Genomic DNA, 125,250 nt, shown 5'->3' with positions numbered 1-125,250 from the left:
AGTCTGCAGTCCAAGTCCAAGGAAGGCCGGCCTCCGGGGACAGACCGCGGCTCCCAACCAGCACAGGCGAGAACAAAGCAGCCAGCCGCCTGAAGTCGTGGCCCCAGGCAGGGCCTGGCGGCACCTGCCAATCCTTTCCTGCCATTTACTGGGGGATTATCTCCTGCCAGGCCTCTTCAGGCAGCTCTGGGTGCAAAGCCGCCAGAGACGTTCCTGTTGTTGGGGGTGTCGAGGCGCCAGCAGGGGCCTCTGCAGACAGACTGGCTGTCTCCAGGGTGCTGCGCCTGGGGGCGGGGCAGGGCCGCTCCCTGCCTGGAGCCCAGCTCCCCTCCCCCACGTCTCAGGCCCACAGGGGGCTGCTGCTGTCCTTTGGTGGTTCAGGATTTAAGGTTTCACCCTTTGCTCAAGGTGGCCTCCTCCTGTGCAGCCCTCTGCTTCTGAAGTTTTTTCTCTTCAGGTGCAAACGCAGGTGGTGGGAGTCAGGGAGAGAAAGCAGGGGACAGCCCAAGCAGCTCTGGGAGGTGGGGTGGCCGGAAGGGAGCCAGCCGTAATCCTGGCCTTCTCCTCCAGCTGCGTGCCACAGCCTGGGATGCCACACAGCAGCCCCTCCCCCAAGCCCCCTTTTCTCTCCTCTTTTCCACTCGCCTGGGAGTCCCCAGCCAAAACCCAAGTCAGGCCCCCTGGGGAGGTTTCAGCAGGGAGTGGGGAGGGGTGGGAGTTGGGTGCACAGTGCAGCACCCTGACACCGCGTGCCTGCAGCTGAGCTTCAGCCAGGGCCTGTGCCAGCTGCTGTCCGTGGTTCTGCCAGGCCCATGCCCAGAGCGGGCTTGGCTGTCAGCCTGACTTTCACTTTCTGTCCTGGAGGCGGGAGCAGTGCCGCTGCCAGCTGCTTCCTGGGAGGGAGTTCCCCTTCCCTCTTCTTTCCAAGTTCACCTGCTCACTTCACAAATAAAACCTCTCTGTCTACAACCGATTCACAACTTTTATTTCTATATTAAGCTGAGGAAGGAACCCATCGGGCTTTCCTGTTTACACTCCCATCCTGAGCTTCCTGGCTACCCAGACCATTAGAGGCAGCCAGTAGTGGCTCCTGCACTTGGGTCTCTGTCAGCATGTGAGAGATTGGGTTTCCGGCTCTGGGCTCTGGCCTGGCCCAGGCCTGGCTGTTGCAGGCAGTTCGTAACGAGCCATAACTACGCAGCAGGTGCTCCGGGGACTGCAAGAGACAGTCACACATGTGGACTCTTGATCCCAGCCTGCCCCTGCATCTTATCTCACTGCTCCTTGCAGGTGACTTGAGACGGCCCTTTGCCTCCTCTCCAAGCCACACTAAACTTACGGGTGGGGCTCCCGGCCACCCTAGTGCCTCTCCTTGCGTGTTAACCAATCTCGCCCTTCTGAGACTTTTGGTGTCAGAGCCAGGTGCCATTGAAAACAAATTCTTTCCTTTGTCTTTGGAAAAATTCCTTTGAAATGGGGTTTAAAAGATACCATCTCCACCATTAATGTGGGATTTTTTTCTTTCCTCCTGCCACTATGGCAGGAGCCCTTTTCCCCCTTCCCCCCTAAATAAATCCTGATTTGCAAACTGAAATTGTCTGCATGAAAACTCTTCTTTCGTGTGAGACAAGAAACGAGGTTGCTGCCATGTTTTCACGTCGAGCATCCTACCACAGTGTCACTGCTTGAATGCGCACGGATCTGGGGAGCTCCATGCACCTCCACTTGTAGTCCACACGGTTCCTGCACCAGGCAGCACACAGAGCTGTGGGGCCACCTCACTTCCATGCCCCTGGCACCTGGGGCTGTCACCCCGTGTCTTCAGGGAGCTCACTGCCCAGACACAGGGGAGGGAACCCCACAAGGCCTGAGCACGGGGCACACCCAGCCCACCCCAAGGCCTCTTCCTCCAGGCCAGCGCTGCCTGGGTTTGGAAGCAGTCCTGCCCTGTGCCCTGTGGCCTTCCTTCATACAGAGACCCCAGGAGAGAATGCCGGTTCCGGCAGCCCCAGGACTAGAGCAGCAGAGGGGTGCACGGTGTCTGGGTTTATAGGTCACCCAAGCCTGGGGCGCTTGGCCTGCTGAGCCCGCTTGGCACTTGCCTCACAGCCTCTGTGTTTTAGGAACCAAGTCCTGTGTGGACTCTCCAGTACTCCTGCCCTTGCTCGGCTGCTGGCCCGGCAGTCCCTGAAGCCTCCAGGGTGGGACCGGGACGTGCCGCCGTCTGGTTGCCACATCCCAGTGTCCTGGGAGCGCCCTGACTGTGCACTGGGTATCTCCGTGGGCCAGGCTTTCTCAGCAGTGCTGTGCTGCTTAGACTACAGCCTGGCACACAGAGGGATGGGCACTACAGCCCTCCTAGTCATGCCTTTGGCCCAAGCAGCCTGCGCTGGAGTCACTGCAGTGCAGATCGCGGTGGGTGCTCCTGCATGGCCTGACCGGGTCAGCAGAATCTGCACATCCCAGAGCCTAGGTGGGGGTCCTGCCCTTTCACAGGTATACAGCAGGAGGGCAGGGCACCCAGCAGCGGCCCAGCACCCCACCTGGACACAGCAGAGTCAAGCAATGAGTAAGCAAATAGGCCCCGAGCGAAGGCTAGGCACAGGCCGGGGTGAGGCCTGAGCTTTCAGATGAAGGCACAGGCAGTGGTGGTTACCCCCAACCTGAGAGCCAGGCTGCCCTGACTTGTCCAGGGCTCTGGGCCTAAACCCCTGCTGCGAGACCAGACCGGGCCCCACCCCTCTGCCTGCCAAGCATCCTCCACAGCCCAGCCTGGGAGGGAGGCTCCAGGAGGGAGGCCGTTCCCAGCCTCACCCAGATAAGGTGAGCCCACAGCTCCTCAAGGCAGCCACAGCCCCTGGCCGTTCATGGAAGTTGGGGGGTTGGTATATTGATCAGGCTGCCCACTGAAGCCCACTGCCATGAAGAAAGGGAAGCCCCAGCTGGGCAACTCAGTTCTCCCCTTTCAGAGGCTGTGTCATCACCACCATGCAGGAAGCCTGCTGGCCATGCCCTGACACCGTGCAGGCTGCCCCCAGGAAAAGCCGCTGATCTTTTTGTACACCAACACACCCAGCTCTGAGCTGTCTGGGTGTGCTGACCAGACCAAAGGCTCCTGCTGCGCCTCGGGGCCCGCTGTGGGTGGGGGGGGGCTCTGCTCTGAGAAGGTAAACCCTTCCTGGAGCATAGCTCCCGGGGTGCTGGGAGCCACCTCCTCAACCCCACCTGACTGCATTGAGAAACTGGTGGCACCTACTGTGTGCCCAGCCACATAGCACCAGCTGCCCTGCTCAGGGCCAGAGCAAGAGCCCTCTCTGCAAGTTTCCAGCTTCCTCCTTCCCCACCCCATGCCCTGGCCTCTCTCATGGCTCCGAGAACACAGCCCTGAAGCGATCAGAAGCCGAACCTGTTGCTTAGAGATGGCCCGCCTGTGTCCTCAAACATTTCCACACCCTGGGTGCCCTGCTGTCCCAGGCAGCCCCAGAGGGGAGTCCCCCACATCCAGAACCAGCCGCAAACTCCCCACTCCCTTCCCCTCAAGCCCAGGGTCACGGCCCTGAGTGACGCTGGACAAAGACGGGTACTCACGGGCAGCCGAGCTTGCGTGCTCTCTGTCCTCTTCCCCTGCGCGGTGACAGCTAAATGGCACAGAGGATGCGATTGCCATTTGTGTAGACAAAGTGTCCGCCTCCCCGGAGCCAATCGGCACAGCCGGCTCTGCATTATTTACTCAGAGCGTCCCCTGCCTGCCCTGCAGGGCGTAGGAGCAGCCCTGAGCCCTGCTGTAAGGGGTGGGGGGGGCAACCATGGAGCCTGCAGGGCTGAGAAAGACCCAGGCTATTGGCACCTGTGTCCCCAGTCAGGGCACAGGCCATGGGCCTAGGATGCCCGCCCTGACCTCTCTCAGAGGACTATAACTGGCCTCTGTCCAGGACCTGCTCTGCCTAAGCGGGGATTGCTGGAGTCCTGCTGAGGAGGAAGACGCTAGAGTAAGCTGGCTCCTGTCCCAGGGCTCTCACACCCACCCTGCCTTGGGCTCTGCAATACCCCTCCCCAGACAGCAGCAAGAAGTGCCCACCGTCCCCACCGCCAGCTGGACAGGGCAGAAGAGGCCTGAGCTGGGTCCACAATGATAATGCACGCAAATTCTTTGCTCCCGTACACACACACATCTGCATGTACACTGGGTGCAGAATGTTACTCCGTGTACCTGCATGCACACACATGCTCTTCACTGCGATGCCCAGCAGAGCTGGTGCTCCCCCGGCACCGCTGTCCTGCCTCGGGCAGCAGCATCTCTGAGGGAGCAGTTACTCCAGTGAGCAACTCTGGGAAACAGGACGGGGTGGAGACATGGTGGGGCGGGGCGCAGGGAAGAACAGGGCCTGCAAGGCCCGGCATCAGGTCCCAGGCAGGATCTGTGGTGGACCCTGGCCTCAGCCACTGCCCTGCTGTGCAGGCTGCAGGGGCAGCCCTTGGATCCCAGAGGCTGTAGGAGCCACTGCCATACGGGGAGGAGCCAGCTGGAGGCAATCCCCCATGCTCCTAGCTCAGCCCTGGCTGCAGACGGAAGGCACCCTGTCCATCCGGACAGCTGAACTCAAAGCTCATTCTCCTATGCGGCACAGCCACTGTGGAGACGGGCCTTGGGTGGGGACGGGCTGGGCCTCAGGGAGATATTTCTCCTCTGTCCTAGCAGGGTGGCCCCTGCTTGGTGCAAAACCACCCCCAAGCACCACAGGGGAGCTCCACACAGGGCAGGAGAGGAGTGCGAGGGTCCAGGGGACACTTGATGCCACGGTCACTAGTGCAAGGTCAAGGATATCCCCTGCTCATAGTGAGCCAGCAGAGCCTGCCCACTCCATTGCAGGGTCACGCCTGAGAGCAGGGAGAGGAGCCCACAGCGGCCAAGCCTGTGAATGCATCCGTGGACACAGGCAGATCATTCCTGCCTCCCAGCAGACAACCTCGCGCCAGGATACAGCTCCACACATGTGGACTTTCAGGGAGAGCTCTCAGCCACCTGCTCTGTGCTGGGTGTCTCCTGTCCCCATGGGACTTGGAAGCAGTCAGCACCACAGTGGCGGTGGGGGGCTGCAGGAGGAGCCACGCTCCTCGCAGCCCCTCACCCAGTGTGAGAAGGCACACGTACCCCACAGAGCTGGGCGCCCTGCTGACCTCAGCAGTTGGGGACGGGTTTGGCAATGACAACCCCGTTGCGCAAGCTGGCTAACCTTTAGGCACACCTTCAGAAACGTGGGGCCACAGCACTGGTCACAACACTTACTTGTGCACTGGGAATTCCTGCTGCCTGCAGGACCTTGGAGCTCGGTGGGACTCGTGGGCCACAGGGAATTCCTGCTGCTCGCAGCTCTCGTAGCTCGGTGGGACTCCCAGGAGCTGCGGAGGCAGCTGCAGCAGGTGCTGGTCCCACACAGCCTGCGCCTGCGCGCCTGGCGCAACCTTGTATTCGGGCCTGCTGTGCTGGTTAAACATTAATTCTCCTTGGAGGCAAAGGTCAGGCGGGCAGAGGACCTGGGGAAGTGCAGTCTGGACCTGCTTCACCCCAGCCCAGGAAGCGTGGATGCTCCCACTGTAAGGATGAGGAAGGTCTCTTGGGCTTGGTTCAAAGCTTGGCTGGTGAGACTTGGCTGCTGGCACTGGCAATCTGTGACCTCCCTACAGGTTTCAGGAGCCCCACCGAGGGGCCTGGGGCAGCGGCCCTCATCGGTCCAAGGAACACCTTCAACGGCTCCCTCAGCCACTTGAGAGCAGACCGTGTGTGCTCCAGTGGAGTTTGCCTGGAGAGCCATTGAGCGGATCATTGTTTTGTCTGAGCTGCACCTGCAGCTCCCTTCTGCCGGCTGGCTGGGCAGGCAGAGGGCACGCGTTGGATGCAGAGATCACTCTGCTGAGACTTCTGGCTTCCTGAAATACACTCAGCTCTCGTCTCTGGGAAACTGGCTGCTCGGCCGCCGGTAGCAAGGGTCTGATGACTTCTGCTGGATAATACGAAGCGCGAGCCAGCCCAGGAGTTTGAAGTCTATCATTCAGGTGGCCCAGGCCTTCGCCCAAATGGAGGAGCGCAGGCCAGCTGGGTGCGAGCTGACCCGTGACTGCTGTGCCGTCAGCCCAGGAGATCTTTCTCAGGGGCATTCTCCTCCCTCTCCATGCTGTGGCATTGGCAACCCTTAAACGACTTGTATAGTCGAGGGAAGGGGACTTGTGTTGGCGGGGGCGGGGAGCACAGGCTCCTGCTGGGGTAAGCGGAATCGAGAGATGGGCAGGAAGCTGCAGCACTTGGGCTTTATCCAGTCATGCTGTGCCCTCTCTTGAACCATTGATTTGGTATGCTCCCCTTCCCAGGACGTACCTACCCCATCAGGACCACGGCAGGTGCTCAGGCCTCGCTCCTGTTGCAGAGTCAATTGGTGCCACGCACTTCCTGGCAAGGAGGGCATAGGCTCCTGCCACCAGCCCTGCGTGGGCACCCTGGCAGTTTACCGGCTCATTTCTCACGCTCCCTCTACGCAGCTCCAACGGGTCTTCCCCACCAGGTAAGGTTCTGGACTTTTCTCTCTCGTTTGTGGGCAGTTCCTGGGCCCAATTTCATTGGGTATCTTTCAGAGTAGACTGACCACACTTCTGTGTCAATATATTCCTTTGCTGCAAGTAAACTCTCCCAGAAAAATTGGCCAATTCGTTACTGACATCAGAAGCCTGGGCTCCAGGACAGTGCATCAACACCGTGGCAGCAGCTGAACACATGGCACCGTGATGCGTTAGATTGCAGAGAAAGGTAACAGTGGATGCGTTCTTGGGTTACTAGGCTATGCTGTCTGAGAGAGCTTTTGTCAGGGTTCTGCATAATAGGGTGAAATACCTTAGGCGCAGGTTTTCTTTGTTGTTGCATAGCAAGGATTCTGATAAGGAGATGTATAGATCAATTGTTCAAAATAAATGATAAAAAAAAAACCCATTTCAGACAGTGAAAACCAAGGAAGAAATGGACGATGGGCAGGGACAGTTTAGCTGCCCCAAACCTTCCAATGGCCGTGCCCACGGCAGGTGGCGCCCAAGGAGTTGTGTTGGGAGTCGCTCCTGACCGCTTCTCCACCTGTCACTGGTAGACCAGACGTCCAGGTGCTCCCACGAGCTCGTGGAGTTTGTGACTCCTGTAGGAGGAGTCCCTGTTGCAACTGACAGTGGGGAATAAGAAAGCATGATAATCCAACACAAAGCATTTTCTAACAGGGTGCCAACTAAATATGAAATGAAGACGTAATTTTCTTGGGACAATATTTAAATCCTCTCCTGGGGTCACATTATCTTGCAAACTAAATGCTCAAGTTAAGACTTGGTTCCAGGCATGTCTCAGCTGAGCATTCAGGTCTTTAAGAGGGAGCGCTGTTTGAACCAACTGATGGTAATTAAATGGAGTTAGAGATTCAATAAGGCTGTCAGAGGAACTGCTTCATTCTGTCTCAATGAGTGCAGCACACGCGTGTCCATGACGCATGCTCTGTCTATGTGACGAGAAACTCCTTAAAACTGCTTGAATCGACTTACAGATAAAACGATGCTCATGTAAACCAGAACTGTAAGTCAAGGCCAGCAGCCGTGGCTCCTGTGACCAGCAGCGCAAACATGATGGCACACACTCCTTCCCATCAAGGCTTTTCTTTGGAACTGGCCAAGCAAATGAAGGTTCTTTGTGTCCTGGGGGGCTTCCTTGTGTTTTCTGTTTTTATTGAGTCTTTTCTTAGAAGATTTATATAGTTTTCTTGGAAAGGCAGATTTACAGAGAGAAAAAGAGAAATGAAGATGTTCCATTTGCTGGTTCATTCCCCAAGAGGCTGTAACAGTCAGAGCTGCGCCGACCCAAAGCCAGGAGCCAGGAGCCTCCTCCAGGTCTCCCACGTGGGTGCAGGGTCCCAAAGCTTTGGGCCATGCTCTGCAGCTTAGGCCACAAGCAGGGAGCTAGTTGGGAAGCGGAGCTGCTGGAATTAGAACCACCGCCCATATGGGATCCCGGCGTGGTGAGTTGCACGGTGAGGGTTTAGCCATTACGCCATTGCACCAGGCCCTATTGAATCTTGATTGATTGAGAGAACTGAGTGATTTTATATTCATGAAGAACAAGCTTCATATGTTTCATCTATGATTTTAAACCCATAATGCTACTTCTCACTCTCCTTTCTTGTAGCTTTTGTTATAATATAACTCGGTTTACTTTAGTCACAGGCTCAATCTTCTAGTAGTTAAAAGTTCAACAAACAGACCATTATTCCACAGGAACATTGACAAAAGGCATGAATAATAAGTCTCAAGATGTCAATGTACTCATATACATTACTATTTGTATTCTGTATGTTAGCTACATATCAAATGAATTTGTCTTCCCGGATCTGGCATATTTCACTAAGCATGTTAGTCTCCAGTTGAATTCATTTTCTTGCAAAAGACAAGATTTCATTTTTTATGGCTGAGTAGTATTCTATCACGTTCATATCAGATTCACTTTAGAAAACTGTTTGAGGGCTCAGCATGATGACTCAATGGCTAAATCTTTGCCTTGCAAGTGCTGGGATCCCATATGGGCACCGGTTGATGTCCTGGAAGCTCCACTTCCCATCCAGCTCCCTGCTTGTGACCTGGAAAAGCAGTAGAGGCTGACCCAAAGCCTGGGGACCCTGCACCCGCGTGGGAGACCTGGAGGAAGCTCCTGGCTCCTGACTTCAGGTCAGCTCAGCTCTGGTCATTGCGGTCATTTGGAAAGCAAATCAGTGCATGGAAGATCTTTTTCTCCTTCTCTCCATACATCTGATCTGCTTTCCAGTAAAGTAAATAAATTTTTAAAAAAATATTTAAGGGCCCGGTGGCGTGGCCTAGCGGCTAAAGTCCTCGCCTTGAATGCACCGGGATCCCATATGAGCGCCGGTTCTAATCCCGGAAGCTCCACCTCCTGTCCAGCTCCCTGCTTGGGACCTGGAAAAGCAGTTGAGGATGGCCCAATGCATTGGGACCCTGCACCCGCTTGGGAGACCCAGAAGAGGTTCCTGGTCCTGGCATCAGATTGGCGCGCACCGGCCCGTTGCGGCTCACTTGGGGAGTGAAACATCGGATGGAAGATTTTCCTCTCTGTCTCTCCTCCTCTCTATATATCCGGCTTTCCAATAACAATAAAAATCTTTAAAAAAAAATATTTAAAAGGCAAAATTGCTGACTGAGAGACAGCTCCTCCATCAACTGCTTGGTAGCTCTGTTTGAAGATGTGGGGAGTCTCCATGCCGTCACCCGCAATGGTTGTGTTTGTTTACATTCCTATGAACTGGGTACCTCTTCCCCATCTTTGCCAGCATTTATCCAGTTAGATTTTTGGATATCTATTCCAACCGAGGTGAAATGAAACCTCCTTGGCTTTTGTTTGCTTGTTTGTTTTATTGCAAAGTCAGATATACAAAGAGGAGGAGAGACAGAGAGGAAGATCTTCCATTCGATGATTTATTCCCCAAGTGGTTGCAACAGCCAGAGCTGAGCAGATCTGAAGCCAGGAGCCCGGAGCCTCTTCCAGGTCTCCCACACAGTGCAGGGTCCCAAGGTTTTGGGCCATCCTCGACTGCTTTCCCAGGCCACAGTCAGGGAGATGGATGGGAAGTGGAGCTGCCGGAATTAGACCCAGCGCCCGTATGGGATCCTGGCATGTTCAAGATGAGGACTTTAGCCACTAGGTCACAGCACCGGGCCCATATTCCTTGTGTTTTTATTTGCATTTGCCTGGTGGCCAGTTGTCCTGAGCATCTTTTTATGTGTTTCTTGGTCATTTATCTTAACTTTTGAAAAACACCCAGGGCGGACATTGTGGCATAGTGGGTGAAGTGGCTACCTGTAACATCAGCATTCGTTATGTGTCCAGTTTGTGTCCAAGCCGCCCTTCTCCCAGTCTAGCTCTCTGCTAGTGGCTGAAGGTGGTCCCTTGCCACCCATGTGGGAGAAGCTCCTGGCTTCCAAGGTGGGGACCAGGGTAATACAGTGGATGAAACATCTTTCTGATTTTCCTTCTGTCTGTAACTCTTCCAATTTGATAAACAAATCTCTGTTATAAAAATGTCTTTTTGGGGCCTGCTTCTTCACTGATTGTTTTGCTGTTGAGTTTCTTGAACTCCTTTTATATTTCAGATATTAACACTTTATCGGAGGATAGTTAGCTGCCATTGGTTGCCTGTCCTCTGCCGTGCCAAAGTCTTAGCTGGATGCCATCCCATTTGTTTGGCTTTGCTTTTGTTGCCTCTGTCTGGGGTCTTCTTCCAGAAGTCCACCCTACGCCAGGGTCTTGCAAAGTTTCCCCTTTGTTTTCTTCTGGTCTTGATGGTTTTAAGTCTTAGGACCTGTTGGGAATTGATTTTTGTATAACGTGTAAGGTACAGGTACTTAATCCTATTTTTGCATGTGGAGATTCAATTTTCCCAGGGCTGTTTGTTTAAGAGACGGCCATTTCTCCAGGATGCTATTTCAGTTCATTTGTCAAAGATGAGCTGGCTGTAGCCGGGTGGGTCAATACAGGGTTTCTATTCTGTCCTTGGTTGGAGTGTCTGTTCTGCAGCATCAGGCTGTTCGGCTTGCAAGTGCCCTGTGTGTGTCTTGGCACCAGACGCTGTGCTGCCCCCAGCTTTGTTGCTGGCCTTGACGTTGGCTTTAGGGATTCAGAATCTCTTACGCTTCCATATGAATGTTGGGATAATTTTTTTAGAAATGAGAAGAATGGCATTGGCATTTTGGCTAGGATTGCATTGAATCTGTAAATTCTTAGGGTAATATGCGTATTTTGAAGATCCTAATTCTTCCAGTCCATGTGGGGAATCTTTCCTTTTTGTATGTATCGTCTTCCGCTTACTGTTTTACGGTTTTCACTGTACAGCTCATTAGCATCTTTGGTTAAATTGACCCCAAGGTATTTAAATTGTTTTGTAGCTATTATGAATGGGACTCATCTCTCAAATTCTTTCTTAACCATGACATCATTGCTTTTTTTATCGCATTTCATTTTATGGCATCCTTTCATGGGCTCTGAGGTTCCCCCAACCCCTCCCCTTACCCTCCCCCCATGGTGGATTTGTAAACAAATGCTATTGATTTTGTGTTGCAACTTTGCCAAACTCTCTCAGGAGTTTCAAAGTCTCCTAGCGGAGACTTTTGTTTTATTTAACTTTTCAAAAAGCAGCTCTTCATATCACTGCCCTTTTGTATCTTTGAACCTCAATTAAAAAGTTTTTTTTTTTCCTCCTAACTTGGGTTTGGTTTGTTCTTGTTTTTCTAGATCCTTGGTATGCATTAGGAGATCATTTATTTGATGCCTTTCCAGCCTCTTTGTGTTTGTGTGTGTGTGTGTGTGTGTGATTTATTAATTTGAATGGCAGAATTAGAGAGAGACAGAGTTGGAAGAGGAAGGAATGTGTCTGCTGCTTCTCCTGTCCCTGGGCCTCACTGGCCAGGGCTGCGGCAGGTCAAAGCAGGAGCGTCCTCTGGGTCTCCCAGGCGGGTCCAGGGGCCCAGCAGCTCAGTCACCCTCTGCTGGTGCCCAGGCATGTCAGCGGGCAGCTGGATCGGAAGGAGCCCAGCTTGCTTAGGCGAGATGCTCACGTCACCAGCGGCACTCTAACTCATTACAGAACAATGCTAGCTCTCCAATTTTTGATGTAGGCACCAATTGCTATAAACTTTCTCTTCATGCTATTTTTGCTATATTCCACAAGGTTTTTTTTAAGATTTATTTATTTTTATTGGAAAGGCAGATATACAGAGAGGAGGAGAAACAGAGTGGAAGATCTTCCGTCCGATAATTCACTCCCCAAGTGAGCGCAATGGCCGGTGCTGTGCCAATCCGATGCCGGGAACCAGGAACTCTTCCAGGTCTTCCACTTGGGTACAGGATCCCAAAGCATTGGGCCGTCCTCGACTGCTTTCCCAGGCCGCAAGCAGGGAGCTGAATGGCAAGTGGAGCTGCCGGGATTAGAACCGGTACCCATACGGGATCCCAGCGCATTCAAGGCAAGGACTTCAGCTGTTAGGCCACAGCGCCGGGCCCGTGTTCCACGAGTTTTGATGTGTTGTCATCTTTGTTACTTGAATTTTTTAATCCGGCCTTTGATTTCTTTTGTGTTCCGTGTTCATTTAGGTGCATGCTATTTGATCTCCATGCATTTGTATATTTTCTGGAATTTTTTATGTTGTCAATTTGCAGTTTCATTCCACTGTGGTCAGAAAAGCCGTGTGGTATGATTTCAATTTTTTTTTGAATGTGTTGAGATTCATTTTACAGCTGTGCCTGTGCCCTGTCTAGAAGTCCTCTGCACTGATAGGAACATATGCTGTAGCCAAGGGATGGAATATTCTGTCACACCCATTAAACACGCCTGGTCCACAGTGGAGATGAGCCCTATTGTTTCTTAGTTGATGTTTTTTGTCTAGTTGATCTGTCCATTGATAGCAGTGGGGTGTTACTATCGTATTGGAGTACATGTTTTATTTTAAATAGCCAGGTTTCCTAGACTTTGGGACGTATACACTTACAACAGTCATATCTTTCTATTGAATTGCTCCTTTAAATATTACAGGACATCCCTTTATCTCTTAGCAGTTTTCATCTTAAAGTTCATTTTGCCTAATATCAGGATAGTTACTCTTGCTCTTTTTCGATTCCTATTTGCACGGAATACTTCCGCCCACAGCAGTATCAACAGGGTTGGAGATAGATGTGAGAGCGAAGCCTCAAAGTGGGGCAGAGGGAAGACCTGTAGGGAAAGGGGGCTACCCAGGAGACCTGAGGGCTGAGCCTCTAACTCCTCTGCTTGAGGGGTCGAATTACAGGAACAAAGCATACAAACTTGGATAACCACGCCCATGCTCATGCTAATCAGCCAATGCTTCCTCATCTGGAAGCAACAGCCTGATCCCACACAGAAGCCAATGCGTGACTGTCTTGGAATCTCCTGACTGCACACAATTGAGTGGCCCTGGGCCAGTGCCCAGCTGGGGACCTCTCCTGCACGCCTCAACCTGGCTCGGGGACTCTTGCCCCCTGTGGACTCTTGTCCCCTGTGGACTCTTGCCCTCCCATTGACTGTTGCCTGCAGAGTTTAACCTCCGTCTCTGGCACCTGCAGTTTGTCCTGCTCTTCCTTATCAAGGCAGGCTATTTTGGATTTTTCACAAACTGCCTGCATCATCTCCCCTTTCTATTTTTTATAAAAGTTGCAATCACCAAAAGTGTTATTGTATGGCATAAACAGAGAGTGTGTGTGTGTGTGTGTGTGTGTGTGTGTGTATCTTACTTCTTACTTCTTTTTTCTGGTAGGGTTTCCTCCCCAGAAGAATGGATCCCAACTGTTGCTAGGAATGTGGGTGCAATGAGCACTTTGGCTGCGTCAAGTTGAGAGGGTTGTCATCCATGAGGGTCAGCAGTGGGACATTCCTCGGAGGGCTCTCGGACGGTCCCTGGGAGAGTGGAGTTTTTCTCAGATACATTGTCCAAAATGCCACCTGGAGCCGGAAGGCCTTTTGTTTGGTCCTGAATAACACAGAGCAAAAGGCAGTTATAGTCTGAGAATTTAAAAGATTTGACTGAAGCCTCCAGATCAAAGCTCAGTTTTGGAGTTCTAGGTGTAAAACAACTGTCATGGATTTAAATCATGTAATCAAGTTAAAAATTGGATCTGAATATTTTAACCAAAGCTAAGGATTAGATCTAATAGTTAGAAAATTAACTCTTCTAAGACTCAGTTTTTGTAAAAATGTCTTTAATTTTATTTTTGATGGAGTTTACATAATTAAGAAGGAAGCATGCCCATATGGACCATTGACTAGGGTGGGAAGGGCCGAGGTTTAGGGGAAAGCGGATGAGACAATTGTTTCCATTTCCTGTTCTTTTTCCTGTGTCTGGGAGCAGCAGGCAGAGAAGGGAGAAGCTGCAGCCAGCACCTGGGATGAGGCTGTCATTGCAGGTCGCCGTGCCGAGCATGCTCCGAGGGCTCTGCTCAGGAGGATTCAGCTGGAACACTGTTGATTCCGTTGCTCCAAGGTTGAGGAAATCCTTCCAAGGTCCATTGGCTGACATTGTCCAAATATTTGCTGTCAGTGCTTGGTTGGGGGCCAGTCTGCTCTGCCCTCCGTCCTGTGCTAGAAGCTCCTGGGACTAGACGTGCTCTGTAGGTCCCAGTGGACGGCCATATCCGCTGTGTGCATGTGCACTGTTGTCCATTGTTCCATCTTAGCAACTCAGCATTTACCTGGTCCAGCGGGTGCAGAGACCTAGCCCAGCCTACCCTACACCCACCTTATCTCTCATGAGCACTAGCGGGTGCTGGAGTATAACCCAGTGCGGCACACCTCAGACCCAGTCCACACCAACACCGAGAAATACTTCAGTCATGCCCAGCCCTGATTGCCATCCCCACTCTAGTTCCCATGCTCTCCAGTGGGAACCACAACCCAGCCAGGTCATCCTCTTATCTCCTCGACCATGCCTCTTACCAGACACAGATGTTGCACGTGCCAGTGGTCGCTCTGACCCAGCTTGGCACAGGCCCTCATCTGTCCTGGCCTTTGCCATCAGATGCTGCAGCTTGGTCTGGCCTGGTCTGACCCCAATCCCAACTCTTGCTGGTGGATAGTGGAGCCTAACCATGCCCAGTCTGCCACCATCCCTGGCTCATGCAAGCTGGTAGGTGAAATAGCCTGGTCCAACATGTCCCACACTGCACCCTGGCTCCTGGACATGCCAGTGTGCTAAGGCTTGGCCCAGCCCTGCCTGGTCCACCCTACCCCACACCTCCGCTCCCAATGCAGCAGCCAGGACGCAAACTGGAGCTGCCGTGCAGTGTCCACTATGCCACATGCCAGCCCCAGCTGCCTATTGTAAAATGTTCGAGTCCCTTAACGCCGATCACATCTGTCCCTCAGATTTGACTGAGAACTCAGGTTAAATGGAAATGATCTGACGGTGATCTAAAATCTTGTTCTTGACCCTGAACATCCTTTAAAATCCTCAGCTTGAGTCCTCCGACATCCTGTTGGCTCTCTGGAATTCTCAACTAATTGAATTCTTGGTGTGGGGAGGTGATAGATAATTTGCCGTAACTTGAAGTATGTGAAATGAAATCTATGTCTGCCTGAATTAGGCTTGCTAATGGAGTTTTCCAAATCTGACAGTACAATATTGTTGCAGGGTGCAAGAGAGAGATCACACCAGACAAGTCTAGGATGTACTAAGGCAGCTTAACTAACCAAGCATGGCAACGGCAGTGCCCACTAGAAATTAGCAAATGAAGCGTCACCATGGCAAATCCAGTCTGAAACCAAGAGGAACAATTGGCCATTACTGTCTGTCCCATAAACTGAAGACCTATGGTCTAACTTTCCCAGCAATATGAAATACCCTGAGACATCCTGGCTTCTCTGCCCATGTTTCATTACTGCTAGGCCTAAATACAAAACATCTTAGCATTTGCATCCTCACTGACCAGAGCAGTGAACAGAGCGTGAGGAACACAGGCATTTGTCACCTTGTTCAGGGAATACCTGTGCAGAGAGCAGAGAGCCGGAGAGCAGAGAGCCGGAGAGCAGAGAGCCGGAAAGTCGGAGAGTCTGAGAGTCGGAGAGCAAGCAGGTGCTGGGAAGGCGGAGTCTGAGTGCCAGAGCAATGGAAGCACGTGGCCAGCAGAGGGCGTCTGTGGGCAGAGTAGTTACGCAAGAAGGCAGTGCCGCCTCCGGCTCAGGTCCCAGGTGATGAGGCCCACCATTTGATTCACAAGCGGGCAGAAAGGAGTATGTAGGTGGGGGAGGCACTAAGCTTCTAAACTTCTAAACTAAGCTTCTAAGCTTGTGACCCTGGACTAGCTGCCTAAGACCATAACAATATGATAAATCAAGGTTTGAAAAAGTTGTGCCTAATGTAAATAATCAACAAACTAATGACTTTTTTTTTTTAGATTTGTTTATCTACTTGGAAGGCAGAATTACAGACTGAGATCTTTCATCTGCTGATTCACTCTCCGAATGGCTACAACAGACAGCGCTGGGCCAGGCCAGTGCGGGAGCTTCTAGGCCTCATGTGGGAAAGCAGAGCTCACACCCTGAACCACGGTCCGCCTTTGCAGGTGGCTTAGCAGGAAGCACGCCTCGGAGGTCCCGGTTTATAAGAGTGTTTCAAAAACTGACTGGAGGGCCCGGAAGGATAGCTCAATGACTAAATCCTCCCCTTGCAAGCTTCAGGATCCCACATGGGGGCCGGCGCGTGTCCTGGCTGCTCCGCTTCCAGCCTCCTGCTAGTGGCCTGGGGCAGCACCATTGCTGACACGGGGTTCTGGCATCAGCAGCAGCTTCTCTGGCTGGGCCACAGTGCTCACCACCTGACACAGCTGGCTGGGAGGGGTAGAGCATGGCAGAGTCCCCAAGACTGCTGGCTTCCTGAAAGAAACATTATTCTTTCAGCTTTCACCTCTGGGGAAATCGACAGTTGTGGGGTGAGCAGGAGGGCCCGATGGTGTTGCCTGGTGGCATTGCCGCACAGCCCTTTGTAGACATTGCCTGCCCTTGTGGGCTGCTCTCCAATCAGACGCACCTCCTGGTGCCATGCTTGGAGAATGTGGCTGGGGCTTCCAGGCCCAGAGATTGGTCAGAACCGAGGAACCTGCCTCACTCCACAAACCCATGGAGGTGTGGGAGCCTCTACTTGGAGTGGGACTTTACAGGCGTCCAGCATAGCCGCCACTGGAATCTTACCGGGCAGAAAGTGGCCTGAGCACTTGTACAGGGGCTGAACTTGGTAGGAAAGGGGCAGACAGGTCATGAGGCTGGCTTGGGAGAACTCTTCCAAGGGCTGGGAGCAGGCAACCAAAGGCACAGGAAGGCTGTCAGAGCAGGCAGGCTGCGGGGGTTGGGATGGCATGAGGCTGACCCCTGCAGCCTGAGGGGGAGGCCCTCACCCACACAGGAACTATGAGAGGACAGAGGACGAGACCGTGGGCCCATGGCCCGTTCTAGGGTATCCCACACCTGACTCACCTGAGCCGAGACATGGGGTCACGCTGAGCAAGACCAGACCAGAAGGCCACGCCTCCACCCTGGGCCCTGAGATCACACACGGCTTCAGTGTGACCCCAAGACCACGTGTGGCCACTATGTGTGCCCCCAAGACCATGAACAGCCTCTGCATGGGCCCTGAGACCACGTGTGGCCTCTGTGTGTGACCCAAAGACCACATGTGGCCACTGTGTGTGCCCCAAGACCACGTGTGGCCACTGTGTGTGCCCCGAGACCACATGAGACCTCTGTATATATCCAAAACCATGTGCAGCCCCCATGTGCACCCTGAGACCACATACAGCCCCCACATGGGCCCTGAGACCACGTGTGGCCTCTGTGTGTGCCCTGAGGCCACAGGCGACCCGCTGCACAGGGGCCCGAGACAAGTGTGGGCTGGTGTCTGCATGGCCCTGAGACTGCACACTCTCCTCCTATCGGATTCAAAGAAGCCTGTATGAGCTCGGGCTGTGCCAGGGTAAGGAGGAAGTTGAACTGGGGAAATCCGGGTTCCACACGGATGTGCATGTGTGCACATAGGTATGTGGGTGGGGGCTCTGGGGAGCTGAAGGAGACGTGGGCTGACTGGGTGTTCCTGTGGGCACTGTCTGCAAAGGCGCCCCGTAGGCGTCCCACGTGTGTGTTCAGGAACATGGTCTGGAGCGGCCCCGGCACCAGGGGCTGACCGAGATGGCTGACGGCTGTGGAGTGCTGGATCCCGCCATCCAGAGAGCACGTGACCTGGCACGCTCCGGCAAAGGAGAGGAGCCTGTTTGCCTGGTCACCTGCAGCCCCTCCCTCTGTCCTTGTGCTGGGCCTCAGAACTCCAGGAGCCCCTACACATGCCCTCTGCATTCGACAGGCATTCTTGCAGTGGTGGGTCTGGGGACGCTGCCGGGGACTGAGCTCGTGTGACAGTGAAGGGTCCCAGGTCTGAAGGCCCAACAGCCAGGCCCCCAGGCATTGGAGGACACAAACCAACACAGCTTGCACTCACGCACCCGACCTCTGCCCCTTGCCTTCTCGGCTCTTGCTGTGCTGGGCGGTGCCCACTTCCTTCCGAGAGGGTGGACACTCCATTTTGGATCCATAGCCCGTCTCCTTCAGAAACAGCCACGGATACACTCAGAAGGCGTGCTTGCTGTGCCCAGGCGTGCCTTACACCATGCAACGGATGCTTGAGTCGGCCCTGGCTGTGCTCCCAGCACATGGCCGCGCTGCTGGCTTCAGGGGCACAGCCACATGCGGGCCTTTGCCCTGCAGTGCCACTGAGCTGGGGGAACTTGGTCCTGAGTGAGTGTGACCAGGAGGACCCTGCCATGATCCCCCATGCCCAGGGCAGAGGAAGGCAGTGTGGGTACAGCCAAGCAGAGCTGGAATAGGGGGTCTGCTCCACGCTTTGAGTGGCAGCATAGGGGCTGCATGAGGCACATTTCATGTGCACAGCAGGGCTCGGTGTGAACCCGGAGGCACTTGTACTTGCATACTCGTGTGTCCTGACTCATTTTCTGCCATGAGTGTGCTCCGAGCGAAGGGACCCCGGAGTGCTCTTGGGGAGAGTGGGCGGGGCTTCCCACTGAGCCATAGCCTGTCTGTGCAGGGGGAGCTGGGGACTCAGGCAAGGATGGGGTGGCAGGAGACAAGGGCACGTCCTTGTGTTGTACCCCGGTTTTGAGATCCCCAGAAGTCATCAGGAGTCTGAAGTCAATGCAAACACATAAGGACGGTTTATTCAGCCTAGTCTGGGCTCGCAGCCGCTTCCAGTGCAGCGGGACGGGGCAGGGCAGCCGCAGCAGCTGGGCTGGACAGCACAGTCAGGATTGGTCCGTTTAACTGTTAACTTTTAAAAAGAGCAAGTTGGCAGGCTTCTATTGGTGGGTTTAAAGCAAGCAACTTTGAGATAGTACAAACTGGTGGACTGTGGGGTAGTGAAGGCGTCTTATCTGACAAGCACACCAGGGCCTCCTTGCTGAGCGGTGCTCTGCGTCCGCGACCTGCCGGGTGTCCCGCAGGCTGTCAGGCCTGGAGCCCACGCAGCCCCCAGCCAGGCAAGGCAGACATCACACAAGCAGAAAACGCTGAGGTTCCTGGCACGCACTCGCAGTGTGGTGGGATCCATGGGGGCGGGCGCGCCAGGCCCACTGGGCACGCTTGCAAAGGCTGTTGGTGGGGGAGTGTGGCGGGGAAAAGCAGGTGGTTTTCTCCTCAGGGAAGTCCAACTGCCTGCCTTCCTCCCTTGGGGCCAGTGTTCTTGCTTTACCTGCGGGGTCCCATGGATCTCTCTGCCAGCTTAGAGTCTGTGTCCTGTGTCCAGGGCTCCTGGGGAAGGGTGTGGTCTCTCTTGGTGCCCCCTCTGACAGTTTGTGTGGGAGAAACCCCCACCACAACACTGCTCTGAGCACCTGGTCTACCCTTTGGTGCTGACCAGCCCTGTGGATGGGGAATCGCCTGCGTTCCTGCTGCTCTGCCGTGAGCCCCTGGCGTCTGGTGCACCCCTGCACCCAGCAGGCTTCAGACCCTGGCTGCGTCTGCTGGAGCTGGTTTTGCGAGTCTTGCAGGCGGCATTTACAAATGCAGTGAAAGCTTTGTCTGACCCATCCTGCAGATGCTGCTTGCTGACCCATGCTTCTGAGCGGTCCTTGGGCTGTACCGGGACACAGTGTGGAGTGTGTGCACATGCGTGAGCGTGGCCCAGGCCTTGGGGAAGAGGCCCTTGTACCTAAGATGGCAACCCCTTGCCACGTGTTTCACTTGGTTGAAAATATGATGCTCCCGTCTCCCCCTCTGTGGCCTGCCGTGGCACCTGCCACTGCTTCCAGCTGTGAGTGGCAAGGACTGGGCCTGGCGGGTGGGCTCTGTGTCTCTCGGGCCACCTCCCACCTTCCCATGACCACGCTCTCGCGATCTGTGTGTACCTGGCCTGGGAGGGCGACAGACCATGGCCAAGCAGAGGGGAGCAGGCACAGCTGGGGTGGAGGGTCCCGTGGGGGCCCCTGCTGCCTGGTGAGACCTAGTGGGACTGTGGTGGGTGTTTGTACAGATAGAAGCCCCAGGCAGGGCTCAGGCCAGGGGCAAGACCCTCCTCTGGGGCCCCCGGGGCCGACCATCACTTCTGATCCTGCTTTGCTGCCACTTCCACTGCACTGGGATGGCTGTCTGAAGGGCCTCGCTCCCTGGGGGGGAGATGAGGTGACGCGAGCTCAGGGTCCCAGAGGCCTCTCCCACCGCAGAGGGCGGACAGCAGCTAGCAAAGTGAGAACTTGGGAGCCCATCTGTGCTGGCCTCTCCTGCAATGCCCTCTGCTGGCCATCCCGTGGCCTGCAGCCACAGCGCTCGGGGACTTGCAGGGATGGGTGACCCGTGGGCCAGAGGTGCCCTACACCCAGCGTGCTGGGTGGCCCACAGGGTTAGGCAGCGTTGCTGTGGGTTGCAGTGGGTATGCGGCGAGGGCGGTAAAAAAGACACACTTGACAAACCGTGGAAAATGAAGAACACTGTATTAATGTTTATTTCTAGGTACAAGAAACAGAACATCAGTCCCTTAATTGTACAAAAATACCTGAACGTTTACAATTGGGTTCACGAGCCAAACAGCGGTATGTACAGTGAAGCGGAGCACGGGTCAGGGTGTGTGTCCTCACCAGGCCTCTGCAGTCCCCAGGGCACTCGCAGGGCACTCCTGCCACATCACACATGTACGAGGAGCGGGGCCCAGCCCGCAAGGCGCAGCGATGGGTCAGACTGCCAGGTGTCGGGGGCAGCAGGGAGGACAAAACACCTAAGCTGAGGCACATGTTTATCCAGGGCTTAGCAAACAAAAAGAAGGTTCTGGACCTCTACCCACACCCAAAGCATTTGGCATTTCTCCTTCTTGACTTAGTCCAGGTTGCTACAATGGAGTTTCCAATCAGAACAGGAAAACGACAGGCAGAGAAAAGAGGCAACAGGCCGCACAACAACCCTGAGCTGTCCCGTTACATTCACGTCAATTCGATACAAAAATAAAAGGCCGATGTCCTTCCGTCCCCGCCTGGGGGCCGGAGCCGCCGCAGGTGCGGGGGACCGCTGTTGCTAGGTGGGCCTCCCAGCCAGGGGCCGCGAGAAGTCTGTTGCGCGCGGGCAGGGCGATCTACATTCTCAGCAATCCACTACGCTGCAGATACAAAAGACTACGTCAAACCAGCTACATATAAAACTGTGAGTCAGAGCCAAGCTGTTCTTCTTTTAAATAAAACGCACACGTATAAATATGAAATACTGCACACCCTAGCTGTCCGTCGGGGGCGGAGCGAGGGGAGGGTCGGGCGTTGTTGCGTCATCTACGGAAACAGAGCAGAGAACCCTAGAGTTGTCGGTGAATGTCTGGCCAATGAGGGGCAGGGGGCGGGTGGGGGGCCGGGAGCCCTCCCCAGGGCGGAGCTCGGCCGAGGGGCCGCCAGGCGCGGACCGCTCGCTCCAGCTGGCCCTCCCAAGGGGCGAGTGGGTGCCAGCCAAGAGGAGGCCACTGAGCATCTCTGGTGAAAGCAGCTTTGCTAAAAAACGTCCCCGTGCTCAAGAGTAAGCTGGCATTTCGCGGGGCCGTGGGAGTGGCAGCCGGCCCTGCCTCGCTTCAGCTCTCAGGCGAGTGGGAGCTGGCCAGCGGCCTTCGTGGGCAGGGCAGTCAGGTGTGGACTGGCTTCTCTCAAGCCTGAGGCGGGGCAGCTCCTGATGGGGAATGCTGTGCCGCCACCACCGAGCCCGCAGGCCGCTGGCCAGGGCCAGCCCGCACTGTCCTCAGTCACACCCGTGGGCTGGCGATGCCGCCAGGTGCCATTTCTCTGCAGCTTCTACACCCACCCGCCCTCCCGCCTGGGGGCTGGGGTCAGCCACGTGAGGACACACATACTGCAAGGGGGTAAGGCAGTGACTTGAACAGGCTGAGGTTTCCCCAGATGGGCCACGCGGCGTGCTTGCCGTGGGCAGCTGCCGGGGCCCGGACGCGCCTCGAGACCAGCCTGGGGGGCTGGCGGGGAGGGGCGCTGCCCGGGCCGCTATGCTGGGGGCACAGTGAGGTTCCCAAAGAGACAGAGCCCGCGGCACTCGGGAGACGCACATCTGGGCATGGGGCAAGGGCTCACAAGACTGCACGCCTACCACAGGGGACAAAGCTCTTCAAGTATACTGGGGAGGGAGGCCTGTGATGGGGGCGACCGGGCAGGCTGCGGCTTCCTCTGGAGACAAGGGGCACCTGGTGGTCAGTCCGCCTCCCCACTCGCCACTCCCACACAGGCTGACCAGCTAGCTAACACATGCCTTCCTGCCAGCGGCTGCACCCGACAATGACAACACAGAAGGAGTGCAAAAAAGTGATCGATACAAAAAAGTAAACATATTGGTTTTAATTGTCAAGATTACTCCAGGGCAAGAGTTCTTTTCCAATTCTTTCTCTCCGGCTCTTGTTCCGTTGGCACCCAGCTATGGTGGTCGAAGATTCCAGTTGGTTCGACAGCTTGAGCTGCTTATTGGGCCTGCCCTGCCTTGGCCAATCTGCAGGGCGGCGGGCCGCCAGGTGTGCGGCGGCTGGTACCGGAGGAACCATCTTGCTCTGATGATGTGCGCACGGGCGGCTTCCGGGTTCCCGTGCGCACGGCCTGCTCGGGCACTTATAAGGCCACGCGGATGCAATGGTGCTTCAGCTTGCACGGCAGCACCCCCTTGTTGAGCTGGTAGAAGTCGACCAGCTGGATCAGATCAGAGAACTTGGTGTTGCCGTCATCCAGGCTGAGGAAGGTCTGGCCTTCCTCCTCACACTGCGGAGACACAAGCGACACACGTGCCCGCCCGTCAGACTCCCTGGTCTCTGCCGTGGCCCTCGGACAAGTTGCTGAGGCCACTAGGCTAAGCTCCCAGTGATGGTGGGGCCCCCGCCCCCACACTGGGGAAGAATGAAGTGACCCAGAGAAGCGCCAGGTGTCCACCAGGTACAATTCTAGTCACAAGCCCCGGCGTGAGAACACCTAGAAGGCCCTTGGCAGAGAATCCGAGCGCCAGCCACACCACAGAACGTCTGCCAGCCTGCCGTGGTTGGGGTGCTCACAGCCGAGGGAGGCCTGGAGCACAACCCACAAATCTAACAGGCGCTGGCTGGGCAGGCAGAGTGCTGGCAGGCTGGCCTGCAGCCACGGCCAGAATAATGCACTGTCTTCTTAGAGGGCGAAGTGACGGGCATTTTTCTGGAACCTTCCTAAACAGCTTAGTGCAAAGAACCCAGAGTCTCCATCACATGATTCCTGCATCTGGGCTCATGGTCACCAGCCCTGCTGTCCACCTTTCTGGGTGTTGGACCAGTTCCAACTGTGACTGCAGAGGCAGTGGGACGCCTTGGGCGGGCCCCCAGGCTCACTCTGCACTGAGCCTCGCCTACACCGAGGGCACAGGGCCCGGGGTCAGCACTTACAGGCAGGATCTGGAAGTTCTTGATCTTCTGGTGGTGGCACAGCGTCAGCACAAAGGCCTTCGGGTTGCTCTGGCTGTCACGGAGCAGGAAAAGTCTGGGAAATAAAAACAACCCGTGATGGTCAGAGGTGAGATCCCAGCTGCACACATGAGCCTGTGACCCCATTAGCCACATCTGGAACCACGGGGACTCCAGGCTAAGGTGGAGAGACTGCAGGATGGGTGAGACGTGCGAGCAGAGAGGGGCGGTGGGGGGAGGGGGAAAGGGGAGGAGGGAAGGGGAGGGGGTGAGAGGGAGGAGTTGGGGCAGGGAGGAGTTGGGGCAGGGAGGGAGGAGGGAAGGGGAGGGGGAGGAGTTGGGGGAGGGAGGGAGGAGGGAAGGGGAGGGGGAGGGAGCAGAGTTGGGGGAGGGAGGGGATGGAGGGGGGAGGGAGGAGGGAAGGGGAGGGGAGGGGGAGGAAGCAGAGTTGGGGGAGGAGTTGGGGAGGGAGGGGATGGAGGGGGGAGGGAAGGGGAGCAGGGGAGGGGGTGAGGGGGAGAAGGGAAGGGGAGGGCGTGAGCGAGGAGGAAGAGGGTGGGGAAGGAGGGGTTGAGTGGAGGGGGATGAGCAGAAGGGGTTGCCTTCTGTGCCACTAAGTTGGAAAGATTTCCAAGGACGGTGGGGACAACCCGGCCAAGTCTTCGCCCTCGGGCGCAGGGCACTCGGGCCACACAGAGCAGGCCCTCAGCTGAAGCAATGCCCAGTGGGGTCACTTGGCGAGGCCCGGCCTGCCTCCGAGAGGGCGGCTCAGGGGTCACTGCCGAGCTTGGTGATGCTGGGACAGGGGCCGCCCGTGGGCTTCAGGGCTGTCGCTGAAGGACAGTGTCAGCTGCGCTACCCCCGTGCCAGGAGGGGAGCCTGCGACAGCTGACCCTAGCGCCAGCCAGGGGCAGAGGTACAGCAATTGAGGCGAAGGACGGGAGAGGCACGCACAGGGCGGCGCCCAGCTGGCGCGGGGGCCAAGCAAAAAAAAAAGTGAACGGGTGGGGGGTAGCCGAGCTCAGAGCGCAGCACCCCCTCCTTTGTGTCTTCGGAGATCCAGCACGAGGGTGCAACTCTGACCGATGGCAGCAGCCACAAAGGAATGCCAGCGTGGCAAAAACATGGTGGCTCGCACGCTGCCGGGCACGGTGCCAGCCCGCCCTGGCCGCCGCCTTCTGGCCGGCAGCCCCAGTGCCCAGGAGTCCCCAGAGGGTGGGGCCCAAGGGCGGCCTGCAGACAAAGGGGGTGCTCTTTGCGCGCGCCTCCCCGCCCCACAAGAACCCGGGCGCCGCCAAAGCGGCTTTGTGTCGCATGAGACGGGTCTCCTGCATTTGGGGATCCCAGGAAAGCTGACCCCGGGCCCTAAGACTCCTTAAGTTACTCCTGAAATCAAACCCAAGCAGCGGGGGGCTTCGGCTAAGATGGCCCACATCACCGCGAGCTCCGGGGGCCCCCACAGGGGTGGGAGGGCTCAGCCGCTCCAGAGGACATGGGCACGGGGGTCCTGCACTCAGCTGCCCCGCCCGGCGGACCCGGAGGCCCAAGAAGCCCCCCGCCCCACCGCGGCCAGCACGCGGCCAGCACATGGCCACGTCCCCAGCGCGAGACAAAGGACAAAGGAGCCGGAAGTGACGTGTCCGCTCCGCGGTGCGCCCGACCCGGGGGGGCTTCGGGGGACGGTCGGGGCCGTGTGGCCTCGGGTCGCAGGCTGAGCGACCCCAAGGGGCTCCTGCGCTGCCCAGCTCCCAAGGGTGGCCCGCCACGTCAGCACCCCGACCCCCACCCCGGGGACCCCGCGAGCCTCACCCATCCACCAGCCCTTGCTGCTTGATGATGCGGTGCGACTCCTCACGGGAGATGCGGCCATGGAACCACAGCTGGGTGCGGTGGATCACTGAGGATGGAGAACGGGGCAGAGTAAGACCGGGCATGCTGACCGTGGCGAGCAGGACGACCTCCTCGAGCAGTCTGGTCACCTCCCCGGAATTTAGGCGCCTCCCGGAGTCCAGGCGCCTCCCCGTTAGTCCAAGCGCCTCCCCGGAAGTCCAGCCCCGGAAGTGCGCGGCCGCCTTGCGGGTGGCGGGCACTAGCCCGCGCCATGCTTACTGGTGCTGAACGAGTTAGGGTGCATCGGACTTTGGCTGGACAGGATGTTCATCCGAGTGCTTCGCTTCTGTAAGACAGGCCGGCAGCAAGGGCGAGGTCAGCGTGGGGCAGTTGCCGCAGCCGGTGCTCCTGTCCCCGGAGCGCAGAGCGCAACCCCCCAGGACTGCCCTCCGTAGCCCGCCCTGTCCCTGGGTCGTATAGTGCGGTCCCCCCACCCCAGGACTGCCCTCGGTAGCTCGCACTGTCCCCAGAGCGCACAGCACATAGCGCGAACCCCCAGGACTGCCCTTCGTTGGTCGCCCTGTCCCCGGGGCGCACAGCGCGACCCCCCAGTACTGCCCTCCGTAGCTCGCACTGTCACTGGAGCGCATAGCGCAACCCCCCAGGACTGCCTTCTGTAGCTTGCACTGTCCCCAGAGCGTAGAGCTCATAGTGCGACCCCCCAGGACTGCCCTCCGTAGCTCGCACTGTTCCCAGAGCGCACAGCGCACAGCACGACCCCCAGGACTGCCCTTAACTCGCCCTGTCCCTGGGGCGCACAGCGCGACCCCCGGGACTGCCCTCCGTAGCTCGCCCTGCCGCAGAGTGCAGAGTGCGACCCCGCAGGACTGCCCTCCATAGCTCGCACTGTCCCCAGAGCGCATAGCGCGACCCCGCAGGACTGCCCTCCATAGCTCGCACTGTCCCCAGAGCGCATAGCGCGACCCCCCAGGACTGCCCTCCATAGCTCGCACTGTCCCCAGAGCACATAGCGCGACCCCCCAGGACTGCCCTCCATAGCTCGCACTGTCCCCAGAGCACATAGCGCGACCCCCCAGGACTGCCATCGGTAGCTCGGTAGCTCGCCCTGCCCCAAAGCGCACAATGCGACTCCCCAGGACTGCCCTCCCTAGCTCGCCCTGTCCCCAGAGCGCATGGCGCGGCCCCCTAGGACTGCTCTCCACAGCTCGCCCTGTCCCCGGAGCCCGCGCTTGCGGTGACATGCGTGGGAAGATGGGTGGGGTGGCTCAGGAGCCAGTGGCTGCCCGACTGCCTCCCGCAGAGCTCGCAGCTTACCCGCCAAGCATGGCCCTCCTCCAGGGCAGCGCTCTGGGCCTCCGCGGGATTGTCAATCACTCTTCCTGATGGCCCAGAGAAATCCATCGCCACCAGAGAGTTCTCAGAGACACTGCGCTGCAAACGGGGAAGCCACACATTCTTAGAGTGGGGAGCCATGGTAGCACGCGGGGCCCTGGAGGGAGCCTCCCCACATGGCAAGGCCCGCACCCCATGTTCTAGGCTCCCCCATAAACCTGGCTTTGGTTTGAAGATGAGCATTTGAATTTTCTTGCAGTGGTCAATAAAAAAGAAACCCTGATGGCCCTAGTCCAGCAGCTGTCTTGGCTCCCTCTGGGGGACGCGGTATATGCTAAGGACAGCAGAAGTGCTCAGTTTAGCCCCTCACCAGGGAACCAGAGAAGCCACGGCAGCATCCATGGACCACTCATGGCAGGCCTGCAGGGCTGGGAGGAGTTCCCCTCGGGTGATCTGGCCCAGTGTATGCCCAAAACAGCGTGGCCCAAGGCCGGACTTGGGGGCTGCAGCCGCACTTACCACCGGGGTGGCGAAGGGCGCCAGCAGGGCCTTCCTCTGCTGAGGGATGCGGTAGTTCTGGTACAGGAGCATTCCATACTGAGGGGAAAAGGCAGAGTCAGAACCTAAGCCCTGGCAGGCTGTGACCGAGAACCTGAACCCGGGTCCTGTGCTAAAAGCTTTGTTAGTCAACTCTCAGCTGTTGACTGGAACCAAGCAAGGTGCCCAGATCCTGGGACAGGACTTAACAGCAAGTCCTGTTCCATGCTCTCCCTGAGGCCCCAGTCTGCATCATTCACTTCAGGGACAGTCTCGTACACAGGGTCGCAACTTCCACCCCCAGGTTACTCATTCAGCCCTCTTGGCCAGGAAGGAAGGAGTAAAAGCTGAGAATGAAATAAACACCTTCCTCTGGCCTTCCATAGTGGACGGCTGCTTGGTGCCAAGTCTAGCAGCGCGGGCTGTTTCTAGCATGGAAGTATTTAGGAGACAGGAACAGGTGTAATAGAGGCGTCTCTGCCCACGAGAAAAGGCCTGGAGAAGTGTCAGCAGAGCAGCCGAACAGTTCTCCAAATGTACAGAGAGACAGCCATCACCGATGTCAGGACTGGCTACGGCGTGTGCCCGGGGACGTCTGAGACACGGCAGCAGCAGAGAACACCTCACCCTGGTGAAGTGGGAGACAGGCCGGCATGGACGGACCTGCACACATAGAAGGGCTGCCGGCTGAGCATCAGCAAAGGGGACACAAAAACTGGAACTTTCTTAGGCTCACAGTAAAATAATCCATTTAGGGTGAGTTCCTGCAGTGCCAGAAGTCTGGAAATTCAGGAAAAATCACAAATATGTACTAATTAAAAGCTAAGTATATCAAACAACATCCTTAAGTGGCTTAACTATGTAAATAATCAACGTAAACACCAGGCAGGCATAAATGGAGTCAGTGTCTTAAACTGGCCTGACAGTGGCCAAAGTGGTACATTGTATGAGATGCTAGAAAGAACCGTCTAGGACAAATGCTGCAAAGCAGCCACTGGCTAATTAAGTAAGGCCTTAACAGGACTGCCCCTAAACGGGAGGCAGAAGGGAGAGGCAGCACAAGCTTGGAGGACACAGTGAATGACACATTCAGGCAGAAATGGTCAGCTGACCACGATAATGTGTTATCAGCATCCCATTTAGTACCTACTCGAACAGGACTGCTCCTAAGAGGGGACTGTATGTGTGAGAGACATTCCTTAACATCAAGACTCAGAAAGGCAGAAAAGATATAATGTAAAAAAAAAAAAAAAAAAAAAAAAACCTATGCAAATGAAGTGGCGCGCCCTGGGCCAGGCACACCGAAGCAGAAAGAACCTGTGCTGGCCCAGGTGGGCGAGCACTGCAGCATTCACGTGTCCGCTGGCTGCCATGGCTCCAGGGCCTCCAGGACTGCCCTCAGGCTCACCCTGTCCCCAGGGCGCCGGGTCCGCAAGTCCTCACGCTCCTACAGCACACTGCTAGTCCCATGCAGCACAAACGAGCTTTTACACTGCACACCCGAGTTGTAGTTGTACCCAGTTGTTCAGCAAGTGATAAGAAAAAATGCATGTGTTTTTAGCACAGATGCCATGGGTTTTCAAAATATTTTTGATCCACGAATGGTTACGTGTGTGGATTGAGAACCCCTGAACACAAAGGACCAAGGTGTGTCTGCCTCCCCCAACACAAACTAACATTGCACAAGGCAAGGTCTGGCCTTGACCCTGGAAGGCACCTCCGGCTTCATGCGATGTCCTAACTCACAGAGGGGTCTGTGATCTATGTTTACCTAAAGGTCACAGGCCAGGCACAGTCTACGGGAGCCATGTGACTCAGACGAGGGTGAAGGTCGCCACACAGGTGGTCACTTCTCAAGGCCAGCCTCTGATGAAAGCTGGACACCGAGACTGAGGGACATGTCCCGTGTCTGCTGTGACACGTTGGCACTGGGACAAGTGAGCGCTGAAGCAGAGAGCTGGCTGTTCCCACCCAGAGCTCACCTGGGCCTGCCCTAGGCCTGGCACTGTCAGAATGGGAATCACGAATACAAGCCTTGCTGAATTCCGACTCTTCCTATCAAGTTAATGAAGCTGAGGGGGTCCTGGGCTCCTGAACCTGCACAGACGTCTGGACACATTCAGGATGTGAGACACAGCCATCTGTCCGGGGACGCTGCGTTCAACCAGCCATGGGTCAAAAATATTCAGAAAAAAAACTGCAACCCTTCACAATGCCATGTTTCTACTATTTACACAGAATGTTGTAGACTTGTTGATGGAGATAAAGAAAACAGTTTGGAGGATGGCCGGGATGGGATCCAGGCCTGCTGGCCTCTGCCTCCCTGCCTCTGTGCACCCTGGCCCGCTGCGCACCAGTGCCCCTGGCTCCTAGGCATTCGGGAGAGGAACCAGCGGATGGGGCTCTCCTGCTCTGTGCCTATCCCTGCGTCTCAAGCACAATTTTTAAGAGAGATTATTTTGGTGCCCAAAACGTCTGAAATCCATACAGTGTTTTAATGTTTTTCATGAACTTTTCAAAGACCCCCTGATATAAAGGTACAAATCTAACACGATTTTTTAAAAAATTCAGGTGTTTATCAGTGGGACAGTATGATAGGTTCTGGGATTCGTTCCGATCGTCCCTGGAGCTCGGCTCCTGGTCCCAGAGGCAGAGGTGCAGGTTGAGCCCTCTCTCCCCTGCGGTGATTCCTCTGAGGTGTGTGCAGCAGTTCACGGGCCACTGTGCCCACCAATCACAGCTGGCCAAACACCTCCAGCTCGAGGGAGACCTGGGACTTTGCCAAATCCATCCTGGTCAGCTAGCCTCAGCTTGCATGTCTGGCTTAGGTCTGAATAATTCCAGGCACATGCAATAGAATTTGTGTGCAAAGGAATGTCCTGGGGAAATGAAAAATGCGTATCACATAAAAGAGAGGATATTGCAGAAGTACTCGCACCAAATAAATGCATCACTTAGCTGCTCTCCTCACAAGGTCTCCAGGACCCTCCTGATGCAAGTGCTCGCCTTGGCGCTCAGCCTTACCTCATGACTGCAGTGTGCACCATCAGGGGCACTGGGCCATGTGAGGCTCTCAGGAGATCCATCTCCCCTTGGAAAGCTGCTCAGAGGCGAGGATCACCAACCTCCCCCTACTGTCACTCTCAGCTCTTCCCTGTACTCACTGCTGGCCGTGCCCCAACCCCGTGGGTCTCAACCAGCAACACTGTCTGTCTCTGGCCACGCCTTGGTTGTCCCCGGTGGCTGCGGGTGGGGTGCGGCGCAGGCTGTTGGGCTAAAGGGACCGAGACCAGGGGTGCTGTTAACGCAACACCCAGGTGCCCCTACCCCGGGCTGAAAACAGCCGTGGCTCTGCCGTTCTCCATGCTCAGCCCTGCCGACAGCTGCTGAGCTCTTGTGGCTGTGTGCGAGCAACTCCTTCAACGGGCATGCCTGTGCCGGGCTGCTGGTCCCGGGCGCAGGCGCGGCCAGTACCTTGAGCAGACGGAAGGCGGTCATCCAGCAAATGCGGCTTTGCTCGTCCTCAGCACACAGCAGGCGCAGCTCCTTGGTTTCGGTCTTCACTTTGTTTGGCTAAAGAAAGTAGAAGGCAATGAACTGAGCAGGGCTCAGTGAGCCAGGGAGAGGGCCCTCGTCCACCCACCTGGCCTGCCCTTCACAGCTTCCGTCCAGGACTGGTCTGGCCTTGGGGTGGTGACAGAATGTCAGTGGACATCAGCAGGGAACAGGTAAGAAGACCAGGGAGGGACAGCTGGGCTCCCTGGGAGATCTTGCCCTGAGGCACAGGAAGGGTGGACTTTCCAGGCCTTGCCTAGAGCGAGCTAGGCAGCTGACACTACCTGGGGCTCTGGGGAGGGGCACCAGGCTGGACTCCAAGTGGAAGCCTGAGGGACTCCGTGCAGCCCGCACAGGGCAGGTGGGTTCCGGTGCCAGACATAGGCAGCCCCATGGGGCCAGGAAGAAGCTGAGCCCTGACCCCAGAAGCAAGAGACAGTATGGGGAGATGCCAGTCCTGTTCCCACTATGGAGCCCAAGGACAGAGGATGCATGCAGCTGCCCCTACAGGAGAAGCGGTGTGGCAATGGGCACAGGCCTCCTGCCACCTGCAGCCCCTCCTGAGGCCGCCTTCAAGTAGGTCCCTATTACTTCAGCCTCCCTTAACCTTGGGGTTTCATGCCAAGACTTCCAGGGACAGCTGATCTGCAGACAATGCCAGGTCCCGTCACGGACCCTGCTTGTCCCATGTGTATAGACAAGGATGAAGCCCAGGCTAAACAAGGCGCAAAGGGACAGCTGTGGCCTCCCCCTGGCCTTCCCTGCACTGCCAGCTGGGCCACTGAGGGAACCTTGCTGAATGGGGGTGCAAGGCGCCATCTTATGACAGAGCTTGTTCCCTGCGTCAGCCCAGACCCAGGTTCTGCATGGCCAGCCACTGGGGTGGCCCCAAGCACAGCTGCCTGTGGCTCCCCTATGTGGGCAATCTGGCTGACCAAATTCTTGCTCCAGGTCTGAACCCAGGAGAAAGCCATGCACCTGAAAGCTCACTGCATGGGAGGCGCACTGGCCGTGCTGACCAAGCAGCCAGGCGGCCATCAGCACACCCCAGCCTAACCCGGGGAAGGCGAGCAGGCCGCACTCCTGGTGTGTGTGCCTGCATGTGTGCCAGGGGTCGGAGGTCATGGAGAACGCTTACTGTGGGAGAAATGTGCACTGACTTCAGCACGTGCCCTGTGGACATGTGGCGCTGGGGGGTACCTTGATGCAGAGCCCATGGTCCGTGGGGGCGCTGTATTGCTTCTTCCCCGAGATCAGGGTGAAAACGTTGCTCTCCTCCAGGTCAGCCAGCAGCTGCAGGTGCCTGGGTTCCTGCGGGGACACAGCCAGGCTTCAGGGGAGGGCGAAGAGCCCCCACCCCTGGCCAGGCCAGAGGCAGGCACTGGGCACGTGTGAAGTACCAACCTAAAACTGAACTCACCTACCCCTAAACAAGGAAACCACTGCCCAGAGCCCATGGCTGCTGGCCCACCGTAGCCTCACACAACGGTGGACTTGGGAAACGGACACCACCGAGCCACACTGGACCTGCCCTGACGTGGGCAGCCTCATGGTCTTCAGTGGGAGTCCCCAAGACGGCACTGCTGTCCGAGTGGGGAGAGCCTCCCAACCTCGTGTGGTTGCCCTGGGCCCAGCATCAACAAAGGCTCCAGGTGTGCATGCCGCGCCACCCTGAGGCAGACCCGTGGACAGCACCTGGGACCCTACGGAGCACCAGTCAGCCCGGGGCCGCACCTTGGATGTCCCCTTGGTGGAGCAGTACAGGCCCGAGCGGCGCAGGCACACATACAGCTTCTTCCACGACTTCCTGCCCAGCTCCTTCACGTGCAGGAACCCTTGGATCTCAGGGCAGCTGCTCGAGTTCAGGAAGTTCTGCACAGGGAAAGTACCAGGGGTTAGAAGATGCGCCAGTGACGCAGACAGACACATACGTGCGGCAGACAGCCCAGGAAAGATTCTGAGGGTCAGAGCGAGAACTTTCTTCTCTCAGAGGTCATTCCACCCCCATCATAGCTGCTGGGGCCGGGAGCACAGTGCAACCATGCGCCCTCCTCTCACCCACACCCAGGCCCGCGAACAGTACCTGCAGAAGCTGCGACTGGCTGCCGTTCGGCTGCTGGCACCAAGTGACCATTTGATCCGGGAAGAAGTTCTAAAGTCAGGGAAAGCCACACGCATCGCGGTTAGCCTGAGCGGGAAGGCAGGTGCGTCTACCGCCACGTCCCCACAGGGTTCCACGTGCACGTGAGCACTGGACCTCAGTCCCATTTCCTCTGGCTCTGAGCTAGAAACAATGAATCTGCCTCCCTTAGAATCCACGCCTGAGGACCCGTGGCAGAGAGGCGCAGTATCTGAACTCAGGGCCACTTGAGAATTCTGGAAGCTCAACTCGTGAAGCGTGGTCACATGAGCAAGTCTCCTCTGCGGCCTCTCAGTTACGGAATTCACCACGTTGGGGTAGAAACTCAGCTCCACTCAGAGCACCAGGGCATCAGGGTCTCAGGGCCCCAGCCCAGGCTCCCTGGTGGCGGACCCACAGGAAAGGGAGTCAGCCCCACGGCGTGTCCTTAGGAAGGCTGTGAGGCAGGGACAGAGAGCCTTACCATGTAGAGTGCTGACAGTGACTGAGGGACTTTGGGGGTCACTGCGGAGGTCCAGCCTGCCGCCCCCCACCACCACTGCCCAGCTGGCCCCGGCAGCTGCTGGGTTGGCAGCCAGACCCTCAGACCCAGCTACTGCCTGTGGGTCTCAGAGCAGTCGTGTGATCCGACTCTGTCCAACCCGTCAAGTCCCAGGGTACTGGCCCTTGTGCCCCAGGGGACAACTCACAGTGGGGTTCTTAAAGAACTCGTATTTGGCATAATTCTTCCGGAACAAGAACTTGCTCTCACTCGCCATGGTGCTTTCCACCTGGACCACCACCTCATGGTCTTCCAAGCACCGCTCTGCCGGGGGGAGGAGGACATGTGTGAGCAGGCAGGCAGGTGCAGGCCAGTGTGGGCACCGAGCTCAGCGCCAATCCCTGTCGTCCACTCACATCCAGCGCCACTAGCACAGGAGGGTGCCCACAGCCGGGCCTTCTCTCACTCTGGGGAAAGGGTGGGGAGGCCCAGCCGCAGGCAGAGGAGCTGGTCCTGCCAGTGGGAAGTGCAGCAACAGGTGGGGCGACTCGGCCAGGGATGGGGAGCTTAGCTTGGGGCACCACAGAAGGCAGGTGGCAGACACACAATCACCCATGACCTTCACACTGCAACCCCGCCATGCTCCCGTGTATGGTTCCCACTGCCTGCTGCCTGGAGGCTGCAGAACCAGCATGCCACATCCACACATGTGACAGTGTCTTTCCCTGAAGGACTCTGTGCTCTGCACCTTCCCAGAGCTCAGGCTGCACAGCCACAAGCAGTCTAACCTGTGCCTCGGACCAGGCAGCTACCCCGCCGCCCCTAGTAGTGACCTGTCCTTTTCACTGGCCAGTCCAGGCAGGGGAGTGAGAAGAACGCTTGGCAGTACTGGCAGGAGACAAGCACGTGCCGCGGGGGACTGTGTGCACCAAGGCTCGTAGGAATCCCTTCCCAAGGGCCCGGATGGCCTGTCATAGCAGGACGTCCTCTGTCGGGCTGTCCTGGGTCTCCCAGGGAACTGCAGCGCACACCGCCTGGCCCCGGGAGGTCCGAGGACCCGACAGCAGGGCGTGCACAGGTAAGTTGCTGGGCTAAGAACGAGGACGCTGCCAGAGGCCGGAGGAGGCCCAGCAGTCACATGTGCCAACTGTTAGTGGGACCGGATCCCCAGCTCTAACAGGATGCCAGCTTCCTGTGGCGATGGCTCAAGCTACTGCCACCCTTGTGGGGGACCTGGATTAGAATTCCAGCTCGGTGGTTCCAGCCCTGGCCTTCACAAGTACTGGGGAGTAACCTGGCAACGCACACTCTCCTCTAACAATGGATTCTGGCTGAGGGAAGAGAGGTGCAGGCAGAAGTGGGGCTCAGAGCAACAACCACTTAGTGGATGTCACGTCCTTGAACTGGAAGCTCGCCCTCAGTTCGGTGGACACCCCAAGGGTGCTGCGTGAGGGACAGACCTTCCAGAGAGCCACTGGGGCTGCTGTCCACACGGCTCTCGGTTCCTTTCCTTTCCCCTGCCACAGGCCCAACAAAGTGCTCTTCTAGAAACAGCATGTATTTTCAACTCTCTCTAAGAGCCTCTTGCTTTTTAGATACTCTTCTCCCCCAAACTACCCCCGACACTCCATACCCCATCAGGGCCCCACTATCCAACCCAGCAAGGGGGTACAGACCCTGTGGGTCTCCAGCACTCACCCTGACCACAGCTCGGGAGAGGAACCTGCCCTGCCTAGGATGCCCAGAGACCCTGTCCCTTGGGGAATGCCAGGTGGGGTGGGGGGAGCAGACGGCCAGGAGCTGCCACGGCCACACACCACAGGCAGGGTCGCCCTACCTAGGCCCAGGTGTGGGTGGTGCTCCACCAGGGTCCAGCTGTTGTCATCCACACAGTGGCTCCTGTAAACCAGCAGCTGGCACAGGTCGCGAGCCGTCATGTCAGTCAGAATCTCCACCACTCTGCTTGTCCCGTCCTCACTGAAGACCTTGACATCCTGCAACACACAGAGATGCAGGCAGGTCACGGGGGGGCTCGGGCAGGGAAGCAGAGACAGAACAGAGAGACCTGTGCACACAGGCAGGTACCTCACGCGATGCCAACGCCCTCCCACGACACAGGGTCACGCTGCCAGTCTGCAACATGGCCCAGCTGTCACAGCTCAGCTGTTCAGAGCCTATACCTGCTCTCCACACGAGGCACAGGTTCAGGCCAAGAGGCGACAAAAAAGCTGTTATCCCGGGCCTTCCCCACTGCTGGACCAGCCAGTGGGCACCACGGCCACCCTGCTCACATATAGCCATCACTCAGGGCGTTTCTATTCCAGAGACTGCCAGGCCCCCTGGCACCCTGGTGGGAGACCTGGGGTCCCAGGTTCCTGGCTTTGGCTGTGTGTGGGGGCAGGAGGCAGTGCGAACAGTGGGGGTGAGCCAGCAGGTAAAAGATTCTCCATTTTTGCTTCTAACACTGGCTTTTAAATAAAGAAATTTTTAAAGCCTCCCCTCCCCCCTTCACAGGATCCCTGCTTGCCACTTTCCTGGCAGTGTGAGTCGGGCAGTCTTAACCGGAGCTGCAGAGGCTGGGCACCAGCGCCGATCCAACCCACCGTGAGGCAACAATGCCGTCACGGGCCACGCAAAGTGGACTTGAGGAAGATGCGTGTTTTGTGTCCAAGGTCTTGGTAACACTCCTGCACCGCAGACCCTCCTGCAGACCCCTAGCAAAGCAGGGAAGAAACCTCCCCCAAACCTTGCTGTTGGGCATGGAGTCCCTAGGACCACGACAGCAAGAGGAGCTGTGCCCGGCGGCCCCCAGCCTCCCCATCCCTGAAGTGCCCAGGTATTTGCTGCAGGGAGCAGGGCAGATGCAGTGGCAACCATTCCCCGTGCTCCACTCTGTAAATCTCTCCTACAGCTTCCTGGAGGTAAAGCATGAGCCAGCAGGATCGTGGAGCCGGCAGTAAGGCCTCGCTGTACCAAGCCAGCCTGTGACAGTGGACGTGGCCAGTGGCCAGCCCCTCCAGGCCCCTGGCTTCCCAACTGGCAACACACAGAAAGAGTCCAAGATCTGCCAGGAAAGCACGGGCTGCATCCTGGGTGCTGTGTGCAGACACCTCACCCCGGGCCCCAGCTTGCCCACTCCTCCCGGACCACTGCACCTCTGTCAGCGGCTTGTGGATGGGCCAGAGGGACAGTTCTGGATTTCAAATTCTAAAAAAGCTACAGGAACTCCCAGTTCTATGTCAGATTTCCGGTTGATCCAGCGGCTAAGAGGAGACAAAGCCAGAAAACGAAGCTGAGCGCAAAGCTGCACTCGCGGGCGGCAGGACTGTGTGTGGTGCATGCCTCGCTGGGGAAGCGAGTCTCTGGGCAGCATGGCGCCGCTCAGCCTCTGCTCTGCAGAACTCCAACATGGCCTGGCCACAGCCAGGACACGGGTTTCCATGGAAACCGCCTGCCCTCACTTAGGGGCGCTCCAGGCGACGCGGCTAAGGTTGGGACGTGCGTGAGGGGTTGCAGGACACTTGGGTTCCCTTTGCAGAGGGAACCAGGGCAGCGCAGACAGCCGCCCGCCCTTCCCCGGCAGGCTGTGTTTAGAGACCTAACGGATCTCAAGTGGGGTGGACAGGCTCCAGCCGCGGGGGCCCTGCTCGGGGGCTCCTGGACACAGGCACACCCTACAGCCAGGCAGAGCCACGTCACCCCGGACCCCTCCCCCAGCCCCCGCCTCTCGGAGGGAAGTCAGCCAGAACGAATGCAGGCGATGGCTGACCAGCAGAAATGTTGATGAAATTAGGGCTGCGCCAGGAGGGGCCTCGAGTGCGCAGTCGCAGGGGGTGGCCGTGCTCTTGGTGACCGTCCAGCACTCAGAGCCGCCGACGGTGACACTTGGGCTCCAAGGCTCAGCTCACACCACAGCCCCCAGCCCCCACGGGGGACTGCCGGGCTCCGAGGGCTGTCTGCTGGGGCCGCTGGCGCCTGTGGGGCGAGGACGGCGCCGGCCGCCCAGCCCAGGGCCGGCCGCGGCTCGAACCGAGCGGTCGCGCCAGGAAGCCATCTTCGGGAAGGTGAGCGGGCCGCGGCGTGCCCCGAGCGGCCGGCAGGGGGCGCGCGCGCAGCCGCGGGGCCGCCACGTCGGAGCTTCCTAGAAACGTGGACACCTGGAGGGCGGCCGGGGGAGGGGTGTCCGCGGGACCTCCTCCCTCCTCCCGGCTTCCTCCCGAGAGGCCCCTCTCCGGCGCTCTCCCCTCCCCCTCTCTCCACATTTCCGTTACTCAAATCCCCTTTCCTTCATTCTGGTTGGAGAGGAGGGAGTGGGGGGTGGGCCCAGGCAGGCGCCAGGCTGGACAGAGGGGTGGGCCTGCCGACGAGGCTGCACAAGCAGGCCTGTTCCTCCCCTTCCTGGTGAAATTTAAGCCTGAGCCCAACGAAAAATGGCCTGATCGGCAGGGCGGGAGAACGTCCCCGCCGAGGGGTGGGTGCGTTAGCCAGCGCACAGCACAAAGAGGCGACTGCACCTCCCGGCCTTCGATTCAACTAAGGAATCAGACAAAATGGAATCACGACACAACTGTTTTCATGCAAAAAGTTTCTGGAATTTACACGTAGGTTTTCAATAATATGCATTTTCCATATGCATTTTGAAAGTCCCTAGTGTGTATAGATTCAAGCTTTTTTTTTTTGGCACCAAAATCGACGTTATTTTTAAAGCTATTTCCCATAAACTGCCTGCAGTACCCTCTCAACACATCCACAGACCCCTGTTCCCTGCAGAGATGGGGTAACTTTAATGCTCACAATGTCAGCATGCCATGATGCTGGCAGTGGCCACACAGGACAGCGGTCAGCGTCTCCGACTCAGACACTCCGCATGTCAAAAGATAGTCACAGTCCGGAGAGTGCCTGGTGGCAGGGAGTCCACATGCGGTCTTGTACTTGGCCCCACAAATGGCCAGCCTGAGGTGTGCCTGCTAAGCGGCATTGCGTCATTCCTCGGTAGGTCAGGACACATGGGGACATCATGTCAGAGATCCAGAACTATTTCCAGGCCATGCCTGGGAAACCTGAAGCCACGGGGAGGGCACGGAGCGTCCCTATGCGACCACAGAGCATGCACACCCGGCCAGCACGAGCTTGTGGCAAGTTTACAGGCACTGTGGCACTGTGGCCAGGCTCTGGGAGCACAGGGGGACGCCCTTGGTTCCCAGGCCAAGCAGCTTTTCAGGTCTGCCCACAGCATGAAGGAATGTACGCTTCCACAGGGAGACAGCACAGACCCCTCGCCTGACCAACCAGACTAGGCGTCCCGATCCCCACAACAGAGAAACTGGGATCCTAGAAGAATGTGTGTATATGTGTGTGTGCACGCAGTGAGACGCAGCTGTGTGTGTGTGTGCATAGGGAGACGGAGCTGTGTGTGTGTGTGTGTGTGTGCATAGGGAGATGGAGCTGTGTGTGTGTGTGTGTACACAGGGAGATGGAGCTGTGTGTGTGTGTGTGTACACAGGGAGATGGAGCTGTGTGTGTGTGTGTGTGCACAGGGAGATGGAGCTGTGTGTGTGTGCACAGGGAGACGGAGCTGTGTGTGTGTGTGTGCACGCACAGGGAGACGGAGCTGTGTGTGTGCATAGGGAGACGGGGCTGTGTGTGTGCATAGGGAGACGGAGCTGTGTGTGTGTGTGTGTACACAGGGAGACGGAGCTGTGTGTGTGTGTGCATAGGGAGACGGAGCTGTGTGTGTGTGTGTGTACACAGGGAGATGGAGCTCTGTGTGTGTGCATAGGGAGACGGAGCTGTGTGTGTGTGTGTGTACACAGGGAGATGGAGCTGTGTATGTGTATGCAGGGAGACGGAGCTGTGTGTGTGTGCAGGGAGACGGGGCTGTGTGTGTGTGCACAGGGAGACGGAGCTGTGTGTGTGCACAGGGAGACGGAGCTGTGTGTGCACGCGCGTGTGCGCAATGAGATGGAGTTGTGTGTGCGCGCAGTGTGCGTGTGCGCACACATGGAGATGGAAGAGTTTGTGAACATTGCAGACAACCCAGGCTACACTTCCATGGATGGTCTATCAATACTCTTATTTGAGCCAGAATATCCCAAAGGAGGTGAACACCTAAATGGTCTTCAGGGTTTCAGACAGCACCCGGAGCCAGCCCAGGGTGCTCCTGATGGAGTCCCTTGGTGACTTGCTGCTGGGCTTTCACAGTGCTGTGACCCAGCCGGATCTGGCAGCCAGAGCTAGCAGGAGCAGCTGTATTAATGCCACCATCCACGTGCCCAGTGCCCAGCCACCCATGAGGACAGGCTGGTTGGCCTGTGGGGCAGTGGATCGGGAAGGTGAAGATACCACGTGGAGGTGTAGCAACTGGAGCCAGGTGTGTTTTGGAGCGGCTAGGGTCTCAGGAACCCCTGGGCCTTGTGGATGCAGCCTGCGCTTGGGGTGCTGCGCAAATGGAGAACATGTCCCTAGTCCGCAAGGCAGAGAAGCAGACGTGTGAATGAGTCGACAGATGCCCCGCTCTGAGCAGTGCTGGCATGCGCAACTCCTTCAGGGCAGCTGCTGCCGCCACTGCCACTCGTTACCCAGCAGGCCCTCTGGGTGGTGTGGCCTGGAACCCCCCTTGGCACCTGCCACTGTCAGTGTGGCACAGGTGGCCGTCAGTCTGTCTCTGACAGGACTGGCCATTGAGATTGCACACAGGAAGATGGCAGCATGGACTGGCATCTAACAGCAGGTTCTGATGGGGGCTGGCACAGTGCTGTGGTTGGCTGATCCTCTGCCTGCAGTGCCGGTCCCCACATGAGACATGCCAGTTTGAGTCCAGCAGCTCTACTTTTGATCCAGGTCCCTGCTTATGGTCTGGGAAAGCAGAGAAGGCTGGTCCAAGTGCTTGGACCCCTGAATCCACAGGGGAGACCCAGAGAAGCTCCTGGCTCCCAGGTTTGGACAAGTTCAACTCTGGCTGTTGTGGCCATTTGGGGAGTGAACCAGCAGAAGAAAGATTCTCTCTCTGCCCATCTCTATAACTCTGCCTTTCAACTAAAAAAAAAAAAGAAAAAATCTTAGAAACAGATCTTTCGTCTGCTGGTTCAATCTCTTAAACACCTATTAGGACTGACACTGGGCCAGGATGACACCTGGAGGTGGGAACTCCATCCTGCTCTCCCGGGCACAATTAGCACAAGCTGGATCAGAAGTGGATCTGGGACTCACTTGGCACTTGGGTACAGGACCAGAGCTCCTCCAGGGGCGGGTTAAGCTTCTGTGCAGCAAAAACCCTTTCACAGCGCAATACTTCCTGCTCGGAAATGCAGCCGCACACTCACCTGCTTGGTAACAGGCTGGCTCGCAGGCAAGGAGGCCGATGGGAGGCTCGCCGAGGCCGAGGCGGCGGCGGCGGCAGTGGCATTGTTCCCAGAACCCCCAAGCTCAGGGAAGGGGTTGGGAATGGCCGGCAGCGATGAGGTACGGAAGTGCTGGTCTTCATCCTGCAGGCGCCTGTGTGAGGAGCAAGAGGACGGCCCATCAGCAGCTGCTCCTGGCGCACCAGCACACAGGCTCTCCGGGGACTGAGCCTGGAGGCCACCCGGCCGACACAAGGTCTCCTGCGCATTCTCCTGAGTCTTCCGAGCTTGAACCCCCAAGGGGTCCCTAGGAGAGGGCGGGGGACAGACAGAAGCAGCCATCTTCTGGGCTCAGCCTGGGTCACAGAGGTCTTCCCCTCTGTCCGACCACCTCACCTCCCAGCCCCGGTACTCCAGGTACCCGAGACAGAGCAGGCCCCCATGCCCCGCTGTGTCCTGCCCCACCAGGAATGCCCACCACATCCCCAGTGTCTTCAGTCAGATCGGCATCACCTCCAGCCAGCCAGCAAATGCTTGGAGCTTTTAAAGCCCTCTGCCAACCCTGGAGCCAGGGGATGCTGCCAGGCCCCAGGTCGATGTTCTCAGACACCTGTGCTCTGCCCCTAGGAAGGGAACCCTGGCTCCTGCCAGCCTCCCTTGGGCCACCCTGCTGCAGTTACCACGTTCCTGGGAGCGTGGTGAGGCATGGCTCTGGGCAGGGGCTGGGCTGAGGGGGCCATGGCTGCTGCTGCCAGCCCCCACCCCATCACCTGCGTCACCCCGTCACAGCTACCCGGAGCACCTTTCCTTTGCTGGTTTCCCTGCTTGCTCTCCAGCAGGAACGGTGCCTGGCACACAGCAAGCGCTCACCTGAAGACACTGGTGCTGAGCACAGCCCCAGGTTCACCCAGAGCTCAGGCTTGCCTGCTCCTCCTGTTAGTGGCTTCCGGCCCCTGTGCTCGAGCCAGGGTCAGAGGCGCATGCTTGCACCATGCCACCCCAGGGTCAGCTGTGGCCCCTGTCACACGACACCAGCTTGTGGCTCCCACTCTGGTCCTTTCATTGTGCAGATCATGTCTGATCACACGTGGGGAGGGTGGTGCCTGAGAAGCCACGGGCACATGTGCTTGTGCACCAAGAACAGCCCAGTGTGTCACACACACGACAGACCTACCAGCAGTGGGCTTCCCACAACCCCGCCTTGCGTGGCGCCGACCTCACCTGACAGCCAGGATGTGCACAGGCTGGGAGCGCTGCACCTTCTGCCGCGGTGATGCCTGCGGCGGGGGCGGGGGCCGGGCAGCCTGGGCCGGCGGCTGGCTGCGCGAGTGCTGGCCGTTCTGCAGGAGCGGCACCGTATCCGACTGCATGCTGCAGGCTGAGTACAGGCTCTCCAGCGATGCGTTCATGTCACTCACCAGCACCTCCAGATCCACGTCGTCCTCTATACAAGACACGACAAGAGGGAGGCTTGTTACACCCACCGTTGCAGCTTGGGCTCAGGCTCCAGAGCTCAGCGGCATCAGCTGAAAGCAGCCTTGGGCACGGCACTTGGCATCCATCTCTGAGACGCCAGTAGCAGTCATCCACGTCCACCTGCTCACCCAGCTCCACCCAAGTGCCACACTCCACCACAATCCAGTGCTCTGAGTGCCACGACCGGACCATCTCAGGATACCTTGGTTCCCAGTGAGGCGGACTAGGCCAGAGACGCCTGACACTGGCTCTGGTGTCTGCGCAGAGGGCAGCATCCAGGTAGCCCAGAGCAGGTGGATAGAAAGGGGCGGAGCACAGTGTACAGTGCTGCACTCTGCAAGCCCACCTGTGTAGGGCATAGTGCCCAGCTCTGGTTAAACACCAGCCCAGACATTGCCCAGAAGGTAGCTGGTGAGCAAGCCTGTGGGGGAAACGGGGCCCTCCTCCCGGCACCCTGTAGAGCCCTGGTTCCCTAGGTGCCACAGTCTCTCATGCCAAGCCCTAGTGTGCGTGCGGCTCTGAGAACATGGGTGGGTCCAGGGACATGGGACTGCAGCCAGCACGCTCAGATAGGGCGCACAGCTGGGCTCAGGGCAGTGTCTTAAAGCAGGGGTCTCTAAAGGCAGGCTGCAGCTTTGTAAGGCAAAGATCCCAAGAAGCGCCACACAGCCTGGGGCAGCGCAGGGCTGTGCCTGGGCTCCTCTGGTGTCCTTGTGCATTTGCAACCAGTGGGTATGCTGTGCGTGTTTCTGACCAGTGCTGGTTGACAACATGGCAGGAACTGCCACGCCCTGCAGGGCAGCCTCTTGGTGTACCAGGCCTGGTGCCTCACTGCCCAGGCTGCAGAACCCTCTCTGGCAGCAGCAGTCCCAGACTGCACCAAGGCTGTCCATCTGGCCATGTGCTGGGGGTCTGGGTCAGGGATGGGGATCTGGGCATCCCATGTCCTCTTCCGTTATAACATGGGTAGCAGAGGATGCCGCCTTGTGGATGGCGAGAGTTGGTCCAGAACAAGCAGGCCCACAGCAAACAGCGGTATGTGACTCAGCATGACTTCATCTCTCTCCTACAAAACCATTGCTGTTCACCCCGTATCTCAGCTTAGGAGTCAGGCCTTGCGTGATTGAGGAGTTTGCCCAAGATCCCATAGCACTGAGCAAAGAGCTATTGGGTCCAAAGAGAGATTGGCAGCTACTCATCTGACCTCAGCAGGCGCATGCTCTGTGAAGGAGGCCACAGACCTCCCCAGAACACACTGCTCCCTGCACAAAACTCCATAATGGCCCTTGCTTAGGCTTCCTGTGTCTCTCTAGGCTGAGGGGCATAAACAAGAGAAGGCAGAGGGAGATACCAATGACACCAGAAGGCTGCCTGGCAGTCAGCGTGTGGAGGGAGGGGAGAGAGACAAAGCTCCCCAGGAGTTGCCACCTGGGCACCTGTAGCAGGTGGGGGTCATGGAACACCCTGACTGCTGCTCCCCCTCCAGATTAGGTGACCCCTGAGGGCTGCTAAGGGCTTGGCCAGGCTGTGAGGACCAAAAGGCCTGGCCTTCCCTCCCAGATGGACTGCAGGTCAAAGGTCCTGGCCCAGATGCTAGGGGCACAGGATAGGGCTGTGGGATAGCAGGGGCGGCACCTAAGACGGAACTCTACCCGACCAGGGCTGTGGGGCAGACAGGACGTGGCACTGCAGCCACTCAGCTCATTAAGAATCAAATATTAATCCTGTGGCCAGGTATGAACAAGGTATAAGTGCTGAATTGGTCATGAATAATTACCGCATAATCAGTAATTAATCCATGACAAGGACAGACACCAAGGGTGAAGAGGCAGTGCTTACGGCTGGGGATGGGCCTGGATGCCACAAGCATAGACCCCAGGGCAAAATCGTGTCAGCTCACTGTCTGTCATCTGCAGGGGATGCTGCTGCTGCTGAGCCACCGTGGGGCACTGACCATCCAGCCACAGCCTGTGTTTGCTGAGACCGTGGGCTACCCCCCCTTGAAGAAGTTTCTGGAAGGTTCTAGAATGGACACATTGCAACCCTCCCCAGTTAGCATTAGCAGTGTGCTGACAACCTAGCATTGGGTTAGTTGTCGTATTCACAGTTTTCCTGCCTCACCAGGCCATCAGGAATCAATAATCAATACTGGGTGAGACATGATTAGTGAGCATGTCTGTTGGATGCTGGACCCTTGCTTCGCCCTGTAGCGGCCTAGGGAGCAACTCCAATATGGCTCTTCTCAGAGGCCCGAGGACAGGACCCAAGACGCGCTGTTTGTGCTGTCACCTTGTTCTGGCCACCCATCAGTGGCACGGTCCCCGTTGACAGACCTGAGGACGCAAAGTCTGGCTTTCTGACCACCATTTATTTGACAGCCCCGGGCTGTGACCGCAGGCAGTGCCGGGTACCTCCACAGCCACGACTCTGCTGCAGGCACACACGGGGTTCTCCAGCACCAAATGAGAACTGTAATGTGGTCCTCACGGGCGGACTTCTTCCATGGCTTCTTACTGCTTGGATTCTCACTTGTGAACCTGCCCACCAAAGCCCAGCCAGCCTGGTAACTAGTTAACAGGTTCTAAGGTTTATGAACCAAATGCAATCCCTACCTGTCAATACTTCAAGCCTTCACACCTTCTACCCCCATCAAAACAAAAATAGACCTTTCTAAGCCCTACTGTAAATCCACCTTCCGTATTTCCTTGAGGCTTGATTAGGTGTGTTATCTGTTTGGATAACAGATCCACTCACTGTCATGTGACTTAAAACGTGTCCACATTCCAATGGTCATGGGAAACTCCATCTCCAAAAGGGGTATTCTAGATGTCTGGCGAGGAGGACGAGGCTTCCTCACGCTACACCAAGCTTCAACAAGAAACCACGACGTCATGTGTGGGGAAAGCTCATGGCTGGTGGGTCTTGGGACTGCCCATGTGCCACGCGTCTCAGCAAGGGCTGGTGTGCCTTCCCTACAGTGCGACTGCGGCCATGTGAATATGACCACTCACCACCCAGTCCCACACAGCTCCCGCCGGGTAAGGACACAGGACACTGAGGCAGACGCTCCTGAACAGGTGCGCTGTTGGGCAGATGCTGCCCTGGGGTCCAGGCACTCCCCATGATGGCCTCGGAACAAGCAGGGCGGGGTGGGGGGAGGCGTGCGCTCCTACACAAAACGCCCTTCACACGGATCTGTGAGGAGACATTCACTGACACAGCTGCCAATCAAGTTATTAATAGCTATTTTCCTTCCTTAAATAGCCCCGTCCAGACCTGGGCACTGACTTTGCCCCAAATATTTGAGCAGTTTATCTGATCTCAAATTCACATCTCGTTTGGTTTCGCCATCAGTAGCAAGACGGGGCTAGTCTGGTTCTAAAATAGACACAAACTCCGTGAAACACATTTGCATTTGGCTCATCAGCCATTCCGAGCCAATGTCTTCCACAAACTGAACAAAGTGTGCCGGCCCGGGACAGCCCAGCAGGGAGATCAAGGGAGCTGGGACTGCTCTGGCAAGCCCTCTGCCAGCCCTGCCCTGGACAGCAGCACTGCTGGGGACACAGCACCCTCTAGTGTCTTCCCCGTGTCAATGGGAGTGGAGACAACACAGCAGGGCACACAGAGCTGGGCACACCCATCACGCACGCTCCTCTGTGGCAGGCAGCACTGCCACAGCAAAGGCACCCATCAGGCCACGAGTGGCCGTGGGCCAGGGCTCTGTGGGTTCAGGCCCTGCAGAGACTGACAAGTGGCCAGCACACACAGCCCAACTGCGTGCACAGACAGCGGAGGGTGAGCTGCAAAGGTGATTTGCCCGGATCCTGCTCGCTCAGCAAGCTGCCCTGGCTGCCTGCGGCCCCGAGTCTTGGGGGTCTCTCAAAATGTCCTCCCGCACAGCAACTCACACAACCGAGGGCACCCCGCTGCTGTGACTCTACAGTTCAGGAGATTTGGGAAAAGTAAAAGCAAATCACGTAACGTAACTCCAATGAAAAATACAACTGTAACTGCCAATTTATAGAATTATTAAAAAAAAAAAGGACTCGAGGCTTCATTTCTGCGGTTTCCACAGACAGGATCTGACGCAGGAAATAAAACCCCAGAATGGTCAGCCCAGAAAACGGCCAGAACCCTCACTCTCAGTCCTGGAGCTCTGCACCCCGTTTCTTACTGGAAAGTGTGCATCTATTCATTTGAAAGGCAGAGTGAGCGAGCAGGGGGCAGTGTGTGAGAAGCCCCTCACTCCCACCTGTTGGCCTCCCTTTCATCTGGCTTGGCAGGTGCTGGGACTTCAGAAACGAGCTGCTACAAGCACATCTCCTTCACAGACGATTCTAAGACCTTCCCTTTTTTTGTTTTGAAAATGGACATATGATAACCGTACGTGCCTCTGGGGGTACACAGCGAGGTTTGTACACTGTGTTGCCTTCCGGTCTGTGGTGAGCGAGCAAAGTCCTGTGTGCTGTTTTGAACTGGGCCATACGTGGTTGTTACCTATAGTCAACACACTGTGCAAACCCCAGAATTGATTCCATGACCAAGTCAAGCCAGCGGATCGCAGTCTCAGTGTACCGACCCCCATGGGCTCTTTCAGAAAGCAAACACCGGCCTGACCTTGCAAGTGTTCCCAACATGCAGCTCTCCTTGTTCCAAGGGCTGTGGCCTCCCACCCAAGTGCAACATCTGTCCCGTCCCGGAAGTCACTCTGCTTCAGCCTGCCTCTCCATATCTGGGGGGCAGAGGCCATTGGGAAGAAAGAGCACTCCCCAACTGCAAGGGGTTGCTTCAAACGGAGTTGGGTTGGAGGATGAGTGGGAAGCTAAAGGAAACGCATAGTGTGGTGTGTCAGAGAACCTCAAGTTCCCGCTCTATAAACACACCCCAGCATGGTTATGCTCACTGCTTGGCAGAGAAGTTTTCAAACGAGATCTCCGTTTACAGGCAAGACAGTCGAGGGGAGTGCATTCGGCTCCAAACGAGCCCAAATTCAAAGGCGTCCAGAGGGGGAGACATCCCAGGAGAACAGTACCCAGCAGTTCCAAGAAATGGCACAGCTCCCAGAACTGGAAAGCCTAGGATGTGGACAGGGCTGTGGCTTACCCAGAAGGATGGGGCACTCAGAGAGCCCAGGGCAGGCACCCTGGGTGCTGCCCCTCAACCTGCTCCAAGCTGGGCCACCTGGAAGCCCCGTGGGGGTAGCCCTATTCCTGAAAGTTCCAGTCTTGGGGCTGCACATGGTGGCAGTCTGAGGCACAGCCCCAGGAGCCGAGAGGGTTGCAGGTACAGAGTCCTGGGGGCTCAGAGGGTGAGTGTCCCTGGGCTGTTCATTACAGCAGCCAAGAATCAAGGCAGCCTAGCAGAGAGCTGGCTATTTTCCAAAAACTGCTTCTCAGCGATGATGAGTGGAGACACACACGTGTGGAGACTTCAGCAAGTTCACGGAAAGCGGGCTCAGTTGTAAAGGAGGCCGATCTAGTGGAAACACTTTGAAATCCGTATCTGTTATCCTGTGTTCCATCCGTGCCGCATCCCAGTGGTGCCGCGGAGGGGAGGCCTGGGTTTGCTAGCGCCCACCGTTGAGCAGCCACTCACTCCAGCAGCGACTGTCACCTTACGTGCCCATACCTCAGAAGTTCATGGGACGGCACTTTGCTGCAAGCTCGCCTAAGGAGCCTCATGCAACAGTGCAGTTATAAAGCAGGGCTTGCCCAGCCATTTCTGTTGCCAGTGGCAACGGAGGTAAACTACCAAGTCGCAACTCAACACCAAAGCTGACAGCTTTCTCTTCTCTGGCTGGGAGCTTTATCCAGGTTTCTATTCATCCATCTCCCTCTGCAGTAAACCTGAGTTTCTTAAGGTCTAACACCTCACTCTTTCGCTTCTTTACCTCCCAAAGCTGGCACCCAGCAGGTACTGGGCAAACGTCACCAGCTTCTGGTCACCCACCAGCAGAATTTTCTAGAAAGACTGCCCAGCAGAATTCTGAAACTGGAGGCTGGCGAAGGTGTGCTCCTTGGCCCTGGCTGGGAAAGGATCCGCTGGCGCATGGAAGGCCAGGCTCCCAGCTGTGTGCTTTCTGCTCACATCCCTGCAAAGCAGGCACAGAGCACTCAACAGAGACAACTCGGCACTTTGCTTCCGAGCGTCACTGTGTCCTCCGGTCAGCACGCAAACCCAATACCCTTTCCACCTTCCTAAACACTGAAACGCGGACACCAACACACACAACGCCCAGGTTCAAAGAACCTGGAACAAACTGTAAAGACAGACACACGTCTCACAAAGGGCAGAGGTTACACAGGTCATGGACAGAGGATGCACCGCAGAGCGGAGACGAGGGGTGGAGCAGAGGCCCCGGGCCGTCTACAAAGGCAGCCAAGCACTGCCAGCTGCCATGCCAGCACAGCAGTATCCAGAGGCCACACGGCCGATGCGAGGCTGGAGGCAGCCAGGAGGCCATGAAGTCCCCCATGGGGACTGCTGCACCCCAGCCCTGGCATAGAGCAATGCTCCCAGACTATACCTCACATAGAATGTTCTGGCAGCACATGGCTGAGAGCCAGAAGCAGCAGGCGGTGGCCAGAGCGAGCTGAGCAGCTCCAGTGGGACCTCGGGCGAGCTGGGGGGGTGCCCAGCTGTCCACACGCATCCGAACAATCACATTCCAGAGCGTTCCAGAAGTGGGGGTGGCTGCAAGCCTGTGGGAAGCTTTCCTACTCAAGGGTCTGAAACACGGAGAGCCGGCTGCAGCCAGAGCCTGCCCCTGCACCCATGTCCCACCCCTCGGGCTGGCCAGGAAGCGTCCATGCCAGCCAAGTGGCCTGCATCTGTGAAACCACCGTTGGCTTCACACAACCACGGAATCAGGGAGACCCAGGTCCCCGGGCTGATCCTGGTTCCTGGGGCACTGAGGGAAAGCATGCCTCCTGCCAGAGGCAGCCAGCGTGTGCCGGCCCTGCCTGGAGGCTGCTGCAGGGCCTCCTGGCTGCCCGACCCAAGCCCAGGAGGAGCAGCCTGCCGGGCTGACTTCTTTGCGCACTGACAAACATACCCACAGAGAGGGGTGGGCTGAGGACCAGGTAGACCATCCTCAGTCCCACCTCTGCAAAGGTCTGGGTTATCACAAAGACCCCCGTGTTCACACAGGCCGGCTGGCCTTGACCACGGGCACATCGCACTGCACCCTCCCCACGTGGTCCCCCCTGCTTCGGGCGCTCGGTGCGTGGGGATCCCACAGCCACGAGGGTGTGCATGGAGTCAGCCGCCGCTGCCTTTCCAGGGGCAAGGCCACATTGAGTACATTGACCGTGAGCCCACCACTGCTGCCCACGGCACAAGCTGTGTGTATGCAAGTGTGATTTCACTGAAGGCAGGATTGGTTGTGTGTGTGTATGTGGGCACAGGTACGTGCCTGTCCTGCTTTGGGGATAAAGATTCAAATTTTACAGAAAAATAATTCACTCCAAAATAAATATGTATTCTATTTATCTGGACCAGCTGGAGACCGATTAAAACTGGTTAGCTATGGTTGAAACAGAAAGTTAAATTGAGCTAAAATGCAATATAACAGAAAAAAAAACATAACATTGAATTATGGGAGAGAGGATAATCAACATTTATTACTCAAGGGAGATCCAAAGATATTCTCTGATCACGGTTCCTAATTAAAGGAACGAACAATTCAGTGCTAAGCTGCACCACCCTACTCCTAGGACAACATGCTCCATTATGTGGTCTGAAGTTAAACAGGCCCTGGGGCTCACTGCCACATCGGGCTGCGCACCGTGCGTGGCCTCAGCGAGCCACAGACACTCCTGTTGTGGGTGAGGAAAGTGAAAACCGTGGGACCAAGGACAGGAAGTGAACACCCAAACAGCGAGTTGGGGGTCCCCGGATAGCTAGCAGACACAGGACGCCCTAACGGGCTCCTGGGCTCTGTGGGGCCATACGGAGTGCTGGTGGGAGCCTCAAGCAGGAGGAGCTGTGGGCAGAGGCTGCCAGGGTGACTCTGCTACCTGCTGCTGCCCGGCGAGGACGGGCAGGGGAGGGACATCCACACGACTCCTGGGACCAGGCCACGCAGTGGCAGAAGCCAGGGACAGACGCCGTGTGATTCCGCTCACGTCCGGCACCTGGAACAGCCCCACTGAGAAGGCCAGCAAGTGGACCTGGGGCAGCAGGGTGGGGAGCCATCACTGCCCACGCTCCCGGCCGAGGCTGCGGGCAGGGCCGGGAGAATGGCTGCAGGCGCCGGGCGCCCGCGAGGCTGCAGCGGCAGCTCTGCCCTCCACACGTGTGCAGCTGGGAGGAGCCACTCCAGCCCCCTTCCCGCAGCTGCTCGGCACAGCATGGCGGCTGGGCGACGTGGAGCAAGGGGCCCTCTCGGCTGCACTGGGGCCTGGGGGCGGGCCGAGCAGGCCACAGCGAATGCTTCGACAGCAGCCCCTGCTCAGCACGGCCCACCCCCTGGATCTGGACGGGGGAGGAACGAGACCAGCCCTGCGTCTCTCGAGGCCTCTCGTTATTCCTGCGCGTTGCACTTGGCAGCCGTCAGAGAACAGGGAGGACACGTAGGCTCCTGCAGGCTGTGCTGGAGGCCCAGCTCCACGCTGGCCGCCCCACCCCCAGGGAGGGGCCCACCCCAGCAGCAGGAGGGGGCCGGGCTGTGCAGCGCGGAGCTGGAGAGCTGCAAGCTCGGGTCCACGTGTAGGAGCACGCGCCAAGAAGACCAACGGCCCGAACCCCACTGTGCTTGAAAGAGGGCTCTGCGCCAGCCCACCACAGGCTCCTCAGAGCGTGCCCCCACCTCCTCCCCACCCGCGCCCCTCCGTGGGCCTCGGCCTGCCAGCCCCATCCCAGCACCAGCCTCTGCCGCCTGCTCATAGCCAGTTCTCCCATTGGATTGTTTATCTTCATCTATTTATAGGGTTTATAGGATTCAAAAGAAATAAACGCAGGACACTGACGCTCCCCGTGTTACAGGCCCTGCAAAGCTGCCAGCCGAAGCGCGCCTTCAGCGCTTTAATGACGGCCTCTTATGTTGGCAGAGGAATTCGAACGTGTAACCCTCAAGCGGAGTCTTCCCCCGGTGGCCACACTACCGCTTTACTTATGAAAGTCCGCTAGCCTGCCAGCACATGAACGCGGAGACCCTCCACACTACAACGTGGCATTCAAATAGCTGGAAGACATTTTGCCTTCGGACCTTCAGTAGCTCAATCAGTGTGAAGTCACTGTGCACCTGGGGCGGCCTAATGAAGCAGCCTGCACCCAGGGAAGTCCCGCTCACCTTCCTCACATGGACTGCTCTCTGCAAGGTCTTCCCTGGGCCTCGCATGTCCCTTCCACTCTGGGGACAACACTGCTCTCCCTGGGCTCCTCAAAAGGTGTGGGCACAGGCGGGTCCCTTACCCCTTCCTGCCCGCCAGCTCCAGCTCTCCAGGTCTGCCTTGGCTGCTTCTTTCTAATTTTTAACTGGAAAGGCAATTAAAAATTGCCTTAAATCAAAAAGGAAGGAGATAAAAGATCTTTCATCTGATGGTTCACTCCCCAAATACTTGCAACAGCCAGACTTGAGCCCATCTGAAGCCAGGAACTTCTTCCAGGTCTCCCATGCGGGTGCAGGGGCCCACGTCTGCTCCCTTCCCAGGGCATCAGCAGGGAGCTGGATGGGACGCTGGCACTGCAGGCAGAGGGTTAGCCCACTGAGCCTCTGACCCTGCTTTCTCTTACTAAAGCTGGGAACCACCTGTCAAGTCAGATCAAGTGTGGCTGTGCCAGCATTACATTTAAGACACAAAGGGACACCCAAAAGCTCTAAAAAGAGAATTGAAATGTTTCTTTGGGTGTAAGGAAATTTTGAAGTGCGTGCAGCATTCCCACAGATGTCCTGAAGGCAGTGGGGAAGAAACATCACATCTCTGATCCACGCTCATAGAGCTCTCCACTCAGGCCCGTCAGCAATGTGCTGTGGCACCCAGCACCCAGCGCCCAGCAATCCCACTGAACTCCCTCCTAGACACCCTGGAATTCCGGTCACTATGACAGAAAATATTTCTTTCAGCACCCTTGCTGGGGGCCTGCTCCTGGTGCACACGGATGAGTGTATGAACGCCGCTGAGTGCATGCTGCATTTGTTCAGCTTCATAGATTTCTCAGCATTACACTGCGGGGGGAGGGGAGAGAGGCTTCTGCTTGAAGAACTACATTGCAGTTGTCTGTTCTTGCTTTCTGGCACTGTGTAGGACCTCCATGGTGACAGTGGGCATTTCGGCCTGACATTGGACACTCGAGCATCTTCAGAAACACATTGTGAAACGGCTAGCCACAGATCTCTGAAGCGTGTGCATCCAGCTGGATTCCTGTCGCGGGGGAGCCTTCCATCATCTTTCCCAGTCCCCCTTGGTTTTCTCCTTTGTGCCGAGCCACATGGCAGGGTTTTGATCGGACCATGTGCCTAGCTTGGGGCTGTTCCCCTCCTGGGCATGGAAGCAAACTTGGCCCTTACTGCTTCCAAGGACCCAAGACACCAACTGTTGGAGCAGTGGCGGGGGTAAGCCCTTTGGCTTATTCCCTTATGTCATCGCTACAAGTGACTAACTTGGGGTGGGCAACGCCTGTTTGCTATACTGGCTTCATGACATCACTGACATTTTACCTCTGCAAACTTTAGGAAGACGCCAAAAATACAAGCTGCTCTAATTAAAAAGTGTTTGTGTGAGACAGAGTGATTATAAGCTATGTGCGTAAGAGGCAGAGCGTAAACCATTGAGTGTAAACTACATGCCTCAGAGTGTAAACCACACGTATGAGCAGTATAAGCTGTGTGTAAGCCGGTGAGTGCAAGCCATGTGTGTGCAACAGGATAAAACACATTTCAGAGACAGTATAAACCAAGCATAAGAAGCAGGGAGAGTATAAACCATGTATCTAAGGCTGTAAACCGTGTGTGTGTGTGTGTGTGTGTGTGTGTGTGTAGACAGGGTGAGTATAAACCATGTGTCTAAGGCTGTAAACCGTGTGTGTGTGTGTGTACAGGGTGAGTATAAACCATGTGTCTAAGGCTGTAAACCGTGTGTGTGTGTGTGTGTGTGTGTGTGTGTGTGTAGACAGGGTGAGTATAAACCATGTGTCTAAGGCTGTAAACCGTGTGTGTGTGTGTGTGTGTGTGTACAGGGTGAGTATAAACCATGTGTCTAAGGCTGTAAACCGTGTGTGTGTGTGTGTGTGTGTGTATGTGTAGACAGGGTGAGTATAAACCATGTGTCTAAGGCTGTAAACCGTGTGTGTGTGTGTGTGTGTAGACAGGGTGAGTATAAACCATGTGTCTAAGGCTGTAAACCGTGTGTGTGTGTGTGTGTGTGGACAGGGTGAGTATAAACCATGTGTCTAAGGCTGCAAACCGTGTGTGTGTGTAGACAAGGTGAGTATAAACCATGTGTCTAAGACTGTAAAATGTGTGTGTATGTGTAGACAGGGTGAGTATAAACCATGTGTCTAAGGCTGTAAACCGTGTGTGTGTGTGTGTGTGTGTGTGTAGACAGGGTGAGTATAAACTTTGTGTCTAAGGCTGTAAGTCATGTGTGTGAGAGATCGAGTGTAAACTGTGTGGGTAAACCCTACGTATGTGAGAATCAACACCGTGCGTGGCGATACAGGGGGAGTGACTGTGGGTCGCCAGCAAGGCGACAAGCCTTCTGCCCAGACAGAGCTTCTCACTGGGAAACCTGTGCCCGCTCAGCAGGCAGCACTGATGCATGAGTGCGGGTACCCCTCACAACCATGGGTCACCTAAGACAGAATGGGAACCCTCGTCCCAGTGCGGGCTCACCTACACCCACCACCAGTTGGAAGATGGGATGTGCCTGTGCGAGCCTCCAACAGAACCCCCAAGACAGAGAGGCCCGAGTTCCGTGTCCCCCTCCACAGGCATTTGCACACAACGCTCATCACATCTGAGCTCCCTGATGCTACAGAGGAAAGTGCAGACAACACTACCAGGGCCTCTCCTCTTGCACACCCAGGAGCCAGCAACCAACTCTCAGTGTTCATTCAGAAACACACAGAAACCACTGTACATGCACACGCGGTGAGCACATCCCAGTCTCATGGAGCAACAGACAACCAAAGAACATGTGCTTTATCCAAGCCATTTGCGGATGCTGGCTCTTGGTGGGGTGAGTGGTGGGACCCTGGGGTCTCCACATTCCACACAAGTCCTAATCTGGGGTCTCCCTTCCCCCATGACTGCCATCCCACAGCCTCAGCTTCCCACCTCACCAGCTCTGTTCCATCACGCTGGAAATGTAGCATAGACAGAACATACACCCGCCGTGCCTATAGTGTCTGCACCTCCGTGTGGGCTGGGCTCCCCTACAACGAACTCACTAACCCAGCCAGGGAGCCAACCAGGCAGCAGCACACCTACTGAGAGGGGCAGGTGCGCAGGTGGGGCTGCCCGCCTCACATCCGCCTCACATCCCTTAGACGCAGCATGGCCTGGGTGAAGATTGCGTGCACTTGTCCACGCTGGAGAAGTGCAGCATCCGGCCCCTCTCCACCAGGGTCAGTGGGCACAGCCAGGACTGCAACATGCTATTTCCCTCCCAGACAAGTGGTGGCTCAAGACCGCAGTGGTTTCCACATGCAGGCTGAGCAGCTGCCTGTAAGCATGCTGGCCCAGGTGCGCCTTCTCTGAGACTATCCTCTGCTCCCTCCCAGCCACAATCTCCCTGACTGAGCCTTGGCCCCAAAACTTGGAGCTCAGAGTCTGGGGCCAGTCCGCAAGGCACTCTGGGCTCACCTACAAATGAACTAACAGTCAGACCCATGTGATCACAAGGGGCATGGGCTTCGTACAATGTGGAGTGCCCACCTGGGCCTGAGTGGGGACCCCCAACATACACACATACACTCCCTCACACAGTCATACCCATAACCACACACATGACCACATCCACACACAGCCATACACACACAGCAACAATCACGCACACACATGGACAGCCAACACATACGAGAACACCCACACTCAGTCAACACACAAATGCAGCCATGCCCCCTGGAAAACCATACTCATCCATCCAATACACACCCCCACCCCACACACTCACACAAAGCCACACCAACCCACAGCCATGCCCAGGCAACCCACACCCACGCACGTACACACAAAGCCATACCCAGTCAACCCACACCCACATACTGCACACACAGCCATACCCAGTCAACCCATACCCAGTCAACCCACACCCACGCACGTGCACACACAGCCATACCCGGTCAACCCATACCCATGCACGTACACACACAGCCATACCCAGTCAACCCACACCCACGCACGTGCACACACAGCCATACCCAGTCAACCCATACCCACGCACGTGCACACACAGCCATACCCAGTCAACCCACACCCACACACGTGCACACAGCCATACCCAGTCAACCCACACCCACACATGTGCACACACACCCCCATCCATGCACCCTTGATTCTCCCTGGCCCTCCGCATGCAGACAGGCTCATGATGCCAGGAACCTCTGACTGATTTCCCGTGCAGACAGAGCAAGGTTCCTCCTTGCGCATCTGCAGACATACTGGCACTCTGGCTCTTAGGAGATGAAATCGGCTTCTTCAAATTCTGATCTTTTCTTGTCGTTCTTCCTTTTCAGCTTGAAGATTGCCATCGTCCTCTACCAAACCCTTGAGAAACTTTCACTCATGTTTTATTCTGATTTCTGATTAAATGAGTACAGAGATTTATAAAAGCTGCAGGAAACAGAATTGAAAGATGAGTGCATTTTGACGCAAAAAGGTTCTTGAGAATCCAAGCACACGGGTGTCCTCAAAGAGGGGACATCAAGGGAAAACGGCAGGGATGTCAAATGCTGCCGTGTGAAAGTTCACTGCTCTCCCCTGGCCTCCCATGCGGACACACAGACGCAGACACACACTGCGCAGCCATGGGCACGCCACACCCCCTGAGCTCCCAGCACTACCTGCACACACTCTCAGCCCAGGAGCTGCCCACGCCGGGCGGGCACAGCCGGAGTCCTCACAGGAAGGGACACGCTGAGATGCGCGCGAGTTAACATGCATTTCCTCTGCTGGGAGCCCTCGTCACTGGCTAAGTTTAGAACCTTTCCATCACCTGACCCAGGAGCCCCACGCCCAGGGCCTGCCAATCTTTGACGGATGGTTTTCCCAAAATAAATCGCCTTTGCCAAGTCAGTCCTGTTCCTGTTTTTGGACTGGGCATTCCCACATCCAGGAGGCTGCTCAGCCTGGAGTAGAAAGGGGTGCCAGCTCTGGAATTCCTGCCGAGGGGGACCGCGTGACCTTGCGGGGGACAGCCCCAGAGGACTGCTGGGAAGAGGCCGTGTGGCCAGAACAGAAATAAATCACCACTTGTGAATGCCCACTGCTATTTTGGTGATAGCACTGTCGCCATATCACCTCCTCTGCAACCTCCACCATCACCTCCACATCCACCCTGCCACCAAATTCACCCCAGCCTTCATCATCTGCACTACCGACCGTCATTCTACCTGCACCACTCCATCAGGGACTCACTGCCTCCCATTCCCACCATCGCCATCTTCTTCAGCTCCCGGCTTCTTACTTCCTCTCATGATCCACAGCCTGCGAAGCAGCCAGGCCAACCCCATGCGGTTGCAGCAACCAAGTGAGCCCCCCACTGGGGAAGCCACCGCATGTGGGGGCATTGAGGCACCTGCATTTTCCCTGTCAGAGAGAGAAACTCAGCAGTACCTTTCCTTAACTGGAATCCATTCCCACTTTCCCAGAGGAAAAGGTCTCCAAGTTTCCTTGGGATCCTCCCCATTCCAAACCCCTTATGGTCAACGGCAGCTGCTGGCTGAGACTCTGGAGGTGGAACGAGGTAACTGGGGTCTCCAGAATGCATGTACACCAAGCGTGGGAAGGAGCACGGCAGGCAGAGAGAACGGCCTGCGCTGAGGCCAGGGCAGTGCAAACCAGTCCTTGCGCCTGTAAGAGCACAGTGGGCCCTCATGCCCAGGACGCAGCCACCCCTCACTCTCCTGTACAAGAACTCACACCGCAGCAGGAGCCCAGAGCCGGCAGACGACCGGCAGGAAAGACTCCAGGACACGGAGCAAACGCCTGCTCTGTACCAACACCCGGGCTCTGGGTACATGACCTCCAAACCTCTTTCTCATCCTCGGGCCGAGTCTGCCCACTACAGAAAAAACGTTCCGCAGCTAATCTATTCCTAGAACCATGGCTAAAATAATACCGCGGGTGACTTCAGAGCTCCTGGCCAACATGAACTATCAGGGATTGGATGTACCCTCTCTCTCCTTAAATAACTGAGAGATTAAAATGCTTCTCATACACTGGACACCGGGCAGCCCAGCAGAGCGGTTCTAAGAGAGAGGACACAGGCGAGGCCATACCCGTGCCAGCCCGTGCTTCCCTACTTGGACAGGGTTCCTGACCTCAGCATGAAGAGGGAAATCAAGGAAGACCCGGGTCTTCCTCAGCAGAAAAGCAGAGTCCAAGGAGAGATGGAGGGAGCTGCTAGGCAGCCTGCAGGAGGGGGACGCTGGGGGCCTCTCAGGATTCCCCAGAAACCCTTACCTGAGAACTGCTGACTTCACAGTCTTCAAGCAGGCACCTAGGGGCAGTGATGTTCACCAGAAGCGGCAGGAGAGCCCCAGGATCACAGGAGCTCCCAGGAGCAGGCAGAGCTGTGCACTGAACACCTCACCCTACTCAGAAGGAAGCTGCCCCAACACGGAGGGCAAGTCCGCCCAGAACAAAAACGAGAGCAGGCCAACAAGGCGTAAAAGCCTTCGCAGATCAAACTACGACTGACAAGCTTAAGTGTTCCCAGAACAAGGCTCAAAACATATTTCAGGGAACATTAAAAAAAAGAAAGCACTCAGCCACATAAAAATAAAAATCACAATGTCTAGCATCCAAACAGAAATTACCAGACAGAGAGAAAGGAAAAGGACAGGAGACCATTAACAAAGATCCGAGCACTGAGCACAGACAACAACACAAAGCAGCAGAAAAACAGGTTCCACGTGTCCGAGAAGGTCACCGCAGCATCGCTGGACGCAGTGACGGGAATCAATCAAGCAGCCAGGTACACATCGAGAGATGGAAGTAACGTGGCTGCTGAGAAACACATGGGGTGGGGCAAACCGCAGCACAGATCCCAGCCCAAGTCCTGTGCACTGTACCCACTCCCCTTCTGTCCACAGCACTCCATGCCTGGGGGACTGGGGGGAACCTCCCTCCATAGCACAGCTGAGTGACAAGCCACTCAGTTCAGAAAAAAAAAGTGTAAAAAAAATTTTTTCTTAATTTATTTGAAACGCAGACAAAGAAAGAAGCAGAGACAGAGAAAGATCTTTCCTTTGCTGGATCACTCCGCAAACAGCCGCAATGGCCAGTGATGATCAGAAGCTGGGTCTCCCACATAGGTGCAGGAACCCAAGGACACGAGTCGTCTTTCACTGCCTTCCCAGGCCACAAGCAGAAAAGCCAAACACTAACTGGAACCCACATGGGATGCTACTCTCACAGGCAGCAGCTTTACCTGCTATGCCATGGTGCCGGCCGCAGACCCCTATTCTTAAGTGACACAGAATGCTGGAGTGATCACACACAGCAGACATCAGGGCATCTCAGAGAGCTGTGTCCTCCTTTGTGGAGTGTGAGGGTAAAGGTGCAGGCACTAACCAGCCGGGAGGAGATGCAGAAACCCTCCTCCAGGTCAGGTGTGAGGCCGCCTGGGCAGAACCAGCAGCCAGGCCCGTTTGGACGCAGCAGAGGCGCCTCCCGCTCCTTTACGGGACTAACACAGAAGCAACACCAGGGACTAGGTGCCCTGGGTGTCCCCTGAACCCCTTGCTGCTGTCACACCTCTGCCAGCAGGTGGAGGGCCTGGGGCAGGATGGCAAGTGGGACCCAAAGAAGTTTCATCTCCATGCAAGCAAGGGTATTGTCACCAATCGGGAAATCTCAAAAATAAAATCATGGGCTGGGTATCACTAATCTGAAAACCTTAAATTGGAAAGGCTCCCAAATTCGAAACTCTGGGTGCCAACACCAGGGCCACATGTGGGAATTCTGTAGTTGACCATGCTCCATGAGCCTCAGTCAAACTTGGGCATATGCTAAAAATACCATGGCACGTCACCTGCAGCCTGCATGCACAGCCACAGAGCCAGTGCCAGCTGAGCCCATGTATGGGCTTGGGGTCCTGTCCCCAAGACACCCTGGGATGCCGCTCCAGACGTTACAACAAAACTGGAGACTCAGCAGTTCTGAAGAAGGGCTCTCCATCTGCACCTGCTGTGCTGTCGCTGTGTTTGGGTGACACAACATTCCCATGTACCGAGCCAGACGGGTGACAAATGTTTTCCCAAACCCAGAGCCATCCAAGTCTTAACTGAATATTCCTCTATGATTTTCAACTCTTGACGAGATGTGTTTTTTAAAATGGGCACTCTTGGGGTCAAAGTTGAGGCATAGTGGCACCAGCATCCCACATGGGGTGCTGGCTGAAGTTCCTGCTGTTCCACTCCCAATCCAGCTCCCTGCTAATGGCCTGCGATGGCTGCAGAAGATGGCCCGAGTGTTTGGGTCCCTACACGCACAAGGGAGACCTGGAGAGAGCTCTAGGAGATCCCAGACTAGCCCAGCCCTAATAGCTGCAGCCATTTGGGGGGTGAACCGATGGTTGGAAGATCTAACACATTCTCTCTCCCTCTCTGCCTTTCAAATACATGTCTTAAGAAAACCCGATCTCTGCAGAGATTCATCAGCAGACTCACTACAGTGCACTGGAATGTCTCATTCCTGAGCCACAGGGCCCTCTTCCTCCGGCACTTCCATCCTGTTTGAAGATGCTTGCTGCTGATGGCGATCAAGCTCTCAGGGCCATCTGTACATAAGGACAATCTGGTGTCCAGTCCAGTGAGCACAGGCACTGTGGGCCTGGGGTGTTCTGGGTTTCTGAGGGTCCTGGCTCTGGGCCGAGTGTGTGCCGGGGATGGGAGAGGTTTCTGGGTTCAGAGTTTTGGAGAGGAGGAGCTGTATGTGGGATGAGGGTGCTTCAGTGAGTGGTAACTGGGCCTGGGAGATTCTTACTCTGGGGCCCCAAGTTTTTCACAATGACACACACAGTACTGTTGTCTTGTTACAGCCTGTGTGTGCAGATGAATCCTCAGTCCCAGCCTGTCGAGGCCTGACTCTCTGCCTCCCCCTCCCCCAGTGCCCATGCCCTTGGCCAGCCAGCCTCGGCTCCTCCTCCCCCTTGGGGATGTCCCTGGGGTATCCTTGCCTGCTCCCCTGTGCTTATTACAGCATCATGGCCATCATGGCTCATGGTGCCTCCCCTTCTAGCTGTTTCTCCACAGGAACTCCAGGGCCTGGTGTACCTGGCAACAGCCAGGTTCTGTGGGCTTCCAGAAATGGCAGAGACCTGCTCACTGCCCTGAGGCCATGACACCCCCAGCACCAGCTGGGAACTGGATACAGGGGTCTCCATAGTGATGGGACGGTGGCATGCACAGGCCATGGCCACGGAGGGCGGTCCCGTCTCCACCAGCGGTGCAGCCGACGGTGGTGTCCCTCTCTCTACAAAGCCACCTACCAGGTGACTCATCGGCTGAGTCACACGTCCAGTCCAAGCCACAGCCGTTAGCGAGGCTACAGTCCGACAGTTATGAGGGCGCCGAAGATGTCTCTCTCCAGAGCCCCGAGAGCCGTCTAATTGTCGTCATTGCTCAAGACCAGAGCCCGTGGGAACTCAATCTGTTTTCTGAGAAATCCTGGAACTGTCATTTCGTTTTCCAGGAAAGAGGACAAGCGCTGCCCAGCTCCCCAGTGCCACATCTCTGCAGGAGTGGATGCGGCAAGACCCTGGGCGTTTCCTTCGAGGACCCGAGGGCCGCAGGGAGCACCGCCCTGGTTCAGTCACAGTTCGGAACTCCTGGGAGGAGCCATGGATGCTGTGCAGACAGCCTTGATGTGACTGTTTGCCAGTCCTGCAGAGGATGGAAAATGAGGGCCTCGGCGCCAAGGCCCTCCCCGAGCCCACCGCTCCCAGAGTCCTGAGGTGAGACATCCGCCCCTCTGCACAGCCACTGCCTCTTCCTGAAAGCTCAGGTACAGCCTTCACCATCCTCCCAACTGGCTATTCGCATCCAGGAGCACCAAAAGGGACCCGAGAGGGTTTTAAGCAAGCAGGGGTGTAGCATGGGGCCGAGGCCAGGTCCGGGGGGAGATGCCAGTCACACGGCAGCAACAATGAAACCTCACCGAGTAGAGCAAGGAAGGGGTGGCAGACATGCCATTGGCACCTGGACCTGCCCCATCACACCAGGACCCCGTGCCCATGCATACCCACGTGTGGTGAGGCAGATGGAGCAAAAAGGAATCTAGATGGCCAGCTACAGCCAGGGGTTCCTTCCACATCCTCAAATCCCACCAACGATACACTTCTATGCTGGGAAAACACTCGTTGAGAGGGGCCAAGGGTGGCCTGGCAGACAGGGAGCACTTGAGGGGCATGCCCATGGGGCACCAGAAGCCTTCAACATGTGGAGACTGGCAGGAACCCTCTAATCTTGTGACCAGTGCAGTCACCGAACTCTGCAGGCAGAAAGGCACTCAGAGTGCATGCACCGTCACTTGCAGCTTCTTCCTAGCTCACCCTGCTTCTGCCTGCACCCGTCAGCACCCCAAGGACATGATCAAGTCCTGAGAAGCAGCAAGGGCCCCACAGCAAGCTTACAGAGCATCTCAGAAGGTGCTGGCTCTCCCATCCACGGCCAAGGGCAAGCCGCATCTCTCAGCAGACGCCAAGCCTCCCGGTTCAGTGTTCTCCCCTGCGTGGCTCTGGAACTGCGTACTATCAGGGGCACCGAGCTCACCCATCAAAACAGATAAACAGGACCTGGCGCTGTAGCCTGGTTGCCAAGTCCTCACCTTGCACATGCCGGAATCTCACGTGGGCACTGGTTCATGTCCCAGCTGCTTCACTTCCCTGGGAAAGTAGTGGAGGATGGCCCAAAGCCTTTGGATCCTGCACCAACAATGGGAAACCCAGAAGAAGCTCCAGGCTCCTGGTTTCAGATTGGCTCAGCTCCGGCTGTTGCAGCCACTTGGGGAGTGAACCAGCAGATGAAAGACCTTTCTTTCTCTCTGTCCCTCTTTGTCTCTGTAAATCTGACTTTCCAATAAAAATAAATATTTTTTAAAAAATAGTGAAACATCAGCTGTGTCCCTGCCCATCATGGGCTCCCTATGTGCCAGCCTCAGCTTTGGGACACGCTGGGTCAAGGACCTACAGCAGGTGTAGGCCTGGGAGAGTAGGGAAGACACCTACTCCCCGATCTCTACCTCCTGGCCCAGCACTCTGACGGAGGCTGTTTGTTGTGCTGACTCCTAGAAATTAATTTAGACCCCAAATATAAAAACACCACTCAACCATCACATGACTGGAAGGATCAAGAGTGGACAAACGTGCGCAACTTGCCCCCCAGCTTCATCCTTGGTGTGCATTCCCCCAGGGGTCTGCGAAGGAGCCCGAACCCGGGGGGCGCTGAGCTGATAAGAAATGAGAGTATCCCAGGGTCTCCATCCCAGAGGGTCAGAGCTGTGCTCGCTCTGCCTCTCAAGGCATGAAAGCCTTCTGGAAGAACACAGCAGAGATGGTGGAAGGGAAGCCACGCCCCCATTCAGAGACAGAGAAGTCGAACTTGACCTATGCTGATGTGGGCATCTGAGGAAGGTCCAGGCAAGACCCCCAGGATATTTTCTGCAGGATCCTAAAATTCCTGTGACTTTTATTTGCACAGGACCCCAAGCAACCACATCCAACCTGAGAAATGGCAATACAGTTGGAACATGCCCAGATTCCCATTCGAAACTCACTGCAGAGCTGCAGGAAGTAAAACAGCCTGGAGCTGGCATGAGCACTGGCATGAGCACTGGCATGAGCACTGGCATGGCCAACTGGAATGGAACAGACAGTCCAGAAATAACCCTTCCCAACAGGTGCAAAGACCATTCACAGGAGAGGGACAGTGTCTGCCACAAGCAGAGGTGTGAGGTCAAACCCTAATCTTAGAAACAATATCAACTCAATGTGGATAAAGGCTTGAAGGTAAAAAGTAAACAATACAGCACTCGGAAAAGGAAAGCCAGCATCACGCCCGCTTTGACAAGGGTTTTCAGACAGACAACAAAAGAAATGCAACAGATAAGCTGGACTTCAGCTCACTTAGAAACTTCTCTGCACCCAGGGGCACCGTCAAAGACCAAAGATACAGACCAGAGAACTGGCTGATATTTGCAGATTCGCCTGCCCAAGGGTCAGTACCCAGAAGATAAAAAGAATTCCTACAACTCAGCAAGCAAGCACAATTCAAAACCAGGCATTCGTGTCCCACCCACTCCCCTTGCAAACCAGCTCCCTGCCTAGGAAAAGCAGCAGCAGGTGGTCCGTGTGCCTCAGCTCCTGCGCCCACATGAAGGCCTGGCCGCTGCTTAGCTCAGGCCCATCGCTCCAGCCATTCAGAGGCTGAATCAGTGGACAGAAGATCTCTGCTTCTCCCTCTCCCTGTGACTCTTCCTTTGAAATAAATAAACCTTTTAAAAAAAGTGAAAATCAGGCAAAGGCCTGGAATGGACTTCCCATCCCTCCCAGAAGACACAGGAATTGCCAACGTGCCACGCAGAGATGCCCGGTGTCACCGGGGACTGGTCACTGAAGCCACAGGGAGGAACCACAGGGCAAACAAAGACAGGAAGTAAGCCTGGGCGCAGGCGCGGACAAAGTAGAACTTCTGGGAATCCCTTGTGAGAATGTGCAACGGTGCAGCTGTCGCTGACACTTACATGGGATTCCACAAAGACTAAGCACAGCATTCACACGGGACCCGGCAATCCCACTTGGGGCAGGCAGCCTGGGGGAACCGGAAACACGCCCATGCTGCTGGCAGCACAGCTGAAGGCCTCTGAAGGGCGGGCTGGAGCCACATGTCCTGACGAATGAACGCATTCACAAAATGGGGCACAGATTGCAATTGAAAAATAAAGGAACGGAGTAGCAATATCAGGAGACGCCACGGCACATCTCGGACCAGTCTCACACACATGCAAGCCAGGCTCTGCCCCACAGGAGACCCTTAGGGGCAAGTCCTGGGGCCTGGAGGTCAGGAGAAGGCACAGAGTTCCTCATTGGGAGCCCGTGAGAATGCACATCTACACAGGGACAACCCGGCCAGCGGGGCTGGGTGCTGCTTACCCCTACCAGACAGATGGGCACAGTTACCACTGCCAAGCAGCAACAAAGTGAGCATCTTTGGCTAAGGATGTCTGACAAAGAAGAGATTCGGCTTAGGCTGTTAGAAGAGCCCAAAAGCTCTTCTGAGCATCACACAATTCGCTAGTCACATGTGTTCCACACATGGGACCTGGCCATGGCTGGTCACATGTTACAGCATGCCTAAGGTGCTCAGAGCTGTTCACACACATTTCAGCACACTGGATTTGGTCAAGGCTGGTCACACATGTTACAGTACACACAAGGTGTTCATACCTGCTTCAGCACATGGGACCTGGTCAAGTCTATTCTCATGTGTTCTGGCAACATAGAAGCTGGTCACAGCTGTCTCGCATGTTCCATGAAGAGTAGCTGGTCACAGCTTTCCCATGTCCTATTCTGTGGCCCCAGGCAAGCTGTGAGACCATGAAGTCCTTAACAGAGTCAGCCTTCAGTCATCTGGTCACCCACAGTGACACAGCCTCACAGCCCCCTTCTGCCACCAGTGCCCTCGTGCAGCCAGAGTCCCTGGCAAACGGGGAGTTCCCAGCCTCACGGATGCGCCTCAAGGTCTGGATTTCAGAACACCTTAGGCCTGCTCAGTGTTGCGCTACTCAAACGTTCCCAGATCTGACACACGTGCAGTCCTCAGCATTTCCAGGAAGGGCACCTAGTCTGAACCACATGGCTGCTCCATGCCCTACCGTCACACACGCCATCATCTCCGTGCGGTCTTCCTGGGTTCAGAGTTCAGCTTCTCTTTCAAGATTTACTTTGTTGAAAGAAACAGAGAATCTTTTTCCCTCCTGTTCACTCCACAAATGGCCACAACAGTCTGGGCTAGGTAAGTCCAAAGCCAGGTGCTGGCACTCTGTGCGGGGCCCAAGCACTTGGGCCGTCCGCTCTGTGCTCCCAGAAGCACGAGCAGGCAGCTGGGCCAGAAGTGGGTGGCTGTGACTGGAACCAGTGCCCATCCATACAGGATGTCAGCACGACAGGCTTTGGTTTTCTCCGCTGCACCCCGGCTCCAGTCCCGAGCTCAGCAGCTTGCTTTCCGGCTGTGCCCCGTACCCCAACACCGGGCGGGGCGTGCCAGGCGGCAGATACAGCAGCTTTGTGCGCGTCACAACAAAGGCTTCTCAGTGCAGGCTGTGCTGTGAGCCCAGCCAGCCCATGGGCACAGCTCCCTCTCTGGGGGAGTGCGCCCGGAGCCAGCAGGGGTGAGGGGCTACAGTCAGACAATAGCCCGAGGTCTCACGTTCCACCACACAGGGTGACTGCAGACAACCACATACTGCACTTCAAAAAAAAAAAAGCCAAGAGGACAGATTCTGACTATTGTCACCCCATTGGGTTGCTGTGCGAGACCACTATGTCTCCCCGATCATCACCACACGGCAGGCCCGGCGGTGGAGCTCAGTGAGGTAGCGAGCTGGCAGCTGACTACTCGTCAGCATCCGACACGGATCCCGCTTCGAGCCTCCACTGTGCCGTTCCCCATTCAGGTCCCTGCTATTGCAGCTGAGACACCCACGGCGTCTGGGCCCGCCGTTCATGTGGGCGACCGGATACAGTGCCCGGCTCTGGCCTGGCCCAGCCGTGGCTGCTGTGGCCAATCTGGGAGTGAACCAGTGGACCAAAGCTCTCTCTCCCTCTCTGTAACACTGACTCCCAGATAAATGCAACTCTTAAAAGAGAAAAAATTTAAACCAACATACAGAAGTGTGATTTTTACTGGAGTACTGAAGTTGGGAAAAAACTGAAATTCTCGGTTAAAAGTATAGTTCAGAAAGAGCTCGGGTAGAGTGGGGAGTTGGCCAGCACTCAAGTCAACACTCGGCAATGTCAATATTTACACTTCTGGGTCCAGCCGCTCAACTTGACACGCCTTTGTTCTTTTGATTCTGTGCTTGTTTGTTTGTTTTTCCATTTTAAGGGCAATCAGCACTAACTAAATTAAAATAACACAATTGCCATAAATTGAAAATCACCATGCCCGGGTACCCTTGCCCCGAAACACACACTGAGCGAGCTTAAGTGATGTGGGTGGCAGACGTGGGGGACACGGGCTCGGGCCCCTCATGTTCCAGGTGACTGCACACAGTACCCAGGCCACCACTCAGCCGTATGTGGGCTGCTCCCCCTCTCATCCGGGTGCTGGACCAATCACCAGGGCCAGGCCAGCGGATGAACGCGTGGCAGGTCCGTGGCCACCAGGCTCTCCGGGAGCACCAGTCCCCAGTAAGGTCCCCCCACCCCACCATCTCCACCTCCCACTGTCATAGCCTCTGCTCTCTTGCTCGGCTCAGAACGTGCGCCTGCTCCCGAGCTGGTCCCGGCCAACTGCCGCGGCTCTAGGTGCCACGTAGGCCCGGGCCTGCACCTGCAGACACATGCCTTGTGCGCCAGCAGCTTGGCTGCGCGGGCACACGTGGCTGGCGAAGGCCTCTGCCCATGCCGACGACCCTTTCTAGTTGCACTTAACCAAAAAATCAGCACACGCACTCCCCGCTGCTGGGAGAGGTCCCGCACATCTGGCGCCCGCCTTCTCCCCTCCCCCCAGGCTTACCACCCCTCCACGGCAATGAGCCACTCGACCCCGCATGGGCAGTCCTGCTTCAGCACCCCAGCTCCTCCTGCTCCCACACTGGCAAGCGGCTCCAGGGCCCAACAGGCCCCGAAGGTCACGAGGCTCCGGATGGTTGGTCCTCAGGCGCAGGGTCAAGTAATACATCTCAACTAACATTTAAAGTGTCAAAGAGAAGTTCAGATTTCTTTTTAAGGTTTATTTTCTTTTCATTTGAAAGGTAGAGTTACAGAGAGAGAGAGAAAAGATCTTCCATCTGCTGGTTTACTCCCCAAATGGCTACACAAGTGAAGCCCAAATGACGTGAAGCCAGGTGTCAGGAGCTTCTCCCGTTTCTTCTCCCACATGGGTTCAGGGTTCAAGGCCTTGGGCCATCCTCCACTGTTCTCCACTTCTCTGAATTGGAAGTGGGGCAGCAAGACTCAAACTGCCCATGGGATGCCTGCACTGCAGTCAGAAGATTAGCCTGCTAGGCTGCAGCAGCAGCCCCAAATTTGGATTCTAAAAGTGAGTTGGTCAGGCCAACTTGTGGTACAGGGAGTTAAGATGCCACTGGTGGTGGCAGCATCTTGTTGGGTCCTGAGTTCAAGACCTGACTGCACCACTTCCGAGCCAGCTCCCTGAGGAGGTGCCTGCAAAGCAGGGGAGGACGGACCAAGTCCTTAAGTCCCAGCCACACACGAGTGCGATTCTAGACTCCTGGCTTCAACCTGGCCAAACGGGGACAAACCAGCAGACGGGAGATCTGACCTTATGTCTGTTAATTCCTCCCCTCTAACTCTGCCTTTCAAATAAATAAACGCCAAGTCACCACAGGGTAGAAAGGGTGTACCTGTCGCAGCAGCCACAAGAGTCCACCCCTCATTGAGAAAAATTCAAATGAGCAGTGTTCACAATCTATTAAGATAATCACAAGAAGCAAAAACAGAGCAAAACATAATAAAAGTGTAAAAGCAAACAAATACTTTGCTTATCAAAGGGAAAACCAAGAACAGACGAGATATATTTGGAGAGAAAGACTTTACAACAGAAGACAGAGGCATGTGGCAATGAATGTCGGCAACCCAAAAATATTCCCGTTTTGACAAATCTAAAAGGAGAGAGAGAAACAGAATCGCAAGGGTATGAAAACCAACCACCAACACAGACACAAAGCATGAAGTGGCAGCCCAGGGAGGGACTCTCCTATTGTCTACAGAAATGGGGTGAGCCGGTGGGGGAGGCATGGCGTCCACCCTAGCAGTCAGCAGAGGGCCCAGGGCTGGGCCTGACGCTTGGCTCTGGCTCCCGACTCCACAGCCTGCGCAAGGCAAGGCCGAGAGGTCCAGGCACTGGGCTCCTTGCACTGGCCTGAGGAACCTGCACTGTGCCCCAGCTTGCCCCCAGCCCAGCCCAGGCCACGGTGGCAACATGGGCAGCAGCTCAGACAGGAGCTCCATGTCTGTCTGTGTCTCCCTCTCAAATCCAACAAACAGAAGAACTCATTTTCATGCAAACAAACAAACAACTAAAATCCATGCAGAAGTTTTCAAAACATTCTTGGAAAACACATGTTATAAAACAAACAAAAAACCAAACTTTACATAGATTCCAAAACTTTCTGCAACAAAATAGCCTCATATTTTAATTCCGTTGTCTCATCAATGCTTTCTCAGTACCTGCAAAATTTAGAGCAAAGAAACACTAACCCAAATTGTCAGCATGTAACATGCTGATAAGGGTGCGGCTGACGAGGGGAGGGGCCGCAGCCTCAGCCTTGGCTCCGGCAGCAAGACACCCCCCGCCCCAGAAATCTCAGCTCTGAAGAACAGACATCAGGATGTTGACATTAGGAACAAATGAAAGCAAAGACCCTGAAGAAGTCAGAGAAGGCGAGTTGCTCTTGAAGGGCAAAGGCGGATGCGAATCTGGACTCCAAAGCACACGCATACACACACACACACACACACACACGCAATGGACAGAGTTGCAGCATTTCCAAACACAAACACCTTTGAGTAATATTTGTTTCAAATACTGGGACGAATGCCATGGCATATGGGTAAAATAGCTGTCTGCAGCTCAAACATTCCACACAGGCACGGGTTCAAGTCCCTGCTGCTCCTTTTCTGATCCAGCGCCATGCTAGTATGCCTGGGAAGAAGCGGAGCATGGACCAAGTGCTAGAATTCCTGCACCCACACGGCAGATCCAGACGAAGCTCCAGCTGGTAAAGCTGTCTGAACAGTGAACCAGCAGAGATGGGTTCCTCTAATGTTGCCTTTCAAATACAAAATCTTTCAAAATTAAAATAAAAATAAACCACAAAACAAAGTCATGCTTTTTGCAAAAATGCAAAGATTTCTGTGGTGAGAGAGAGGGGCCCCAAGAAAGAACCTGGTAGAGGCTCTCTCTTCCGATCCGCCCGAGGCACACCAGCTCTCCAGGTGCCGGAGTCGGAGACCAAGGGGCTATACACCGGAAGACAACAAACTAGAAATTAATAACAAATGCCTTAAAAAAAAATCAGCCACTGGAAAATGACAAGCAAGCACCGGCCTAAACAACTGATCTAAGAAACTGAGACGCAAGGAAAGCCCTCATCAGTCAGCACAGTGCACAGAGTCACGTGTCAAGACAAAACGAAGCAAGGATCCGAGCGCTGTGAGATTCCCATCTTGTATGAAAGAAGTGAACAAGCCACGGCTCTCCTTCAGCCACAGGCAGGAGAGTATCAGGATCAACACCCCCCAGACCAAGCTGAAGGGCAGCAGCCCAAGAGACCGCTGTGGGCTGCATACAGACCCCGGCAGCCAGCGGACCCTGCCACCGAGTGGGAGGCCCGGAGGGAGGCCTGCCCCCTGGCACGGGTGCCACCCAGCCCTGCAGCTCGCGGGCACTTGGGGCATGAAGCAGCAGCTAGAAGGCCAGCTTCTTGCACTCACTTGCTTGTGCTCCCCCTGCATTCCAAATAAAAGGAAAATAAATAACAGCAAAACAGCGGAATTTATTAAAAATCCAAGGGAAATAATATAAAACACATCTCTTAAAAACATAATCCAGAAAACTATAAAATTTTCACACACGAAAAAGGGATATAATGTTTTTTAATCAGGTTGTAATTTTATGGACTTCAGTAAAGAAACAAATGTGGAAACTTCAATAAAACTGAAGTTTTTATGAAAAAGACACATACCAAAAGCAGGCTGAGCTAAAGTAAAATTCCTTGACACAGAAGCTACTTCAGCTGGCCCGAGTAAAGTCCGCCCCAGCCCCTGCCCCTGCCCCAGCCCCTGCCCCAGCCCCTGCCCCTGCCCCAGCCCCTGCCCCTGCCCCAGTCCCTGCCCCTGCCCCAGCCCCAGCCCCTGCCCCAGCCCCAGCCCCTGCCCCTGCCCCAGCCCCAGCCCCTGCCCCTGCCCCAGCCCCAGCCCCTGCCCCTGCCCCTGCCCCAGCCCCTGCCCCAGCCCCTGCCCCAGCCCCAGCCCCTGCCCCAGCCCCAGCCCCTGCCCCAGCCCCTGCCCCAGCCCTAGCCCCTGCCCCAGCCCCAGCCGGGGGGCAGTGACTGGAGCTACCCAGGGACCCACAGCCCCTGCCCCCAACAGCACCTCACACACCTGCAAGGGATCCCCAGCGCTCCCACGAGTTTGCTTCTGCAAGACACCATGGCCAGGGTGGGGGATCTCCTTTGTTCAGATCACAGCCCAGCCCCGTCTCTCCCCGGCAGGCTCCAGAACCCGGTGCAGGGTGCAGGGAGAAACCCTCTGCCAGAATTGGTCTCCCCTCAGTAGCCACAGCAACAGCCCTTGGAACCCCGAGTGGGCTCAGCTCCTGCCCACAGGTCACCCCACACCTGACTAAAGTGAAGCCCCGGTGAATTCTCTAACTAGGGACACCTGTCCTTCTAGCTTAAGGGTCGAGAAACCACAGACGATGCCACCCTTATAAGATCACAGGCCTCCGGCATGCCGCCTATGATGAAGCACCCTGCCAGCCTCTCCTCACCCTCTGCGTGCCCACTGCACACCACGCAGCGGGCACAGCTAGGAGGCGTGATTCCAGCTGGAGGAGCTCCTATAATCCTGAAGTGCCCCAGCTCCTCCCTGATCTAAAAACCCGAAGTTCTCCTCTCTACATCAACATGGCACTGCAAGTGCCAACCCACACCTGACCCCATGGCACACGTAAGAGCACCGGTTCGAGTCCCAGCTCCTTGCTGACACATCTGGGAAAGCAGCAGATGGCGGTCCAGGTACGTCGGCTCCTGCCACCCACATGGGAGACCGAGATGGAATTCTGGTCTCTGGATTTGCCGTTATACGGGGAGTAAACCTGACACCTTAGGCTCTGTCACTCTGCCTTCTAAGTAAACGAATGAGGGGAAGAGGCTGTGGCTTAGAAGGCATCACCACAGCCGGAGATGCTGGAACCCCACTGAGAACCAGCAGCCCCAGGTCCCATCCAGTCCCCTGTGGGAGAGCCAGGCTTTGGCCTCGCCTAATGGAAGATACTCTGTCACACTCTGCCCTTCAACTAAATAAATAAAGCAAGCCGATTGAGAGAGGGAGAAAAGGAATTCTCAGATAAGGAGTCCGCTCGGCGGATTGCTCAACGTTTGCCAGTCTGACCGAGGAGGAGGGTGCCTCCGCCCCACACGGGCATGGCCAGCGTGGAGAAGCGCGAGCTTGGCTGAGCATCACTGAGCTCAGCTGAGCAGGCAGCGTGGAAGGGTAAGGGCCACCAGCTTCCAAGACTCAGCACCAGAACAGGCTTCCACCCGGCCTCCAGCCCGGTGTCCCGACACCGGGATCCCGCCCGTTGTTTCCGCGCAAAGGCGGAGAGGCGGGCTGAGGCCTTCACAACAGCCCAGGGCCGGGGAACTCTAGCAGGGCCTGCCCTCCTCCACAGGGAGCTGGGAGGGGAGCCCGGCGGCCCACTGTTTAACAGCCGTGCCAGACGCCTGCTAAGGAGGTGCTTTCAGAACTGGCCAAGGGGGCAAGCCTGGGTCTGCCGCACCAAGCCAGGTTCTGCACCAGGATTGGCTGGGGCCTCAAAAGAACCCAGTGAGCCTGCCCTGAACACAGCCACCCAAAGTGCCCTCCAGGACCCTCTCCCGTGCCGAGTCCCCCCGAGGAAGTGGCCAGCCTTCTATCCGAGCGATTTCTGCCCTTTTTGTCCAGAAAGCCCAGAGGCCGGCCAACACACTCTGGTGGCCAGCAAGGCCCCCGCCAGGCCCAGCAGCCGTGCACACGCGGCAGCCATTCCTGGGCGGCCAGGGGAGGAGCCCAGGCCCTCCCTCCTTCCTGCTCTCCCCCTGTTCCCGCTCAGTTCTGACTCTTCCTGCTCCCCCAACCCTCTGCCCTCCCCTTTCCTGCCCAGCTGGCCTCTCCCCTGTAGAGGGCCCCGGGCAGACCCTCCCCCTGCTCGGCTTCAGTGTCACTCCCTAGGGCTTCCTCTGGCCCACCCTGCCCAGGGCCACCCCCTCACCCCACTGCACGGCCCTCCCCACCGCCCCGCCCGCCCGTGGGCCTGTGAGGTTTTTGGTGCATTTCCCACATTTAGAAGGCAAGAAGGGCGGAGGGAGGGTAGCCCTCTCCCTGCCACCACCACCTCCCGGCCTCCCGTGACCATCCTGTCCACTCCTCCAGCCCACGGGCGTGCCTCACCAGCCCCCCACGCTCCAAAGGCCCGAACCCAGAATGAGCCTTTTTCCTGGGCTTCCCTCTGGCTCCCTGCCCACCGCGCCTGGCTCGGCCGAAATTCCTCTCGAGCCACGCATGCCACATCCACATGCGCCATCCTCAGCAGGCTTCGAGCCTGGGAGGATTAAAGCTGGGGTGCACAGAGGTGCACAGGGGCGCTGCAGGGGGCTGCTCATACCGCGAAGCATGGAGCCACGCTGGCGTCCCGCACGCTGCTCCATGCGCTCTGGCTCTCCCGGCAGTAGTGGGGCCGGAATGGGGGGAGCCAGGCTGAGGAGGGACACGGCGGCCAGAGGTGGGGCTTGTGCCTGGCCGCCAGCTCTGCACGAGGAAAGGCAGAGCAGAGGCTGGGGCGGCCTCCCTGGCCCCTCCCAGCCCTGGGGCCTCTCAGCCGAGTGGGGGCCTCACAGGAAGCCGGCAGCTCCCTCCAGGAGGCGTCTGTCCGGCTGGCTCCTGGCTCGCTGGCCTTCCAGGCCTTCTTTCTCCCCTCCCTACCCCCACCACACACCTCCTTCCAGGACCCCGCCTGGGCGCCAGAGCAGGGCTGCAGGCAGGGGGCCCCCGAAGGGGGGCAGGCCAGAAGCCAGTTCCCAGAAACCAACGCTCCAACCTTGGCAGTGGTAGGAGGGGGGATGGGGGTCTAGGGGTTGGGCCTGGGGCTGTCGACGTGGCTTAGTAGGTTAAGCCGCCAAGGACGCCACTGGCATTCCATACAGGCGCCAGTTCCAATTCCGCTCCCTGCTTACGGCCTGGGAAAGCAGAAGATGGCCCAAGCACTTGGGTTCCTGCACCCACCGGGGAGATGGATGAAGTTCCTGGCTTAGGCCTGGTCCAGCACTAGCCATTGTGGCCACTGTGGCAGGAACCAGCACATGCAAGATCTCCTTTCTACAACTCTGCCTTTCAAAAACCACCAAAAAAGCCAAAAAGATCTTTAAAAACGATGTGCGCAGGCTCATGCTGGATGCGGCGCCTGGGTGCACTTGGCCCCAGTGAGTCCAAGACCTTCCAGAAAATTTCCTGCCTGTTCAATGCTACAGGCCAGGCCAGCAGATAAGAGACCAGAGGCCTGGAGTTGAAGCAGCAGCCCTGGAGGGCTGTGGGGGTCCTCCGGGAGGGGGGAGCTAGCAGGGCCCCAGCTTCGCAGTGATGCCGAATTGCAAGCACAGGAGATAAAGGCGGCTCTGCTCTCGCCTAGGAAGGTGTGTGTATTGGGGGTGGGAGGTGTGCGAGGAACTCAAACTCCACAGTTCCCCACTTTTACGAATACACACATCTATTTCAAATTAAAAATACGGAACTTTTTTTTCGGTATAAAACCCCATAATGGAAATGTCCTTTCAAAACCTCAGATCTCGATCGACTGGGACAGCCAGCGTCTCCTACTAACCCGGATCACCCTCAACAACCACCTAAGTTTTTCTCCTTAAGTTTGCAAAACTCCACGGAATCTGGCGCCTCCAATGCAACTCCCCTTCCCTCCCTAGTTCAAAAAACTGCAGCAAAGAGGGGTGACCTTCAACCCATGCAGGCGCGCACGCGCGCGCGCGCGCGCGCACACACACACACACACACGGAGCCTCCGTCTGCAATTCATCTACCAGCAACCCTGGATGGAACAAACAAAAGGGAAAACGTCCCCGCCCCCTCCGTCGGCGAGAGGCCCTCAGAGGGTCTCGGCGGGAAGCAGGTGGCGCGGGGGGCGGGGCGATTCCCGGCTGTCCGCCCCAGAGCTGCGGGCGGTTCCTGCATTCCTCCACCTTCCTATAATGGAGGCCGGAACGCTGCAAACAGCCCTTCGCCATCCCGTTCCGAACGGACCTTGCCGCTCCGGGGAACTTCAGCGCTGGGCGGCCCCCTCGCTCGCGAAGCAGGGGGAGCCGGCTGGGGGCTGGGGCCTCGCCCCCAGAGGGGCTCCCTCTGCTGCCTCTCGGGAAGCCGCCGCCGCCAAAGTTCTTTACAAAATTCAGCCTCTGTTTACCATGAACTCCAAAGACGGCCACAAGCGATGTCTGGGTAGGTGCCACGCTGTTTATTGTAGGCACAACGTACCTGAAAAGCTGAATAAGCTGCCAAGCGCCAGCCCTGGACGAAAGCCAGATGCACAGAGCAGGGGCCGTCCCACGCCTGCTGCACCCCAGGGAGGCTCCTCCCGCTGCCCGCCGCGGGCTCCAGGGATCATCGCGGCGCAAGCGTGCCTGGCTGGAGCTGCCCCGTGCCTGGCTGGAGCTGCCCCGGGGGCGACTCCCTGGACGTGGCTAGAGGAAGGATGCCGGTGCCGCGCAGGCACACAGAGACCAGAACATGCCTGGGCTCCCACGCCGGACCCTCCATGCTTTCCAGCAGAACCAAGCTGGCCCCAGCTCAAGATGCAGCTCCAATTATGCGGCCATTTGAACCAGAGGGTACAACAGCATCCAGGTTGGCTGTGGATTCAGCAGGGCCTCAGAACAACTCGCTGCTAGCCAGGACAGGCTGTGCCAGGCCACAGTCCTCGCTGCCTTGGGGACCCCTTTTCAGAGAGCTCTCTCCAGGCAACAGCAGGTGGTAAACAAAGGAGTGGAGGGCCCGTGAAGGTTATGGCTCTCATGTAGGACACAGTCCACACATCTAGAGCCCACAGCCTGGCCTCTCGGACCTACCTTGCCCACCTCCACAGCCAGGCAGCCGGATTGGCCATGGCCCGAGGAAAGGCTTGAAGGCAGCAGCCTGGAAGAACCGAGCTGCAGAGACAGAGCTGGCAACTTGTAGCCCCGTGTCCCTCAGCCGGCGAACAGCCGACACACATCCACACGTGAGTGCAACGGAGACTCAGGATGACCTCCAAACCAGCAAGTCCATACACGGGGCTCACTGCCTGGACGTGACATTTCAGAGACACGAAAGTCACCTACAGTAAGAGGGCACCGAGGACAGACGGCCAGACACAACTGCAGGGCCTCCTCCCTGCTCCTCCTGCACACTGATCGCAGCCTACCAGCATTTTGTTTTTTTACAGAAGAAAATTCAGGGGAAAGGAAGACACAGCAGAGCTTGGTGTGACCCAGAATACAAAGTCTTCCCTATTCACAGTCATCAAGTCCCCAGCGTCATCCTGACCCCCAAATCAGAGTCTCCAGCCACAGTCCCCGAGACCTCCATGAACTCCTGCTCACACACTGCCATTTAAAGACATACAAACGCATCCTGGACCAGCGGCCGCTCATACTGTGGGGGCCATTCTGAATGATAAAATCACCTACAAGAAGCACAGAAATGGGGGAAAAAACAAAAAGCCACAGCTCCAAGCAGACTTCAGAAAAGGCACAGTTCCATGCTGGCCCCAGAACAGCAATAGAAGCGACCCTGAAGATGGCCGAGGGACACCCCACAGAGGACATCGGGCCCAGGACATGGCCACCGCCGCTAGCCTGGCCCAGGAGAGAAGCTCGACCTGGTTCTCACTTCACGCCCCCTCCCTGCCAGCTAGTGCCTGATGAAAAGCCCAACACAGAGCCCCTCAGCTGCAGGGCAGGAAGGCACGGCCAACAGCCTTGGAGTGGGAGGCCCAGCACCACTCCCAGCACAGCCCTGCTGCAGGTGAAGGTACCGGAAGCTGGCTGCCAGCCGTGAGAGCAGCCAGTGAAGCTGTTGCTGGCGACTGGCATCTCAGAATGAGGCACTGGACTGAGGTGTGGCTGCTCCACTGCTGATCCAGCTCCCTGCTAATGGAGCCTGGGAAGGTGGCAGAGGGCACAAGGACCGCCGTTACCCTGTGGGAGACCTGGCTGAAGCTCCAGCTTCCTGGCCATGCAGTGCCCATTTGGAGGGTGAACCAGTGGGTGGAAGGTCTCAGTGTGCCTCCTTCACTTTCATGCAGACTGGTCTTCAACATGGCTGCCTTCCTAGAAGACGTGTGGAACAGGACAGCCCAAGGTTGACCATCACCTGGAGGCATACTGCAACAAAACACCTACTCAACTTCACTCCAAGAATTTCAAGTTAGGGCATTTCTAACATCTCGAAGCTAAGCTGACCACAAGTAGAGAAATCTTGAAGTTTATGGTCAACCAAGGATGAAGGTTCCTAAAAGGACCACCCCTCACCCTCAGGCCTGGCCTGGTTCCCCTCATATGCCCTACACCTCCACCCCAGCTCTCAACTGTGAGGCATGCATTTAGGGAGCCGGCATGTCTAACAGGCACAGGCAGTGCGATGGAGTGACAGCTGCCCTGGCAGGCTAGTCTCTGTGCCAACCACTTCTGTTGGCAGACCAGCAGATGGCAAGTTTTGCCGTCAGCTAGCGAGGGACGGAGGAGTCCTGGTGAGGCCCAACGGCCCGTTACTGCCTGCAGTGACACCCAGGCATCTGGGAGAGAGCCTGTAGCAGACACAAGCCCTGGGCAGTGCAACATGGTCACACGCTGGCCCTCAGCACTGGACAAAAATACAGGGTCCAGATGGGACTCTGGGGCTCCAGCCCTGCAACATAAACTCCAAATCTTACAGAATATACTGACCTGGGCAAAACTGAGTTGTGTCCCAACCCACTTCCAAAATACCTCAGAAACAAAGGGTTTCTTGATGCCTGGCTAGCATCGCTGGCAACTTCCAGAAGTTCCTAAATGAGCGAGACGCCTTCCTCCCGACATTAAATATCTGGAGTAGTAGCAGTGACTGTACACCCAACAGAGGCCACCTCTTGGAGTGAGGACATGCAGGAGGCTGGGCCGACGGTGGGGGCTGGACCCAGACCCCGAGGAAGACCGAATCCTACCATGGATGCCATCATGGAAGACATGACAGGGACATGATGCGAGTCGTGTGAACAGACGTGGCAATGGCAAGCGTCTGACTCAACCTCAAAAGGCCTCTGAGACAGGACTCCATCACAGACCCAGAAAGCAAATGGTGCTGCCCTCAGCGTGGGGCTTCCTGAAGCTTCTAGACAGGCAGGGAAGCCAAGAGGAGGGCCTCTGGTCCCAGGCACACAAGTTGCAAATGCCAGTTGAGAAAAACGAACAGCAGAACAAGGTACAGCTCAGCCCAGGACATCCCGCTCACGCTGCCTGCCGCATAGGGACCCAGGGTCAGCAGTGCCCACCGACTCCCTGGACACTCCAAGGTTGAGACGCGCCGATGTGCACAACACCCAAGGCCATGGGGCATTTGGGAGGCACGTACTGCGGTGCTATTTGTTCAGACTGGGGCATGACCCTCCATAGCACAGCTGACACAGCTCACCTGAGGAGCAGAAACAGCCTGCATGGGAAAGCATCATCTCCAAGGCTGCCAGGGTGGCAGCAGTCAGCAAGAGCCAAAATGGCATCAGCACAAATCGCGATCTTAACCCACGTCCAAACGTTTCCTAACACTAGCAAAATAAACTAACGGTAACTGAGCAAGGAGGCGGAGTGGCCCCTTCATGTGTGCAACATACTCTCCGGAGCCAACAGCACTGCTCCAGCATGCACACTCAGGCGGCTGTGCCCCCAGGACCGTGTGGGGGTTCCCATCATGGCACCACATACCACAGGACGAGCACTTGGGTCTACCCGAGGGAGGGAAACCCAGGCTGCCCAGCCATGCTGACTCCCCCTACAGTGTGGCCAGGCAAGCCATGCTTGACTGATACAGGACAATCATTACTGCCTCTCAAATGGCCCAGGGTCTGTTACCCATCTGGGAGAGCAGAATGAAGGGGCAGGCTCCTGGCTTCTGCCTGGCCCAGCCCTGGCCTCTGTGACCATCTGGGACATGAACTCGCCATTAAGAGACCCATCTGTGTATCTTTCCCCATCCCTCCCTCTCTCCATCATTCTCTCAAATAGAAACATTTTACGACACAGAACCCCTGGAGGCAGCCCACACACGATCCTTCAGCAGTCACTGGAGGGCAGGAACCACAGCAGAGGAGTCTGGGGAGGCACTGCAAGCCGTAGCACCTGCCATGGCGGCCAGACTCAGTCTGTCCAGCGGCCAGAGTACTCACCTGGGTCTCTTCCACTGTCTTCCCAGTCATCCACCTGGGTGCTCCCTGCGATGCTGGCCTCCTGTCCCTGCCCCCCACCGGGCAGAGTGGGGCAGACCGACCCCTTGTGGCTCAGCCCTTCGCCTTGTTGGGAAGCGGAGGTCTGCGGCCATCTCCGACTGCACAGCAGCCTGGAGGCCATGTACCCCCCAGCCGGAACCATACCCTGCCTTTTAGTGGAGAGTTGTATACAGAGCACCCACCAGGGCAGGGCACCGCAGCCCTACAGGATGAGAAGCTCGTGGGAGCATGCCCAGAGGGTTGCAGCAGAAGGGACTCTGAACTTGCCTCCACCAGTGTGGGAGGGGGAAGGTAGCCTGGGCACTGCTCATCCTGCTGGACCTCGATTTCCCTTACTGTGCAACAGGAATACAGGTGGCCTGGGACTGGCAGAGTGAGGATTGCTCAGGAACGGGGGATGGGAGTGGGGAATGCTGCTGCCTGCCCCACAGGGCTCGGGCCACAGAGAGGGTCCTGCGGACTTCTCGGCAGGTTCCTGAAGACCAGGAGTCCCACGGCATAGCTGCTGCATGGGGTGGCTGCAGGTGCCAGTGCCCTCATGCCACCCCAGCCCTCACCCGACCTCTGGACGCTGGGTGCCCGCTGTTCACCCTTGGCCCTTGGACAGGGCTGGCCCTCCTTGGCCAGGGATCCCAGAGAAATCCCCACTCTACACCTCAACACAATGAGGCTATTAAGTGCTGCAGGCTGGGTCACATGAGCACAGGGCACAGACCCTGCTCTGTCCAGACACGGCCGGACACTGGCTGCTGGGCCTAGGCCCCTGGTTTCTTCTCTTCTTTTCCTTTCCTCCTTTTTTTCCTTATGTATCTAACCTTAAGAGGCTTCAAGACATAAAAATACAAAACAGACCCCCACACGCCAGCGATGTGAAGCATGTGTTACCACTTGAGCCATCCCAGCAGCGAGTCGGGTGGTACAGATAGGGTCAGGGTCCCTCCTTACCGGACTAGTCTCCGTGGATGTGGAGCCACCAAGGCCAGCCAGGCAGCTGTGGCACTGCCTATGGAACAAGAGCCCCCAGAGGACCTGCCAGGAGCTGGGACGGCAACACCTCTGCCCCCAGTGAGGAGCTCCCAGGGTGCTGACATGGGGGCAGAGCCATACACGCATCAGCAAGGAAGCCGGGGCTGGGCTCAGGGACAGGAATCAGTCAGGAAGGGATTGACACCAATAGTAACCGGTGGACTCGTCACTCTTGCAGAGTTGAGCAGCGGCAACTGATCTCAGTGTCATCTGGTGGCCTCCACATGGCTCGCTCTATGAGCCCCCACTCTGGCTCCTCCCACCCTCCCTGTGTCCCTGGGTGCCCAGCAGGTGCCATGAGGTCCTCTGGGAGAGCACAGAGCAGGGACGAGGACACCCGGTGTCTCCCTCCCTGCAGACTCAGGGCAGCAACCCCTGAGTGCGCCACCAAACGGACCCTGACTCGGGGCAGCTGCGGGGCAGGAGGGCAGCCGTGTGAGGACTGAAGCCTCATGGCACTCCAAGCCCCAGGTCCTTTCATGTGCAAGGCGCCCCCGGGTGTTCCAGTGTGATTCCCAGCCTCCAGGCACATGCCTGGCCCTCCCCACGGCACTCTAGCCCTCCACCCCGTCCAACAGGGCAGCTCCAAGGTGCTGGGCTGAGCGAAGGCAGCAGCTGTGAGGTGAGCAAACACTTTGGGGAAGCCAGGGTGCAGGGCTGAGGGAAGGCAGCAGCCGCTGGTTCACCCTCTGCTCTGCTCCTGCAACCTGGGAGAAAACCTGGGACTCACCCCACCGCCTCCTGTCAAGGCTGCCCCAGCCCCTGAACGCTCTCCCCCTTCTGCCACAGAGGCAACAGTCACTTACTGCTGTGTGCTCGTGCCTGGTCCATGTTGACCCCTTCGGCTACCTGGTGGTCTCCGCTGGGCTGCCCGAGTTGGTTCCCAATGGTCTGCGGTACCTTCACCTGCTGGTGGGCTCCCCGGATCAAGGCTGAGCAAGCACTGGCAGCTTCCGGCGCTGGCGTCCGTGGGTCTGCAGAAGGGAGGGGGAGAGGCAGTCCTCAACCTCTGGTCAATGCCCAGAAATGAGAATGTGGGGGGGCTGTGCAAGCACCTCTGCACACGTCCCGCAGGGGCCCCAGGGCGTTGACCTCTGCAGGGGTCAAGGGCCAGCACACACAACTGCCCTCCCTCTGCCCCTTGGACCTGGGCTCGCCCACCAGGGAGAGCAACAGAGAGCATGTTGAAAAGCCCTGCCCCCAACCACACTCCTCCTGCCTGGGTAATGGCCTACAGGGCTGGCCTGGGGGCTGCCCTGAGCCCACCATCAAGGCAGGCTCTTGCCCTGCAGCCAGAGCTACTAACACAGTCACAACAGCAGCTTGTAGCCACACTTCTGGAGACACCCCCAGGAAGCAACCCCAACTTCCTCTGGACTTTAAAGGCCCCCAGGCCTCTGCCAGCCTGACTGACATGGTCAGGATTGGACCAGAAGTCCAGGACCGCACCCGTGGGTGCGCAGGCTGTGCAGGAGCAGCACATGGACCTCAGAGGGAAACTGGCCTTCCCACAGACCCCAAAGCTTCTCCATGCAAATGCAAGCCCCACGGTGGTCATTTCCCCAGCCTTCCCCTTCACCGGTATGGCCCTGTAGCTAACCGCACTCTGCTCCACAGAGCAACACGCGTCCCTTCCATGGCAGCCTGTCCTGCCACAGTGCCAGTTCACGGGCAGCTGTAGGTACCCGACACCCAAGAGCTCTGAACCACAGTGCTGCTTTGAGACCGTTTGCAATTCAGCACTGGTGGACTTCATCAGTATTAAAAATAAACACATACAAAATAAATTCAAAAAACCTTAGTTCTTACGGGCAGAGTTGCAGCTAGTGGAAGACACAGAGTGACAAAGAGACACGATGGTTCAATCCACAAATGGCTGCAAAGGCCAGGGCTGGGCCAGGCCAAAGGAAGAGCTTCACCCAGGTTTGCCACGGGTTTGCCATGTGGGTACAAGACCCGAGTCCAAGGGAGTGTTCCCAGCTGCCTTCCCAGGTGCACTAGCAGGGTTTCACTGGGCCTCTGACCATGTGCACCCAGAGCATGGAGAGGAGAGACTCCCCCAAACCCCCTCCCCTCCACAGCTCACCCAAGCCTTCCTGGCTGGGGCATCCCAGGCGCCCCAGGCAGACAATCCTTCTGTCCACTGTGTGTATCTGGGGCACTGACAGACACACAGGCTGGGGGAGGAGACCACCAAAGCCGCCCATACCATGAGTCCCTCTGAGCTGCGCCGTGCACCTTTATGGCCGACTCCGCCTGGGCCTCCGCCCCCAGACTCACAGCCAGGGGGAAGCAGGCCCTGAAGCGACTCCCGCTGTCTCAACCAAAGCCCGTCGAGGTGGTGGACAGCTTCTGGCACTAGCGTGCTCAGGCCTCAGCCAGAGCGCAGTCCAAAAAAGGACACAGATGCAGGGGCCCCCAGGCCTGCAGAGCTATGCACTCCCTTATTTGGTGTGAGCGGCGTCCTTGGGGTCTGTCACAGGCCCGAGCCGCTGAGCCTGCAGCTGGCATGACCAACAGGCGCGACGGCGCCGGGCACGGCTCCATCCTCACAGCGACAGGTGTGCACGGTGGGCCCCAGGCAGCGGGGGCTGGGGAGGCGAGGACACAGCCTCTTGGGCCTCTTCCCCAGCCCCAGACACAGGTGCCTACCTGCAGTGGCCTCTCACCTGGAGCCTGGCTAGGCCTGCTGCATAGCCCTGGGGCCAGGACCCCTTCAAGCCTGGTGGAGCCAAAATTATCTCACAGATCATCTGTCTCCCCTCCTCTGGGGAGGGTGCTGGAATTTTCTGGAGGCCACATGACATGTGACCGGAGGCCGGCAGCCGGGAAAGACCAGCTGCCATCTATGAAGACTGACATCAGGGGGACACACAAACGGGCAGCCTGTCTCGCTTCCCTTTGTTTTCACAAAAGACATTTAACTGCAATAGAATGAGCTGATCACTGCTCTTTTTAAACAGTTATAAATGTTTTTCTAAAATCCCTGCCTTAATTTCTAAAACGGTCAGCAAGCACCAGTAAACAGGGACCCTGAACAGCCACAAGTTCTGCAGGCGTCTTTCCTTCCACGAGCAGAGCTGTCGGGGCCCCAGGACTACACCTGTAGGGGACACAGGCTCCCTCTGCTCCAGGGCCCCCAGCCAGCCCCACACACAGGAAAGTGGGAAGGCAGCGTGGGAGCCACGCCTAGGGCAGAGCTGCTGCGGGAGGCTGCACTGTACCGACCTAGGGGGCCCTGCCCCTCCAAGGATTTTCTTAAAACAATACTGAGTTTCAGACCTTGAGACTTGGCTGCACAAATATACATCACTGGCCAGGACCACGTGGCAGCTGAGCCTGCTGCACACCGCCCCACAGGGCTGGGTGGCCTCAGCTGCTGCACACGGCCCGCTCAAAGCTGGAGCTGGGCTGGCTGGCCTCAGCCCATTGCACACGGCCCGTGCAGCTGGGCGTGGGGGCAGCAGGCCAGGCATTCCATTCCACTCCAGTCCATGCCTCAGGGCCAGCTCCAAGCAGGGGTCCAGCAGGGTTAGTGCCTTTGAAGTGTCTCAAGCTGCTGGTAGGACCTAGGGCTCTAAGCCACTGAATTTTGATCTCTCTGCCTCCTGAAAGCACATGTATGGGGGACAGGCAGGCGGAGGGCAGCACACATCCAGCAGTTCCAGTTCCCAAGCATACCCTAGCCCTGGCTGCATCCGCTTCTTCCCCTGTGTGAACACAGGGTCGGCACCCAGCAGCCCCCGTACCACCCACCCACTAAAGAGCTTCTGCTGATACCCAGCATCCCGTGTTCCTCTCCCTGCCGTCTGACGCAGGGACCGAGCCAGCTGCCCTGGAGGAGAGTGGCAGGGCCCTAGCCCAGGCCTGCAGCTCACCAGCCACCTTGCAGATCACGAGTGGCCAGCGGGAGACCCACTCTCCTGTCACTACAAAGGCAGGGAGAGACAAAAGGCCCATGGTCCCCCACACCTGCTGCTGAGGCCAGGGAGACCAAACAAAAGCTGGGGGGTGTTGGGGACCCCATTTGGCATCAGCACTATCAGCACCAGCCCAACCCTGAGACAGAAAATTTGGGAGAGTCATATGGCCGAAGTTCATTCAAGATTCAAGGCTTTTCATGCAGTAGTCAATGGCTACCTATCAATCTACAGAGCAGCCACCATCACACGGCAGCAGCCACCATCACACGGCACTAGAGCCACCATCACATGGCACTAGAGCCACCATCACACGGCAGCAGCCACCAACACACGGCACTAGAGCCACCATCACACGGCAGCAGCCACCATCACACGGCAGCAGCCACCATCACACGGCACTAGAGCCACCATCACACGGCAGCAGCCACCATCACACGGCAGCAGCCACCATCAAATTATCAACTCTAAGCATAATCTGCATGAACTGAGTTTTATAACTTATCAGACAGGACACCAAAAAAGGCAACTAAAGAAGAAAATAAAGAAGCTGAGTGTCATAGAACAGCACTAGAACCATGAAAACACCACCCCAGAGAGGCACAAAACAGCTGTACATCACAAACTGATCATGGATTCATACCCAGAAAAGAAAAATACTTCAAGAAGTTTGTGGAAGAATTAAAACACGGATTGATTCTAGTGTGAATAACTTTTCTTTATAATATGCATTTGCCACGAACTTTTGAAGACTCTTCATACACACGGATTCTAAAAATTGTTTGCAGCAAAATAAACTTCCACAAACTTTTTGGAGTGTGTTCATGAAACAGATGAAATCTACAATGAGACACCATTTCCCTCTTATCAAGAACCATAAAAAAAGGAAAATGCCAAGTACTGGCAGGGATGTGAAAAGCTGGAGCTCCTGGCTGTTGTCAGGACTGCAGAATGGTGCGTCCACGATGGAAGCAGCTAGCTGTTCCTTCCAAAGCTGAGTGTCGAACCACCATTGTGCAAGAACTGCACAACCACCCTGCGCCCCCTCCCTCCCCCAGGAGCCGACAGCAGGCACCCAGAAGAGCTACACACACACACCAGAGCCCAACAATCAGAATACTTCTCACCAGCCACCAAGAGTCCCACAGCTAAACAATAAATGCTACAATGCCATGGGACGTGATCCAGACGCTAAACAGCAGACTGGTAAGGCACAATGTAGAGTGAGAGTCTCAGACTCACTTCGCTTCGGAGAGAAACCAGGCCTGCAGACATCCTGCCCTGGTCTGTGGGTCACCTTCTGGAGGCAGAAAGTGGGGTTTCTTTGGTGTGGCTGCAGTGGCGGGGGAACGAGTCCGGCACAGCGGATCTTGCTGAAGCCACGGCGCCACGCAGTGCTGCACATGTCGACGTCCCGTGTGCCTCAGCCTCACACCGGGGTTTATAAAGGGCAAACATTTCCTTCTCAAAAGACTGGGACATAAGATGGAGACCTGGACGCTGACCTCTGGCGAAACCCTTGCTGCAAGAAAAACCAGCTCCCTCTGGGGCTGTCCGCCTACAGTCAGGGCAGAGTCCAAGCTGTGGGGCTGCGGGGGAGCCCCCTTCCTATGAATCTCAGAGGGAACTCAGCGCCCACACTGCTGTTCTCCACCCTGGCCCCCTGAAGCCACGTCATCGCACACAAAGTCCCCTTCCTGAGTCTTTTGGCGCTCCAGCACAGCTCACCTGTTGCTGCGCACGGCACTCCAAAGCAGCCTTGACACGGACACTGCCGACGTGCAGAACCCTCTGCTTTCACAACCCAGGGTGGGACAAGCACCAAACACACAATCTCATCCCCCCGCCCCTCCCTCCCAAAAAAGCAAGAACAGATCTGAAGCAATGCACAGCCCCGCAGGGCAAGCACTCCTCCTCTCGGCCACCAGCCAGGCTCTGACCCAGGTCCCACCCGAGCAGGACACCCAAGGCCCTGGAGCCCGCGAGTCCCATCTTGGCTGAGCACAGCCCACACAGCAGCCCCTCTGAGGCTGCCTGTCTCAGGCTGGTGTTGCCTTCTGGTGGCCCCCGTGCCCCCCCCCCCGGCACTGTCACCCATGGGCCTGGCTCTGCTGCCTCTCAGGCAGCAAGCTGGCAGGGAACAGAGTCAGGCCTGAACCCAGACATCTCATGCAGCCGCTTCAGTCCACTTCTCTTGCCTTTTAGCACACGTGGTTAGAGACGCCGGGCAGCTTCCCCGACGGCTCCTTAGGGATTCCCTCTGTAGAACACTGAAGGTCAGGGCTCTGTAGTCCTGCCTCCTGCAAAGCTGGGGACAAGGACATGGCTCCGCCAGCAGCTCTGCCACGTGGTGACAAGGGTCAACTCCCCTGCAGCAGGACAGCCCTTGTGCCTGTCTAAGAGCTCACTGGCATGTCCCCCGAGAGCCACCAGGACCACCTCCAGGAAGCCACAGGCCCCTTCCTGGTGCCCCGGTCACCAGCCGTCCCTGCCCCCAGTGCAGCTCCCATGTGGTGAGGAACTGGTCTGGGAGTGCCTGCCTGATCTCCAACAGCACCACCCTGGAGCCGCAGGCACACATTCCCTCTTTTCCCCGTGCTGGAGCCACCCACTCCGTGATGAGGGCACTCACAGGTGTGTGGTGACAGCAGTACCCGAGGCTGTTTTGCAAAGGCCCCCGTTCAATATCCACGTGTGGCTTTGTGCCTGTATTTCTCAGGAGCTCCATCGGCCTCATGAAGTACATTTTCTGAACCCCAGAACTTCAAGGGGACATTCAGACCAGCAGCCCCCCATGATCTCACCCCTGTCCATGACTGCAAGGTTGAGACTCCAAAAGACATCAGTGTGCCAGCTCAGAGGCTCCCTACTGGGAAGGTAGATTGAGCTGCCTGGCTGCCTCAGACCTTCCCGAGAGAATCGCACCTTCATGAGCAAAACAGAAACCAACAGCAGGAAGCCCCTAGGAGCCTAGGCAAATGTCGAAGGAAGGGTCGACACAAACATTTATAACCAGTTGAGAATGGTCGTGGACACAGCTGAAACTGCCATTTAGGATACCGGATGGCTACTCATGCCCGATGAAGATGACCGGCCAAGTAATAACAGGGCTGGCAGTGCAGCTCAACCCGTAGAGCCCCTGCCCGTGACATTAGCATACACGTGGATGCCAGTCCATGTTCCATGTTCCAGTTTCCATCCAGCACCCTGCACCTGCTCCTGCCAAGCAGTGCCTGTAACATCCAGCAGACGGAAGATCTCTCTCCCTCTCTCCCTCCATCACTGTAACTTTTCAAAATACATAATCTTTCAGCAATAGCACAATCAATAATTGCTCTTACATGACAAAGTGTGCCTTTTCAGAAAATTCCTAGAGAAAAAGAAACCAAAGATGAAAATGCGTTTCATCCTACTGTGCAAAGAGTGGGCCATGTGGGGGCCAGTGAGCAGTGTGGCAGCCCAGGTCAGACCTGCAGAACTGGAGGTTACCATGGACACAGTGTCTTAGAGCTCAACACGCACACTACAAGACGCTGTGGCCAGATACCTTACGGTCGCCTTGTTTCAGGAATATAACTTTCCAGTTCCTTCAAGAAATGGGTGACAAACACATGCTTATCACTGCAGTCATTACTTGGCCACAGATGAGATGTTTTTATTTTTTAAAGATGTATTTATTTTCATTGGAAAGGCAGATTTACAGGACAGGCAGAAAGATCTTCTATTCATTGGTTCACTCCCCAAATTGCCACAATGACCACAGCTGCGCTGATCTGAAGCCAGAAGCCATCAGCCTCTTCTGGTCTCCCATGTGGGTGAAGGGTCCCATTCTCCACTGCCTTCCCAGGATATAAGAAGGGAACTGGATTGCAAGTGGAGCAGTCAGGACACGAACCGGTGCCCATAAGTGATGCTGGCACTTGGAGGTGTACGATTGGCCAGTTGAGCCACTGTGTTGGCCTCACGGTTGAGATTTCTGCAGCCTGACATAGGAAATGGAAAACTCCAGAAATAAATAATTTGTAAGTTTTAAACTGCATGCTATACTGACAAAATGTGCACTACTTTGCCCCACCCAGCCTGGGCCACGATTCAGTCTGCAGTTCAGCATGCACACCATCCATGTCACACACATCCACACACCACACACTACACCATCCATGTCACACACATCCACATACCACACACACTACACCATCCATGTCACACACATCCACACCACACACTACACCATCCATGTCACACACATCCACACACCACACACTACACCATCCATGTCACACACATCCATACACACCACACACTACACCATCCATGTCAACACATCCACACACACACTACACCATCCATGTCACACACATCCATACACACACTACACCATCCATGTCAACACATCCACACCACACACACTACACCATCCATGTCACACACATCCATACACACACACTACACCATCCATGTCAACACATCCACACCACACACTACACCATCCATGTCAACACATCCACACCACACACACTACACAGTCCATGCCACACACATCCACACCACACACACTACACCATTCATGCCATACACATCCACACCACACACACTACACCATTCATGTCACACACATCCACACCACACACACTACACCATCCATGTCACACACATCCACACCACACACACTACACCATTCATGTCACACACATCCACACCACACACACTACACCATCCATGTCACACACATCCACACCACACACACTACACCATCCATGTCACACACATCCACACCACACACACTACACCATCCATGTCACACACATCCACACCACACACACTACACCATTCATGTCACACACATCCACACCACACACACTACACCATCCATGTCACACACATCCACACACACACTACACCATCCATGTAACACACATCCACACACCACACACTACACCATCCATGTCACACACATCCACACACCACACACACTACACCATCCATGTCAACACACATCCACACCACACACACTACACCGTCCATGTCACACACATCCACACCACACACACTACACCATTCATGTCACACACATCCACACCACACACACTACACCGTCCATGTCACACACATCCACACCACACACACTACACCATTCATGTCACACACATCCACACCACACACACTACACTACATCATCCATGCCACACACACCACCCACACATCAGATACTCACAGCTGCCTGGACTATGGGGCTCACAGTTGGAGGACCACCATGCTGCCGTTCAAACACTCCTACATCCTTAATCATCAAACTACTAGTGCAACAGCAGTGCCAAAATGAAACAACAAGGTCTGAGAGAAACAACCCATATCCATGCAACTATCACGGCAGCACAGTGTTCCAATCACCCTACAGCATTATTGTGGCTAGTCTCTGACCAACTCATCAATTCAGCTGCAGTGTGGGTACACATGGAAGAAGGAACACAGCAGATAAGGATACTTTGTATCGGGAGTAAAAGATTGGTTTGTTCTGATGAGACTCCACAACACCCAGGTGCTCTTTCCCAGCGTCCACTTTCCAGGTGCTGGCCCACGACTGTCCATGTACCGGCACTCAAAGCTGCTTGGCACCAGAACAACCCATTTTTTAAGTCCACGTCCCATGACCTTGAGAGGGCCCCTTGTGCCCAGGGCTCAGTGCTGTCCATGGTTTCAAGTGTCCACTGGAGGGCCTGGCCCTCCCTAGGACCTGGGACCGCATGCCTCCCTCCCCCAAATGCAAGAGGTTCTCATTCTTTGCAATCTAAGCGGGGCAGGAACAAGTTACAGCACCAGCTGGCCCCTGCAGCATGTGCTGCACGACAGTGGGAGCAGTTCTGCCCAGTCTTCCAGGGGCCTCCCTGTGATCCTCATCCTATCTGGGCACTGAGCACTCGCTTGGGCTCACGGGGCGGCTCAGCAGCTGCAAACCATCGGCACAACTCAGAAGCACTCTCCCCGGTGATGCCTGGGCACATTGGTCACGTCGCTGCTGGGAACACCGCCATCGCGTATCCAAGCACAGGGTGGGAGCCCCCTGCCTTGCCTCCCGACCTCCACTTCAGCTTTCTGGATGCACATCTTTGGAGGCAGTGGGTCATGGGTGCTTGGGGCCCTGCCACTTCACCAGAAACCTGGCGTCCGGACTCTGGCTTCAGCCTGCACCCACCTCATCTACTGTGGGCACCTGGGGGGCAGCAGATGGAAAGTGTCACTCACATAACCTGGGACAGGAGGTCACCAAAGGGGCCACATGTACACGTAGCGTTTTCTCACCCCACTAATGCCAGGTTGGAGCTTGGGGCACCCTGAACCAGCAAGACCCCTTAGAGCCCACAAGTCACCCTCCAAGGGCGGGGACCACGCAAGGAGGCCCAGAAAAGAGGGGGGACAAGAGCACAAAGGTCCCAGAAATGCCTGCTACCCCCACACCCCAATCCCAGCCATGGTTAACATCTCCCTTGCCTATTTTAATTTAAACTCTGGCAGTGTGGAAATGACCTAAGCCCACTCAACACAGGGCCAGGGAAAGGGAACACTGTTCTGGAATAAACCAGAACAAACCGGAATAAGTCGTCATGGAAACGGAGCAGGTGCTGACGTGGCTTGGGGGTCAGGCCTCGGTGGGTCATTTCCACACCTCCTGACTGAGTGAAAAGCCTGGTCAGGTGGCCCAGGAACGGGGTGCACTTGGTCCACCGCACACCAGGCTCGGCGCACAGGGCACCACCACATGGGGACCCAGTGCAGCGCAAGAGGCCGAGGGCATCACACTGGCCTGGGAAAGAGCAAATGTACAATTCAAGTTGCCTGCTGAGGGTAGACAGCTTCCATGTGCTCAGAGAAGATGGCAAATGGTGCCACTCCAAGCAGGGACCTCTGAACCCAACAGGCACCTCACTCAAGGGCAGATCACAGCCCACGGTGGTCTCGGAGACCAGCCCAGTAGCCGGCTGAGCTCTGCCAAGGTGTGCTGGGTGACACTGCACATCGACACCAGCAGCTCCACGATCTCAGCCTCCCATAGCTCTGCAGACCCCAGTGCCCTCTCAGGGTGCTCTGGGGGGAGCACTGGGGCCCGGCTGACTTCCCCCTCAGGAGCAGAGGGACACAGGCTCCCTGGCTCTGCCGTACTCAGCCCTTGACGAGCCCCAGAGCCTAGGACCCCTGCCTCCCACCTCCAAGTTCCCCCGGGGCTGCTCCACGAAGAACCAAGCAGGACAGGTCTCAGACCTGAAGTCAGCTACACAGGTGGGAGCAGGGCCCAGCGACCACACAAAATCACACACAGGCAAGCTGGGGTCCGAGAGGGGCCACCCCTTCACCCTAGGCTTCCCCCAGAACAACCTCCAGGTCTGAAAAGAAGATGAGGCCCGCCTGGGGGGCGGGCAAGCTTCCAGATACATTCCTGCCCAGTCCCTAGTGAGCACAAGTAAGCTTCAACCCCCAGAAGCTGGCGGGCCATGGCGGGCCCACAGGGCTGTGGGACCGTGCAGGGCAGACTGCAGTCTAAATGTCGCCTCGTGCGAAAACTCAAAAGGCACAGTGTTCTCCAAGTTCAGAAGCCCCATTCTGGGCGGGAATTACACCGGGGCTGGATGGAAAGCCTCAGCGGAGGATTCAGGAATAAAAATAACACATCTTTATTCTACCAATCTGGAACTCGCTTCACTCTCTTTGAACCAACAGCGAGACAGCCATTTCCTCCCCTGACTGCGATTCCCACCACCAGCATCAGCACACACATCTCACAGGGCAGCCACTGTTAGCCATGCTCCGGAGGGGGGCCCGGGGAAGGGCCAGGTGGGACAAGCAGGGACTCGGCGCTGGCCTCACAGCCCACAAGGCTGTGCCTCAGCGCTCAGCGGCGAGCCTGGAGCCTGGAATCTGGAGCCGCTGCACTTTCTTCGTTCCCTGAAGCAGCAGGAAAAATAAAACCCTCTCCCACCCCACACATCTGCCCCTGCCCACCACCTCCCCTCTGCATCCGCTGAGCAGGCTGCACCCACCATGGGCGACCCCAACCAAGCCAACTAGGCAGCAAGTGAAGGCAGCTCCCCGCCGGACGTTGACAGAACCCACTCCATTCTGACTGCTGGCCTGGTGGCCGACCACCTGTAGGTGCAGCCACCCGTGTGCGAGGGGACCCTTCTGCCGCCACAGGGCAGACGGCCCTTGACCAAGGACAGCAGGCGTGCACATGGGCAACCCAGTTGCCCCGCTCACAGGCCCAGGTGGACCATTCCTCCTGGCGCCATCGTGTGCTCGGCTCGGTCAACGGCACAAAACCAAGGCCATCTCCACCGCACGAATCCCTTGTGCTACCCGCAGCATCGCTTAGGGAACTGGCTTTGTGGAAAAGGGTGCAAAGTCACGAGGTGCCTCGCGGCAGGAGCTCCGGCTGGGCAGATCACCCCTGCCTGCCGCACGCTGCATCCCCTTGCCCACGGCTCCCAGGCTGGCGCGCACCGGCGCTACCCGCTGCCGCCACCACCGACGTCTGAAGTGCATGTCCCGGGAGCGCGCCGGGGCCGCTACTACTTGTTACGTAACCGCGGCCGAGGCGCGGGGAAAGGTTACATAAGCCCTTCTTGCCGCGGTGGCGGCGGCCACACCGGTAGCGGTGGCAGCGGCAACAGCAGCGATGCGGCACGCACTGCGGCCGCGGCCCTGCCTCTTTGCACCCGAGGACCTAGGGGGTCCCTCGGCCCGCGCAGGGCTGGCCCTCCCGCTGCCCTGCCGCAGGAGCCGCAGCGCGCCCCACCTCCAGCCCCGACCCCGCGCCTTGCAGACGGTGCAGTGCACCTGCGTACCTGGGGACCCGGCCGCTGCAGCCGCGGCCGCACGGTGTCGCTGCGTGCGCGCCGCTGGCCCGGGGAGGGCTCCGGCGCCCGGCAGTTCCCAGCGTTTGGACAGCGCTCTGCATGGACAGCGCTCGGCCGCGGGATCGCGCTGGCGGCGCCCAGGCTCGGCCTTGACCAAGGGCCTGCAGTGCGGAGCTCCGCAGCGGGGCCGCCCGGGCCACCACCCGGCGCGGCAAGCTCGCGCTAACACGCCCAGCGGGCCGGTGCCGCCTCCGGAGCCGCCATCCCGGCAAGCGGGAGATTATGCAGGCCGCACGCGCGGCCGGTCGGACCCACGCCCATCACCGCACAGGTGCCAGCACCCTCCTTCCACGCTCCTCAGCCTTTCGGGCCCGGTAGCCCCGAGGACCGGGCAGACGCGGGCAACACCGCGCGCCCTTGCGCACTATGGTACCCCAGGACCAACCCATGTGACGCGGCCACGCCCCGAGGCCCGGCGGGGGCCCTCTGCTGCCCAATCCCTGGATCCCTGGTTCTCATGGCAACCCCCAAGAACCTCGGGCTCCCGGCAGCGCCGCCTCCCATCTCCCCCCTCCCACCACACGCCACCCCACGGCCCCCCGCCCAAGAGAGGGACAGGACGCACATCCCGGTCGCTCTGGCGGCCGAGTCCTCCATGTCCGCCCGCAGCGCGGCAGACGAGCGCTCCGGCTCGCGGCAGGTCACCGCCGGCAGTACCACGGGCAGCTCCCGCGGCCGCGCGGAGAGGGCGGGTCCCTGCGCGGCCAGCGCGCCGGCCGCTCGCCGTTTCAGCACCACGGCAGCCGCACGGCAACCGCAGAGCGCCCGTGTGAGAGCTGCCCCGCCACACGCTCCTGGACGGGGACATCGCGGCTCCCCAAGATAGAGGGTGGGGGGACCACGGGGAGGGGGGCTCCCCGCACAGCGTCTGTGCGAGGTGCGGAGGAGAAGCCGGCAACAAAGGAAGCAAGAATGATGAGCGTTTGTGACTCCACACACGCACAGGAGGCTGTTCCAGGACCCCCACCCCGCCCCCATGGATACCAAAACCAAAGGACGCGCGAGTCCTTTCCCTGGAAACAGTGGCAGGTTGGCAGGGAACCTTCGGCGCACACACTCCCATCCACCCCTCGTCATCGCCAGGTTGCTTATGCAGCCTCAGACGACGCAGCTGCTGCGTGATCCCGCGAAGGTGGTGTGCACAGAGCCATGCAGAACCGATCCCCACCCAGCCATTTATCCAGCTCTGCCTGGAGAGGCCGAGGGAGCACCCGCCTAGCCTGCCACAGACGAGGGCGGGCTGCAGATGCTACATGTGGTTCCCTCAAGGTCACTGGCAAGTGTGCACATGCCACACAGGAGGGAGGGACAGCTGGATGTTGTGGATGGCGGAAGAGACAAGGACCTGTGTGCCATCTACAAAGGGCACAAACCGGGGAGTCCCACCAGGACACCAAGTGCTGGAGGCCAGCCCAGGCCCCGTTACCCCAGCTGCTGACCACACCACAGGAGAGGCCACAGGCAGAAGCTCTCATATGGTGAAGCCAATCAGATGGAAGCTGCGTTGAGGCAAGCTCTGAGAGTAGCCACTTGTAGAGCACCCTACCCAAACCCAAGGGGCCCTCCTCACTTGAACCCGTGTCCTCAAGGCCTCCTCTTTCCTCCCTGGCCAGTGGCATGTGTCCTTACACATACACATGGCCCACACGATGGGAAGGAGCCAGGAATTCCACTCGGGTCCCAGGACTGGTTGAGGTACGGGGAGACCAGTGAGAAGGCTTCACTCCTGGGCCCTGGCTCTCCCGACCATGCACCACCTCTGGCACCCACTTTCCCGCCTTTCTGAGTGTGAGTCACTCAGCACACACCTCCTGAGACAGATGAAAGGAGATGCGGCCCAAGCCTGGTGGCCACCGGTCACACCACCAGCCCAGTACAGCAGGAGGGTACCTTCTTCAAGGCATCAAGATCTGGCAGTTGCAAAGCCCCCTGAGCCAAGCCCACGGGTGGAGATGCAATCAGTGGAAGTCCAGGAGGCCTCGGGAAATGTGTGAAGTAGGGTTGCAAGCAAGAGGAGCTGGAGGGACGGTCACCTGGTTGTGCTCCTCACATCCCCTCCCAGAACCCTAAGGATGACCCCAGCAAATCAGCCCTGGCTCCCAGGACCTGGTTGGTGTTCAATGCACCACACACCACAGCCACCTGCAGGGGCTGCCCAAAGCAGAGGCCTCCAAGGTACAGCCCATGCACCTCCTCTTAAAAAGCTCTTTCTGGCAAGTTCTTTACCAAGTTCTGGGAACACGCCGGAAAGAAGCCGTGAGGTCCCAGGGCAAAGCAGAGGGCACTCCCAGGAGCACAGAGCCTGTCCAGAGACCAGGCTGTCCAGGATATGTGCTGCACGCAGGCCCTGCTGCCAAGGGCACCTGAGAGAACCCGTCCAAGAGATAAATCTGGCGGATTAGCTAATGCGACTGTAAGAAGAGCCACATAGCTGCGTACGCTGCAAGGGAGACGTGACCAGTACATACAGACAGCCTAGGAGGAGACTTCATGTCCTGCGAGGCTGTGTGGGCCCATGCCCATGGCGTTCCCCAGGCCCTCATGGTCAGCACAAGAGGCAGCTGGGACAGGAAGAGACCCCAGCTGGCATGGACGGCATCCATGAGCACACAGACCAGCTCCCAGGCATTCAGATACCATGTGCTGCTGCACTTCATTTTCTTAAATTTTATTTTCGTGATCTACTTACATATTTGCTTATTTGAAAGGCAGAGGGCAAGGGACACAGAAAGAGATTGGAAATCTGCGTAACTGCCCCAAGCTCACACCCCAAGTGCCAAGATGCCTCCCATTGCTCCCATGTGGATGGCAGGAACTCAAGTCCTCCCCACTGTCTCTCCAGCACATCAGTAGGAAGCCGGATGGGAAGTGGAGACAAGACTTGGCTCCTGACACTCCAAAATGGGTGCAGAGGGTCTCAAGCAAGCAGCTCGGCAGCACCCTCTCCTCCAGGGAGACTGACAGCAACAAGCACAGGTCACCTGATGAAGCAGCTGGGAGCTGAGGTCTCAGGAAGCTGGCTGAGCCTACGGGTGACCAGGAGGGACATCTCAGGCAGGTGGGGGGCGAGCCTGCACACTCCTTCAGAAGGACCAGGACAGGCACGCTCTCGTAGCCTTTCCTGCCTCTGCCATGGCTCTGTCGTGGCCTCTCTCTAAACAGAGCTTGCGGAGGGCCTGGGAGACCCACAGGGTTCTGCAGGAGGCAGCAGCGGCCGGAGGAGGCACTGCGCCGGGTAGCGGAACCGGCCGCTAGAGCAGAACGCGAGCAGGCCCTGGACAGCTCCCAGCGCACGGATGCGCGGCCCGCCCTGCTGCGCAGAAGACCGCCGCCGGCGACTAGATGCGCGCCAGAATTCGGAGACGGCACGGCTCCCTAACCGGGCCGCTAAGGGTTTCTCCACGGGGAAGCTCAACTTGCTACCCTAATCCCGTGCTGCCAATCCCAGACCCGAAACTCCCAAAGCCTTTAGAACTTCGGGTTTCCGTAGACTTCGGAGGATCTGCACACATATTGTGAGCTCTCGGGAGGACGGAAACCAAGTGTAAACATGAAACGCAGGTTTTTCATATGCAAGGGGTCTTTAAAAAGTTCACGGAAAGGCAGATCATGAAGAAGACGAAATTAAAAATATTTTCAAACAAAATAAACTCCCTCTTTTAATTCTACTTTTCTACACAGGTTTAGGAAATGTATTTGTATACCTTTGGATATAGCCTAAAGTAGTTTAATACACTATATTTTCTTAGCTTTATTTATTTCCATTTTTACTGGAAAGGCAGAGACACAGAGAGACTCTTTCATCTGCTGGTTCTCTCCCCATCTGGCTACAACACCAGGAGCTGGGCCCACCAAACTCAGGAACCCAGAACGCCATGGGACTGCCTCCCAAGCAGCTCTAGTAGGAAGCTGGAATCACAAACGTAGCCAGTCACTCTGACATAGGAGAGTCTTAACCAATACTATACAACCTTTTAAATCATTTTGCGCGTGAAACAAAGTATCAGGGTGTAGAAGTGTCTACTTGTAGCATGTGTGTATCTGATGTCATAAACTTTTGCACAGGTATTGTCTAGAGACTCTGGGAGTGAAACTTGCATAGGGAAGAGCGGTAGTAGTCTAACCAGCCAGAAAACCTGCACCTCACCTGCTGGGCTCCGACTCCTGACTCCAGTTTTATGCTCCCGTGGGCCCTACAAGGCAGCAACTCTAACTCAAGCAATGGGGTTATCATCACCCACTTGGGAGAGTAGGCTCCACTTCCCAGTCCTCAACTGCAGGCTCTTGAATAAATCCTTTTTTGCAAAATTAAATAAGTAAGCCACAGGGCACACGCATCAGAGAAGTGAAGCTTGAGGCATCAGGAGCATCCAGAGGTATCCAGAGTCCAGGGAGACGCCCCTCTGTCCCTTCCGCCCTCTCCCTTCACCGCCTCAGGATAGAATGGCGGCCAGAGTCCACTCAGCCCACACAGCCACCTCCCTCACCTGCCGTTTAGGCTTCTCTAAGGCAGAGAGACCTCGTAGCCACTGGTTCAGTCCCCCAGTGCTCACAACAGCCACACAAAGTCCACCCTGTGACTTGACTCACCCAAATCAAGGGATCTGAAGACCCCCAAAGCTGCAGAACATGGGTGGAGGGAGACGGGGCAGGGAGCAGACCAGTGCTGGAGGTCAGCGGCACCTAGTCTATCTGAGGTTGCCTCTGCTAACTCCAAGCCTGGTTTTTGTGTCATGCCACACCCTATTCTGTCCAGGAAGAGGGCCAGTCTGCTGTCCTATGGCGCAAGGGGCCCCGAAGGCTCATTCCTCATAGATGAGTTCAGCTGTGCTGCTCCAAGCCACGGAGCACAGGACACACGTCCATCTGCACACAGACCCTGCAGATGCAAACCCCGGAAATAACGGGGTCACTTCAACACCTCGCTCCTGAGCTGCAATTCATGGGGGGGGGGGGTTGCTTACACAGCATCCAAACGTGCTGGTGCAGTCAAAGCAGTGCCTAGAGGGAAACAGCTAGCTTCACAATGTCTCTAGCAAGAAGCAAAAACTTGAGCCAGACCCTGGAGTTCTACCTTAAGAAGTTAGCAAAGGGAGAGTGAGGTCAAAAAGCGGGAGTGAAAAAACAAAAAGGTTGAAAACCTGTGGGCACAAGTGTATCGAGTTTTGAACCTAACGGCTGATAACTTCAACGAAAGACACCAGGCAAGTCTCCCCCCTCCTCTTCCTTGTGGTTGTAAGCTCGTGCAGTTCCGCGCTGGATTAGCAGCCAGAAACAGTCACAGGGATTATGCAAACGTGCAAACGCACAGGCCCGAGAGCTGAGCAAAATCCCTGAGTGCCAGTCCTGCCAGGCTGGCAGGCAGACCCGGACGAGCACACAGGCACATCCTGTTCTGTGGGCTTTCCTTGCCCCTGCATCTCAGGGCTGGACGGAATTTCGAGGAAACGGGTTCCTTAAAGGGATCCCCCTCCAAAGCCTCCAGTTTCAGCAGAGATTCCAACCGAGAAGAAATTCTCCCACCCCAGCACGAAGTGGAAGGCCCCACAGAGGTCTTTGTTCAAGCACAGCATAACGTCTTGGGCCCAGGCAGGTTCCAAACCCAGAGCCAGCTCCGGGGTTCTGAACTAGACGTGGCTGCTGGAACTGGCCCAGGGCCGCCACCATGCAAAGCCCGGACAGGCGGCTCTCCATCCCACCAGCTCCACGTTCCCGGTCCACAAAGCGAAAGCCAACGTGGAGCAAGCCAGGGGTGAAACACATGGGATGACTTAGGAGAGCCCCTGAGCTTTCCTCACCAAGTGCTGGAGACCCCCACCGTACCCTCCCAGAACAGCTGCATGTTGGAGTGTGAGGAGGGCTGACGTGGCAGCCTGGCTGGGGCCCTCCCCTGAAGGCTCAGAGCCCCCTGGGCTCTCTGGCCGAGCGGCGGGCGGGGCTTGCCGCCTCTGCGCCAACTGCTGCTCTTTCCCAGGTGGAGGCACTTTTGGGGGAGGGGGGCCAAAAACCAGGCCTGGGAGCGCCTGCAGCGAGGGGCGCAGGCCTCATGCCTGCCCTAGGAGCATGGGCAAGCCTCGGCTCCAGGCCTGCGAGGGGACAAAAAGCCAGCAGGCAATGGCCTGCGCCTCATGAAACTCCAGCGCGGCCCAAGGACCGAGCCTTGCTTCTCAGTTACAGCAGCCAGGCGGCTAGGCCGGCAAACCCTGTCCTCAGATCGCCTCCCGCAACCCGGGGACCGGCTCAAGGGCTTCCAGGGAAACTCATTCGATTGCTCTCTATACTAATCCCAGAGTCTGCATTTTGTTAAAAACGGGGAAAAAAACCCTAGATGGCGAGCTTCATTCCTGGAAGGGCATTAGCGAAGGGCTCATCCTCCACTAAACACTTCCTAAAACACACTTTGTTCCCTGGATGGTGGCAGAATCCATCCTTCTCCTGGGGATGAAAAAAAAAAAAAAGGTACCGCGGGGCAGCTCCCGTGCAAACGGCCCCACGTGCACGCCTGCGCCGCGCCAGCCACACGTGTGCTCAGTCGGGCCGCGCGAGACGCCCCGCGCAGCTCCATGTCTGAAACTCAGGGGCTCCAAACGGCTGAATCAGCGTTTTCAGAAACAAAGTATTCTGGGCCTGGCCTTTTAAACGGCGGCCGGTCGCGGGGATGGGGGGGGGCGTTGTGCAACCGGGTGCGCGCCCTCACCTCGCGCTGCGTGTTCGGGGCCCCGGTCCGCATCCCCGGGACGAACCCGGCCACCACCGTTCGCAAGAAAAACCTCTCTTGCGCCCGGGACCCCAAGGGAAAAAAAGGAGTCACCTGTGGCTCTCCCGCCCCGCTTCGCCGGCCTCCAGGGCGCAGCGCGCGACCCCGCAGCCGGAGTTTCTCCCCATCCCCAAGAAAGCAGGCGCACAGCACAAAGTGAAGAGCAGCCTCATTTCCATAAGGCACATGCCCCAGGGCCGGGGCAGGCCGGCCTCGCGGAGCGACCGGCGAGGCGGAGAAGTTGCATCAGAAATTTCCTCCTGCAAACCGCACCGCTCTTATCACGCTCGCACGGCCGGCGCACGGCTAATCCGCGGGGCCCCTCGGCGGGGAACGGGGTCATCAACAGAACCCGGCACCAAGGCGCCCCCGGCCGCGGCTGGGCCGCGCGCGCGCGCGGGACTGGGGAGTGTCTGGCACCGCCGCGGGCCGCCCGGGCGCGCGCACCGCGGCCCCCGCCGCGCAGCCAGAGCACCGGGGGCTCCCCGGCGCCCACCCTCGCGGAGAAGGTTGTGGGGGTGGGGGTGGGATGCGGTGGGGGTGGCGGCCCTCGAAGCGCGGCCTCGAGCGCAAGCCCCCGCCCTGCCCCAGCCCTCGAGCTGCCGGCGGCGTCGGACACGACGGGTCCCGACCGCGCCGCTCGGGCTTCTCCACGCGGGCCCCCCCGGGAACCCTCGGGGCGCAGCGGGGAGAGCCCGGTGGCCTCCGCCGCGCCCCTGGCCCCGTCCCGCCGCCCCGGGGCGCCCGAGCCCCCCGGCCCGCAGGCGACGCCCTTCCGCCCGCCGCGCCTCGGCGGGGCCGGGCGTCCCGGCGCGGCCGGGCAGCGCGCAGACAATGCCGGCCCGGGCCGCCTCGGCGCGGACCACAAAGTAACTTGCGCCGTTGCGCGCCCAACTCCGTACCTGCCGCGGCTCCGCTCCTCCCTCCGCGTGGCCACCGGCGACACTCGGCGTGCCGGGCGGCGGGCACGGGTCTCCGCGCACAAGACTACGCGAAAGACGGTCCCGGACGTCCCGCGGTACCACCGCCACAGCTGGCCCGAGGCTGCACGGAAACTTTGGGCTCCAGCGGCTCCAGCGGCTCCGCGCGCGCCCTGCCCTTCCTGCCTCCTCCGGGCCTCCCCACCCCCTCGATGGGCTTTAAACCCGCCCGGCCCCGCCCGCCGCCTCCGCCGCCGCCGCCACCGCCTCCGCCTCCTCCCCCGGCCGCCTTTCCTGCTCCTCCTCCCGCCGCCGCCGCCGCCGCCGCCCGGACCGCTCGGCGGCAGCCAGCGCGGGAGGAGCTGGCCGGGCGCAGGGCGGGGCGCGGGGGCGCGGGGTGCAGGCCGGGCGGCCACGGGCCGGACCCTTCGCCCCACTCTCTGTCCCGCCATCGCCCCGAGGAGCGACAGCCCGGGCCCGAGCAGCCGTGCCCGCGGAAGACAAACCGGGACCCACGTCCCCAAAGGCAATTTGTAAGCGAATTGTTTGCAACTCAAAAAGTCTTCACTGTTGCGGCCAAATCCTTTAACTCGGGCGCAGCGGGGCGCAGGACTGGAGAGCTGCTTCGGGCTCCACGCGGGTGCGTGGGGCTGGGAACGCGGCCCCTGGATGTTTTGTTTGTGTTTCTGGGTGCTGGCAAGCCTTGGTGCTCCCATCCTCGCAGTGGGCCGGTGAGGCCCGCAGGAGCTTTCTGGAGCGGTCACACCATAGGTAATCGGCCCTACGCAGGGACCCATGGCGTGGAATGGGTTCCCCTGAATCCATGAAAAGCGTTGTCCTTAACGGGATTATTAATGTCTCCGTGTCAGAATTATAATACAAATGGGATAATAACAGTCATTATGTCTTCTTGGCTTCCTTGGTGTTGTAAAGATAGTTCCAAGATTTTGCCTTGCTGTGAACCGGCTGTGGCCCTCAGAGGTGTCCTGTGAGACGTCCCCTCCCCCACTTGGGAAGGGGAAACTGAGTCCCCAAGGCGGCTGAGGGCCTGACCTGGAGCCCAGACCCTCACAGGCCACCTCCCGAAACGCCATCTCCCCGCCATGGTCTTCCCCTCCTCAGACCGCTGTTGTCAGCGAAGGGTCCCCACTTCTCCTTCCCCCCAGACAGGCCTCCCAAAACCACTGCGCACCCGTGCGGACCCTGAAACCCACAACGAGAAAGTGAACCGCAAGCCCGGGTTTGCGCTGGGAAGAGGCACGGAGGACCCGGCAGGAAACAGCGTCCCCAGGTGCGTGAGTGAGGACTCGCATGCACCTGCCCTCCAGGCCTGCCTGGCCAGGGGGCTTTGCTGCTGCCTGCCTGCCACATTCTTTTCTGTGGCCCCTGAGTGCTGGGGGTGCCCGTGTGTCTTCCCTGAGACCACGGATGTCAGAGTCCTGGGTTTACATCTGTCAAATACTTGTGTCCAACTAGAGTTTGAACTCCATGGTTCTCTCACGTCTACCGTGGGACGCAAGTCACAGGTCTGGGGCTGCCTGTCCTGTCTCCAGGGCATGGGCGTTCAGAAGATGCTGTGCCCTGAGTTGGGAACAACATAAAAGTCCTCCAGTGCTCAGGGGACCACCCCAGTGTTCCCCACATTTGCTGTCTCCCAGTCTGTGTCACTCCTCAACAGACTCTTTCCTCATAGTTGCCAGGCTCCCCAAACCCCTCTGCAGGAGAAACAAAGTTGAGGTCCACTTGCCTGATGAGCTTAGTAGACCATGAGGCAGTGCACCTGCTGGAAGAAGGGCCAGGTCATGAGGCATGCTGCCATCCAGATGGGAGCTATAGCCAGGCAGTGCTGTCCGAGTGGGTGGTGAGCTGATTGACATTTATTCCCCCTGCTGCTGTGGTTCAAGCCTTGGTGACTGTGCCAGCCCTGTGCCTCATGCCCTTCCCTAGCACACCCCCTTCAGCAGGCTGAGCTTTGCATACAGATGGCACTAAGTGCCACATCAGTGCCAGGAGTAGTGCCAGGCCCCATATCAGACACTGCTGGGAGCCTTGTGCTCAGAGAAGGGGACTGGATGAGCTCAGTGCTCTGACCAGCACCAGCCCTCATGCCTGCTCGCATGGGCCATTGCAGGACCTGCACTCTGGGCGTCATCATGCCTGGTGCTCAGGAAGGAGAGCTGCAGACCAGCCTGAGAGGCACTGATGGCTCAGTGCTCACCATGTGGGGCAGACAATGGCAATTCACTGGCCAGCAGGTCACACCTGCCCTAGGACCCAAGGAGCCTGCACACCCTAAGCAGGCTCCCCCCACCAGGCACCGACACTCCAGAAGCCCCCATCCAGCTCCAGGGGCACCTGCCCCCATGCTCTCTGAGCCAGAGAGGGAGAGCTCAGTGGCATAAAGGAAGGGCTTCCTGGTGATGACCATGTCCCCACCCAGAGCAAATGAGCAGGGCAGAGAGGGGGCTGACGAGAGGCTCTGACTCAGCTCAAACCCAGCAGCACCCAGTGAGGGTGCTCCATAACTTGTATATCTTTAAGATGTATTTCTTTCATTTTTTTTAAGATTTATTTATTTTATTGGAAAGGCAGATTACAGAGAGGAGGAGAGACAGAGAGGAAGATATTCCATCCGATGATTCACTCCCCAAGTGAGCACAATGGCTGATGCTGTGCCAATCCAAAGCCGGGAGCCAGGAACTTCTTTCCGGGTTCCCACGCGGGTGCAGGGTCCCGAGGCTTTGGGCCGTCCCAGACTGCTTTCCCAGGCCACAAGCAGGGAGCTGGATGGGAAGTGGAGCTGCCGGGATTAGAGCCGGCGCCCATATGGGATCCCGGGGCGTTCAAGGCAAAGACCTTAACCATTATGCCATTGCGCTGGGCCCGAGATGTATTTCTTTTTAGAAAAGCAGAATGACAGAGACACTCCACAAGTCCCTGCGACACTTAAACCTTGGCCACCCATCTAGGTCTCCCGTGCAGATGGAAGCCATCCAAGTGCTCGGGCCGGTATGTACTGCCCGCCCGCCTGCCCGCCCGCCCCCAGCTCCAGGCTGTGCGGCAGCAGGAAGCTGGATCAGAAGCACCAGGGGGGTCCATGGCATGGGAAGGGGGCAGTATACATGTCATTTCAACTGGCTGCACCTTGTATCTGCCCCAGCAGATGAGTGGGGGTGGGGGGTTGCAGGGCACTGAGCAGCTGGTCAGGAAATCAGCCTGGAGAGATGGGGGATTGTACTTTCAGCCTCTGTTATCTGTACTTGACCCTGACAAAGAAGGGAGGGGTGAGAGACACGCTCAATAGGGCTTACCCACACCTGCCAGAGTCCCAGTGGCCATGGCTGTCTGCAGATCCCAGCAACCTGGCACGCCTTGGTGGATCAGGGTGACACTGGACCTGGGTAGGTGGGCCCATGGGGTTGGGGGCTGAGCCAGCCAATCAGATGGATCTACCTGGGCTTCTGAACTGGAAGGCTGGGGCCAAGGTGAGGACTGTGGGAGAAAGGGGGTCGTGGTTCCATTTCCCCTGCCTGGCTAGAGTTGCCTGGATCCCCCCCACCACCATCCCATCTCACCGTCCATAGAATCTTATAGACTCTCCTTTTCCCCACACAGCTTGGGTCCAGACAGCTGTAAGACTGAACAAGGCCCACAGAGGTGTCTTCAGTTGGCTGATGGCGGGCAGGTGGCTGACAGGAAAGACCATGCTGCACTTGTGGGGCTGGGTGCAGCCAGCGCTCCTGCAGCGTACGGCAGAGCCCGGGTCCTCCATGGCCCTGCAGCGCTCCCTCAGTAGGGCACCGTCGCAGTGAGCTGGCATACTACATCGAGTGCTCTCATGCCTCATGGATCCATAGCATCTCCCTTTTACATCTGAGATCTGTTAGGAAGGTGGGAACAGAGAGGGCTCCTCCGCCCGCTGTATCACTGCCCTAGTGGCTGAAGCCAGGGCCTGACTGCACCAGCTCTCTCAGACGAATGACGGGGGCCCAGATGCTTGGACCAGCCTCAGCTGCTTTTCCAGGCTTATTAGCAGGGAGCTGGCTTAGAAGTGCAGTGACTGGCACTCTAATGCGGGTTTTCCTTTCTGGTGTGATCTGTGTAGGATATGTCAGTTTTGCCCACCGTTTCCCAGCTGGCAGCAATCTTGGCTAGAAGCAGTAAGTCCTTCATATGCAACCATGAAGGAAACTGCTGTCTTTGTGTGACTTCCAGGAACGGAGGCTTTCCCTAAGAGGCTGCTGAGTTGAGCACACACATTGCCTGGCTTATGGTGACCCGACTTTGTGGTGATGCAGAATTGTCCACCCGCGTTGGGTAGAGACTGCACCCAGGCCGTGCAGCTGGGCTTTCCTGGCTCGCACTGTCTGCTCACAGCCTCTGCAGTCAGTCCAGAGTGAAGCAGCCACATGGATGTGCAGGAGGTGATGAATAGTCAAGGCAGACCTGTGTGTTTCACCTGTCAGAACCCCTGGCTGTTTTCAAGATGGTCTTACATGGCACCCAACCCCAATGCCTAAATGTTCCAGTCACTCCCCATCCCCATGGAGGGCCACTGGTTCCAGTCTGCAATTCCAGTTGTCCTGGTTGCTGTATGGAGGCAGATCTTACTACTATATTTATATTTGGAAGAGAGAGACACACACACACAGAGAAATAGAGCTCTTCCATCCACTGGTTCACGCTCCCAAATGCCCACAGCAGCTAGTACTTGGTCAAGCCAGCACTGGAGCCTGGAACTTCATCTGGGTCTCCCACAAACCTTGCTCGAGCCATCCCCTGCAGTCTCCCATGACGAGCAGATGGACTTGACCCCAGTTTCCCCACAGCGATGGCAACCATTGCCCCAAGCACTACACCATCAGCCTGATGCGAAGTTGCCAGTTCCTCATGGACTTGTCCATGTGTCTGTCACGTGCATGAATTGTGAATGTCTATTGAGTTGTGCTCTTTTTCAAATGGGACTGTTTGTTGTCATTGGTTCTGAAGACCCTATTTTATGTTTTGGATATCAGCCCTTGAGCAGACATGTTTGGCAAATATTTTCTCACAGCATTCCGTTTTTAAATAGTGCCTTTCAAGGAACAGAAGGTATTTTTAAAAAACTACATTTTTAGTTTACCCTTTCCCAGTTGGTTTGTATGCTAAGAACTTGCTGCCTAACCCAACACCGCAACAGTTTTCTTCTGGAAATCCTCATTTCAGCTTGAACATTTAGAGCTGTACAAAGGGTTTCAAAATGTTAATGGGCAGAGTGTTTTAGTAAAGACTCCACATGTGTGTTAACAGAGCCCGCATATGTGTTCACAGGTCATGTGTGTACCATTAGACCACACTGTGTGTCATCAGAGACTATAAATACATTAGAAAAAATGCTTGTACTCTCAGACAGCGTACATGATCATCAGTGTGTCAGTACTGTCAGGCTGCACAGTGTATCAGACTACACGTGTGTATCATCAACTATACATGTGTGTATTATCAGACCATACATGTGTGTTATCAGACAACACATGTATGTATCATCAGAGTATATATAAGTGCATCATCAGCGATTACACATAATGGGACTGCATACAAATTGCCAGGCTACATGTGTGTATTAAAAGAGCTCTGGTATGTTATCAGAGATGACACGTATGTGTCATCAGACTACACCAGCAGTACATCTGTCTTCGGTCCCTCTCCCACAGCCTTGAAGTCCTTGCCCAGTCTTTACACAGGACATGTGGCTGGCTGCCCCAGGGCCCTGGTTGTCCCTCCTTGTGCTCTGCTTTCCCTGGGTGATGGAAGCAGCACCCTGGCCTCAGCGGGGTGATGTGGAAAAGCCTGAGCTCGCCCCGGGGCTGGGCTGTGGCCGAGAAGGCAGACAGCAGTGACCTGGTGGGCGAGTGGAGCCTGGAGGTGTTCAGCAGGGAGACAACCTGGTGGCAGGTGTCCCCTGCCCCTGCCAAGATTGCAGCTCAGGTCACGTGAGAGGGTTGAGGCCGGCATGGCCATTGTTTGCTTGCATGGCAGGGCAGATCGTTTCCCACCACTGTCACCAAGTATGTGAAGCCGGGTGCTTTACACAGAAAAGTGACTCTTCCAGCTCTCCATCTTGGAGGCAGCCTGAGTGGCCTCTCAGGGGCTCCAGGAAGTGATGAGGGGTGAGGCTGGAAGCCTGGGAGGGGCAGGCTTGCAGCTTTCAAAGCAGCCCCGAGCAGCCAGTGACTGGAGCCCCTTGTGGGGGCAATGCCTCTACATCATTCGGAGGCCCGGTCTGCCAGTACGCAAGCCTCGGGAGGCAAATGCGGTTCAGGCCAGGTGGCGTCGGATGGGACGGTGCTCTGTGCTGCTCTGGGCAGTTCGCAGGAGCATGCAGCCTGAGTTTTTCTTCTCTTAACTAGCTAGGTCTGGCAGCACAGGCCCCATTCTGCTTCGCTTATGTGGCAGCGTGGCCTCACAGTGGTCCACCCTCAACCGTGGGCAGAGCCTGCACCTGGCAGAAGCCTAGGAGATGCCTAGGAGAGAAGCCTAGAAGATGGCCGATGCACTTGGCCAGTGGAGAGGCTCTGTGAGACTGGTATTTTCACATATAATTGGGCTCACAACAGACCCTGTGTGTCTGGCGGGCTCCGGGCCTGGAGGAGAGCTGGGGTTGGCAGGACAGCGGGCATGGTGAGCGAGCAGTACTGCAGGAGCTGAAGCCCAGGGGGTGTATTGCCACTGCTGGAAACGCTCAGACACAGATCCAGTGGCACCCGCCGGGACACCAGGGACACCAGCCTCACCCTGGGCCTGGCACTTCTGCCTCTGCCCGCAGCATCTTCAGGATTTGAAGGCTGTGTCTGTCACTGTTCCTTGGTGCCATCAGGGCATGTCCTGGCCCAGCTGTCCCATGACCACTGTGCCCCGGGACACAAAGTGGGACGTTTCTACTCCCTGGTGACATGCAGAAGCCTGGGGTCTCCTAGCTCTCGGTGTCCAGGACATGGCCTGGGGTCAGTAGCCTGGAGGTGGGAAGGCAAGCTAGGAGCATCTGGCTTCCACCAGCCAAAGGCGAGGGTCAGGCCCAGGTGCCTGCTAAGTGGACAGCCAGAAGGCGCGGGCGGGAGCACACATGGCCCCTGTGAGGTGGAGGAACCTTCCAGCGGCCGGCAGGCGGGCTGGGAGCCGGGCTGCAGGCAGCTCTGAGTTCTGGCGCCCAAACCTAGCTCCGCCTCTGAAACAGGAGCTCCTTCACAGCCACTTACAAACAAAAGCCAGCCCAGCCCTTTAACTCAATTAGAAGTTAATTAACCACTAATGTGGCACAAACTGTACTTAATGAAATATATCTCCATCCCAATACACTCCATGGTTTGAATAACCAAAGTTCCAGAGCTAGCAGGAGAATCCAAAATAAGAACAGAATTAGTTAATTGGTAAAAAATTACCTACAGCTACCGGGGCTCCAACCTCGGGGTGTGCGTCCGGCTGAGCCGTGCCTGCCTTACAGCTTGCACCTTACGGTTAATGTTTAAATGGTTCAAACCAGAAACTACCCGGGTTAGTCAGCGTGCATTGTTTAAGAGGATTAATCTGCCTGCAAGTGTGTGAGACTCCACAGAAAATAGAACAGCTAATCCTGGACATGAACTTGATAAAGCGCCGGCAGCCACGCTTGCCGGACAAGAAGCGGGTCCAGGGCCTCGCAGCCGCCGTCTACCCTGGTCTCAGGGCCTGCACTTCCGGGAGCCACGCGTGGCCGGCTGAGTGCAGGGGACACTCAGGTTTTGTGCAGTGGGCAAAGTCTGCCTGGTTGACTCAGAGCTGAATGTGGCCTGGACTCCTTTGGTTCAGAGACACAGGGATGGCGTGGGGCAGGTTGTTCCAAGAGGACTTCCTCATCAGCAAAGACGGCCTCGGCCTTCCTGTGCTTGCTAAGCCAGGGCCGGCGATGAGTGCTGGATCTATGCCGGGCCCCTGAGCTTCAAGCTGTACTCAGTCCGCACAGGAAATTGTAAACATCCCCATCCCACTGCACAAGCGGAGGAGCCCCATGAAATCCCAGGGTCACAGCAAGGACATGGCAGGACTGGGGTCTTGGGCTACAAGGCCCGTCTCTTCCAGCACGTGCTGGGATTTTGTTATTTTCCAAGCAGCCAGTTATTTGAACACACGACCTCACGGGCTGCCTCCTGCACACCATTGCACGCCCTGAAGCAGCACGGGTTGGGGCTTTTTGTTCTGTGCCGCTCGGACTTGCGCCTTGGTTGGCAACGGGTACTGCTCTAATTTTGTTCCTGTTTGCTGTGCAATTCTTAACCAACTCATTCATGTTCTCTTTCATAAACCAGGACAGGCACTCGGATTTTCAAGGCTTGTTTTGGTGAATTTTAACTTGATTTTGCTCATGACATTTTCATTCTCTGGTGCCGTGCAGTCAAGCAGCCCATACCACTTTACTGTTTGCAAGCCTGGGAGTCAGTGGCCATGTCAGGCAGCCAAGGATCCCGTGACCCACGGACATGGAGGCTGGTTTGGACCAGAGGAGAATGGGGGAAGGGTGCTCACTGAGATTGTCTTTTCTCTTGTAGGATGCGAGCTGTGGCCACGTGTGGGGCTGCAGGTGCCTCAACAGCCTTCGAGGAGCCAGCAAACTTCATGCCATCCTGTGGCCTCGGAGGAGTGTTGTCCCAGGTGTGCCACCCTGGTCTTTGCTCATCCTACTACTGAGCCTTTGCACGGTGGCCACTGTCTCTGCAAGTGACGTGTGCCCATTGGCATGCTGGCCATTGGCTTGCACCTGGCCTGGACTTAGGCTCTGGCCCTTCTGCTGTCATAGCATATGAAACTCTATATTGTTATAGACAAGGGGAGAGGCTTTCCGGGGCTTCACCTACTTCATCCAGCCAGGCAAGGTGCAGGGGGAAGACCAGAGCCCGAGCTCCTGGCAGCTGTGGCCTGAGCCAAGCCTGGGGCTCTGGGCTCACGTGTCGTCGTGACTGTCCTCTATCTGGTCCTTGGGAGAGATGCCCACACACTAACACTCTGTGATGCTGGACCTTCAGGGAACCTGCCCTCCATGTCCCTTCCTAGCACCTTAGCCTAGTGTCTGAGAGATTGTCTGACACCGAGTGCCCAGAGACCTTCACAGATGGGAGACACCTCCCGGTGGGGTTCATTCAGGCCATCAGCACCACGACTTCGCGCTCCCAGCAGCAGCAAGTGTAGGGCTGCGCATAGCAGAGAGCCAAGGCTTGGTGTCAGCATGGCGCCCTTGCGTGCCGAGGACTTCTGGAACCACACGGAGCCTGGGTGACAAGGCCAGGGTTGTCTGTCCCGCATGGGAGCTCACTTACAGATATGCCTGAGGGCTCAGAACGGGACAGGGTCTCTGCCACTCCTGAGCTCGGTGCAGCAGCTCCTGTCACCCAGCACCATTTCCTGGTATTACATGAGTACAAGACAAGGCTTCAAAGTGAGGGAGATGAGATTAAAAGAGAAGTTGATTTGGGGGCAGATGGGTCTTGAAATCCACACATACAAGGAGTCTTCAAAAAGCTCATGGATGATGATTTTTTTTTTGGCATAGAGTTGAAATCATTGTGCTTAAATGAACCTGCCTCTCCTCTCCACTCCACCTGAGCTTTGAAACTGCCCTCCGCACTAAACGCCCAGCAGTGCTGCGATGGCCTGTAGTAGCCAGTTCATACTTAGCCCTTGGGTGATGGGCCTGGAGGTGAGGGGCCTGGAGGTGATGGGCCCGGGGTGATGGGCCTGGAGGTGAGGTGGCCCACATGGGAGGCACCTGGCTCCTGCTGGGCCTGCTGCGGCTGCCCCATGAGGGGTTGGTGCTAGTTCCTCCCTCGGCATAGGAAAGGGGACGGGACCCTCCTCAGACTTGGCTTATGATACACACCCACTGGGGACCCTGTCGGTCAGGCTGCGGTGCAGCAAGGGACACTGCCGGACCCCTGAGTCCTGCTGTGTGACCTCTCCAGCTGCCAGACCCATGAGCCAACGGCACAGTCATCTTTGCACAGCCCAGTATCAGTAGCACGTAGGACCATACCCCTCAGGGCACTGGCAGTACGTGCTGGACCTGCATGCTCCCAATGTTGCATGTCTTACTAGGAGGGGACTCAGCTGGGACAGCCCCAGGCGTGCCTGTCAGATGATGACAGTGACCAGAGGACACACCTCTGTCCCTTCAGCTCCATCTGGGACACCTTGTTCTTGTTCTGTCAGGTGGTCGGGTTCCTTCCAAGGACTGGGCAGAGTGGGCCCTGCCTGCCACCGCCTCCCTTACCTGTCCACTCACCACCTCCTGTAGGCTCCCCTTTGGCCTCTGTGACCACAGTGGGGAACTAGATGCTTGTGGCAAGAAAAGAGAACACAGAGATGACCTCCTGGGCCGCCTGTGCGCCGGTCACCACCCTCCCACGTTCAGCTCCTTCACGGCCACACGTTCCTAGGAAGAGCTAAAAATATTCGGAATGTCAGCCATGTGCCCCACCTCTGCCACTCCTGGCTGAGTGTGGGGTGCGTGTCTGTGGGCTCCAACTCACGGCACTGTCAACAGTGCCACAGGAAACACACTTGGGCAAGTGCACCATCCTCCTCATCTTTCCTGACACACAAAAGCCACCCCAGGGACTGCCCACAGTTCACCAAGGCTGCCCCACTCCCCTGCTGGGCCTGCTGCGGCTGCCCCATGAGGGGTTGGTGCTAGTTCCTCCCTCGGCATAGGAAAGGGGACAGGACCCTCCTCAGACTTGGCTTATGATACACACCCACTGGGGACCCTGTCGGTCAGGCTGCGGTGCAGCAAGGGACACTGCTGGACCCCTGAGCCCTGCTGTGTGACCTCTCCAGCTGCTAGACCCATGAGCCACAGCCTGCCTCCCAAGTCTGTCCTCTTCGGGACCCCGTAGCCCTTTGGGCCTCATCCACCAGTGTTCACACGGCAAGCCCCTGTTCTCTTCTACCACAGCTCTGTTCTCATGGGCACCCCTCACCAGCCCGGCTCTGATCTCATGCAGGGCATGGTCCCAGGCATGCTCCTGGTGGGCAGGAGGGCTGTGTCCTACAGGGGAAAAACCCAGCCTAATTTTACCTCTGAGTGGAATTTCACAAACCACTCCCAAGGCACAGTGACTAAACTCACTCGCGTCACACTCACTCATGGTTTCCTGACCTTGGCTTAGCCTGGCCTGGCGAGAAGTGCCCCGAGGACCCCCTGCCTGTCGCACAGGAACTCAACTCACAGTCACTTCAGGTGGCCTCAGGGAGGCGGGCAGGACATGTCCCTGCTGTGCCACATTTGCTGAGGTCATTGAATACGAAGGCCACCGAGCGCTGAGGCCAGAGCCCACCGGGAAGACGGGTGTGTGACTATGTATAGCCCTGATGAAGACGGGGCAGCTGCCAGAAGACGCCTTTGCCATTCGACAAGGCCCTCTCCCCCTGCAGGGGCTGCACACGGGGTGAAGGGCTGGGTCTCACTGTGTGGTTTTGTCTCCTTGTTTCAGTGCATACACATGTTGCCACATGCTGCAGAGAAGGGGCTGGGCAGGCAGGACTGCCTCCTGCAAGCCTCTGCCCTTGGTCTGGGATGAAGTGAGGCCAGTCGGGTGGTTGCAGAAGATGACAGTGTGGGGTGCATCCTGCAGATGCCCCTGGGGAACCCCCGAGGAAGGTAGGGAAGCAAGGATGGGCCAGGGCTGGCAACATCGCAGGAGGGCTTGCTTAGCCATTCTCAGGGGCTCTGGGGGTCCAGGGACCTAGCTGGAGCCAGCCTCTGAGGGCCTCCAAGGGACCCTGGAGCCAGCCCACTCAGGGCAGCCCGTGCCTGAAAGGGTCCAGGAGGTGGTGGGGTATGCAGGAATCACCTTCTCTTGTCCATTTCCTGCTGCTGGACGACCATGCTTGCATGGTCTACTGGAGGCCGAACAGCCCTGAGCAGGGCCCCCTCTGCTGCCCACAGCATGGTTCCTGGCATCCTAGTGATGGCACGCTGGAAAGGGAATGGCCCCAGCACAGGCAGGAAGTGAGGAAGGGTGCCCCTACAGCCCGCCTACTCTAGAGGGTCACTTTGAGAGGCCAGCATCAGCCCTTCCCAGGACCACACCCCTCAACCTAGCCCCCTCCTACCAGGCTTCACCTCTGAAAGTACTTCCATAGTGGGTACCAAGCATCCAGCACGTGAATCCACAGGGACAAGCCCCATTGAAGTGCCAGCAGCCCCAGTCAACTGGTGGGGCTCCCTGTGCAGTAGGGCATGGCATGGGTCTCCTTGCAGCTGCCCCACCACAGGAGGGGCAAGGGTGGCGGGTGCTCCAGGTGGTGACCTGAAGGCACTGCCCAAAGCCCAGCTGTGTCTCCTCCTGGTGTAGGGAGGCCGGCGGTGTCCAGGATTCCCAAATCACCATCTTTCAGTCCCTGCGTAGCCTGAGTGCAGCCTTGCCCACAGTTGGCACCACACTCTCCGCTCTCCCAGAGTCTCCAAGACTGGGGCCAGGTACCCATGGGGCTATTTCCCTGGCAGCTTCTCTCCCGGCATACAGATGGCCGCACCTTGACGCACGTCTGCGCTCCTTAGGGGGCCACCATCTTACTGGATCAGGGTCCACACCTGTAGCCTTTTGCCCTTCCCTCCACCTGAAGTCCTCTGTGAGCCCCCAGGGTGAGGATGTGGCAGCTGGTGCTGGGGATGGGCCTGGGGCTTCTCTGGCCCCATCCCTCCACAGGGCATGGCAGCCCTCTGTCTTCCTCGCTTGTCTGCCTCCACCTCTGCTCAGGAGCCAAGGGTGGGGTATCCACAGAGGGCACGGGGGCCTCCAAGAGGTGCCTGAGCAACCAGCACAGCCATGTGCCCCAGTGCTAAGGTGCACAGCACAGATGCAAATGCTGAGGGCAGAATTGGTGTGACTGTGGAGGGCTGTAGCAGGAGAGCAAGACCCTGCTGAGGTCCTGCCCCCTGCCAGTGCTTGGGACTGGAGCCTGGCATGCCCCAAGCTCACACTTTAGCCATCTGCAGGGCAAAGACAGCCATGTTCCCGGTACACCCTAGGCTCTGCAGTGGGAGCCAAAGCTTCGAGCCACTCCTGCTTGACCTTCTTGCAGTCAGTGGCAGTCCTGCTACCCACCCAGAGGCATGGAGCAGCAGCAGCTGCGCCTCCTGGAAGCATGCTAGAAATGCAGATTCCTAGGCTCACAGAAGCTTACAGACCAGACAACCGAGTGTTGTTCCAGAAGCTTGTGTCCTCCTGGCCTTGGAGGACCCACTGCTGGCCAAGGAATGGGGAGACACAGGACTCAGTGCAGACAAGGTCGGGGCAGCCTGAGCCCATGGCCTGTATGCCTCCTCTGCTGTCACGCCACTTCTGCAAGGCATGTGCCCTGTGTAACAGCTCGGGGGCTGGGTTCAGTCCTGCTCTATCTCCTGCACTGGGCTCATGCAGGTGAGCTGCTGTCAGGTTTTGGGGTCGGGGGTGTCCAGAGCCTGTGAAGGGTGGACTCCCAGGCCCCCAACTAGCCTAGGCTCTGCAGATATCGGTGAGGCCAAGAGGGCAGTGTCTGCCTCCTGCAGGCAGCCACAGAGGCACCTGTGTGCATTGTTATGGGCAAGAAAGGTAGCGGCATGGTGGGAAGCTGGCCCTGGGCCCTGCAGGACTGCCTGGCTCGGAGCCTGATTTCCTGCCTCCACAGATTGGCTAACATCTCTGAACCCTTGCTTGGTCTGTGCCTGGGACCACGTGGTGCTCGGTAATTATTCGACACTCCAAACCCTTCTGCCTCCTCTCCTTGCACATATACCCAAGACAACACATGTCCTCTTGCCCTCAGCCCCGAGCTGCCTGGGAACGGAGAGCTGCCTGGGTACTGAGAGCTAGGTGACTGAGGTCCTGAGCTGCCTGGGTACTGAGAGCTAGGGTGAAAGGATCCTGCACCTGCAGAGGTCCTCCAAGCCTGCTGTGCCCAGAGTTCCTATGGGCAGGGTCTACCTTTTTTGAGAAATCCTTACAGGGGTGGGTGCTTGTTGTCCAGATGTCCCAGTGGGCCGGACAGGCAGGCAGGTGCCTGGAGCCATTGTTCTACATGGATTCCTGGTCACCTCCCTCCTTCCGGCATCGGAATTCCAGCCAACTGCCAGCAGGTCACCAGTCCCACCACTGACCCATACATTGAGACAGGAAGAGTAACAGGGTCCCCAAGACCAGGGCCTCCTCCCTCCCCAGGAAACTTGCAACCTTTGGCCCTGAGCTAAGCTGGCATCAGGCAGGGACAAAGAAACAACAACCCCAGGGGCAAAGTGCTACACCCCCAAAAGAAACAAGGCCTCCACGCCACCCCACAGGACCCCACTGGCAAGTCACAGGGCCGAGCTCAGAGCCCCAGCGAGCTGGCTTCGTCGACAGCTCTGCGTCTACCTTCTTCCTACTCTCAGGCCTGGTGCTCTGCTTGCCACACCTGCACTTCCTCGAGTGTTATCAACCTTGCAGGACACTCTTATTTGTTTGGATTTACACACTAAGCTGTCATCCAGGGAATTTTAAGAATATGTTTTTTATTTATTTGAAAGACAGAACTACCAAGAGAAAGGGAGAAATAGGGAGCGCTTCCTCCCACTGATCTACTGCCCAGATGGCCACAAGAACTGGGGCTGAACCAGGAGCCAGCAGCTCCAGGTAGGCCACCCAGATGAGCCTGCATGGATTTAGACCATCTTCAGCTACGTTCCCAGGCACCTTAGCAGAGAACGTGATAGGAAGTATAGCTGCTGGTATTTAAAATGGCATCCATGTGGAATGTTGGCGTCTCAGACAGCAGTTTAACTTACTATGCCACCTCGCCAGCTCCAACTCAGGACATTTAAGAGATCAGAACAAAACCTCTTCTATATTGACTTGCGTTAAGTTCATAACTGGGCCCTTTATCTCTTCGTGTTGTGATTCTTCTGGTGACGAATGCCTTAAAATCTTCTGAATGTCTGAAATAAAAAATTTCACGCTCCTCTCTGAAAGATATTCTCACTACGCAGGAAACTCCAGGGAGGTGGTCATGTGTGTTTCAAAGATGCTGTCAGAGTGCTTGCGCTTCTATATTTCTGGCACGAAGTCTGCTGCTGGCTGTGTCCTGTCGTTACAGCTGGCAGAGTGAACAGGATGTACGCCATTCAGTCGTGGCCAGAAGGTGACATCCTTGTCCCAGTCTCAACTCTCGTGGACAATGACCGTCGCGTGGCCCTGGGGCCTTGCGTCCCCTCTTATGCCCTTCATTTTCAGCTTCTCTCACTCGGTGCACAGCGCCTTGGCGGTCACTTTCAGGTACCACATAGTCCATGGGGAGCCATGTGTCTTCTGGTGCTGGACTGGGGGTGGCTATAACCAGCCTGGCTTCCTGTAGGCATTACAATCTCCTTCCCCCAGCCTTCGCTCAGGGACACCAGAGGCATCCATGCTGGAAGACCTTATAGGGGACCTTAAAATTTCATGGGAAATGTGTCATGAGGAAACTACACATGGATTTCAATTTTCTTGCATCAAAACCCCAGCTATCTTTTGGTTCTGTTTTCCACAAACGTTATGGAGTGCCCCTGTAAGTGATGTGTGCTTCAGCCTCCACCACCCTGTCCCAGCCACGATGCTCTGCCCAGGGTGGACAGTTTGGGTTCCCTGACTGCTCAATCACAGCAAGCAGGCGGCCAGGCCACCAAGGCACTTACCAAGCATCACATCCACGAAGTGGAAGGTGCCACCTTGGCCTTGTGTTTGATTTCAGGGTACCTGGCAGCCTCAGCTGATACAAGAGCATCCAACACATTCATAGAAGTGGTGCAAAACAACAGAAATCACAGTTTTCTCATGGAATGGATTTTCTTGAAAAGACCCCTTATCTGCATAGATTTTAAAAGTTCTTTGCACCAAAGTAAGCACACCTCTTTTTAAGTTCCATTTTCCACAGTTTTGGGGGTTGCTTGGTACTTTGGAACAAATGTTTGCGATTAGAATCCAGAGAGGCTGGCAGTGCCTAGTGCCTCTCTGTGAACACCCACCCACAGCAGATTTCTTCAGCGTTAAAGCTTTATCACCCTCACAGCCCAAAGATCTCCACTAGAAGCTTCAGAGGGCCGCCAGGGCACTTTTCAGAGCTCATAGGGAAAGAAGCAGCAGATAAGTTTAACCATCTATGGTGTCAAGATACTGAGGAGCCGGAAGTGCAGGCCAGGATGGCGGCTGCTGACGCAGGGGAAGCCGTTACCTGCTGTAGTCATGGTCCTCAGGCAGAGCTGAGCTCCCCCGTGTCCACCTGCCCAGCCGCTCCTTTGCCTTGCTCACACTGATCTGCCTGGTTCCTGGGGGTGACAAAAGCCAGCCACCTGCTCTGTGGAGGGAAGGGACATCGCTTTGCCTCATTCCTGGGCTAGGAAGGAATAATTGCTGCTGGTGTTTCTTTTTATGTCTGGGGGAAGAGTGTAAAACAGTTTCTGCACGGAGTGTCTGAGTTCCCAAGCTCCTCCTCAGCTTGCGCCCTGCTGCTCTGGGCAGCAGCTATGCGTGGCAGTGTCCTTGCCGGAGCTTTCACAGGTGAACATTCAGGATTGCAAGTCTCACTTTCCTAAAGTGCTCTGCTTGCACACCTAAAAGCTCCTATGGTGGCTGCTTAATGAATTTTGTTGCCATAATTATTTGATGCCAACAAATTCACCAGCTAGATCTTACTATGTATCCTTTGTCATTGCAAAGTGATCTTCCTCATCTAAGATTTCTTTCCAACTCTTCTGTGGAGTTGAAAGCTCTTATGATAAAATCAATTATTGAAACAAAGTGAAATATACTTGGGTATTCACTGTGTTGTGCTACCAATGGCTCATCCAGCCTGAAGTGTTTGCTTTGAAGACCTGGGAGGCAGGAGGATGGTGGAGTGTATGTGCAGCACGTGGAGATGCCTGCAGCTCTGAGTGTGCTGGGACATTCACTGTTTCCACTCCACAAGGCCAGGATTCCGAGCCGGGTCGACTTCTCTCGAAGATGCCTCCATTGTCCCGAGTCCTAGTTCCAGGTCTTGAATGCAGAGCGCTGTCACAGCCATTGAGGCAACAGATGCGGGAGGGCAGTGGCTGGTGAACCCTCAGTGAGTTTTGAATCCTGCGAGCGGTGCCACCACACGGACAGGGCAGTCGGTGTACGTGGGTTCTGAAGCCAGCTCTTGTCACTTGCCCTGACCTTGTATCTATAGCTGTAAAGCAGTAGCTGCTTTGGAGCCCTCCTGGGCAGGAGTGGCTGGCTGGGAGTCCTTTCTGATCCACTTACCTGTGCTTGCGTGTTGGTTGACTTGAACGTAGCAACATCTGGCGAGCTTTGGTTCTCATCACAGTCCCCTGAGGGCTTCTACAATGATCTGTTCTGGCGAGGACACAGAGACATGCCCAGAGTCACACGGCTGTTGAGTGGCATGGCTGGATCCAGGCCAGACCACCAGGCTCCAGATCCCCTCTGTGTCTACTGCTGCCTGGCAAGGCAAATGTTTGATAAGAAACACCCTCTTGTCTGACGGCTATGTTTTTGTGCTGGTCATTTCCTAGCTGCTGGTAATATCCCTACATGTATGCCTGGAGTATTCTGGAAGATTCCTTCTTTAGGAATTGTGGCAGATACATAAATAAAATCAATAAGCTTGGCTCCAGACAAAACGGCAAAGCCTTTGTGATAGGTTAAAGCCTTGATGTAGGCCGGGCAACAAAACAATCTCCTAAAATGATCAACAGATGGGAACTGTCAGGTGGCAAGACCGAAGCCGTTGACCGCGACAGCCTGCTTTCACCTGCAGGTTCTTGTGTCAAAGTGACAAGACGGCTGGGTCTCCGCCTGGGACTCCTGGCTGTGCTCTAGACGACACTGCCAAGCTGAGGGTCGGTCAAGGACAGGGGACAGGTGTGGTGCACACTGCTAGGCGGTGACTGTGGGAAGCTTAGTCCTCTTGAGCCACCTGCTGGCGGGATGAGGAGGCAAGGATTTGGGTGGAGATGGAGATGAGATGAGGTGGCGAGGGTGGGGCTCCCACGGAGGTGGAGGGAGGGAGGCCACAGCCTGCAGCTGGCTGTGTCTACCTGGGGCTGCCTTGGCCAAAGTGGCAGTGAGAGGCGCTTTCTGAAGGCAGAGTTGGCCTCAGCACAGGAAACTTCACCTTCCGTCACCTCATCTCAGGTGTTGTATGGACCAAGACCCACGTTCCACCCAGACGCTGCTCAGAGCCTGGTGGTGGGCATGGCCGCTCCAAAGTGTGGAAAATGAGTCCCCTGGGGATATGCCTACCGGGCCACCGGTGGCCACATGAAGAGCGGTGAAAAACCTATTGAAGTTTCACACAGTCGAGCACTGAACAGAGCACCAGGTTTCTGAGCATGTGGGAAGTGAGCCTGAGTTCACGTGCAGTTAGTTGAGGCCCCCGTGTGAACAGCACTGCTGTGCCGCTGTCGCCCGCAGCTGTCTGCTGCAGCCTGCTCAGGCTGATGCCCACCGTTGGCTCTTGGGGTCAGCTGGGAAGAGACTCCTGGTCGCAGCTGCAGAGAGGACCGCAGGACTCAGAGCCTGTAATTTTCCCACCCACGTCGAGTTATTTGGATGATATTCTGCCGGCGTAGCCAGGCTGGGTTCACTAAGAATAAAGTATGCTGGGAACACGTCCACAGGTCTGGCCCAAGCTCCCAATGAGGCATCAGAGAGGTTCAGGGCTCTGCGGGGTACAGCTTGGAACTGGGAAGTGGTGACTTATGTTGAAATTTATCTCAGAAGATTTAGCGATATGCAAGATAAGTGGTGACCGAAACAAAGTGAAGGTCACCACTTATCGGCAACAGCAATAAATCTTGGTGCTTGCAGTGACACAAGGGCACTGGGTGCTGTGTCGCATGAGATCCAGCCCAAACTCAGTGACACCTCGGAAAGTCCCTGTCGGAATCACGAGTACAGTTGGCAGCATGCACTGTGCGAGAGGGACCAGTGCCCGGCCTGGGGAACAGTGATGGTTCCCCTCTGTGGGTTGCAGTCCTTGCTGGGGCCTCAGAAACACTGTCCAGTGGCTGCTGTCATGGATTATAAGGGACAAGAACCAACATATGCTTATCCTACTGCAAGAAGCAGAAAGAGCAGCTATCTTCTTGATGACGGTTACACTACAGAACCTTGGGGCAACCCTTCTCCGCATGCGGCCATGGTGGAAGAAGCAGGTGTACTGCGCTTGGGCAGCAGTGAGCGACCTCCGGGAAAGCCTTGCCCACTCTGACTTGCACCTGGATCAGTTCCTCTGGAAACAAGCAGAGCTCCATCACTGTGTCCCCACATGACACTGCATCACTGTGACCCCTTGGACCTATTTGTCCCCGTCCCTGAGGCGGTGCATACAAGACAGCACTGCCACCATTTCCTCGGGTCTTTCCTCCCTTGGAGCCCCTCCGTCACTGTGGCAGGAGACCGCCCTCCTCTATCTGAAATAAACCTTGCTTTCCACACTGAAATTGTCCACATGGAAATTTTTCCTTCATGTGAGGCAAGAAATAAAGTTGTTGTTTTCCATGTTGAATTCCCCTCAACATAGTGACAGAGAATTTTCTCAAACTAATATACAATTGGCCCGGCGGCGTGGCCTAGCGGCTAAAGTCCTCGCCTTGGAAGCCCCAGGATCCCATATGGGTGCTGGTTCTGATTCCGGCAGCTCTGCTTCCCATCCAGCTCCCTGCTTGTGGCCTGGGAAAGCAGTCGAGGACGGCCCAAAGCTTTGGGACCCTGCACCCGCGTGGGAGACCCAGAAGAGGTTCCAGGTTCCTGGCTTCGGATAGGCGCGCATCGGCCCATTGCGGCTCACTTGGGGAGTGAAACATCGGATGGAAGATCTTCCTCTCTGTCTCTCCTCCTCTGTGTATATCTGGCTGTAATAAAATGAATAAATCTTTAAAAAAAAAAGAAAGAAAAAGAACGGAAAGCCCTAGCTCCTTGGAACATTACATGAAGTATTTTAATAAGTTTATTAACGTTACAAGGCAGAGAGCCAAGAGAAGAAGGGAGAGATGAGGGAGAAATACAAAGTCTTATGTCTACTGATTCACTGCCTAGATGGCCACAGTGACTAAGGGTGAGTAAGCTCACAGCCAGGAGCTTGGGGTGCATCCAGGTCTCCCATGTGAGGTGCAGGTCCCCCAGCACTTGGGCTATCCTCTGTTTCTTTCCCAGGTACATTAGCAGGGAACTGGATCAGAAGTGGATCAGCGGACTCCTTGTACAGGGTGCTGGTGTTGAGTGGCAGCAGAGTAGCGTGCTGTGCCACGACATGGGCCTCCATGTGGGTTTTGAACATGGTGATTGTGAAGATAGGCAGGCAGGTTAAGGATGCTTGTTCTGGCAGCTTCACTAGTCAGAGGAAACTAGGTTCTGTCTCCGAGGAATGCCGGGGAACATGAGCAGAGGGGCTATCAACCAGCCAGGAGGAGGTCCTTGGCAGAAACCCCAGCCTTGGGCTGACAGCTTCAGTGTGTAGGGGCGCAAGTCGCGTGCAGGCAGTGCAGTCTCTGGTGCCCTAAGTAGACAAGGACAGAGGCACCTGTCGTCTAGTGCATCCTGGCAGTGACAGCCACAACAGACTGAGGAACAGCAGCGACACCTACTGCAGGGGGCCAGGTAAGCCAGCCCCGAGACAGTTCACACCTGTTCTGACAGCCTTGGGGTAACGCCTCGTCATGTACCTCGTGATGCGTTGTGCTTAGGGACAGGCCACACGCACAGACCCATTTCCGATGAACTCTGAAGACTGTTTATACGTGTGTGTGTGTTTGTGTGTGCATCTCAGTGCATGTTGGTGTTCTCTGCGTTCATGACTTCTTTCAAGTCACACATCTCAAGTTTAGCTGCCTCCTTCGATGAGTGGGAATAGACCTGGAGAGTCACGGACCCTCTCACCTTGGTCTGCTGGCCTCACAGGCTTTTTCTTCTGCAGTCTTGTGCTGCTGTGAGCAACCTCAGCTGGCACTCCACGCACCAGAGACACATGCTCTGATGGCCTGCAGGCTGGAAGTCCAGAGGGAGGCCTTTGGGCTGGTACCCGCAGAGGCTGTGAAACAGGCTGTGTGCCATGCCTGCCTCCTTGCTGACCTGTGTGACCGTCGCCCTCAGCATGCAGGTGGGGTGGGGCAGGAGAGAACTTGGCATCTGGGTGTACATCTCTTCTCTGTGGAGGCTGAACCCCGGAATCACTGGGCACATTGGCACAGAAGGCAGAAGCCGGCGGGCTCTGCAGTGCTCTGTGAATGGAGAGCTTGGGGTGGTACTGTGAGGTGGGGTAGCGGGCAGTCAGTGAGCCCTCTTGCTCCCTGTCCCACTGCCATTCAAAATCAGCCCGAGTGCCCTTGTTCTCTGGCCTCACACGCTCTCCCACCCAAGACGGTTGTTGGTACCAACAGCCACATGGCGAGTTCATCTTTTTGCCTCTGGAATCTCGAGCAAGCCTTGGTAGGATGAAAGGTGCCCAGAAGTGGCCGGAGGGCCCCGTGTGTGCCAGGAGCTTGGTCCCACCTCCCCACGGCGCTCGGGGCCCTCTGGAGGAGCTGCCCAGCCCAGGGTCTGTTTGTGTTACTTCCCCACCCCGACCGCACGCAAATAAGCAGGGTGCACCCCAGACCTGAGTCATCAGGCGAGGTAAATTACAAACTCCCCGCGCTGCGGCTTTGCACAGATCCCACATTCTCCTTGCATAATGAGCCTGCAGTTTGTGGCAAAGAATGACTTAACAACACGTGAACTCACTGTCTAAAAGGAGAGTTTTTATCACTATCAATTGCCCGCTGACTGACAGGGCTGTTATTTCGGGGTGTGTGGGGGGAGGGAAGAGGGTGGTGCACAGAGAAACCCTGAGCGTCAGCCCCGCCTGCGCCACGGCTGGCCCAGCCCCAGTCCAGGAGCGAGCTCCTAGGCTGGGTCGGATGCCCGCACTGCGTCTGCCCCTCTTGAGATGATCTTGGCTCAGGCGACTTCATGACCACAACACCAGCAGCATTTGTAGTAGGAGCTGAGCTGCTGGGGCCACGAGGTCTGAAACAGGACGTCTGTGGAGGGTCAGCCTTGAGCAGGAAGAGGTGGGGAAGCAGGCTGTGACGGCTCTGTAGAGAGGAAGGAAGGGCCACGGAAGAGCCTTCTTCTGGCAGATGCACTGGGAGGCCAGGAGACTGCCGTACAAAGGCAGGCAGACTGGGGCCGATCTGGAGGGAGGAGAGGGGTGGGATGGTGGTGGGGGGCGAGGCTGAAGGCGGGGTAGGGATGCACAGTGGGGCAGGGCTTGCCTCAGGAGAGAGGTCAGGGCAGGCTGCGGGCGCAGCTGCAGCAGCAAGGCGGAAGGCACGCAGAGAGGCCGCAGGTGCGGCCGAAAGCAGGAGCCTGAGCACAGAGCCCAGCATCGTGCCGAGGCCGAGCTTGGAAGGACAGCGTGCGAGGCTCCAGCGTGTGCGAGCTTCCTCGCTGGCCTCACTGCTCGCTGTGTCTTCTTTGGTAAGATTCTCAGAGGCCACAGGAGAACACAGCAGGGGCACAGAATAAAGCAGAGTGTGTGGCTCCGCACTAAAGCACAAGCAGCAGAAACAGCTCAGACAGCCGTGGATGGAGCAGGCCGCAGCTCATGGCACAGCAACAGGTGGTGAAGCAGAGTGGCAGGAACAGAATGAGGACGCCCAGCATACGGCAGCCTTTGGCCTCAGGCACACTGCACAAGAGAGACAAGCCGGGGTGTGGTGGGAGGCTGGGGAGCCATTGGCAGGAACCCAAATCCAAGCAGAAAACTGCAGGTCTAAGGATCCGCACATTCCTGCTTTGACAATCTTGCATTTTTGGAGTTCTTGGCAGTGTCAGGTGATGGGGCTCTGCTGAACACAGTCCTGCTGGCAGCATCTAAGGGGCCACTGGCCATGGACACCCAGCCTCCCTCTCACCTGCTGCCCCCATGTGGCCACTGTGGGCATTTGTGACCCAAGAGACCCAGTGAGTGAGGCCTGGAGGGAGTCCCTCCCTGATTCCCCTGCAGTTCTCAATGGAATAATGAGCGCAGAGTTCTGTGAGTCAACATTAGTGTAGACAGCATCTCAGGGTGACCCTGTCAAACCTGGCCTAGTCCTTGCCATGCAGCGGCCTACAGGAAACGAAGAATGTGTCCAGGGGTTGGTGTGATGGTGTCCAGGTTAATCCTCAGCCTGCTGGACCAGCATTGCATATGAGTGCTGGTTCATGTTGTAGCGGCTCTACTTCCCATCCAGCATCCTGCTTGTGGCCTGGGAAAGCAGCAGAGGACGGCCGAAGTGCTTGGGACCCTGCACCCATGTGGGGGTCCTGGAGGAAGCTCCTGGCTCCTGGCTCTGGCTCAGCTTGGCTCTGGCCCTTGTCTTTTTAGGCAGCGAATCAGCCAGTGGAAGGAAGATCCCTCTCTCTATTCTCTCCTTCTCTTCCTGTAACTTTGACCTTCCAAGTAAAATAAATAAGTCTTTAAATAAAAAAAAGGAAAGAAAAGTGTGCCCAGCATAGACCTGGCAGAGAGGCAAGCCTGGCCGAGCCAAACTGAGCTGCTGCACATAAAGCCTGCTGGGGCACCCAGCCTGCAGCTCACTCCTGGTCCCAGGTGGGGCACCCAGCCTGCAGCTCACTCCTGGTCCCAGGCGGGGCACCCAGCCTGCAGCTCACTCCTGGTCCCAGGCGGGGCACCCAGCCTGCAGCTCACTCCTGGTCCCAGGCGGGGCACCCAGCCTGCAGCTCACTCCTGGTCCCAGGCGGGCTGGGTAGAGCTCCGCAGGGACGGGCTGCCAGAGAGGCAGGTCTCTCTGTACTTCCTCATTGCAGCTGCAGTGACTAGGGGCTCAGACCACTGAAGGTATTTTTCAGTCACTGCGCACACTTGGTTCTGTTTTCCCCAGCTATTCCAATGAGAAACTCCCAGCATGCCGGGAGGTTGGAACTGTGAGATGAGTTCCTGCTTGCTAGCCCTGCAATCAGCTATCCAAGAGTTTCACACCTGCTTCATGCACCCATGTGTGTTTGAGTGTCACATATGTACATAACAAGCATTCCACAGGCAACTGCACCCAACAGTGTCCACACCTGCTTCACATGTATGCGCCGTGTGCTCTATATTTACTTGGACAGGATTTGGAGCTGAAAATCCTGGGTGCCATTGAAGAACTGGGAGGTGTGGCCTGGGTGGGGTCAGAACCACTTAAGGTTGGGGCAGGCTGTGCACAGAAAGTCCAGGGCCAGGAGGCCAGCAAGCGGGAGCTCAGCCTCGGCACAGAATAAAGCAGAGACCAGACAGCCCCATGGCTTGGCCCCTGGTGAGGGCCCCATGGCTTGGCCCCCAGTGAGGGCCTCATGGGCTGGCTCCCGGTGAGGGCTCCACGGGCTGACCCCTGGTGAGGGCCCCATGGCTTGGCTCCTGGTGAGGGCCCCATGGGCTGGCCCTGGGTGAGGGCCCCGTGGGCTGGGCCTCGGTGAGGGTCCCATGGCTTGGCTCCCGGTGAGGGCCCTATGGGCTCGCCCCTGGTGAGGGCCCCGTGGGCTGGCCCTTGGTGAGGGCCCCGTGGGCTGGCCCCTGGTGAGAGCCCCATGGCTTGGCTCTTGGTGAGGGCCCCGTGGGCTGGCCCTCGGTGAGGGCCCCATGGCAGAGGCCCAAGCACTTGGACCGATTCTGCTGCCTTTCAGGGACAGTATTAAACAGCTGGATCAGAAGTTGAGCAGCCAGAAGCCACACTGGTGCGCCTATGGGATGCCCTCATTGCAGGCCAAGGTTTAACGTGGGGCACCACAAACTGGCCTAAACATCAGCACATCTGAGGGGACACAGATGTTCC

At 57.0% G+C, this 125,250-nt stretch overlaps 1 protein-coding gene across 6 annotated transcripts; it reads right to left on the bottom strand.

Annotated features, from left to right (window-relative positions):
* Window positions 1–22,441: 22,441 nt before the first annotated feature.
* GRB10 (growth factor receptor bound protein 10) lies at window positions 22,442–100,628 on the bottom strand. 6 transcript variants are annotated; one of them, XM_004582214.3, is made up of 14 exons: window positions 41,990–42,201; window positions 40,751–40,922; window positions 35,266–35,422; window positions 33,637–33,752; window positions 32,891–32,959; window positions 32,542–32,679; window positions 32,008–32,118; window positions 30,727–30,825; window positions 27,235–27,312; window positions 26,698–26,814; window positions 25,642–25,708; window positions 25,342–25,429; window positions 23,515–23,608; window positions 22,442–22,867 (listed from the first exon to the last, which is right to left on the bottom strand). In XM_004582214.3, the coding sequence occupies exons 1-14, from the start codon at window positions 42,175–42,177 to the stop codon at window positions 22,721–22,723; spliced, it is 1,641 nt and encodes a 546-aa protein (XP_004582271.1). In that variant the 5' UTR covers window positions 42,178–42,201; the 3' UTR covers window positions 22,442–22,720. The 6 variants fall into 6 exon arrangements, with proteins under 6 accessions (XP_004582271.1, XP_058534135.1, XP_058534136.1 ...); XM_058678152.1 differs by lacking the exons at window positions 22,442–22,867; window positions 23,515–23,608; window positions 25,342–25,429 and adding exons at window positions 80,710–80,877; window positions 100,392–100,628 and having other exon boundaries at window positions 25,487–25,708; window positions 40,751–41,075; window positions 41,990–42,212; XM_058678153.1 differs by lacking the exons at window positions 22,442–22,867; window positions 23,515–23,608; window positions 25,342–25,429 and adding exons at window positions 80,710–80,877; window positions 92,661–93,092 and having other exon boundaries at window positions 25,487–25,708; window positions 40,751–41,075; window positions 41,990–42,212.
* Between the last annotated feature and the right edge of the window lie 24,622 nt (window positions 100,629–125,250).

This window comes from Ochotona princeps, chromosome 20 (assembly GCF_030435755.1).
Source record: "Ochotona princeps isolate mOchPri1 chromosome 20, mOchPri1.hap1, whole genome shotgun sequence".
Lineage (NCBI taxonomy): Eukaryota > Metazoa > Chordata > Mammalia > Lagomorpha > Ochotonidae > Ochotona > Ochotona princeps.
This window is presented reverse-complemented; position numbering and strand designations above follow the sequence as displayed.

Bases quoted from the DNA above. Each gene is read 5' to 3' on its own strand.
- GRB10 (XM_004582214.3), bottom strand. From the start codon at position 42,177: ATGAACGCATCGCTGGAGAGCCTGTACTCAGCCTGCAGCATGCAGTCG. The intron at 32,960-33,636 runs GTGAGTTGTCCC...CCCTGACTTTAG, and splicing joins AGTTCTTTAAGAACCCCACT to AACTTCTTCCCGGATCAAAT. The intron at 25,430-25,641 runs GTAAGCATGGCG...CTCCATCCTCAG, and splicing joins CCCTAACTCGTTCAGCACCA to TGATCCACCGCACCCAGCTG.